Below are 144,179 nucleotides of genomic sequence, written 5' to 3'. Positions count from 1 at the left end.
CATCATAAATTAAGGATACAGAATTGACATGTATTAATCGAACCTTGAAGCAGAGATGGCAGGCAACATTCAATTGCAAACTGCATCATTTACAACACTAAGTCTTAATATACATTCACTGAGGCTCTCCTTTTGCCCTTTACGAGTATCGAAACGTGGAGGGATTATTAAGAATGAATTCATTATTCAGTTTGTGCTGATCATATCACTTGATATTTTATTTTCCTGCAATCACATTGTTGGCAAAGTAGCACCTTGGGATGTTGATGTTAATTACCTGATTTATTTATGTGCTTCTACTTTCCACGACATTCCTCAACACAATCAGTACATGGAGCTATGTAAGTCTAATCCAAGATGATGAAGAAAGTTTAAGGATTCTTTTTTTTATATTCTATTCATACACTCTGTGGTGATATTTAAATCAGCACACACTGGAAGCACCATTAACCGCTTATACACAGGGGATGCTGGCAAGTTGGAGAGACACTAGGTGATAGCTCAGACCCTGATTAAGTTTGGAATGAAATCCATGACTGAGAAACTCAAATTAAATTATTTGTGCTTAAATGGTGCAGCTCCAAGACTAATGTGATTAATAATCGGACCGCATGACACACAAGATTTCACATTTAATTGCATTTAGCCATTGACACCACAAGCACTAAACAACATCTTTAAGTCTGATACAAGAGTATGTGAATTATGCACAGCCTTGAGTAGATTTTACAATGTATTCCGGTCTTCACAGTAGATGGAACTACCTGAAATGACTCAGAAACCGACAAGGTAAGGCTTAAAGGTCATAGCTGAAATTGCTTGGGTGCCAGCACCACATAGTTACATTCAGAAAATATAGACACAAAAGAAAATGGGTTATTTATGACCCCTGCTCCCGAGACAATGAGCAGAGCACACACTGTTAGCCCATGAATATCTCAGGGCAGATAGACCGCAGCATTTCACGCATAACATAATCACGCTGTCCTTTTGATTAAATTAAGGACCTTAAGTCGTGTGTGAGAGTTGCGGCTGAAGGAGACTCTGAGTCACACAATCGATTCCCTTTGGCTTCTGAGGTCTAGAAAATGAAGCCATTTTTCCACCGTGTGGAGCATGGAGAGGTGGATATTGAGGGGGGCTTTGTAAAGGGATGTAAATAAACACTGAGACGGAGAGACAGAGGTAGACAACGAGAGGCAGAGGGAGAGAGACAGAGAAAGGGAGAGCATCTGAATGTTTCTCCAATGAGAAAGATAAGACAATAAGATAAGAGAAATTGAGTGTAGCCTGTGTTGTAAAACGAGTTAGACACAGTGTATCAAAGGCAAGTTGTACACTGCTGAGTTCACTGCTCTTCTAAATTGTTATTTATTATTGTAAATACAATGTATTTTGCACCTTTTTTTTTACATTCTACTTCTACATTACCAGCAGGGATGCCTTTTAAACTGCAGAATCAACCTTTACAATGTCATCTCCTAATATACATGTAGGCAATTACAGTAGTATATAACTATTTCAACAAATACTGCAACATTTTGGAAATACACTCATTCTCTTTCTTTCTGACAGCTAGATAAGAGGTTTGATACTGCTTTCATGAGGATTAGCCTAGCTAGCATAAAGGCTGGAAAGGGGTAACAGCTAGCCTGGCTAGTACGCCCACCAACACCTCTAAAGCTCACTTACTAACACAATGTATCATCTTATCCTGGTGGCAGTAAAGTAAAAACAACCATTTTAGTTGTTTTAGCTGAGCTGTTTCTTGGCGAACAGCCGGCCGTCTTGTCGTGACTGAACTGTTTTATTGGTAAAAACAGACTAATAAACGTCAAAGATGTCTTTTTTTTTGTTATTGCATCTCCAATATTATCATTCATTCAGTCGTAATCTAGTATGCTGATGGTTATTCCAAGTTGTTAATCATATTGGATGAAAGCTGCACAGCAACTAATTTAAAATTCAATTTTAACCAATAATAGAAGTGAAGTCTAAAGGGAGTTTATCACCTTCTGTTCAGTCCTCATTAATTCATTCTTGCTTTGACTGAAATCCCCTGCCATGGTCTCTGCTTTGTGTCTGGGGCGCAAGGAACACCTTCAACCGCCGCACTCTCCTGGTTGTATGAATATAGCTTTTCACACCGTCTTACTCAAAAACAAGCATTCACTTGAATTTCATCATTCGACTGTGAATGATAAGCTTCAAAATTCAGTAATTGCATTACAATTATCGTACCATTGCTTTGATGTTTGGGTGGTAGGCTTGTTTCCTGTCTGACTGGAAGTTGAATAGGGTGATATTGTTTTTGTCTCTTTGCGACTGGTGCTGGACTGGATATAGCTCAGGCTGCTAGCTGCTTGCTAGCCACTACAAAGCCAATACATTCAGGAATCACCTTGTTTTGGTCGGAGTCGGAGGGTGTGTGAAGCCAGCTGCCATTGGTCGGTAAATACTTTTCAAACTGTAGGCTGACTGTTGGTTAAACTACACTGTCTTGTTTGTTTTCTGTTTCTAAACTGGTGAAATACAGAAGATGTTTGACTTGTGAATGTGGAGGCATTGGACACCTTTGACACAGTCGGGCTGAGTAACAGAAAATAGTGCAATGAGTCATGTAATTAGTCTGCCATGGCGGACTTCTTTTTATCTATCTATAGGCTTTGTTCCTAGATCTGAGCTATTAACTTGGTGAGTGCAATGTTGTTATTATGAGTTATACTTAAATCTTACAGAAAAGACTTGTAAACAACCAGAGTGAACATCCATGGTGAGTGTAACCTGTGGAGGAAGGGAGGACTGCAGCACTATGTTATGCTTTTTTTAGATGCAGAGCACCTCGCTAGAGAGAAATCCCCTGAATATTTTCTTAATGAGAAGACTGGTCAGAAGACGGTAAGCTGAACTTTTAGACTATTCATCTTTTTAAAAAGGGTCTCCTGTATGAGGAAAGGGCTCAGTCTAATTTGAAGACCTTCTAAATCAGAAATGACATATACAGCACATGTGGTGTGAGTAGCCCTGCTGTATCCTGTCAGACGCTGACCCCTCGCTGGCTCTATCCACATGCTGCACCCAACCAGGGAATGTTTCAATGACTTCATTTGTTTTTTAATATACAGATGTACTCTGTTACTCTCGACCTGGCTGATTTACTTGCACTCGTGCTTTCTTACTGCCTTTCTGAGAACAGCTGGAGCTTGCTGCATGCAGCTGTGGGTTATGTGAGCTGGTGGCTTCGAGGGATTGTTCTTGTTATCTTTTTAGATATTTCCCACATTATTTTTTTTTTGTTAGAAATCACAACAAATTATGATTCCTGTTTGCCAATCACTCTCTTCTTTAAATGATTTTACATTTTACATAAAAAATAATTTGTCACCAACCATGAATGTAGCAGCATCCTCGTGTTACAAAGCCCTTTTAAAAAATATCTGCTTCACAATCTTTACAAATCCACCAAAGTTCACTGTAACTGTAAATGGATTAAGTTCTCTTCTATTTCCTGTGGCTTTTCCAGAGGCATGCTGGGAAAGAAGATTACCGGTTGAATTGAATTGGTCAGTTATTACCTCAGGCCCTGAACGTACATGCATGTTACAATTTAGGCTTTGAAAATTAAAATGTGTCTTTAAAGGGCTTTAAATGGTGAGTTTAGCCTTTGGGAACCATGTCTGGGTGGGTCAGTTTGGTGTAAATATTTTCATATGCATCTCTGTTTTGTTTCTAATTCACATTAAAAATGCTCTCTTTTTGGTCTCAGGCTTAATCAACAACAATAACCTAACCAGTTTCAGATCATGTTGACATTATCAGGAGTTGCAGCAGTCCAATACCTTCTGTATGCAGCAGGCGTTTTCTCCACAAACCAGGCTGTAAAAAATCAATTTGAAAAGAAAGAGCAAATTCAAACTCTAGATAAAAACCCAATCAAGATGAATTGTCAAAGGAAATTTAGTAGGTGGCCGGACTGGGTTGAAAATTCACACCATCCCTCAAATACCACAGTCTACATGCTGCGAGAATTCCTGTTTTGAATTATTGGACATACAGTATTGTTTGAAACAAGCTCAAGACAGATGAGACGGTCATCTGTTGTTTAGTGGACTGGAGACTGGAGTTCCAGTAGGTGAGAAAAATGAGGCCAAATAAGTGTCAAATTTCAGCTGGATCTGCAGGCGATGTCCTCTGCGCACGTCATCTATGATTCAAAATACATGACCACACACCAGATTAAAGCTGGTAATACATAATTGATATCAAAGATAATTTTAGAAATGTTTTGATTTATTTTAAAGTGATGATCGTCACATTAATTCATATCCCTCGAGCTAATTCTGGGATGAAAGATTTTTTGGGGGAATTCTTGATGAATTCCTTTAATGGCAAGCATGTCAGATGTACAGCATGGATTAGAGTGTCAAGCAAGATTGATCCCAGATGTTAACATCTAACATGCACAGTATGTCTGTAATACAGAAGATTTGCTTCGGTTTTTACTGAAAGAAAGGTGACATTCCAACATACAATATCAATAATTTTAATGTTTGGTAAATGCAAACCTGGAGAAACAGAGAAATATATGCACTGGCACATGGGTACATACAGAGATGTGTAAAGGTAATGTGAATCAGCACAGATGTGATCCCTCAGCATTCCTCTGGCAGGACAGATGAGGCCGGAGCAGTGTGCATACAGCGGACAATGCAGTGCATGCTGGGACCTGCTGCCTCCTGTCTGACTCAAAAAAGTCTAGATATGCCACTGGTCTCTGCATCAGCTCACTGTCTGGAAGAAGGGAGCTGTTGCCCAAGGTGGAGACTTTTTCTTTGCCTCAATCTGCTGGCAATCCCCCCTTGCTACTTTTCCGCACATGATCTCTGTAGTAAATCAATCCTTTAATAAAATATGGATTACATGGAAGCGGATTACATACAAATACACAAATCATGTGGAAATTGTGGAAACTCCACAACAGGATCATATCACAATAGCATAACCTGAAAACATCTGTATTATCCGTTGTATTATGTTTTTAAGCTTTTACTGTAAAGACTTCAATTAAATAAGCAGAGTAGAATATGTGAAAAACACTTGTAAACTGCACTGTATATATAGTGGGAGTTTATAGAGGGTCCATGTTACCATAAACTGGGCAAAATAAGTGCATCAGGGTGACGTTGGACAAGTCTGCCACACTAAAATGTCAGACATTCACGTACATTGACAAATACTGTACGTTAAAAACACTTAAAAACATCCTTTTATCTGCATACAATTCATTGTCGTGTATAAATCATTCAATCATGTTCAGTTTAATTTCCTACATTACAACCTTTTTAACATAGCCTACTAATCAGAAAAGTTAATCAGCGGTGTTGCTGAATGTGACCTTTCTTTAATTCTCTTCCATATTTCCACTGAAAACACATTGTTGTTGTGAGTTTACTGTGACCTTTTGGATTGCCACAGAAAAATGTTAACTAGTTTACAGCCAGACTCTGCAGGACCAGAACCACTGAATAATACAGACTATTGAGACTTTTCTCATTCACAGTGAAAATAATTGGAAAATATTGAATTTTCATTAATAATTAGAATAGAATTAACCGTATTTATACATTTATACACCAAGACAGGATGGACTGATATAAATAATGTTAAAAGGTGAATATTTTGGATTAGGTAAAAGAAAGTTTCCCTTACTTTAGAGATAACAGATAACACATTAAGGAACGCAAAATAGAGTGTTAAAGTGCCAGACCAAAAAACATTGTCAGGAAATTCATGAAAACTGATTTGAATAGTGACAAAGGAAGTGTCGGATGATACAGAACCAAAGCGCGAGCGGGTGCTGGATCACATTTTGGCAGGATGTGACAACCTGCTCATCTTTTGTGCTGCACATTATTCTAGTAGCTTTTTTTAAGGCATTCGTGGGCTGTGATTTTATTACTGCAGTCCAAGCTATCCGTCTTACATTTTTATGTTTGTTCTGTTTGCATTTTAACTGTGGATCTTGTTGTTGACCTTGTAATGTTACAGAATAATTCATATGTAAAACCTCTCATAAAAGATGCAGCTTCCACTGTGATTGCTTTCTCTAAAGGGTTTCCTGACCCTGTGCAATGCTGAAACTTTTGGATGAAGTAAATCTTCCTTTTGCTGAATTTATGCCATTGAATCACTCCAATGTGATTATATGTACCCTCTTTACACTAGAATCCCTGGTACCCAGCTACGTGGCAATGAACTCAAGTGTTAAATATCAGGCATTAGCCCATGTCATTTCTTCAGATGGAAGACAGATTGTGAAGATTTGTGAAGAAGCTTTTTCAAGTGTCTCTGTCCACTTCTAGAGAGAGATTTATTTTTCTTTCTCTACAGAGAACAGTGCCCTTTAATCTGAGTAAAACAGACTCTGGACTGGTCCTGCGGCTGACTCTTTGCTGTTTAACCTCTATGTATTAACTATCTATCTATATATTTATCTATATATCTAGCTGTTTAAGACTTAAGGATTAACTAAGCGAGTTGTCCACTAATCACAAGGTGGTCAGATCCCTGGCTTTTCCTGTGCACATTTTGAAGTGTCCTTGCTTTGTGAGGGTGTGTGTGAATGGGTGAATAGCAGGGAAATTGTAAAGCGCTATATGAAATGCAGCCAATAAATAGCTAAAGAAGTTTGCCAAAGCCTTTGTCCTCCTGGCTTAAGGTTCTTGACATGTGGCACCTATATTAACAAGCAATGAAGGTCCCTTTCTATCGTACATATTTATTGACTTAATGCCTTTCTATTGGTCACTACAGTCATGAGTGCTTGTCATGCACTCTGCCTATTGCTCAGCTCTCTCTTGGTGTGACCTTGGTTTTGTTTCCTCTCTTGATTGAATGCCGGCTTAAAAATAATGTATTATAATTATGATGGAGCTGCGGCCTCGGTCTTCTTTAACATGAGGTTATTTAATGTGACCTGCACATAAAATGAGGCATCTCATCACACCGCCTTCCTTGATGAATAATGACAGCATACTTACTTACATCTTACTACATTATGGTAGCACATAACCAGTGCTATGTCCGATAATTCTTTCATCTCTACTTTGTAAGAGAGGATGAGCATTTTCTGGTTGCACCCTATACTGTAGAAATGCCTGATGGCCAGCTGGGAGGAGGAGGAAGACTGCAGCTCATCTCTAAAACCCTCAATAAGCAGGAGGCAGCTGGGCAGGTGAGCTCTGCTGAACCTCCATCTCTGTCTTTCGGCCTTGCCTCTCATCGTCCATCTGTGGTGAAATCAAACAGAAGGAGAGAGAAAGAGGGCAAAGGAAGGACCAGACAGCAGAAGTCCAAATGTTAGATGTTGCAAAAAAACCCATCGAGTAAAAATTCACCAAATTATTCTTTTGTTTTGTGTATATGAGTGGGCCTATGTGTCTGAGTGCACTGTATTAAATTTTAAATGAAATGCATTTCTTACTTTACACCATGATGTTCTTGTCTGGAAAAATAAACCGTCATTTCTCAGAGCAGCAATGACAGTCAATGGGATTATGAGGTTGACAGAAACTTGACTTGACACATGGGTTTTATTAAAAGAGAATGACACTGAAGTTGGTGAGTGAGGAACAATACAGACTTCAACAATTTCTTATTGATGTTTTTCACTGTACAGCAACTGGAGGTTATCAACTATCTATACATTCATTGATTTTTAAGAGTCCAAAGAAGCAGTTTTTCACTGCAGTTTGTATCCTGGAGCTAGAACTGAGCCAGGTGTTAGAGAATGTACTAGCTAGTAGATATTGCTGCTGTTTTGATGAAAGCATGTAAATCTGGATAAAAACAGATAAGTGAGTCTTTCTAGCTGCTCGGTTCATCAGGTGGTGACTGGACTGCTGTGATCATGGTGTTATAATTAGGTAAATGGCATAAATAGCAACACAACAACAAAAAGTCAACCTCATGGTGGCACAAGTCACTATGGATCGTTGCCTGGGGAATGTCTGTACAAAATGCTGGGCCAATCCATGTAGTAGATGTTGAGATATCTCACAGGATAAATCTTTGACCTGCTTCTGGTGCTGAATGAAAAGTCAGGGTATCAAGTTCACGTCCAGCGTGGCTAGAAATTATAATACAACTACCTGTACAATCACCAGTAACATGGGGAATTCACTGTCCCTGTGGATGCCTCTGCTCAGCCCTTTTCAACATGTTATTTGGCTCATAGTTGCACAACAACCATCTGTTGTGCTTTAGATTATTGTTAATATTTACATGCCTGTATACATGATAAGCCAAGTGGCCAAGGGAGAGCCAAGAAAAAGAAGCATACGGTAAGTAACTGCAGAACAACCATGAAGTTTCATTGCAAAACTTTCTAAGCTTTTCTGCTTTTTCTTTCCTGTGTTTCCCTCACTCTGACTGTAGCCTGTAGGCAGGTAAATTAAATCAGAGAGAGGAGAAACAAAATCTCTCAAAGGTATTATACCACTAGGAAAGCTGAGTTTTAAATGTCTGGTGCTAAACGGTTTTAATATGGGAATTTCATATTAGCATAAACATGACGGATGTCTTTCAGGTCTCTGCACCACAAGAAAAGTGGTATTTTTGAAAGATGGATTTAGCAATTAAGTTTGAAGATTATCAATTCCTCAGTTAATGTGAGATGCTCCCTTTTAAATGCAAATGGAAAAAACAGCTGAAGACAATTGAAGGAATTCAAAGAGATTCACCTGAGGGCGAGGCAAACAGCGAGGCAGTGTGAAGATTCTGCAGAGAGAAAATTGTGTTTTTCCTGTCGGAGGCAAAGACTGAATTTGATTGGGTTATCTTCTTCCCACTGGGCATGACAACCTAGAAATCAATAGCAGCACATTGTAGACAAGTTATTGAGTGACAGAGGCCAACAGCCAACAGGTGGATGAGAATGAATCTTTTAATCAACGCTGGAGTTTTACATTACAGGATAATGTCTGTCCTTTATGCTGCTGCACTGAAAACATCTGCCACTAAGACGCCTCTGGCCCAAAAGAACACTATGAATATCATATGTCCATGAGGAGATAAACACAAAAAGTACATGACTGATGACAGCTTTAGTCGCTGAAGCTAGTATATTTAACCTTACAAAAGGGAGACCAAAGAAACACCTGGAGACAAACAATGAATACAAACTGCGCTCTTTCTCTTCCTCAACACTCACTGCATCGCTGCACCTGAGGCTAGAGGTATTGACTAGTGTCCAGTTTAATTTTGTGATTCTTGATATGGGCTGGTTGGTGCAAGGGGTAAATGTGTGCATCTAGTCCACAGGTATCCAGCATTGTTGCCTCAAACTCTTCTGGGCTCTGTATCTTGTTGCTGAATAGTCTGAGGGTCTAATCTGGACAGAGAGGGAGGGCTACAGGCGGAAGAACCCGGCATTCACTCAACATGTTTGAAGATACTAATGCCACATTCATGTCATATGGGACGGATGGTAGAGATGGGAAAGATTCCCCATGTTTACCCGTCCATGTTTGTTTACCATTTCAGGTACTTCTGTGCTGTTAAATGCCACGTCAGATATATGGAGCTCTCAGAAAATTCAGAGTTACCCAGGGATAATGACGACTTGGATGTTGATGTTACAATTCAAAAACTGGTAAGTGCAGTTTCAACACACTATGTGTGTGCAACATGACAATTGTATACTTTACTGTTCTAAACAAATCGATGGAAATGTTAAAGAGCTTAAAACATGAGGAGTTGTGGAGCATCTTTGTCAAATTATCCATTAACCACAAAATGGTGGATATTATTATTATACAATTTAGTGTTGCACAGGAAGTTGGGCAACTTGCGAGAGAAAGACCATACTGAAAAGCCTTTATGCAGCTTCCTCTGAATGTTCAACAAAAGCAAAAGCACATGTTCACCCAGGTCCTATAAATCCTAAGCCATTTAGCCCGAACACTAAAACAATCCATTATTCTCTGCCCTTTTACACCTTGTAGTCTTTTCACCAGCAGCTTCTATATGCTAGTGCATTTTATTTATCACTGTTGAGAATACGATGGAGCTCTGCATCATGTTTGCCAAATCAGGAAGGACAGCAACAGTGAAGCCTCGGGGAAGGAAAAATGAAACCAGTCAAGACCAGTAAGATACAGCTGCTCAAATTTGTATTCATACTGACATGTGTTTCACTTAACAAGAAATTTGTTAAAACAAATGTCAATCTCGTAGGTCTTTCAGTCATGGCATTTTTCCAGCAGGCAGGCTTGAGTTACAGTGACAGAAAATCCACTTTAAAACATATTATAGGTCATTTCTGTGATCTCAGACACACTCCTGAACATAAATAACTTTCTCAAGAAAGAAAGACCAGAGAGTGAGGAAAAGTTCCATAAAGGTTTAGTTAATAGCATGAAACATCAGAGTCCTGGGACTTTTGTTGCGACATGGCTGCTCCGTTACATAAATCTAAACTGAGCAGACCAGGGTCAAAGGAATAAATAACATAATGTATTCTATTGTTTCTACTCTGCTCTGTTTTATGGAAAACGTTTACTGCAAGCTCTGGCAGTGTAAAGAGCTGCCAACGCGTGAAGCACTCAGACATCCAGTAATGCCTTGAATTGTCTGTTATTATTGCCCTCGTCTTAATTATCTTTTATGTTAATCTTCCTGTGGCCATTTATAAGCCTTTTCCAATTATATTTGGGAAGAAATTGACCAATTAAGTCTTACATAAGTTAGCACAATTTAGCAAAATCATTTTTTTTTCAATCAGAGATATAACTAATCTGGTGAAGTAATGTGATGCAGTAATTCCAGTGATGATCCAGTAATGAAACAGACCATTTGTAGTGTCACAGAGTGCAGCTCAGCTCAAGAAACAATGTAACATAGCCATATCATTTGCACACGGGTTGTATTGTTTATCTTCTTATGACTGCTTTTAGGTCCGTAGTCCACATTACTATCACATTGTTTACCTCATGAGAGGGCCATGTTAATTTAATCTGCTTTTTTTAAACGTTGTTCTCTTTGGCACTTAAGACAAGCAGGTGCACATACAACACATACAGTAGGATCAATTCAATTGCTGTGACAACTCAATGCAATTCAATACAATTGTCACAGCTGACATTTTGACTTGTCAGGTGTTACTAACATTAACAGTGGCTCCATCCTATTCAAGTGTCCCAGTAAATTGCGACAGTGAGTCTGCGTGCACAATACCAGGGCCCTGAAACTGAAGCAGCTAAATGGAATTTAGCCATATTTAATTTCATATTTACACATATTTACTTTTTCCCTATTAAAATGTTTCTTCCATGGCTAAGGCACATGTCCTCCTACAAGGATGGTAGAGGGAGTAGCCGTTTGGCTGGCAGCACTAATCTGGCTTTGGCCAGCCCTCTCTTCTCTTGTAGACAGTTCAGGATTTATTTTACGGGTAAAAGGTGGATGGAAAAGTCCCAAAGTGCTACACAGTCCAAAACAACAAATCCAACAATTCACCCCTGCAGGGTCATCTCAGCGTGGCACAACACTGCACTTCCACCTCTCTGTGTCTGTCAGGTGTGTTGCATCAGTGGCGAGTCAGTCCCCCCATGTGTGACGTCAGTGCAAGCCCTAATTCACAGAAGACATCTCATCACAGTAGGAAAAGCACAGGTGTAAACAAAAGAATGAATGATGACTGAATTCCCTGTAGCTGCTTCAGTTACACTGAAACACGGTCATGGTTTACTGAGACACCTGACAAAGAACAGTGCTTTTCCCACTGATGATGAGTCAAAATGTCTGATATGGTAATATATGTACCTACAATGTATTTGTGTGTATTTATCCCAATAAATAATTCTGGACTATAATCACAAACACTTAAATACATGACACATAACTGACAGCACTGACATGAAATGAGAAACTTATTTCTGCCATATTGTTGCAAGTGAGATAAATACTGAGGAAATATTTTGCTTCCACCACTTTCTCCCTGACACCTCCCTGCTGGTTGGGTTAAACGTAATCGAGGCATCAGCAGTATGTCCATGTGCTACACCGTAGTGTTCCTGCTCTTCGGTCTGTGCTGCTCCTGCGTTTACTGTGACATCTCACACATTCCAACAATACAAAGCAAATGAGTAAGTAAACAACCAACTTCACCTTAAAAAAGATTTATCATGTAGTTCAGAGCGACCCGCAATTTCCTACGGAAATGACAATGAATTTTTAAACGCTGTGAAGGTTTTTTATTTCCACTCCTCCCTGCCGAGCTCCATCATATAGTAGTGAAGTTGTTGCTTTACAGTGGAGGCTGCAGCTGCCTGAAAGGTCTAAATGCTCCCTGACAGTTCTAGATAAATTATTCTTGTCTGCACCGGCTTTGGGATTCTGTTGGGGACACTGGGAACCTAAAAACTGCAACGAGGAAGTACAGCTTGTGATTCATCATAAGGCAAACTGCCTGGCCGAGCTATAGCATCGCACTCAATTTCAGGTTTTAGGCTTGTTATTCACAGCCTGCAGCACCAAAGAGAGTTAGGAGGAGGGAGGATGTTCAGCACGAGGCCTGGGGTGTTTCAGAGTGCAACTACTCGCCTGTCTTGAGTTGTTTAGTTCTTCAGATTGCCATACCTGTCAGCGTTGCTACTGGAACTGAGAGAACACTTCAGCCAGCAGAAAACAGAGGTGGATCAACAGTCACCCATTAGGAACTGCGTTTCTGTGGCAGATTCATCAGTGACCTGTGCGTGTACACTGAGCTGGTACCTGTAGAAACTACCTCCAGGACCCAATCACACATTCATTCAGGTTTTGGTGTGGTGCTGAATAACCCTAAGCTGCAGCAAATCCTCAGGAGTTTGGGTGAAGCCTTGGGCGATGCTGTTACAGTCCATTCGTCTGGTTACTAATTACATATTATCTATGCACTAATTATCAGAGAGGATCAGTGTTTTCCAGGGAGTGTAAGTGGAGTGGAACATGTTGTCAAGTAGAGCTGCCACTTTACTGATGACAAAAAATGCTTTTCACATGAACCAGGATTGTCTCGAACATTTTTTCCTAAAAACAATTGGTGTAGGTGTTAGTATCTCTACCTTCTGTCTGTCTATTCAGGGCCCAAACCTGTGACTCAGCACAGGTTTGATGACTCATCCACACGCTAGTTCAGCTGTGAAATACCATTAAATGGCCTTTCAAATTATGTTAATGTGAAAACCCACACACTGTTGCACAACACTGAGGTATCTCTCAGATTAGATAAGGATTTCCCCCTGTTTCCAGTCTTTGTGCTAAGCTAAGCTAACCGACTGCTGGCTCCAGCAACATATTGACAGACATTACAGTGTCATTCATCTTCTCATCCAACCCTCTGCAAGAAAGTGAATACGCTTATTTCCCAAAAAGTTGAACTATTCTTTTAATATAGAAATTATTACTTCAAATCACGTAGAGAAGAAAAGCCCAGCATATAACAATAATTACTTTTTCCAGTGTCTCAGCTTTACCTGCAGTGATGAGATTAAATAGCTGCTTGCAGACACACCAGTTGCGGCTCTGAACTCTGCAGTCTTGCTTATACAAAAGAACCAACGCAGTATATTTATCTTACAGTGACGCACAGAATATGTCTGGGAGCACAGAGAAGTCAGTGAAGCTCCTGTCAACACCTGCACTTCTCAAACGGTGCTGCAAATAATTGACTCGTGTTGCTGATGCTTCGTACATGAGAGAGTTTAAGTGCTGCTGTGACCCAAACATCACTCACCCGCCCACACGTGCATTACAAACAGACACCTGAAGATCCTGCAGTGCAAAAAAGAACACAATCCCCTGATCTACTGTACGCTCCTGGAGAATGATTGAATTACTGAATGATTCACTGCATGTACTGTAGCTTGTATAAGATACTGTGTGAGCGGCATCAAAACACTAAAAGGAAAACATCCTTTTTATTCTTATTTAGAAATTAAAGACTGACTAAAGGAATATAAAACTTAAAAATAATTGCACTGGTGTAACTTTTAGCTTTTTATGCCATGAACAAAATTTAAGGCTTTCGTAATATTTTGGCCTTGGAAGCATCTTCATTGCAGGATATTTACTGTTGCTTACAGTACTCTAGAGCAGCCCTCTTTAAGCTGAGTGCTCGTGGGTTGTGTTTGTGTTTTTTTATTGCTTGACTTACAAATGGATAAATGGACCAGGAACCACTGTTTACATTCAAAGTGTTCACCAGCCATTTAGCCCTATAATGCAGCTCATTTTAATTTGTTATTTATGATCAGAGACCTTGCAAGCTAAAGTAGAAGTTTTTTGAAAATGATGTACGCCATCGCTGTCACACACAGTTCAGTAAGCCGCCAGGCCCGAGCTGCAGACAGCAGACTCAGTGTCCTCCTCAGTCTGTGAGTCATGGATAACTTGAGTGCAGAGGTCACATCACAAATGCATGGAGAAACAATGATTCAAAGGGTGACAACATTTCATCAGAGGGCAATATTTTATATGGCCTCTGACGTTATATTTCACACAGCCTGTCAGCCGTTCCTGGGGAAGCTTCAAACCCAGAATAAGCCACGCTTGCCTTTGGAGTTATTGATGAAGAACAACTTTAGAGAGATGGATTATCATAAATCAAATGAAACTGTCGGCACCCCGAATGACCCTGATAGACACCACACTGACTGGTTATTTCTCAATTGCAGTGTTGGGTCAGAACATGTTAGAGCCCAGATTCAACACAGCTGTTTGATCTAATGATATACATCTATTTCCCATCAGCGCAAGACTGACTGTAGTTACTCTGCAATGACTGGATCTGTAATAGGCACTCATGTGTTTCTAAAGAGCATAAGAGAGACATTTCTGTGTATGAAGTCCAACTGGATGCCTGCTGCATTTTATTGATATCTTCGCTGCACAGTGTTTGGTGCTGCAGGATACATACAGTATAATCCCCCAACAAAGTCAAATCATCTGCTTCATAATGGAGCTGCCAGAACATGTCAACAGACAGTGGCCCAATTTTATCTCAGCATTGCCAGTGGATCATTAGCTTCTATCACTTTGCAGAAACTCTGCAGAAGTTGGAGTGCAGTTTAAATGGCTGAAGGAATACTGTTGCATTTTCAACTTTAACTGGCACTCCTCCTCACTCGAGACGTTTGTCAGATTGAAGGAAAAGATTTGGAAATGGCATTTCTTATTGAAACCAGGGGGCACAGCGAGGTGCAAACTCCACCGTATTTTTCCATATAATATATCAACTGGCTGGTGAAGAAAAATATATGCTGTTGCAGAAGTGCTAGAAGTAGCAGCCATCGCTCCTCAAAAAGCCATAATAAAAAATGTTGCTCTCTGTCTCCTTGTCCTCGTCCTTGTCCTCATTATCATCTTCTCATGAATACGCTGGCTTCCACTGCACAACAACTTATGAAGGAAACTGTAAACTCTGACGCCTCCATGTTCCGTACAACAGCGTGCTGCGTGTGACGTCTTTGTTATTGTTCCTTTGTGTATGTGACCCCAGTTCACACTGGAATCTGATGATGACAAAACACTCGGATCTGAGCAATAAATTCAAATTGATCACTAAAGCTTGCAGTGTGAACGCAGCCAGTGTTTCTTAGCTAATTAGCTTCACCGCTGACAGTTGCAGTTGGAGGTTTTCGTATATGAGTGTGTTTTCTTCAAAAGGGCACCCCAAACTAACACCTTCAGGCTGTCAGATAGCCTGGAGATACAAACTAATGCAGATGTCGTAAAGCTGTTGGGTTTAGTATCACATTTGCTGACAGCGTAAATGTGTTGTGATGTTACAAGACAAAAATCACAAACATCAGACAATAATCCTCCCATAAAGATCCACAAGTGGATGGAGACGGGGACAATATTTGCCTAATTGACACTTAAATATGCATTCATCTCATTAAAATGATGAAAGCAAATATTAGTGAGCCTGAGCATGTGCAGCTGTACCAACTGTGAAGTTTATCATTCTAGGTGAGATTGCCTTTTCTGTATTTAGAGCAAGAGGCCATTATGTAGTTTAGTATTTACTTCAAAGGAAATATGTCACTTAATAAGAAGCAACTGCAGCAACAAAAAGGTGTTTTCTCAGTCGTGCACTTTGTCAAGATACAGAAAATTAACAAGCCACTTCCTCACTGAAATGTATCATTGTTTTCCTGCAGAGCCAAAGCAGTCATTTAACATTGTTACACACCAACCTAATGCCGCCATTATTACAGAAATAACACTTTTGCCAAATGTGTAAGTGCTCCATTCAATATGGGAAAATACTTCAGTCATATGAAGTGGCTTTCTGTGAGGCAGTTTGAGGGAAGAGAAAAAGCTACAGCGCCTAATAAGGGTGCTTCAGCAGCTTTATGAAACAGCATCTCAAATGCACCAAGCTCACAGTATGTGACAGCCAGAGTGTGTATGGCAAGGAGCCACACATATAAATTGATACTTTAGGTCCCTTTTTTAAAGTGTTTTCAAGTATTACACTATGTGCTAACAAATGTTTATCATATTCATTGTTGTTTCACACTTATTTTTCACTTTATGTATAAAGATATTAATTCAGATGAATAGAAACACTACAGTATATGGACAGTGTGTTTAAAAACTGTTCATGTCACAAAAACTGGATCTTACCAGTTAATAATGAAATATGAATGTTTTATACTGATCAAATCTTTGGATGAGCTTGTTTAGTGATTGCCATTTACTTTGCATTATTTACTGGCCTCCTCGTTGTTATTATTCACATGCAGAACTTAAATTCTGCATACTTCGTACATTTTGCCTGGTTCATTTATTCTATTTTCCATTCATTTATTTATTCATTCATTTGGAAAATGTGGTCGTATGCAGCACTTTTCTCTGCACTTTTAATGCATCTGATGGTAGCTGTATTTTTCAGTAACATATAACAAACCACAAAGTGGTTGCTGCTCTAGCTATTTGCTGGGTTCATTTCAGTTTGCCAAAAAATGCTGCCAGAGGGGGTCCAATTTGGGATGGCTGGAGCTTCAAAATCAATATTCTGTATGACCTTAAAAGCCCCAATTTTGTTTTCTTTCTTGTCATTTTGGTTTAGAGGGACAAAAAAAACCAATCCTTTTATCATTTTAGTGATATTTAATGCAGCAGAAATGTTTTTGTCCAAAGGGGAAATTCAAACAATGCAGACAGAAAGGCTTTACAGCTGCTAAGTAGATTTAGAATACATGATTAGCTGTCACACGCAGTCAGTCGATGCATTAAAAGGTCTGTCAGTCAATTTGACAGTGAGAAATGCCTTCGTTTGTGTGACTGCTGTCTGTTGTAGGATATAATTGAGGGAGGAAACGTAAACAAACAAAAGCCTTGTGTGATTAACATGTTGTTAGATGCAACTTACGGGTCTTTCACCAGATGTAGACAAGTGTCACAACATCAACAAAGTCAGTCTGAGTTTAACAGGTTAGAAAGTGTTTCCCTTTGTGTCTGAAGTTCAGTTTTGTCTCCAACAAATTCAGTCTGATCTTGACCTTAACCAACAATCCATCTCTCTTGTCAAAGAATGATTTTGTCCTCACAGTATTTCAGAGTATTGTGTCCCGGGGTTGCATGCCCCAGAAGCCCTGCAGCATACAGGGTGAAATGTCTTTATTCAAATTTCTGTCCTTGCCCTTGAGGGAGTGTCACCGGCAGTAACGCTTTATATCTGGCGAGTCTGACAGCACAGCGAGGGGAGGGAGGAGGGAGGGAGCGGGCTGTTTTGAGAATTGCACAGCAACATTTGTTTGTAGAGGGGATGATTGGATAAGGCTGGGAATCCTCTAATGGTTTAAATGTCAACTAGTCAATAAAAGCCTGGCATCCTGTCACTTCTCATTTGTACTGAGACAGAGGATGCTATTAAAAATTGAAACTAAAATTACCAACCTGACATTTCCCCATTTACTCACTGTTGTTTCTCATGTCAATTCTCTGCTCTGTCCTCGAGTAACCGTGAATCAGCTCCGTTCAGATTCCTCAAAACTGTTTGCCTGCATTTCCACCAGGAGCACAGGATAGTGTTTATTTTGAATTAATACTACATGTCAGACTGCACGTGTCTTATATCCCTGTTGGTCATGTGGTTTGGTGGCTTAGAAAGTAAACAACAACATCATTTGGATTCATGGACTAATCCTTGCTTTCCCCTAATGACACAGTTCACCCAGCCTGTCTCAACACACCGAACATGACATTCTGGCGTGAATCCAAATCAGGTTAGTGCACACGTGTGTTACGTCTGAATAAAAGGCTGAAGGAAAAGCATGGGAACAAATAGACACCTGATCTGTAATGATGCAACTAAACAACGACTTTAACATGAGAGACAGCTGTTCGATTACCATTTCCAATCGACAGTCAACGTTCAAAGCATGTCCACTAACCTTAATGAAGTACTTAGTCGTTTTTAGTGCCTAAACCAGACCTTAACCATAGTGTTATGTCACATCATAAAACAGTTTTGGAGGGTACAGGCAAATGGTGTCATCAGATCAGAAAGAGCTTCTGTGTGTCGTTTTAGAGGGCATGGACAAACCACGTATTTTGTCGTTTAATTAGGAGGACTTGTTGTCAGAGTACAATGAAAGACTGATAGCGCTCTCATGTCTGTGCGCTAAATATGAAGCTGGAGCCAGGAGGAGATTAGCTTAGCTTGCGCACAACTTGTCGTATTTACTTATTAAATAAATAACTTAAGTTAATTAGCAAAGTTTTGAGGTGCTGGTAGCTGTATTTCTTTAAACTTTGGGCAGAGCCAGACTAGCTGTTTGCTCCTGCTGCCAGTCTTTACGCAAAGTAAACTAAGCTAATCACCTATTTGGTTAAGTTAGATAAGAAGACTGATAGCACTCTCATCTGTCTGTATGCTAAATATTAAGTTAGAGCAATTTGGTTATTAGCTTAGCTTAGCATGAAGACTTGAAGCTGAGGTTAAACAGCTAGTCTCTTTCTGTCTAAAGCTACAAAAATATGCCTACCAGCACCTCAAAATTGACCAATTAACTTACTAAGCTATACATTGTTTATTGAATTACAATGAAGCAAATGTGACAAGTTATGCTGAGATAGGCTCCTGCTGGCTCTAGCTTCATATTTAGATTTAGCGTAAAGGCACAGGAATGGTATCAATTTTCTCATCATACTCTTGGCATGAAAGTAAATATGTATTATTAACGTTTTCCTTTAAAGCAGTGCTCAGGCTGCTGTTGCCTGCAATAAAAGCTTTGGAGAACATAGAAATGTTTTTTTATTGCAGTTATATAGTTTTATTTATTTTTTTATTTCTTATCTGTAATAACAGCACTACCTGTGGGTATACTGTAAATAAATCGCTTCACAATTTTCAGGAAGAAGATGCTATTCTAAATGAGATGTGATAGCTCAGCATCCGGCCCTTCTCTTCAACGAGGAAGACATGTATGCAGAATTCATAAAAATCTTATGGGATTCCTTAATAGACACTGCCACACATACAAGATTAAAACTGCCATCCGTCTGTGAGTGAAGAGTCTTTCATTCCCAGTCTTCCCTCCAAGGAGTTTGGTTTTCTGTGCAGCGCTCAAAATGGTAACAATGAATGTGTTAGAGAGTTCAAATCAGGAAAATAATCCAGGCCATGAACATTCACGCAGGCTCTCTGCTATCTACTCTCAGGATTAAATCAATGAATACAAGTAAACAAACAAACACACACAAACCAGGGAGCCAAGATAAAGATTTCTGCTCAGCCAAAAAAAAAAAGAAGAAGCAGCTTGTGTCTTCTGTTAATGAGCCAACCCAAGACAGGCTGCAGATAAAACTGCTCTGCTGTCTGGTTACAGTCAACAGACCCAATTTCAGCCGTGAATCTAGAGACAATGGCTTTTTGTTCCAAAAAAAAAAAGACAGAATGAGTTTTACTGAAATCCACCAGCGACCTCACCAAGAACTTACCAATCCTTCCTGCTCCTACGCACACTTCTTTCACTGTTTGGCCCTCTTCTGATTTGGTTTTGTCATTCAGTGATTGAATTATATCTCCAGTGTTACCTCAACTGAAACTGCTGAAACTCCTACTAAACTCTCAGCTTCTTGGCAATAGATACTTGCTAAGTGTTATAAGTTATTGTTTCTATAGTTCTTGTCTGATGTGTTACATTTCTATGAGGCTGCACTTATTTCGAATCCCTTGGTCCTGCTCTTAAAAAATATGCTTTTTTTTAATCTGTTACCTCACTTCACGAATTCAGAAAGGATTAGATTATTAATTAAGTGGCAGAGGGCACTGATGATACTAATTGATCCTCTTCTCTGGTGAAGTAATTACATTGATCCATTAGTCTTAGTACGTCTAACTGACCTGTTGCCAATTCTCTCATATGTTGAGACTAATCTGAGTTGATGTCCCTTGAGTACTGATGAAACATCTGCTCCTCCACCTCACTAAACAGAGAAAGTCTGGTGCATTTCTGCCTGTAGGATTGGTGTTATTAGTTGGAACTGCAATAACATTAATGTTTTTCAGAGCGCACAAGCACAGCTGTACAGCATATCCATGAAATCTGGCAGCAAGAAAGCAAGGCGCGGTTCATTGCAGCTGTCATATTTATCTGTTTGGAAAATGTCTCCTTGCATATGCAATCTTTGCTTTGAGTAGCCTGAAAGCAAATGCACGAATGATCTCTTGTGGCTATACAAGTAAATCTGTGAAATGACTGGAATTTCTCATTTGCGTTTTTCAACATTGATGATCATGTTAAAATTCTGACCCCTCAGTTTCTAACCTTCCAAACTTCCCCGATTAATTATTAACAACTTGCCTGGTTGGTGTCATAGGATTTGCTTGTTTGGCCATGTGCGACCTGTCAAAACAAAATGTCTTGGGGTACATGGGGGCCCGCTGTTGGAGCTTAAACCACCACATTGCCCTGGTTAATGCTTTCCAGTCTGTCTCTCTCTCCTTCATTACCCTCTGAGAGGATAAGGATTAGCCTGTCTTCATGCGTATTTGGTATAAATAGAAAAATCATGTCAAATTTTAATCGGTGTGCACGGTCCTCATGTAGTTGTGTTTGAAGAGTAAAGACACATTCCCAGGTGTATTTGACATGTGGGGACTGTAGAGAGGATGTAGCCTTACAAGTACATTTGTCTAAATGATCAACATAGAACTAAATTAAGTCCTTCAAGCGAAAAAGTGATGGTGGTGCTGGAGACTGAATACATTTGCCCACTTGCCACTGCACCTTTCTCCTCCCGACTGTAATTCACTTAATTCATATTGTTCATATTGGGTCAGGTCACTGTTGCTGTTTTATCAAACTCTTGCAGTGCTGGAGTAGAATTTATTTCTCTGTAAAAGAAGAGGAGAGTGATAATAAGAATGATTCCCCCCTTCTGTGAAATCTGTTCACTTTTGTCAAAGATGGGTAAAAACAAGGCATGATCACAAAGTAATTTTTTAACTACTTTAAAATGTGCACGTCCTTTTATTATTGACTCCAGAAGCAAAGAGTATCTTATTGCAGAATCACATATTATAATGAATGGCCTGTCATATCAACATCTAACTGTGAAAAGGTGGTTTACGCACGCAGTCTCCCCTCCTGCCTTCATCATCAGCGTCGTAACTGAGGGAATGCAAAATGACAGCAAAAATTGCTGGCAATAATTCAATTGAGATGCAATCTCAATGTTCACTGCTTTGGCTTAATATGCCGGAGCAGTCATTGTTTGCTATTAAAATCCATAAAGCTGTCACTTCAGGCTCTGCCCTGCGGCAGACTTTTTCTTCAGAGAAGGCGAGTGTGTCTATCTAGAGGACCTTGACCCGAACAATAAGAGCAAAGCCAGACATGGCAAGTTGAATGGAGTAAAATCAGAAGACCTTCATTTGCAAATCAACAGTATTCACCGGCAGAGAACGAGTGAAGGAAGACATCACCTAAAAAGCTCAGAGAGAAAAGTCTTTGTGCTGTATGCTACAAGTATGTATACAGAGCGACACTTTTCTCACCTCGTAGCTGCCGGGGTGTCTGACCCCAGCAGGTGAAATGATGGCAGAAATATTTCATTGTGAGAAGCGCAAAGCAGTGGATGTTTAAAAAAACGAGTGCGCTTTAAAAGCTTCCACAGTGTCATCTTTTATATCTGGGCAGTAAAAGAGACATTTGATTTGCATTTGAGGGAAACAGCAAATTAAAGGTTCATGAATTCAATTTTTAATAGACGCTTTCTTTGCCACTGTTATGCATATCTTCTACGTTAGACTGGGAACAATTCAAAAACAAAAGCGCAGCACATTCCTAATAGGCAGAAAAAGACTGAGCCGTTTTCTGGGTTACGTTGTGCCCTCTGTGTTTTCAGCAAACTGAAACAGGGACTTCTGAACCTTGCATTGTGCTTTATTAACTGGAAATTGCTGCATTATGCCGTTTCATTAAAAACGTTGAGACCGAAGAATTGAGCGGAGGATCATTAAGATTCAAAAGGGTGCATGCACTTGTTGTTGCAGCAGAAGATTGCTGGAAAACTCATCAATGAGTTTGTAAAGTTCAAATCAAACGTACTGCTAAATTGAATTTAAATTAGAAGTGATAATTAATTGCTCACAGAGCATCATATAAAAGAACTTCTTCTACATCTATATGCACTCAGAGAGCACAATGCCTTATGTGTCTTCACACAGTGACTGCAGGGATGTTACACAACCCTCTTCCACAGTTTCATGAGTACCAGGGTGACTCACTCGGACCAATTCAAAGCAGAGATCAGGGTGCTTCATGGCACAGCATATGCCAGGAGATTAGTATACCTGCACTTTGTATTAGGAAGCTTATGGAGCAGCCTTTGTATTAATTCCCTGCTGCAATCACCATATTAGGTTCCATGTTAATCCCTGCAGGAAACGCTGAGCGGCACACAGAGGCCGTCCTCAGGGGGTGTCGAGAAAAAGGAGCGTGGACGACATGAGAAGTGTCTGAAGAGGGTTTGAGACATTCAGAGAGAGTGAAAGATCCGTTTTTCACGCGAGTCCCACTTGATTTCAACATGTGGGCTTTATTTCCCGAAGTTATTGTGTCGCATTTGTGGCTTCACTGTGCTGTGAAGTTGAGTCTGGGAAGCAAGTCTGATGTGCTTTCCGCTGACGAGATGGAAAGAGAGGTGCCCGCCTTAGGAGGATTCACTGCAATGCTGCTGAAATTAGCGTCGGTGTTAATTAATTTATGCGTAAACGACCAAAGAAACCTGATACACAGCCTTAAGAATAATCTTCCCGGGCACAAGAAAAGGGAAAAGGTGTGTGTGTGTGTGTGTGTGTGTGTGTGTGTGTTGGGGGGAGGGGGGAGGGGGCGTGTACCTCTCTTCATGAATAACACATCCTTTTCTGGGAAAGAAGAGGTTAAATCAAAGTTCAGTGAGTTCATTTATACAAGAGTTTTGGTCATAGTATTTTTCACACGTATATTTCCACAGAAGGAGAGGTAGAGCCGCAACATTGTGAGAAATATTCTCGTCTGAGAAGGAAAATATGTCATGTAATGGTTATATTCCTCCTTATGGAATGTGAAACTACTTGAAGTGAAAGCTGCATATTTATCTAAGTGCTGTTCTGTTGAGGTCTCAAACATTACAGAGGCTGTTATACTCTGAATATTGAAAGAGGGAACATTTGTATGAAACATGGCCTGCCTATCTTAAACGCTGCTGACAATGTAATAGGATGGATGGATGTGTCAAGGTAGTCCATGTCATCTGGTATAACACTAACACAGTTAAACTAAGAGCTCCTGTTCGCTTCCTCTGGCTGCAGCTAAAACGCCATAGGTGATTCCCGGCCGTTCTCCTGTGGTCAATTAGGAAAGCCATCAGGGTTTGTCTTCATCTCAGGTCGACTCAATAGTCCCTCTTACCTTGCAATTCCTGAGATGGGAATTTTATCATCTGGCTGTTCTGCATATTTATAGAGCTTCTCAAATACAGGTAGCATAAAATTAATAGAGAGCACAGGCTGGAAATATGCACTGTGCTGCAGAGGTGATGACTAGGACACCTCTCTCTCGGTCTCTTTCATCTAAATCCCTCTCTGCCTTTCTTTAACACATTCACACATAAACTCTCTCACAGTGTGTCCATTTTAAAGGAGCCCGCACAAACAAACCCCATGAAAATGTAACAAATGGAATCTGCATTGTAGACACACACAGCATGTCTCCAGAGACTCGCTCTGCTCTAAACAGCACAGCTCTGAAGTGTACGGATCCCCCAACAAAACCTGCAGCAGCTCCATTTCTGTTGGCAGCACTCCAGCCCGGGAAGGTAGGAGCTTCACACAGGATAATGATACAGCCTTGGTTGAGGGCTTATTGGAGGGAGTTACTCTTGGCAGCCAGGCTGGCCCTCACTATTAGTTAAAAGTTGGGCTCAAAAGACTGGGCCTTGTTAAATCTGATTTAGACTCCATCTAGAAAGAAAGAAGAGAGACAATCCTTCAGAGATTTTCTGTGTAGAAGTATGACCCGCTCGGCAAGAACAAAAAGATATTTTATGGTGCATTTGACTGGCAACAAATCTTTCACTGAGATCACAATAAGTCAGCCCGCAAGAAAAGCCTTCCGACTAGTCATTACAGCACGTTCACAACTCACAAAAATGGATTCTGCGTTGTGTCACTATTCTGTCTTCTGTGTAGAAAGACCTCCATTAGAACTGCAAATGATGCCCAAGGTGTCTGTAGAAAGTGCTTTGGCCAGTGCAGTTAGCAGTATAATGCTAGTTTTCCCTAGCTTCCCTGAACTATTTCTAGTCATGCTAGCAGGATGGCTCTAGGGATGGCAATGTTGGTTTGTTCTGTTTTAAACAGAGTGGTCGGAGCAAAGCGCTGCAGAAACGGAAATCAGAACCCCTCCCCTGTGTAGTCTTTTTGCTCAGGCTCACACTGGCATTGGGAACACCCATGGATGTATTAGGGGCACCAGCCCAGAGACTTTACATGCTCTGACAATCAGGCCACCAGAATGAAGCAAATAAAGTAAACACTACACTCTGGCTCAAATGGAGGCACAAGCTCAAGATTGTTGACATACATGACAAAATATGGACACCTTATGTAAACTTTACTGGCAACCTTTAAGTAAGAGTTGAGGAGGTCATCTGCCATTACTGAGGTTCTGTATACTGTGAATTCTTGGTGTTGCAACTTTATTGATACTCATTTACTTTTGCAATTTATTTTTTCTGTTTAAACTATTATATATTTTTAAAAAATGGGAAAAAAGAAAACAATGCAGAAGAGCTACGGCTACTTAGAACCAAGTTGTAAAAATGTTAAGTGTTTACTCAAATTGCTACCTTCACCATAGTATTACAGTTGGCAGCTCATTTTGTGTGAGAGGGCATTGCGTGTCTACACGAACGCGCAGACTGATTATAATACTTAAACAACATGTAAGAAAGCATGTCATGGACAATAAAATGTTTCAGAAAGCTGAACAATGCAACAGACGCCACTTTATCCCTGGTAATGATGATGATGATGATGATGATGATACTAAAGTCCAACCTCAGGCCGTTACCCAGTTTGTTCTTTATTATTATTTCAAACAGAGTGGCTGTAATATTTGATCAAAACTGGATAGAGCATTTTGTTATGTGTTCGATAAAATTTGACAGATGCAGATTTTACTTATTCTAATGTGCGCCACCTAGACCTAAAAAATGGTAAATCAGTCATGTTACAGGCTAGGTGGAGTTTCTTATACGTTGTTTAAAATGTAGCTTTGTTTGAAATGGTTTCATATACACTCAGCGGCCACTTTATTAAGTACACCTTTAAAATCTGGTGATTCAAAGATGATAATGTCGGAGAGGTATTACTTGAACTATATGTTTATTATTGAGGTTGTGGTTTGCAGTGGTGTTGAGCTGGACTGCATTATATTGAGGGTCCAGTACAACACCACCGCTAACTGTAGTAACTACCCATACGCAGAAATGATATATGAACATTTATGAAAGTGTCATATATATCATGTATGTACATATGATGTAATCACATATATGAAATATAAGTGTATATACCTGAATGCTGTACAATTTCATATATGGACACCATGATGATTCAAGAGTTCAATGGCCTAAAATACATTTTTATACTCGGCTGCAAACGAATGGAATAAACTTCCTGTATCTCTGAAACTCATTGAAGCAGACAGAAATTTTAAGCAGGCTATGGAGAACCGGAGCAAATAGTATCTCAGAATAGGGACTTTGCACAAATAAATTCAGAGTTTGGCTTTTATGATACTTCCTTTATGTTATTAAATGGGTATTGTATTTGCACCAGTCCGTCTTGCAAGAGTATCTCAATGGAAATAAGCCTGTGGGCTTTATTGTAATTTAATCCTTGACAGTTTGTGAGTGTATGTGTGTATGTGTATGGGATGACATGGACTCAGCCTTAATGATACTGTATGTGCTCTACCAGGTGAGCCACCAGGGTGCCCTATGATATCACATCACATTAAATTCACATAAACAACAACAGATTTAGTATTTGTTAGTGTAATTTGTTAAGACAAGCAGATGAATGAACATAGATAAAGTGGCTCCATATGTGATTTCTATTAACGCTACATATATTATTTGTACATAAATGTACTGTGTAATGTTCATGATATGTTCATGAAAACAGAGATAAAAAAAAGGCATTGTATAGTTTAGTAATATATGTAACATGTAGGTTTATCACCATTATGTGGACATATAGGGGAAGCATATATATAAACATATGTAAAATATTTATTATATGGCCCTTTCATTTATGTGCCATGTATGTATAGAACATATACTGTATGTGTAACATGTATCTGTAACACATATACCATCCTATACTTGTATGTGTCTACAGGAAATGTCCACATACATAGCATATATGTTTATATATGAATTTTTCCATATGGGTAATTTACTTCATTTGAATTGTCAGCTACAGCTACCACCATAACTTCCAGTACATATGCTGGTTACACTGCATGAAGAATAACTGCAAGGGAAATATAATTGCCTCTGGTTTTGGAGACTTTTAAGGGAAGCCGTGAAGCATTTATGAGATTGGTTTGAATAATAACACATTCATTTTCATTTTGCCTCTTCATGTTGGCTTGCGTGTTACCTTGACAAGTGTGTGTGTGTGTGTGTGTGCATGTGTGTTCCTCAAAATTCATCAGTATCTCAGTGTCATGTATGAATGTACAGCACAGCTTTGAAAATGAAGTCAACACCAAACATCTTTGTACCACTTGCTTAGTGATTCCTGTGATTTTGCAGCTGAAACCACACACTACTGTTGGAAGTGTCTCCCATTTTTTTGTTGCCATCAAGCGTGCAGCCCATCAAGAACGTCACTTTTGACCAGGCAGGCCTCTCTGAGCTACTCTTCAGGTTTGCAAACGATGACCCTGGTGGACACTCTTTATTTAGGCAGTAATAAAAGGCCGGCTGACCCCATCTGTGCTGAAGTGGTTTGTGTCCAGTTTCCTGCTGCATGTAACAGCCATTAAAAGGTAATGAAACAATCAGCACCTCAGCGTGTCATACTATATATTAATAGCTGATCATAATGAATATGGCACAGAGGCTGTGAAAACACGATGAGAATACAAATCAATGAAGAAGGAAAAAGAAGAATCACAGCTAAATACACACACTGTAATGCTACAAGACAGAATGGGTAAAGATTAAGAGACTGTTGTCATCATTTACACGGGAGTGTGGATGTGGAGTAGGTGGTTAAGTAAATAAATGACCTGCTGTGGGTGAGGCTGAGACAAGTCTGCGACCCAGACATCTGAACCCACAGTGGAGGAATACATCATCAGCGATCACTACCGCTGTGTCCTGCAGCAGACTCGGGGTACAGGAGGTCGATTCACGCATGGGAAATCTACAGTGAATCTTAAATAGTTATTGACATCCCTCCAGTTGGTAAACCTCCCTCGAAGGCCGGAATTGATTGTAGATCTTGCGCTGATGCAAATAGATGTGCAGCTATGAATGTTTGATAAATGTTGGGTCAGTGCTGAACGCAAGGTGAAGAGTTCAGAGGTTTAATTTGCAGCGAGACTCAAGCAATCTACGGGGTTCCTGTTGATACGGCAGCCGTGGCCAAAAGGTTCGTCTGTCTGCGCTCATTGATCGGCAACAACATACTAATGTGTTTATTGACGTGCCAAAGTAGGTATAAAGATTAGATATAACCAGATGATAAATAGCTGTCAGAGATAAATCCTCGCTTCCTTTTGATTACAAATAAAAAGGTGCCACTTCTTCTTCTCCTGCTTCTACAAACCCCCAAACGTGCTGTGACCACGTCACAAGCTTAGACATAACCATATCTTTATTTTTGTAATATGTCCATGCATTTCCCTCAACCTGATACATGATGCATATGACAATATCCATCCTGTGCCTCTGTATTGGCAAGGCTTCAAAGCCAAAGCTATTTGATCAAGGAGATAGCCTTTTTAATATTCAAAAAGAGCCTCTGGCACTATGATGGATTGAGAGTAGCCCTCCTAAATCCTTTGCTGTCCAGTCCACTACATGAAGATAAATGCTGTGTGCATGACACTGTTGAGAGTTAAAGAGGAAAAGACAACTCAGATCCACCCAAAGGTTTGGTTTTTAGTCCCCTGGGTGGAGAAAAGAGTTGGGTGGTTAAGTGGTCTGTCAAAAAAAGGGCTGAAAATGCTACACAGATTTATCCTGAGACTTTAATACAGGAAGCATCTTTGATATATATATATTTTTGAACCTGTCCTTAAACAAACTTTCTTGTTAATCAGTTATGACTGGCTTTATCTCATCTGTTATTGGTGAAGATGATAGCGGGATGATTTAGCTGCTAGGTGCAATCAGTCAGCCTCAGCGTGTTTTAAAACCTGAAGACATGCAAATTACAAGGTTATATTCTCTCTCATTATTCAGTTCGGTATCCATTGAAGCTCAATTTTCACACTCTTGTGCCAAAGCTGATGACACTTTATAAATGCTATCATTAATTAACATTTTTACTGACTTTTACTTTGTTAGTATGATTGATAAGATGTGAATGAGAATAGAGGACAACTTAAGTACAGTCCCTAATCATTGACCCTTTATTGGTGGGAACCTGTTAATGTGCAGCACTACCTCTTCTCTCGCAGCTCATCTGAGGATGCCATGGAAATCAATTAGAGACACATCAACGCTGTCTGAGCCACCGGAGGGAGCCAGTCGGAGCAAATTAGAAGGCTCTCCCTCGGTTGTGTTACACTTTCTGTCTCATGGTAAGAGGGGAAATTACAAGCCAATCTATCAACCGATCAATGGGTGAAATGTGCTGATTACACCAGGACTGACCATCATTATCTCTTCATCTACTTTGGGCAAATTCAGTGAAGTAAAAGTACCATATTAAAGCCAGAGAATGAGACATTGAGCCACACACTCCCGGTTACTCGTGCAGCTGTGGGCTACTCGAGTCAAAGTAACGTCTAGTGGTGCTAAGTAGGGAGTCGTGTTTGCTGTGGAGTGAAACCCCTGAGGAGGTTAGTTCCAGATGAGAAACTTTGAAAAGAGATGATTGATATGTGTGTCCCTGTGGTCACCTTCAGACTGCTGGTCTTCAATCTTCATGTTTTAAATTGAAACTCGAGGCGTTACCTGGAAGATTACCAGTATCATAAAAATAAGTTCAACATGTTGATGTTTTCCTTCTCCTTTAGTCTCAAGGTATTGAGTATTGAGCCCTGAAGAGGAATGTTCTTTGTTTGCATCCTCACCACATGGAGGTCACAGGCCAAGGTCACTTACACAACAGCATCCCTGTAGCTTGTAGAGATACAGTGTCTTGCTCAAGCTAACTTCAAATGGGCAAATCTGAGGAACTTAACCTCATATTATAAAGCAACCCTGTCTCTTAGAATTCATCTTTATATGCTCAAAGTTTATTTTGCCAAATTAGCTTTGAAGAAAACATAATTGCTGCCAGGCTTATGTTCAGAGCCAACATTTCTTTGGGGAAGAAAGTTCAACATTTACATACAAGGAAGGCGCTGTGGGGAGGTGGGGTGGATGGTGGGTGTACAAGTGGGCATATGCTTTAGTTAAACTGGTAAAGCGGACAATGTTGGAACACGATACGACGTGACAGTCTACAGCCTTGCTAGCAGCGATGGTGGACAGTGAACATTTTGCAACTTGGGGATTATGTTATTTAAACATGTTTTCTCATCATGTTGATAAGAAACATAATTGGAGCGGTCAATCTCTGTAAATAGCTTAGCTAAAAAGTAAGTGGACCTTGCATTTAGAATATTTACCACAGTGTCGCCAAGGTCAAGGATGAATCTCCGTCCTCCAGTCATCTAATAAATTTAGGCTGAAACAAAAAATGTGAATGAATGAGACTCCTGGAATTTTTCATTTGATGTTATGGGTAAAACAATGGTGTCTTGGGTTTTTAATTTAAATTCTTAATTCAATGTTTTCCATAACTTTGAAGACAGGGAAATGAAATGCCATTAGTGACGGACTTGATTAGTTACCAATCAGTGCTGTTCTTGACCAGTTTGAATGGGTCTTATTATTGCTCATATATTATGAGAGAAACAGTCCCAGCAATGACAGGAAAAGAAAGGTGAAAAACAAGCATATACAATGTGGCCGATGTATTGTGAATGAGTTTCCGAGCCTTTAAAGGATTGTGTGTGAGCATGCTGGTTGTTGTTTGAAAGGTCACTGATTCTAATGGCATTTCTGAGAGGTTTTGCAATGGGGCCAACCGATGCATGGCGAGCACTTCACCGCGCGCTACAAAAACACGGCGACACGCAGAGTGGAACATGTCTGCTAATTGATGCCCCCCCCCCCCTTTCCATCTGTACTGTATGTCTGTGTGTTTGTGTGTGTGTGTTTGGTCTGTACCTCTCTCACTTTGTTCTTGTCACACACCTCATTTCCCAAACATTTGATGCAGAATGTAAAAGAGACATTTATTGACACATCATCAGGTCTGAACAATGTGTTTCACTCCGGTTAATTACTGTTTCTGCTCTTCTCTGCCGGCCAGCCAAATTTGGTGAGATTGCAGTTGCAGCTTTAATTGCTTAATTGATTTAGTTTAGTGTCATGGACCCTCCGATTGTTTTCAATATAACACGATCATAGCGTGCTTTAATCCAGTGCTTCCACATTTGTCATGAGCATGGCTTTATTTGCACACATGCTGTTCACATAGTCACAACTCTTTCTGCCATAGACTTGACATGTAGTACTGTAGATAACAAGTCTGACTAAATACACCGAATTGTTTTAGTTAATTCAGGAAATTCATCATCATCTATCTAGAATAATATACTGTATTTATCCAGCCATATAATTCACACAAATATATAGAGAAATAAAATTCCTCTTGAAATGAAGTCTTGTTTATTTTAGTATAAAATATTATAAGGAGAACCATGAAGACCAAACACCCAATAGAACCATAATGGTCAAGTTGCCATCTTTTGTGTGGAGGAAAGTGATTTATGCCCCTGACGCTGCATGTTTTCACAATTACAAAATCATCCCTGTAAAATCAATACAGACATGAATAAAGATGACCCAACCCTGATGAGCCAGCAATGATCATTAAATGGCCATTCTCATCAAGAGAACCTCACATTACAGCCACAAACGGGAATCCCCCGGTGGTTTTCCAATAAATAACAATCCTTTATGACCCGTGGCATTCAATTTCATGACTAGACACTTAAAGAAAACTCTGGATGGACTTCTGACATGTCCGTGTTAGACCCGTGCTTGAGGACGCGGAGGCCGATTCACCCTGCGCATGAATGAACACATCATTATTATCCCATGAGTGGCTGAGCGATGCTCTCATTGTCACCTAACTGCTCTCTCACCTCGTTTGCATTCCAAGAGCAGGATTTTCCTATTAGGGGAAGTTAATAACTTGCTAATACTCTGAAATTTCAACCTCAGCAAAAGACCGCTCAGCACTTTAAACGCACCAACATGCCTTGAATGAAGCACTTACAGTGCACTCGTCCAATGTTTGACCCTTTCCATAATCTGAAAAGTTTGATTAACTGTAATTAATACTTGATTCTTGCTGCCAAGTGAAGGGGACAGAGTAATTTTATCAACTTTAGTACAAAGCAGGGATAAAGTGAACTCTGTATTTCCTTCCTCAATGGAGCCATTCCCTTTTTATAAGTCACTGTTGGCGGGGATATGTGAGGCGATTCAAAGTCCTTCCTCTCAGTGAGGTGGCCCATAAAGTTCTGTAACTGAACATCCAGAGCATTACACGCCTCCCCACGGGTTTTTATATATGTAAGCGGCCGCTGGTGTCTGTCCATGGTGACACTGGAGACATAAAAAGTGACCTTTCATATGGACAGACATGGTCAAACTGCGTCTGATCGATAGGAGAGGAAAAGACCCAGAGCAGCGAGGACTGCTGCACTTCTTGCTCCGGGGGAACACACATCCTTACCACCCACTAAAGCTGTCCGTCACAGCCTGCTCTCCTCCAGTAAAGGCACTGTGACTGAAAGGCCACACACTGCAGGAGAGCACAGCCCAGTTTAGATACAGTATGTGATGTCTGAATTAGGAGCCCATGTACAGTACAATGAGCTGCGTTCACAACATGTTGGGACGGTCGTGCCGGACATACTAATAATGATGCTGTTTTTGATGAAACATGGAAGCCTTGAGGAAGACATTTTATATTGGAGTTGTGTGATTGCATGAACATGTTCAAACTGAAATACTTCTAAGCACTTATTGATTTATTACTTCATTAACTAACACATATAATTAAGAAAATGGATCAATATTTCATTTATGCAGAAAAGATTTCAAATGTGTTCTTGCCTCTGGTGTTTATTGTTGAGAGAGAAACCCACAGAACTATTATTTCCCCTGTGAAGAATGACTAAAGAGGATATGAGAAGGAAATTATTCAAATGACGCCGTGCATTGTTATTAAACTCGTAAATTTCAATTTACACACTCATTTTGACTCCACAAAGGTTTTTTCATAGCAGTGAGCTGCTTTATTATTAGGGCAGGATTTATTAGGCAGAAAGAAAGAACGAAGGGGGAAAAGAGTTCCCGGTAGAGGTTTGAATGATTAAAACTCAAGCTGCTTCTCTGTTTCACTTTCACGACTATGGGAGGAAAGTAGTCCTGGTAGTATTGACAAATGTGTGTTGCATGATACACAACTGAAAACAAGATTTATAAATGTACATGAAGGATTTTTAATACAATTGTATTGTATTCAAGTAATAAAATGGCCTTTTATTGACTGCAAGTCATAGTATCCTGTTATATCTTTTATTTTGTTGTATAAAAAAATCATTATCACTGCAACAATACTATGTGTGACTTCACAGTAAGTACACTGCACATGCCTCAAAACATATATATATATATATATATATATATATATATATATATAAATAACATTCACACAAAGACAATGGAGGGTGCATGTCTTACTGTTGGGTGTATAAAATACAAAACTTAATGCAGAAAAAATTAAAAAGTTCAATTTCTCCACCACTGATGTGGGAACAATATTGCATTTTAATGTGTTCATCTCTCAGTCTGTCATGTCCACTGAACTTACCTCAGACTTTACAGTATTTTGATTCTCTACTGCATGTTTCGGATAAACTGCTTTCCCAAAATAAAAAAAAATCCATCCAACTGACTTGAGCGTCGGAGTCATCTACCTGCACATTAGCATTACATACATTTATGGACCAGATGTCATTAGAAGAATGTACACATAAATGCAACCAAATCCACTCATGTCAGGTGATTCAGGTATGCAGATTGACAACTAGATAAATGCAAAAATGTTCATTCACGTAGAATTTCTTTTTCATCACATTGAGAAATACTTTTTCTAATGTAATAAAATGGAAATTTTAAAGGGACTGTCTACAGTGTTGCGAGTCCTTGGGAGGCAGAAATCACAATTACACTTTTGGACTCAGCACCTGGTGCGTTTTGCGCACTGGTTGTTTAGTCTTCACATCATTTGTACAAGCCTTTGGACAAAAACTTCTGCCAAATCAACAAATGTAATGTAAATGTACCCAACGAAATATGGGTACGTTCAGATTCAGCAGTTTTGCTACTGGAATTGGCCTTTGTAGGTTTTGTGTAAATATAATGCACTTAACACACTATTACACCTTTTACAGCCACCAGGAGTCTGAACTTTGATGGCAGTGGAAGTGTGATTAATTGTCACATTGAAAGTTATTGTACCTATTCATCCTTTGCTACGCACATGTTTGCAGCAAAGGATGAAACACGAGTGTAACTGTGAGCTGAACACTCCCCTGTCCTGTGGGTGCCTCATTAGTGGTGTGAGTCATCGTCGGCACAGAAATCGAGTGAATGCAAATGAGATGTGATGGAAGGCATCTCCCTGGGTGGCACAGCCCGAGCACACCTCCAGTGACTACTGTACTATAAATCATCCTTGTGTCAATGCCTCAGCGTTCATCATCAGAAGTCCCATTAGACACCCGAACCTGTGCAGCCCGAGTCATAAACCACGGATTAGAGAAAGAAAACAGGCGAGTGTCATGTGGCAGCACTATGCACAGTGGCTCACAGAGAAGTCAGGAAGCGAGGGCAGTGGAAAGAAAATGTTATAGGCTCTGTTTTTCTGGCTCCGGCTCTATGAGTATGTTAAGGTACCCTTGAGGATCTCAGATCTATTCAATAAACTGGGCTTGCTGAGAGGACAAAGTGACTGCTTTAACGCTGAATAGGGTATATTCATTTCGAATCAACTGCTTTTCTGTCCAAAATCCAAAGAGATCATGTTTGATTAGTTGTGTGAAATCGTTATTGATTTTTGTTTGTTGGAGCACAAAGCCATTTTTTCTGTGTGTGTGTGAGTACTGTAAATGTGGCTGCGTGTGCTGTGGGAATGCACGATAAAATATGTGTACAGTAGCAAATCTATGTTCATTTTACTTTCTAATTACATCTTTATTTTCCACTTGGCAGTCAGCCCGAGCTACATTATCAGTCATTCTATTTTTTCCCACATAGCCTAGATTCTTGTACAGTTGCTCCAGCTGTACAGTCTGTAGGAGGAGGTGACCTGAGCACGTGACTGAGGTCCCTGCAGACCAGAGGTCACCAGGATCACAGTCAGCACATTAATCTGAGTGTAAAATGAATAGATTAATGAGCGGGTAGTGCCAAATTGTCACCCGGGCGGCACTGTCGGCAATTATCATCATTAGTGGGGGCTGGAATGAGCTAAATAGTGATCAGCTAAATGGATAGGTCTTGTCTCCTCTTGTCTTTAAAAACGGGCTCTACATGTAACGTGATTGAGTTACGGTATAAGATGGATGAAAGGTGCCAATAAACAGAAAGCAAGACAGGCTTCACAAATCAGAGGAAATGTCCCTGCATCAAGGATATTTTACTGTGAAAGAAACCTCTCAGCACTGTGCATTTTATTAAGATTGTTCCATATAATTCATACCAATTCCATGCTAATGAAAAGTCAAGGTATGACCTTGATTGTGCAAGAACAATCAGGGAAGTCATTTTCTCTTTTATTCTTGGTAGTCTGCCAGTTTCTGCATTGTATTATGTAGAATATATTCAGCTCACCCACATGCACATCTGTATTTACATTATTCAGTAGTAGTTTGTTTAATAAAAACATATCCTGTTTGGAACGCCACAAATCAAGCTGGTATATGGCAATATTATCCAGGTAGCTGAGGCTCAGTCTATTTACCATTACCTATAGTGGTCTGTGCACTGTACCGTTTCCATGGGAATATTCTTTGTGCTTGATCGCAGGAAGACTTGTGACTGCAACATAAAGATGAAGTACCTCATCAAGAATAAATCTTGTTGTACACTGATCTTTTTATCTGGAACACTTTTCACACATTTACAAGGGCACTTAGAGTCTCTCATCCACCTCCACCCAACATGCACTTTTCACACAAACAAAAAAACAAAGTTGAAATCCCTTAAAGATAAGAAATGAAGGCATGTAGTATTGGAGAGCTGTTTTACATGTTGCTCTGCTGTGCATATACAAAGGTTTTGATAACAAAAAAAATGAAAGAGTGTCATTGAGGTGTGCAGGGATGCTCTCTTGCTGTTATCTACCCCACGTCGTTCGTTTTATTTCTTCATCCTTCAAACAGCGTCTCAGATCACCCACACACTGACCCCCGCCGGGCTGAGTATACTTTCTGGAGCTGTGACACCACAAGAGTTTTGTCTTGTCCCCAGCGTTACCCAAAGTTTTCCTCATGGTTGGTTTGAAGTACCTCAGACGGAGAAGATCCCTCTGTAGTGGAAAGACGTCTGCTCCTGCTGTGTTAACTGTCATTCCACTTCATCCACAGTATGACATTATTCAGAAATATTAATATCTACACAACACGTATGTTAATCCCCAGAAAGTATCCAGTGGAGAATGTATTATTCAGAAATGCAACTGAAATCTTCTTTACTTGACTGAGACTCCAGCAACACTCAAAGATTCATCTGAATGTGCAGATCAAACGAGAGCCAAGAGAAAGAAGATTAAGAGGGATCTTTGGTAATGAGGGTTTGAACAATAACGCTTAAGAATTCCTTTTAAAATAAAAAGAATGGAGTGAAACATTTTGACTTGAATATCGTATTACGGTATGCATGAGCTGAGGCCGTGTGCCCTTTGAGTGAGTTGCATCGTCCGAATTATCAATGAGAGCTAAGCTAACCGAGCCTTGAAAGGGCCTGATGATTTGGGATGAATTTTAAAGAACCGTCCAATCACTCACCACCCCCACACGCACAAAAGTCACAGAAGAAGAAAAAAAAGGCAAAATAAGTTTACACTCCCGCCTGTCGAGCCAGATTAAGTCCAATAACAATGACTCCTAAAACGCCAAGCCTATGAAAAGAGACAACATTCATATGAAATGTTACAACATCGACTTACATACCGTGAAGAAATGTGACCCACTACGTCCCAAAATTGGCAAAACTGTAATGATAATAATTGTAATAATAATTAATAATAAGTCAGCTGGACATTAAAATCTAGCTAGCTAGCTGCAGCTGATCAAATCTGCTAACGACAGTCATCATTTCAACTGTCAAAAATGTACGCCTGCCTTCTAGAAATGAGGAGCCTTTCTCTGTCACCAAGGACCAATTGTTTCCGAATTAAACATACTGAGTGATAGATAAAATCATCCTTTATTAATCCCTCAGCGGGGAAATTTGCATTGTAACAGCAGCATACAGGATAGTGCAATTGCAGACACAAAAGTGTAAAATCTAGATATAATAAATAAAAACAATAAAGACCATTACAAAAAAGCTACTAAAACTATAATTTACAAATTTACAAATTTACAAATTCACAGAACGAAAAAAAAGAAAGGTAAAGGAATTATACTGTATTGCACATAGAGAGATGTAGATATTGCACCACTCGTTATACATTCAGAAATATGTGGATCGTCCATTCCAGTGTGCGTGCTCTACTGGGAGCAGTGCTGATAGTGGAGCCTGACAGCAGCCGGGAGGAAAGACCTGCGGTATCTCTCCTTCACACACCGCGGGTGAAGCAGCCTGTCACTGAGGGAGCTGCCCAGTGCTGCCAGAGTGTCCTGCATGGGGAGGGACATGTTCTCCCTCAGGGATGATAGCTTAGCCATCATTCGCCTTTCTCCCACCACTTCCACTGAGTCCAGGGGGCATCCCAGAACGGAGCTAGCCATCTTAATCAGTCTGTCCAGCAGCTGAGATGCAGACCACTCCATAAAAGATGGCTGATGCCACCACAAATCTGCCCCTGTTATTATTGTAAACTGCACATGTGCCACATGTGAGAACGTAGAGCTTGACAGACATGGAGCAACAGTGAGTGAGGGAAGAGGGGCTTAGCGAATGGTAAAGGGAACAAATTGGTAATTCCCTTGTTTTGTAAATTTACATGCACTTTAAAGTCAGCTGTTTATTTCCCCATTAAAAACTGGGTCATCAAATTGATTTACAAATTCCACCATTTAATTAGGTATTAATACTAATTTCCAATTTAGCTATGCATCAATTATTTTGTCATTTATAAATCCTTTTTATTTGATTCTATTGATTGATGAATTCTTAATAAGTCATAACTGCATCTCACTTAATGAAGCGCTTTCTAATCACTTTCAAGCCTCTCTGAGCCCACGATAACATGTTTATTTCTGATGGCCCCCGAGATTCTGCAGAAGTGGTGAGATAAACATGTTTATGATGCACTTCCCTGTATATGTTCAATATATGGGATGCACTTCTGGCTGTACACCCACATGCTGGTAATCTCCAGCAATCACTGCCATTTTCATCAATGACTTTAAATATCCACATTACTACAGGAACGACAGCAGCGCTTGAAAAATCAAACTGTATCTTACAGAGACCCACCTATGTGCTGCTGTGTATTGGAATTCTAGCACAGAGCATTGATTTTCTGAATGCTGGAGGTCGAGCATATGGAGGGTAAATACACAGTATATTGAGAGACTTTCTCTCCCTAAAACCAGTAGTATTGCTTCTGCAGAAAAAAACAACTTAGAGTGTAAACCCATGAAAATCTGTTTGGGATTGCTGTAAAGCACAATGCTACATCCAGGCACGTACTCTAAAGCCCCTAATGGAAATTCTTGTATGAAAAATGTTTTTTTTCAATACATAAGAATTTCCATCAATAATAGATAACATGTTTATCAAACCTTGCTACAATGGGATGCTTATGTCTCTTCTGCGGACAGGTGCTTTGCCTTAAGCAGCAAACTCCTCCCTTAGAGAGAACAGCAGAAAACAAATCAGACATTCATATGCAAGTAAGGTCCGCTGTTAGGCTGCCGTTTGCGTTCTTGTCCCTGGTTGGCTGGCCTTTCTCTCGTGAATATCAACAGGATGTGTTGACTCTGCATGACTGGGATCCAGTGTTGAATCAGAGCTGTGGTTTCAGGCATGGCAACAGGAGGAGCAGGAGGGGTCCTGAAGGAACAGGCTGCAGTCTATTTTGGGTCCTTTTGTTTAACCCAATTACAGTGTCAGTGTGTGCCGACTGAACCGACACCAGTCAGGTGATGTGCCTCCTTTGAAAAGTGGGACAATAACGTTATAGACATGGAAATGTGATGCAGCCAAAACAATGGCGGGCTGCTTTGTACGTTGAGACAGAGAGAAAATGAATTACACACTGAGCAGGATCTCCTCACGGAGCGGGGAGAATGAAAAGGCAGGTTCAGGTTAACATGCAATAACAGCTCGGGTCTCCCTCGCGACAGTGTGCGACACCTTTCCGTGACCTTGGCGGCTATCGTCTGTGTCACCGGCTCCTGTCTGCCAAACAATCCCACGAGCAAAACAGACAAATCACATTCGTAGCTGGATGGCTTTCCACATCATCTATTTCAAAATAAATGTATACCCCGAGATAAGCTTTCAATGGAGCCCTCCAGCCTGGTTGCAGTGACAATAAAAGCATAAAGCTGGTAAATAAACGAAGACACGGCAGCGCCACCTGAGGCCCTGTTGTGTGAAATCAGTGAGAGTTTCAATTTGGAGAGTTTTTCTTTTGCAAGTAAATGAGGTAATCATTTGTGAGAAGCCACCGGTGAGGCAGTATATGAAAACCTGGCTGCTTGTGGGAGGCATGGCTTTGAAAAGAATCTCATCCATGAGCTGCTCTGTTTAACTGCACTGATGCGCTTTTCCCTCAGCATCCGCCCTCCAGCCATCCACCTGAGAAAGCACTTTAGAAGCCACTGAAGTAGGGCAGATGACAGCTTTGCCTGTGTTTCTCTTTTGTCAGTGCTACTGTGTGGTATCATCTTCAGCCCCGATGCCGCTCTCAGATCCCAGATATGAATCATAGCATCATCCGAATGCATTTCATCATTCACTTCCACTGGCAGACTCCTACAGTACTTCAACACTCCTGTGAGGCACAGATTCTGTTAATTTAATCTCACATCCTCTTAATTTAATATCAGGGACACAGGAGGGCCGCCTGTATAATTAAGTGATACATTAACCCAAGTTATAGAGACAGATAAAGTGTGTGTGTGTGTGTGTGTGTGTTCCCACTCTTATACATCTCTATACATACATGTTTGTATCTTCCTTTGTTTGTAAGCCTGTGTTTCCTTCGCCTTAATATCTAGTACACCACTAATAATACTGTTTGTATTTGTATTGATTTCTAAGTGAAAAACAACAACACTTCAACACACAGCCCTGCCTGATCTAATTATAATCATGTAACCACGGCGACAGAAAAGTGCCCAACTCTCTTTGCTGTTGGGCTCTGTAATCTGTGGAGACATGGGAGTGTTCACTGTGTGTGTCGGTGAAGTGAAAAGGTGAATTCTTGCTGTCTCCTTGGTGTGGACAAACGCCCCGACGCCACGGACTTGGTGTCACCGCGCCGCAGGGAAATCATTATTGTTCCAGGTAACGCTGAGGGATGCAGAAAGACTGGAGCACAGCAGATGTGGGGACTTGTTAGGAACTTTATTTGCCATTGTACCCTTCAACAGACATCACTCTTAATTAGATCTCCGTGGATACGAATAGGCATCTGGACTGTTTGCTCATGAACGGACAGAATGATGTCCTTTTGAGCTCTCATCGCCGCACACACACACACACACACACACACACACATGCACACCCTCCTCCTCCACTTTATTTCAAGCTTCTTTAAGTAATACAACACTAATGGCATGCAGATATCTGTGTTACTGGGAGGCTGTTGGAGCTATCGCTCCATCTAGTGGTTGTTTTAACTTGACAACATGGGGGCTCTGCATTGCACACACTGCATCAGCAGCATAGCTGTAGTGCCCCCTGTGAGCGTTTTGTTCCACATTGATGTACATGGGCCGAGTGCTTCTCTGGAGCTACATCTCTGTGTCTAACCGCGGTGATCCATCAGTCACCTCAGTGTCCAGTCAATTCTTTGTCTAACTATTCATTTATTCATTCATTTACTCTGCACATCTTTCCAAAAGTGTAATTGGTTCCTCTGTATACAGTTTATGTGCTCTCATTGGAGTGACCAGCCACAATATGTAAAAATCAATGGAGCTCTAAAGATCTCAGTACACGTTGTGCTGGAGCTGTTTATCCGCCCGCAATCTGATCAGATACAGAGAAAGTGCACATAAAAAATACACAGCAGCACCCATTTGTTATAAATAACTGTTCCCACAAAAAGATGTATTTTAAAGCTGCACTAATCAATATTTTTATATTAACAATAGCTCAAGTTATCAAGTGTAATTTGAAAGATGTCTCCCATAGTGACAAACTTAAAGAGGATTAGATGAATGCTATTGTTGCTCTGTATCTGCCAGATATGTAAATAGGCAACTTGCTATTTGCCATAATAACCTCATAATACTATATGTTAGTGTTCACAACTATTTGCACGGTCCCCAAGTGGTCAAAAAAATCAGTGAATCCAGGTTTAAGATTAATTTTGGTAGAAAATGTAGCTTGGAACACCTCTCAAAATTGACCTCACTGCCTAATTTTCATTCAGGCAGATATACCTACCAGCTTGGCACTAACGGCATAAAAATCAGACGTTAGTTAGATGTGGTATTGATTGTGTTTAAAGGTATTAATGAGTCACTGCAAAAGTTTACTGTAAAGGTCAGATAGACACATTGAATACTGTCATTATTATATCAACAAGACCCAATACATTTTTCAATCATTTTATTTACATTTCAAACATTTGAAGCAAATTGCAGGAATAACAATGACATTGAACATTCAGACATGTGCAGTACCAGTACCATGAAAAAAAAATCACATTGAAGGAAAGCTAAACATTTTAAACACTATTAAGTGAGAGTAAGTATGTTCAAAATGAATATAATTAATCGAAGAAATTCAGACTTGGAATGTATTTAGATGTACCATTGAGGTAGGTGTTTAAGTAACAATCATCAATTTCACACTGACTGATGCTGTTTCCTTTATTCATAACAGCATGAAAGCATTAATGGCACACTGAGAAAAAAGAGACACTGAGAACAAATAAGGAATGGAAATATAATCTTTTAGCAAACTTAGCAAACTGTCTCAAAGTGTCTTCCCTACATGTTTTCAAGGCACCCAAAACCAAATGTTTACAAATGGCTCTTTGTTACAAGGAATGATTTATGTGTTAAAGCTCATCCAGGTAATATTCCTTTAAAATCAGCCTTCTCATATATAAAGTTCTTGTGGCAATGACATTGATAAAGTGCTCAATAGTAAACTGTGGTCACTCAGTATTAGAAGAAAAATATACCTCCATTTCCGTGTGTAAGTGTTATTGGACACAATTTTTACAAAGTACCTTTTTCATAAAATATAAGACTTCAGCAAAACATAAAACACAGTTGACAGCAGTGTTGAGAAATGAAGACGAAGCTGCAGTCTTGAAGAAGAGCGCACAGTCTACTTTAGATTCTTGTCTACATTCAGGAATTAGTCAATTGGGGTAACAGAGTCTTAGCAAAGATGTCCTTGAAATGTCTTTGCTCACATTCTTCTTTGAATCCAGTGGAGGAAGATTGCCCTGACAATATGTCATACGAGTGGTAGTACAGTAAGTCACAGACTTATTTCAGTACAGGTTTTCTTCAGTAAGTCCATCTGAAAGGAGACAGAACATAATATTAGTGAAATGCAACTTCTATATCTGTAATCTACAGTAAGTATATCAAAGGAAAATCATTAGATCAGTGGCTGCATTGTTTGGTAAAGTGTACCTTGCTGAAGGTTTCTCTGCATGTAGTGGTTGAGTTGATGCAACCCAGTGTTTCGGTCATGGCGTCCCAACTGCAAACTGAAGGTATCCATGGCAGTGAACTGCTCTGCAGGCAGCGGGTCCTCTGGGATGGTCGGGGAGAGACCGAGGGGCTCCTGCTCCAACTGATGGCACCCACTCCTGCTGTGCAAAAAGCCCTGCTGGTAGCTGTATGACACAACACCGGGGCCGGACGCGCTGCTTTTCCGTGCCACCATGTCCAGGTCTTTCAGGATGCTGTCGAACACACCGTCATCGAGGACCAGCTCACGCTTAGGAGGAAAGACTGAGGGGGGAGGAGGGTGATGGGGCCAGTCACAGGCAGAGGGCAGGGCGTTAGTGGTTTGAGGTTGGGCCACATTTTGAAGAGGCTTCAGGGTGTGATACATGGCGAAGCTACTAGCCAGGGAGGAGATCTGCTGAGCCAGAATACTGATCTCTGCCTGTTCCCTCTCATTGTAATGGTTGGACTCTGTGGATGTGGGAGATTGGTTGGGGGTAAGAAGACTGGAATGCATGGGCAACACATGGTGGGGAACATGATGCATTTGGACAAGGCTGCCCCCTTGTGGCTGCTCGGAAAGGCTGAAGTCATCTTGATGCAGAACACAGTCCACTGGGCTCTCACACATGTCGGACACAGACAGGCAGTCTGGAACTAATTGAACATCGGATGTACACGCTTGGAAATCATAGGTCGGAGATGAGGAAGAGAGTGGAGAGCGAGCGCTGAGCGCGCTGAAGGCTGCCTGGTCAAAGGTTTGTTCGGCGGCTGCAGGGAGGGAGCCGGAGGGTGATGGGTGACAGGTGAGCCCTGCCTCTGGGTAGGAGTAATAGGAGGGAGAACCCTCGGGGGAGGACAGCAGCTGATCTGTGTATCCATGCACATCCATCAGGAGGTCATGGCTGAGCTCCTCCTGCTGCAGAGGAGAGCTGGAGGAGGCCGGGCTGTAGGGAGGGGTGAAGAGAGAGGGGCTGTCACCCAAGGGTACAGGTGAGCTATGGCCTTGGGAGGAGGCGCACGCCACATAGTACATGTCTTGCTCGGACTCCCTCCTCGCTTTGGCATCCGGCTCCTCGCTTTGGCTGTCAGACGTCCTCTGCCTTTTAAAGCTTTTACTGCCGTTGTAGCTCTGAGTGTGGGCCGCCTGTTGAGCTACAAAATGGCAGGAATTTGCCAGAGATGACGGTTTGAAGGCATCACTGCTGATTTTCTTCTGCAGAAATCTGGCCTCCGTTTCACTACAAGAGCAAAACAAAGTAGTAAGTCAGGGCTTGTAACTTGAAAAACACTGAAACATCAGCTCAGGTCTGCTGGGAAAGTGAAGTTCGTCATACCTGATGATGAAGTTTGTGCAGCTCATGCCCTGACGCTCCTTGCTAGCTTGAATGTAGCCCCAGCTCCATGACAGATCCTTGCACTGGAGTCTGAGCACCATCTCGACCTGGAAGCCCTCATCTGCCTGCACTGGAGGGGACATTGAAGAAACATTCATGGTTATTATTGTGTTCCATCCCTGAACGGTTCACTGTAAGCCTGCAAAATCTGCACAAAAGAGTTCAAGTCAATGGATGGATTGTACACTTACTTAAACTTCTATGAGAATCTGCACTCAAAGAAAGATCCTCAGGGTGGACGAGACTGTACCACGATCGACCAGCCATTTCTTCAGCTGAATACCCCAAACAATATAAAACGCTGAAAAACAAAGAAATGTCTGTCAGTAACCGGTAAAAGAACGTTTTGATTCTATCTGCTTCAAGGGGGGGGGGTCTATGAATTTACCTGTCTGACAGCCGAGTAAAGGTCATATCGAGTCCGTGGACGCTGTTGAAGCTGTGACAGGAGAGGGAGTGGGAGCTCGGCAGGCGGTTGACTGTGGGGGTACAGAGGGCCACGAACAGAGGCTGGCTGGTGGGACAGGCTGAAGAGGGGGACGGACAAGGCTGAGGGAAAGACCGGAAGCTCCCTCTGACCATCATGGAGCAGCAGCTGCCGTGCTGCAGCTTGAAGGCCTTGGAGGTTTGCATACAACATATAAAGCTCCTCTCTGGAGAAAGATAAATCAGTTTAGTCTTTCAGTCATAAGAACAGGAGAAACTTTACTATGATTTGAAAGGACTTTGTGTAGCATTTTTAGACTGCATTGTACCATTTGAATTTTTAAACAAAAGTACTACTTCCTGCAAACATTTTCTACAAAGATTGGCAACCTCTTCAGCTTCTTTATTACATACACAAGGAGCCAAGTGTTTGGGGGAAATGTGGCCTTCATTTTGGGAAGCATAGCACTAAGAATACCAGCAACATGAGGTTACCAATCTCCATGGTTGTATTTAATTATACGTAATTATGCATAGTTGAAAATGCTACACATAGCCATTTAAAAGTGATATCAAAGTCTTTAAAGTAACCTGATGATGTTGTTGAGTTGTTTTCAATGTCCAGGTTTGATTTAACAACATCAATGTCAGAACGTTCCACCATGTCATAGAAAGAGTCTCCCTGAAGCACATCTACCTGGAAAAGTTATAGATTTACAATTAGATACAACAGATTAAAGCCCCCGATGTGCAGTAAACTAAACAGTAAAGCACCACAAGATGTCCAAATGACAGACTCACCATGGAAAGCCCGAGATATTCAGCTACATTTTCGGACACATAGACCAGCCTCCCCTGGGCGGTGGTGACCAGGATGAAGCCGTGCAGGGCTTGAAGGAAGGCCTCGTATGGCAGAGAGCAGTGTGATCTCTCCCCAGCCGGGAATCCTTAGAGAGGAAAGAGTGAGTTCAGCCTTGGTTACACTGTGCGCATCTCAGCAGGTTGTCACAGCTTCTATCTCTGATATAGTCCCTGAGGTACTGCAGACTTAGTCCCATTTAGTTTGACAATGGCGCAGGCTGAATATAGATTATGCGCTCAGAGATATTAAAAAGAAAAGGTGCCGGTAACTGAAGTGTGAGGACTTACCCTGGAGGAGGACAGACTTCCTGATGTAGGTGCAGATAGCGGCCATGGAGTGCAGGTAGGAGAGACGCTCCTGGTCCTCCTGGGTAATGGGCAACAGAGCGCGCATATTCCTGATCTCGTGATTGATGTGGTCCCGCCGGGCTTTGGATGCTCCTTTTGTGGATCTGTGAGAGACCATGTTCACTGAGGTCAGAGGCTGGACAAAAACTAAGCAAAGTAAAGCTGGAGAGCCAAACTTTTGTCTACTGCCACACTTCAAAAAACCTGTCTGAAGTCATCCTCTTCCAAGTGGCAAGAGTGGAAAAAAAAAAGAAATCAAATAAAGACAAACACAGTAATTGGCCTGAGCTGATCTAGCCTCTTTTTCACCATTCAGCCTGGACTCTCTCTCCCCAAGAGCTGAAGCGGACTTTGAATATCAAGGGTTCCTATGGAAACTGCTGATATGAGAGGCTGTCGTGTCTGCAGCAGAAATGAGGGCTCTCAATAGACTTTGTCTGTGTGATCAGTATTTGTCTGGGCCCATCCACTGAGAGCCTGGGGTTTTTATAGCTGCCAGGGCTTCAGCGTGGGCGTCACACTCAGAGGGGAGGGCTGGGCTTCTGTTGCTCCCTTCATTGCCTTATAAAGTGGGTGCCCTGAGAGGGGGGCGCCCCACGTCACACGGACAAAGAAAAGTGCCACAAAAGGAGAATTATATCAGTTTGTATCCCAGCATTTGAACAATAAAGATCCATTCAAATTCTATAATTGATAGTCTATGTTTGGGATGTGTTTTAGGATACAAATAGACTAAGATCTTTAAGTCTGTGGATACAACATAAATGCTATACCACAATTATAACACTTTAAATTCCCAGCAGCACCGTTGTGGCGTGTATTAGTATGTATCACATACAGCACCAGGCTGCAGACAGGAGTGCTCCCTGTGGTGCGTTCACTGCAGGCAGCACATTTCCTAAACAGCCATGTGTTGATTCAACCACTAGAGGACGTGGAGCAGAGAGGAAGAAGAGTGCCACTGACCTGAACCTTCTGCAGAAGGAGCTGTGGTGATCCTCAGGCAGACGATGATGAGGGGTGCACGGGGCACTTACGAGGCATTTGCAGGAGTTGCACCAAATAGTCATTTTGACGCGGATGTGGCCACCTGAGGTAAAACATACACTGGTTTATTGTAGGAGACGTGACTACAGTGACTCAGAGTCAATCAAATGTTTACTTTTCCTTTCAAACAAACACTCTTTGAGTTCCCCGAAGTAGTTCTTCATCTCCTACCTTTGCAGGCTCCGATGATGAGTGTCAAGCCCCTGAGTGCCCGTCCCTCCTTTTATAGCCTAAAACCCGACACCTCTCATCCAGCTCAGCCGGTGGGGAAGAAAAAAAAAAAAACCCAAAATGGGATAATGTTACTTGTTGTGACGCGATGACAATGATCGAGGCGGGTTATATTTAGTGAAGTGAGTCCTAAAAATAACCCGTTAGAGTGGACGCAGGATCCGATTGGGCGATTTAAAGCGGCACAGATGAGAGATGTCATCAGCGCAGAGGAAGAGCGAATCATTACAACTGTTTGCAGGTGTACAAATGTTGCGTTAGCTAAAGAAGATGAAAATAGCGACTTTGTGGCCAATCGACAGCAGCACGGATGATCACATCAGAGCTGCTGTTCATTGAGGAGCCATCATCATGTTGGCGACATGTGGACTTTAAGTTCTGCTCATTCTCGCTGCAGCAGCAGCAGCAGAGAGCTGAGAGAAATTCATAATAAATGACATTATTAACACTGACGCATCAGTGTGTGAGCAGCAGAGGTGGAGCTAGTTTTATCTACTTTATATACAGGTGGGTAGTTTACTTCACTGGTTCCCAACACAGGGGTCGGGCCCCTCCAAAGGGTCGCAAGATAAATCCGAGGGGTCATGAGATGATTAATGGGAGAGGAAAGAAGAAAAAAACAAAGCTCTGATGCACAAGTCTGTCTTCATGTTTTGGACTTTTCTCTAATCTTTCATTTTTTTGTGAAATACTGGATAATTTGAAATGAAATGAAATCATGTGAGAAGTTTAGAGGGGGAGTCTGTCTTTGGTGTAACTGCTAAAAACTCATCTGTAACATGACGTAGTTTACAAGGCCCTACACACCCAATGTTAGTTATCTTTAACTAATATTGCTAATAAATACACTGTATTTTATGAACTCATCCTATGTAAAATCTTCATCTAAAAAGTAACTAGTAACTAAAGCTGTAAAGTAAATGTAGTAAAGTATCTGGTAGCATAAAATTGAGATACCCAAGTAAAGTGCAGGTATACTAAAATTGTACTTAAGAACTTGAGCAAACTTACGTTCCACCACTTCTGCGTTTGTGTAAAAATTATACTAACAAGTGCAAAATCAACCAATTTCCCTTCAAATATTTGTTTTCTTTTCTTCTGACCTCATGAAAACCAAATGCAGAAAAGTGTTAACCTTTAACTTTGCCACAGACTGAGCTTGCACATTTGGTGAACATGGTTTGTTTGGGTTTGAGCTAGCCCTCTTCTCTTTTCAACTGAAAGGAGTATATATATATATATATATAACCTCTCACTTCCTCACAAGAGGCAACACATTAAATAAAGTCATGGCCTGCTGTCTCCCCTACACACACATATAATAGTTAAGCCAGTAAGAACAACACGACACAACACTGACATGCAAGGTGAAACTTTGCAAGAACAGAGGCATATCACAAGAATATAACAGCTGAGTTACTTTTAACGTAGCCTGAGCACAGCTTCAGAGTCTGAACTGTGACGTCATTATCATTCAGGTCTCAGCAGAAAACCAGCTCGATGCATCATTGTTTAATTTCTGAACAGACTTCGGAGGCAGTCAGCTATGGCAGTTTATCTTCAAAGGGCTTTAACTGCGTGTGTATTAGTCACTCAATTAAACCCCAGTTGGAAGGGAATTAAGCTACAGGTCTGCAAACATGACGCACTGAGGCTGAGAGGCTCGGCCACACACACGGAATTGCTTCCTTCAGCAGATGAGTAGATTATGGGCATTACAAAACATGACCATGGCGCACTAGAAAGCTTGCATTTTTACAAAAGGCTGCCACTCATCCTAGAGGAGCTACTTTTGTGAGCCAAACGAATGTTTCCCTGTTTCTCCACGTTCTGAAATGGAGACTTGTTGCTTTCTTTTCCATCATCTTTGTGTGAGTTTACGTTACGCAGCTGCGGCTTCTATCCTCTAAGGGCTCTTTTAATGCCTCTTTCCTCAAATCCCCAATTTTAGTGGCCTCAACAACGCTGGGAGCAGAGAACTAGAACTTGAGTGAGGGAATTGCACAGGGATAGGGGGGGACAAGACAAAACAAATCACTCCGAACAAATCCTCTGTCTGATTCTCAAGGGCCAGTGGGATCGTCTGAGTCCTGGAGGGAAATTAAGAGAGTCATTTGGCTGAGTGTCTCCTTGCATTAGCGCCTGCGTTGCTGGCCGAGGCAGGCTCCGGGGCCAGACAGAGGGACCCAGCGCAGCCCTGCTTCCTGTGTGCGGCGGGGCCAGGCGGGACAGGGTGTCTCTGCTGCCTCACTTTAAGCTGACCCTTCGTCTGTGGCCTGCACTTAACACTGCAGATAACGCTGGCTTTATAGCACGGGGCTGGTGACAGACAGCAACAAACTGCCAGGCCGCTACTGGCAGCAGAGGCAAAGATTTGGAGCTGGGGTTCAGGGTGAGACACTTTCTAATGATGGGACCCCCCCAAAGCAGTCGCACGTGTCCCATTAGGTAGTCTGACGGCCAGTGGTGGTGGGGGGGGTGGTCGTGTGGCACCAAGGCTTCAGAGTACCCACTGAAGTAGACGATGAGGGCTATCAGACAGGCCGGCTGGGGTAGATTCAGCTCTCTGGATTTCAGCAGGAAGCAGAAACTGGGTTACTGCAGGGTTCAAAGACCTGCAAACTATTAGGTGCCACATACAGTAGCTCCAGGAGGAGACCACACTCCATAGATCAAGAGGTGGAAATAGGAAGGCATCTGGTTGTCCAACTGTGTGAGTTTAGTTCATTTACTCGAAGGCTTGTTATTATTTCTTATCTGCATGGTGTAGAGCAGAGCTATCAAACTGAAACTGTGTTTTGTTTTGCCCACAGCCTATTTCAACTTCATTCACTCCGAAGCTGAGCAAGTCATCTTTCGATCTCCTCGCCAACCTTTCACATTTTTCCTAACCCTAACAGCAACTTTCTCCTTGCAGATGAGACAGGAGAAATTCATTATTATTAAACTACATTAAACTAAACAAAATGAAATTCAACTACACAAAATATAAGCGACTGTACACGTCTCCTGAAAGTCAACCTTTCTTTTACGTTTGCAAAGAGACATTTGTGTGTCAGTTGTGCAGCTTGCAAAATGTAAATTAAAGACTGGTCAAAAATAGGAAAACAAAATAATTTGCAGGCCTGATTTAACAACAAATTCTACATGTGGCAAAATATGTATATTTTTGCCTTTCCAACCTTGACTGTGATGCATCAGAGTGCAAATTACAGCCACACTGACTGACGCAGTCAGGTCAGTCTTGATCAACAGCTTTAGAAATCATCCGTAAGCTCAACAAGCTCTGAAAAGTGTGTAAAGAAGCTCAACGGATAACACATTTAAAATGGATACGAATGTCAAACAACTCAAGATTTATTATTGATACAGTCATAAAGCATATTGCACAGGAAGTCCTGACCAACCATGATGGATACAGAGTCCACTCTGAAAAACGTGTAAAATATAAAATTAAATAAAAAGAGTAAGCATCGGGAGCCTGCACAGTTGTAAAATTATTCCAAATACACTCCATACTTTGATCTGTTCATTCTTTGTTGTTTATGAATTATTCAGCCATCTGTACTGTAAGCCCTAAAGACAGAAGAGACTTCTTGGTATGAAATCAGTCCGGTCACATATTTCTGCTTGGCAAATAATTACTGCTCACTCTGAACAACGTTATCATGAGTGTGCACTACAATTTAATGATGCACTTGAGTTTTTTTTTTTTCTGGGTTGGCAAATTCTGTTTGATCAACTACTTGCGAAAGCCTCCTCACAAGTCACATGAGAAATATTATAGGAGCCTCACAAACTGCTTCAAAATGTAATGCCAATATATTTAGACAAACTCTTGTCATTAGCATTGCCTTAGTGGAGGTGAGTGAGTGACCATCACTGAAGAATTTTGTTGTGCAGGTATTTTATTTTTGACCATAGTGTCTACATTGTCATTTCCTTAATATTTACTTCAATTTCCTGAAGAGTCCTTGACTGAAAACCCCATCACCCATAATCTTCAAATAAAAATGACTTCCACACCACACATTAGAAAAAAAAGAGAAATAAACAAATTCATCAGTTTTGCCGACGGCCATTTGGTGTCACATAAACAGTTTGATTTGTTCACCAGTGTTTGTTTTTTTTTTTTTTTTTTTGTGAACACACAATTAGCTTCCCTGTGGTTCCACTGCATTAGCTGTTGTATAGTCCAAGTATCTGGGCTACTGAGGAATATCAAGTGTGTCCTATGTCCATGAGCATGTGCAGTGTAGAGGGCATAAGACTGCGTCACATTGGCACCGCCGGTCTGTAAAGAAAACTCACACTTGGTTTGGGCAGGCGAACGTCTCAAACTCTGGAACTCTCCTCAGGCAAAGAGCAGCATCAACATGTCTGCTCTCTGTAAGGCCCGGCACGCCGCGATTGGCTTTAGTGCAGTAATCTGGTGACTTCAACCTGCATTTAAGATTGTTTTACACTGCTTTACATGAAATACACAGATTTGTAAACATTTACGATGTAGGTCAGTGTTGTCCAATCCTGATGTTCGGGACCCAGAGCCCTGCAGGGTTTCATTCTAACCAGCTAATCCGGGACTGACTGATCGGGTCCCAAAGACCAGGACTGAAAAGCATTGATGCAGCCCACAAGTGTGTGGTAACACAGTTCCTATTCACATCTAAATAAATAGGCAGAATAAATAAAACTCTTTTGCCTGTATATTCATCCTCACCAAGTCATTCATTTCAATGTCATGCTGCATTACTTATTATTATTCATAAGATTCAAAGGATAAGTCTGGGGATATTCTGTATTTTTCTTGTTGTTAACAAATCCCATAAAAAGACCAAAACCAACAATGAATTGATCCAACAAGTATTGTCTGTGTATCCTGTAGCCTGATGTGTGCTGTATGTACTCCTGTTAGAGTAACAATGCCCAGCTGTTTTAGGAAATGAATGAACCGGATGTCGGTACTGTCCAGTAGGAACAAATGGGCTTTGGAACTGAGAGCCACAGACAGGATGGGGAAGAGTTGAAAGACGGACTAACACATGCTAAGTTTTGGTCTTTATGAGATTTGTAGACAAGTCAAAAACACAGAATATCATTAGTCTTAACTTTTAACTAAAGATGGAGATAAAAGGTTAAAAAAGACCACCATCACTCGTGTTTTCAAAGTTTTGTTCTAAAATTTGTAGTTAGTATTAATAAAATAAAAACACACAACCTGAATAAACGTCCCCAATTTGAGCTATTCCAAGTCATTTTGCTGCGCGGCGAGTGTGTCATCTAATAACAGCCCTTATGCATTTATAACATCTGCTCAGGTGTAGCTTTTCTCATAGTTGCACAAAAACACACGTCCACACCTCCCTGGGTTTTCACCGCGCTGTGAATAAGCAGGTCATGAGGAGAGTCTCTGAATGCTGTAGGATTGTCTATAAGAGGAACAACTACATTATGCATATTAGTGATGATCTCCCCCACAACAACAGGCCAACTGAAGCAGGTGGGCTTGGATTATGTGTCGATGGGACCACGTGCTTACACACATACACAGTATATATTTGCATCATGATTCCCTTCTACATTTGGCACTGAAAAACAAACTACAGGGTAAAGGTGGGGAGGGGTGGCAGGTGAGTCGCGCTCTTCCAGTGACACAGCGACATTTCTTGGAAGAATACAACACAAGCAGAAATACAAACTTCCCTGTGAAAAGGCTTTTTTTGTGGGGGGGAAGCAGATGTCAAATGAATGGGAAGTAAGACTCAATGATACATGCTATTGAGGGAGGTAGATGGACTTGATTATTTTACAAGGCGGACAGATGGCTTGCTTCAGTCGCCTTGCAAATCATCTTTGAGACACTTAAAGAGCAGTGAGGGTGCTAGCCAGATTGTGATGAAGTAGGGAAAAGGGGTAAGCATTGAAAGCCAGTCAAACAGAACCTTTCACAAGCACAACACCCCTAAAAATGCTGTACCCAATACTCTGTCCCCTTGCATTTAACACCAAAGTAATAAGTTCATGTCCACTCCATATACTGTGTACATAACTTAATTTGCTGCAGATGGACGTGGTAGTTTTACATGGTTTTATGATCAAATTAGAGCTGCAAGATATACAAACTCACGACCATCTCAGTCTCTTTATATCAAGAACAGAAGGTTCACATTTGTCTCTTAGGGGAGATCTGTTGAGTGTGACATCAGGATGACATCCTCAACAAAGAGGTTAGCTCTCAAGACCTTTGGCTCAAGTTCTTGTCTCTTCCTGTGCTTAAGATTAGAAGTCTATGATTATCATAGGCTGATTGGATTTCTAGAGAGGCTAGAAAGAAGAGGAAAAAGGTGAATGGGTGTCAACAATTTCTGTTTCACAGGACCAGTGTTCTCAAGGGTTAAAATATCCTTCGAGGTGCAAAAGCTCATGGTGTCCAAGGACGTCGTACGCAGGATGTTTTGGTCAGTAATGAGTTCTCACTTGAAGAATGTGGAAAATAAATCCGATACAGATCCAAACTCTCCAAACAAAAAAAAAAACAGTCCGTCAGAGCCCAGTTGATTAGAAAGATAAAAGCCTAGTGTCCTGAAGCAGAGCAAGGAGTTCTGGTTCTGCTTCACATTCAGCTGCATCAGCCATGGGAGGAGAAGATGGGCCTGCTGATGTTGCTGTTGGTGGTCATGGCTGCCAGTTCCCACCTGGAGTGGACAACAGGAAGAATCATTATTATTATTATTATTATTATTATTATTTAGTCCACACCTGGACCTTGTATTGTAAAAATAGTGAGTGACAGGCCAAAAAGCAGGCATTTTGTACCCTAACATTACAAGAGGGTAGTTACTGTTTGTTCTATTTTTCATCGTTTCACTCACTTTCATTTTACTCACTTTACTGGGGCACTGCTAAAATAGATGGGAGGAGACAAACACATCACGCCTCTGGTTTAAGTCCTTTTTTGCTTTCTGATGGATCAGGGGAAATTCTTGCACTCATGTGCTAACGTGCATATGAATAACCATGGTTACCAAACACCCTTAATCTTCAGGAAGACTAAAGGATTCAGTTAACTCCAAAATAAAAAAAAACATTTCATTGTGATCACAAATGGTGTGAAATTGCTGTTGAGTATGGTACAGTGAGCACATGTGCCAGTTTTGATCTTGTTTGGCAAAACTGCTGGCCTTAAGACTTTAGGCATAGCTGATGTCTTAACCTAAACTTTTTATGATTAAGAATACAAAACAGACTTTTATAGTTTTAAATCCAAGATGCTAAAAATCTACTGCAATGACATTTAATCAAGCAATTGTGTGATTGTTGCTCTCACCCTCTGCCCCCCCTGTCCGAGTGAAGGGCTACGATGTGGACAAGGATGAGGGAAGGCCCCGCTGTAACACGAGAACCAGGAGCAGGGGCTGACAACAGGGTCTAGTGCTGACCTGCTGACAGGTCAGAGGTTGAGCTCCAGATTGTTATCAATGGCTCTGGTTTCACACTCACTCCCTCTCAATTGCTTTGTTCGTTTTTTTGTCGTGCACGTGTGTGTTTAAGAGGAGAGATTGGCATTGGAGCTGGAGATGCCAGTGAGGGGCAAAGGGAGTTAACCAGAGTCTTGTGACCCCACCGAAAACCCTCTGAGGGTTAGAAACACAACTGCAAATGCTGAAGTGGGGAGCGTGTAAGGTGGCAGTGACAGTGTGAGAGAAATGAGAGGCTGAGAGGAGTAATTAGTATCAAGTTCCCCCCCAAAAAAACACACTTTAGTGCAACCCCCTTTTCAGATGCACTTGTCTAATGAGCTACATCAGCTTGGCAAAGTCTATTCGTTAAGGATATTTCAGAAATGCTTACATGCTTCTTGAAATTGGATTGTTTGAATATTACTCCATATGAAGCAAATTACTCTGTTCTATATTACAAGGACAAATACATAGATTTCAATGTGAACCTGAATTAAAAGGTGGCAAGACTTTATTTGTATGTGTGGCTGTAAAGCAGGTCTATTGTTTTTATAGTTTTGGGAGGATTTTCTTCTTTCTTTGAAGACTATGACTTCCTCGGTACCATCTTGCTGTAAAACATTTGGACTGTCTCCATATGTGTTCCCCTATAACACTTCCATTCTACACAGAAGTAGAAAGAGAAAGTCTTCCTATTTTGGTCTTTATTCTTCAGCATCTCAGTGCAGCTTTTCTGATAATTGTACATGAGTACACCGACAATGAACAGACTAAAAGCATCACATGGACTATACAACTTTGATCATCAAGATTGTCTGATTTTTCTTTACACAGACATTCATGCTATTAGTTGTAGGATGATATAATTATATACACATTTTAAAGTAAAGTCAGACAAAGGCCTGAGTAAAACTAGTTAAATGAAGGATAACGAGTCATAATTTGCCTCTTTGAAAAACAGCCTCATTATTGAGAGAGACAGAGTGGTGGCAACAATAAGCATAATGCAAACAGCATGAACAACAATATGTCAATTCTATGACCAAATAGCATTAATGTTTGAGAAGAGGATTCTTGTCTGACCTGATATCATGTGGGAGTCCTGACTGCTCCAGACTGTACTGAATAACAGCTATTTTGCATAACGTCTTCAAATTAGGGCCTGAAAAGAAGAGAAAGTGAGTCATAGACTGATCATAGACACTAATCATACTAGGCTAAGAATATCCATTTAAGCTGTGGGAATTCAAAATGGAGACAGGCAGGTCAGATCCAGGAATCTGTAGATGAAAGGGGTAAAAATCACCATGTTCTGTTTCTATCATACCCCAGAAAAACAGCTGAAAGAAACAACAGTGTTCATGGATGAGGATGTGCACCTCATTACGGTGCTAGTATTAAATCATCTTCCTTTCTAATACTAATTACAAACTTCCTCTCAATTACTATCACCGTCATGGCTGTTCCACCATATGCTCAGTGATAAACAAGGTGAAGGCACACGCGACTGGCACATGGAGGCGAATGCCACAGGGGATGTCACTGGGTACTGCCAGTCCCATACGGTCCCTGTGTCCTTGTGTAAGCCCACCTACACAAAGCCTAACTGTGACCTGACAGCATTACAGGCTACCCCGGCGCAGGCAGGAAATGGCTATATTTGGTAGTCTATGAGACGGAAGTACACCATGTGGTAACACAAAGCAGGGCCAAGGCCAGGCGTACCAGGCAAAGTGAGAAATGAAGCAGTGGTGTAAAGAGGGTATTGGTTCTATAACTTTTACTGCGGAGACCACCGGATATCTTATTTAACCAGGCAAGATGGCTCAAAATATTTTATTTACATTGGCACCTTGGCGTGGTATATAGGGATTTATGCATCTGATTGAATATCAGCGTCTGCAAGATTAGACACCTTAAGTTAACAAAAAAGACATGGACAATGACAAGGATACTTACTGAAGTCTAAGATATACAGGTCTGAATGATCCATGAGATTAAATTCATCACCCATTCCTTGCTCTGGACAGGGGCTGTGAAGAGAACAAAAACAGTTTTATAGGATTAGAGCTGCCAACAAAAATATATTGAAATTGACGACAAAGTTGTCAAAGCTTCAAAGCTATCCAGGAGGACAACTGTCATTCCCTAAACGTCCTGTCTGTTTTCATGAGCATGAGCCACACAACTTGCCATGTTTGTATTTGCTACTCAACTGTTTAATGGGGCAACTTTATTGTTTTATTCCTTCATATAATTCCTAGAATTCACAACAATTAGATACCAAAAGGCTCCCAATGATTTACCTTGTCATCCACCCTCTTACCATCCTTCTTTAATCAGGTTCATAATCAGGGAGCCACAGATTATCCTCAAAAAGAGCGGTGCTGTTAACACAGTGCTCTGCTCTCCTTATCATGAGCTGGCATGATTTAAGTCCACAGGAAGTACAGCATTGCAGTGAGACGGCAGGCTGGCCCAGGCTGATAGTCTCCCAGACCTGTGCAGCCGTTGATATCACCACACATCTGTTTCCTGCCACAGCTAAACACACACACACCTGTGACACACCTGGTGCACCAAAGCTTAGATAGCCTAGTCGTATCATAACTCTCTTCAAGTCACCATCTTTGTGACATGGCTACTGTATAAAAATACAGTATCCTGAAAGTAATAGTTCAACTCCCAGAGGATGTAGCCTAACGTTTTAAGGAAGATTTATTCCCACAAAGCAGCAAGTATATTCCTGTAAATGTACTTGATGCACATCATCATCATCAAACAGTGCACCAAGAGACTTGTCCAGATTAGTGGATAAAAATGCACTTTACAGTTTTACACTACCCAGAGGACAGTTTCAGCCGAACTGGTCCATTTACCAAGCAGTTTAGTGTCTATAAATATCTATCATGGAGAATAACCGAGGGACTTGGTAGCCAGGTCCTTCAGAATAGCTTCACAAGATGCTTTCTGCTACGCATGGACTGGCCAGCGACTGGCATGTGTCAAAGAATCGGACACAACTACAGTACCACTGAAGCAATCCAGCAGAAACCACTTGTTTTGAACTGCTTGAAATTACTTTGACTATATTTTGCTGTTCCTTCAATCTCTTTCCAGTTTTCATTCTTGCTCCTTCGCCATCCTCAAATATGCGCTCTCTACCCATCAATCTCTATTCCTCTTTCTCGCTGTCCTCTCCATCGCGTCTCTCTTTGCTGCGTGTTCAGGATGTTGTAAGGGTTTTACGTTGCTAATCTTCCCTAAACAAACATGGTAGTGGCTTAAAGCAGCCAGGAGAGGTGCAGAGCACGAGCGCAGTCGTCCCAGGGGGGCCAGCTGGGGAAGTCATTACGGCCCCTGCCCCCCCAGGAGGTGATCCACTCGGGCTTATAACATGGGCCTTTATCAGAACACCCTCAACCACCCCCCCACAGTCATCATTAGACTGTCTACTCCTGGACCTGCAGTTCATTGCTGGTTGTAACATTACTGTGGTGATTAAAAAGGTAGTTTTCAATTCTGGCTCATTTCAAAATCGAGAGAATGAACACACTAAAAGGGACTTTATAGTATACATTAAAAAAAGATGCAGCTATAAAACTACTGCAGAAATTGATTGCTACAAATGCCACTTGTGTGAAAATTTAATTCCAGTAACCAAATTTAATTATTAAAACAATCACAAAAACATCTTATATAAGACTTTCATGGTGGCATTGAACCTTACGGTACATTTGTCGAGAGGATATTTATAAGAACGTCCGTCTGAAATGTCCTGACACACTAAACACAAACTGTCTGTTGGATGCCATAGGCCCATCATTAAGCATCTGTGGCCAACAATTGCCTGTAGCTTTTGTGATGTGCGCCTGTAGTTTGTCCTTCAATCAATTGCTGGTCACAAATTCAGCTTGTTGAATGGTAGGACCTTTAATATCTATGCATTCTGACTATTTACTACCTATGCCCATTGTGCAAAAACTGCTATGTCACATTATGAAAAGGAAAATTTTAAATGGTTTATTGGTTGCACTAGATACTGTATGTGCGGAAATGACACTAACATCAGCAGTCAGTCTCCATTACAGAAGTAACGAAAAGTAGCATCTCTATCTAAGGAGCACGCTGCAGTAGCTGTCAACTACTGTGCGAGCTCACATGGAGTGAGGGTACAGGCCTTGGATGCTGACGCGTGAAGGGGTGCAGATAAGAGGATGCTTTAACAGGAGCAACAAGAGAGATGATGATTGCATCCCCTGGGATAAGGCTTTCTCGCATGCTCATGGATAATATCAACCTGGGTGTGAAATCCAGCAGAACATTAGGGAATTGTAATGCTTTATTGGTCGCCGCAAAAAGGAAGAGGCTGAAGGGGATCATAGAGTCAGGGGAAGGGAAAAAGGGGTGTCTGATAGACTGGCAGTTGGAAGCGGGAAAGTCACAGTGTGCGACTTTATGTGGCATCCTGGTGTTTGATGGGTCACTTTGTTACTCGATCAGCAAAGTATCACTATGTGTGAAAGTGCTCCTCCCCCTTCAGCAGCAGTGGTTCCCAGTCTGAATGAGGCCTCAGTGATGCTGCTCCCCCACTAAAAAAAACACTGGTTGCTATTTCAAACAACACTCAATGAGGGTGTCTAATCACCCAATCGCCAGTCCTTTCTTAGCAATGCACTGCCTGCTCCACCTCATTATCTTTCAAGCCTAGGCCTCAAAACGGTTGAAGAAAGAGCTGGACTACAGTCCCGAAACTAATGAGGGAAGAACACAGAGCCTGGGAACACCCCAAAGTGTCCCGAAATTTAATTGCCCACAAATTGACTGCAAATGACTTTCAGGAACAGCAACGATGCAAATGAAGTGACACGAAAAAAGATTGCGTGGAGCAAACTCCATCCGTAACACTTCTGCTTTCTAAACACAAACACTTGTGTTAATAATATAGCTGGAACACATCCTGTCATAGCCATGTTTTCAGTGGCTTCATTGGCCATATCCTCATTCTTGGAGTGATATCATCTGCATCCTTTTCCTTTCCCCACTTCCTATTGAACTTTGGTCCTTCAGAACCATCTAGCTCGCAGGAACTCATCGCGCACTACAACTTCCTGCAGAGCACTTTATCAGGATGGCCAGACGTGCATCAATTTATTTCAGTAGCACTTCGGTATTGAGTGAAAACATGCCAATGCTGGGAACAGGTAGTGATAGTACAAAACAGACTTTTTGTAATTTGTAAATAACATCTACATTAAAAGGCAACACATCAAGCACTGCATGTTGGATGGACACAAGCATATCAGACACAGAAAGTCACCTTATTTTAAAAGTAACAAATGAACGAATATAAGATTGCAGTTGGACTGAAAAAAGACTAGTGGTCTTGACCATGGTAGGTGGAAACATTTCTCATTTTAAAAAGGATTACAGCATTAATTTTCCTTCTCAGAGTTTTAGCTGTAAGCATGACGATACGAAGCCAAGCACAGCAAAAATAACAACATGGTAACAACATGAATTCAATTTCCCTATATTTTTAACTGTCACTTTAAAGCAAAACATTTTCATTAAATAATAAAGCCTATTGAGAGGATCTGATACAAAGGGGGTTTTGGAGCTAAACTTTCTTAAGACTTGGTTATCACAGATCCATAGATTCCCGTCCATTTCTTTTGCCTTAATCTCGACTGTCTCACCTCGTCTTACCGAGCTATCTGTGCCCCCTCCTGGGCAGTGGCTGGACAGTGGATTAAGACCTGTAGTTGCCCAGACCTAAGCTCCATACAGAGGGTGAGACACAAACTACAGCTGGCTCCCAGAGAGAGACGCCTGGCTTCAGATTAGACAGAGGAGATGCCAGCCACTTGGGAGACATGCATCTCAAATTGCAACCCCAGTGGACAACATGTAGTTGGCCTTGGTGGTGGTACTGGAGAGAAAAACAAATGAGCCCTTCATTCTCAAGTAAATACAAATGTAGTCCCTTTTATCATGACAGGCTGTTATCAACCTTGCTGCCTATAAAAATGAGGAAGAGGACATTAAATAGTGTTTCAGGACCTTGAACACAGCTGGTTAATATACAGGGGAAAGTCATAAGGGCTTGTCAAACACTCCTCTAAAGCTGGCGGATTCATTGCGGAAAAATAAGTTACTTCCTCTATAGCCCCAATCTTCATCTGCTGCTGAAGACTAGCATCAAGGTCAGCACTCACAATAGAAAATACTGATGGCTTCAGACCATAGTTTTAGTACATGTGTGGTTATGGTTCATGCCTTCTTTCACAATAGCTCATTAGTATAATAGCTACATTTGCAGGCCAAGTGGTTATCTCTTCATATCCTGCTCTTTCTATTGCTACAAGTGTTTCCTCTCATGTTAGTTGGATCACTCTCTTTCACTAACAAAAATTGTGTAGCATTTCAGAAAAGTCTACTTCATTGCCAAGCAGGGTTGTTTCAACACGACTGATGCTGACTGTGGATGAACAGCCTCATACTCTGTTAAATCAGTAGGCTGGTGTGCTTTGCTTGTCTTTCTTTTACTTTGTCTACATAGTATGGCATTGTTCCACAGAAGGAACCTAAAACCACCAAGAGGTGTTTTGGTTGTGATGACAGTAGTAAATCACTAAACTACTACTATTTAGACATGTGAATTTATGTGGACAACGGCATCACAAAGTGTCACCTATGCAGGCTGTTTATTTGAGCTGCCGTGTAACACTCAACCCTATGACACCTTCATGTATACAGACTGTTAGTGGGTTAAAGAGGGTTAAGATGCAGATGAAATACTATCATGAGCTTGTCTTTGAAGAGTAAATCACAGTGTTGCTGTGCTGCCCCAGGGTCCTGTCCCGCCACGTGCGGGATGCCCTGTATCCTGTTGGGGTCACCTCCACTGTTTGACAGGTTTTATCTTGGCCATACTAAACGCACACACACAAGCACGCAGACAATTAATAAAGGAAACTTCTGCAGCCTACCCTTTGACACTGAAGGCCAAACGACAACATGTGTGTGGCATCAAAATCTATGGTGTGTTGATAGGTGTGTTTCCATGGAGCCAAGGTCCACTGATCTTCAGACATTATAGGTTGCAGGAAGTGCAGCCATGATGATATTTAGATTCAAGAACTAATGAAAAATAAGACAGAAAGCAGGGGGTTTCGTGTAATACCCGGCAAGAAAATAAAGTATTTTCAGAATTGGTTCTGCCTCAGTCCCATGTTGTGTTTAGTCTAACATTTGAACTGTCAGGTTCAACAGTGATAACAAGCCACAGCCTTTAACCAGCTGGACTATCATAACAGCAGCCCTTTCAGCCATTGATAAGGTGCAAAATGGCCTTGTAGGTGATATCGAGGCACCAGGCTTTTGACCTTCCTGACCAACTAAGCAAAATCACTGGACTCTGCAGAAGCTCTCTGGCTCAACAACTTGCTGTTTTGAAATGACCAGTTAAATTCCACGCGGATGGTGACATTCTGGTGGATTAAACAGGAGGTTTTGGGCTGGGGTGTTTTGGCTACCAGTGAGATTACCTGCTATGTAGTCTCCCCCTCTTGTTCAGTGTATATAGCAGCCACACACTCTCCCTACCTGAAAACTCAATGGTTGCATGACAACTGACAAATAAAATCTGTTTGAATTTTACACTGAAATAGATTGAAACTTATAAACAAACTACACACACACGTTCCATCTATTCTTAACACGGGGTAATGAGTCAGCAACAGGCAGAAATGTTAAAAAATATGGGAAATAATTGCAGCATAAATGTTTCTGCATCTAATCTTAGGAATGGCGTCAGCATGCTTTCCATGTAAATGTACCAAGCAACTGTGCATATTGCCAAATGGAACACACATGCGTTAAGGCTGGCAGAGCAAAGCAAGCATGTGCACCACTCTGACGTCAGCTCAACTAGAGGAGCTGTGAGTCATTAAGTCATGAGAATACATCCAGACACATGCAAACACACACAAATGGCACACTACACCGGAAACGAGAGAATGATGGTATGGGACTACTGGCCCGAGCAGAAGCCAGTAGGAAATCTCAGCAGTGACCTAAAGTGGCTGCTTCAGTATGACTGAAATTCTGAACCAGGGGAAGTGAATCATGGGCATTGTGATATTTTAAGGCTCTAAAAATCCTAACATAGTTTCTCCTTTTGAAAAGATGCCAAAAACACAATGCACTGGGAAACACATTAGGGAGAGCAGTTATTTTTGATGTTGGCTGCAGCTGCGACTGAACTGAAAAGAAACTGGACATAAGGTGGCACTGGTGAGATGCGCTTGAAACCAGTCAACACCACCCGACTGTGGAGCCACAGTGCCAGCAATTTCAAAACTGGGTGTGCAAGCACATGGTTTTCCTGCATTATAGATGTTAAGAAAGGTTATTCAATGATAATAAAATCAGGATAAAGTAATAGCGCCACAAGCTCCATTGCTTTTCTCTTTGAGCATTAAATATCCACTGCACGTTAGTGTGACACAATATGATCCGTTTTTATTAATCATTTTACTTTAGCTAACATGTGGTACAATAAGAAAACACTCAGCAGGTGGCACAAATGTTAAAATTGCAGCAGCAATTACTTTCTTTGCCTGTAGGGGGCACATGTCAGCATGTTTCAAGCTGGGCTAACCGAACAAGCTTCCCCTATGGATAATCTGCAACCTTTCATGTTATACTTGTACTACTACTAAACTCATCCTCCTGTTTCTGGGCTTGTATGAATGTAGATGATAGCTTTGTTTCTTACGTCATTGGACTGTGTGAGGGTCACAGACCTTACCTGGGCCTGGCTGAGCCCAGTGACGACATCAAAGCGACGCATTCATTGCTTAATGCCACTTTGGCATTGTTAGACCTCAACAGACAGGCGCTGGTCCCTGCTTCTCACAGTGAAAGGCAATTAAAACCCCTTTGAAGAACAGTCATTCTCAGCAGTCCACGTAAAAGGTGCTGAAGGGCTAAAAAGGCACAAAATCTAAATTCTACAGACGACTGGGATGTTCTTTTAACATTTACCAAATTACCAAACGACAAAAAAGTGAATCTTCAGTCACAGACCAGCAATTGAACACAAAGAGATGATCTGAATCAGTCATCATTACGGTTGTCAGGGAGGCATGAATACCTGCCATGTTAAAAATATATTCCCTAAATACAATAATGGAATGAATACACAGTGCCATGTCCAACTAGCTCAAGGGCCAGTGCTAGATTCCCCTTCGCAGATTCCAAGCTGTCTGCTCCCAGCATGCCAATCTGTCATGTCCTTGTTCACATCCTGCCCCTCATAGGATGCCCTGTTCCCGAAGCTTAAAATGCTTCCCGATTTAGCCCAACCTGGGCTTGTCGTAAGCAATTATACACACAGTGCAATGAATGCCAACAATGACAACATAACCTCAGCAGGAGATTCATAATCTACGTGGCACTGTCTTCATGTGCTCAATTCCTCAGAAGGTGAGGAAAAAGTTACAAACGTACAGGGCTTAGCAAAGTGTGCTACTCGCTGCTTGTGTGCGTAGGTGAAGGTCAGTGCAGGTGGAGTCAGTCATGCACGGGTCGTCCTTCGTGGGGCAGTGAGCAGGTCTCAGTAAATGAGTGTAGCAGAGGCGCTGAGGGTATATCAAATTGCACTCCGTGAGAAAGAATGCTCCCTAAGGTCATAAATCAGAGATGGGGCAGAATTTCGCGCCTTTCTGCAGCTCAGCAGGCCTGTTTACACTGACGTAAGTGGCACTCAATAGACTGCCACTAATGCCCAGCCTGTCATTCACACACACGCACACTCTGCTCATTTACCCTAAAAGAAGTGCAAGGGTGTACCTAAAAATATACTCATGAAACAAAAGATATCATGCACTAAATTCCATGTAAATATCAAGGCTCATTCAATCTAAATCCAAATATGAGTTGCACTCATAATCTCAGGTTTAGCCTACACCAGTCTCTTTTTATTCATTAAAAAGATGCACTGTTGATGTTTGTTTTACAATTGTGTTTAGTGTTAACACACCTCAGTGTTATGTCCAGTCCAAAGTGTAACCCCTTTGAAAGCAGAGGGCTCTTGGACTTAATAGTTTTATGGTCCTTCACTAAAGTAATAAATTATTCCTGAACAAATTCCTGCAGGTAAAATAAATATCATAAACTGTGAAAAAACGCATCAACAGAAGGGTTCTGTTTTGGATCAATATGAAAGGACAACAAACCCAGGAAAACAAGATGTGGACCATAAATTTGAACACAATTTCCTCGGCAGACCTACCAAAATGAGGAGCCCCACAAAAAACACAAGCAAGGTGTCCAGCAAATAATTCATGACGGCCGGTGCAAGCATTCATCAATTGCATTGAGACAGACACCAATAACTTAGCTCTGTTAACTGCCCTCATGTTGTTAGGTCATGCAAAAATAAACACAGGAGAATCAGCAATGGCTGGTTTTAAACGTAATGTTCCCACTAAATTAGAGGTGCATAATGAACAAACACTTGCTCTGTCTAATCTTAATCTGTGCAAATCATGACAGAAATTAAAACACCAAGTGAACCGTAATTGGAAAACTGTCTAAGTAAAGAAAGAAAACAAATGAGCGTGATAAGAAGCTGCTTGGAGTCTGTTTGTGTGTCTTAGTATGTGTGTGCACGTGCTTACGGGAGTTCCTGTGTGTAAGAGGCTTAGGTGTGCTCATGTAAACAACAAACGTGCAATGCTGGTCAAGAGAACCTGTGTGGCCAACTTGTTTAGAGTCTGCAAGGATCATGCTCTAATTTGTACAGTAACAGGAAACAACATCATGCCAGACTTAGAACAACTGAGTACCCGCTGAACTACAAAATCCTCCACTTTACAAATAACACAAACAAACCAAAGTGCTCCCCTTATAAAGATACTTGCTGTGCATTAATGAATATACTGTATGTTAGAAGCTTAAGGCAGAAAAGTTAAATTTGCCACAGTTTCCTAAAAAAAATACACTGAACCGTTTAAACAGGATGTTGGAGATATTTTGTGGTGTTTGATTTCTTCCTCTGTTCAGCCAGCACCCTCCATCATTCCAGTGGCCCCAGTGACACTCCCTTTCCAACCCCAGCCCTATCTGCTCACAACAGGAAATCATGACTCCTTAAAACCCATCCTGGACTAATCCCGGCGAGAAACCAAACAATGCATAACCATCTTCAAAAATAAGCATCTTCTTAAGCTCTGTATCTCTTATAAACAATTTTTTTTCTTCCTCAGTTACATATCAGTAAGTGGCTTTATCAACTTTTTACTGCTACTGTTTACAAGCAGCAGATTGTGTTTCCTTGAATTGTAATTACTCATTTGATTACGAAAAGTAGCCAACTACATGTTGCACTTAAGGATATCCCTAAAAATGTTTTGTTACATTATATTTTTGCCTAATTATCATTATATATATGCTAACAGTTGACTATAATGCTGCTGCATAATGGATGAATTGAGATTACACTTGTGTATTAGGGTGCGTTGCTCGCTGTGATGTGGTGGCCACTGGAGCAGTAGAAAACAAATCCAGCAGCAGCCAGAGGCCTTTAGGACTGAGGACCTGTAGACGTAGTGGGGCTGAGAGGACTCTTATCCACAGCCTCCCGATCCTCACTATCAGGTTATCCCAGGGGGGTTTGCCTGATAACACAGCCTTGCTGATAACAGCCCAGCCCAGGTCCCGGACTACTCTGGACCATGCTAATACCGTTAGCTACCTCATTACTCCACTGGCTACTGGCCTATCACAAGCCCGTCACCAGCCCAGTGGCCCCTTCCCAGCTACAAACCCCCGGCAATCACTACTGTCTTACGGCCAACAAGGGAATCATCACAGACTGCCGTCTACAGGACCCAGATCCTCCATTTAGCATATTGAAAAGACAGGACAGTTTTTCTCCACAAACTGTTCAAAAACACAAAATGCTGTTTGTCTTGAGAGCCTGTGCTTCATAAAGATTACGATGACAAACATTGGAAAGAGTCAAGAGTATAAATTGTAAGGTGTTTGTAAAAATACAGGAGTCGGTAACATTTCCCATCATCAAGCTTCATGTTTTTGGTGTCTGGGGCAAATGACAAGTACATTCTGAAGTCTAAAAACTTAAAGCATGTTTTACATAACAAACACCATGGCTCAAGTCAAAGTGCATCCAAACTTTTTACTTTAAGACTTGCACAACTAAGAAGCTGAAACACATAATTTATAAGAAAACAATGGCTCAGCTGGCAGGTAAGTAAGTGCATGCATGTCTGCGGGTATATATCTGTAGACACTGAGATGTCTTTATTTTCCTCTTTTGCCTGTTGGGTAGGGGGATAATTAGGGTAAAGATGAGAGTAGGGGAATGAGTACTCAAACACAGTGCACATCAAATGAACTGTTTCAAAGCTACATGTAAATATATGAATACTCTTTAGTTGGAAAAATATAATATAGTATAATTATTACAAATATAATAATATATCCCAAAGAACTACTTAATTAATCATAGGGAAAAATACTTACTGAAAATTAGAAAGAACTAATTAATAAAGAATTAAAGAGCTAATCTAAAAAGAAGAATTTTACCACTAATATAATCAAAGGGGATTTACAGTGTACATATTAACCCATTAGATACAAAAATATGTCAGGCTAACAATGTAGAGTAAAATGACAGCTCAAGTAGTAATATTTTGTGCCTCACCTGGTTCCTCCAAAGAGGATGATTCGATCTCCAACCATACAACAGCACTGCCGTCTCCGCGGACATGGGCCTTTCCCCTTCGGTTCTACCTTATCCCAGGCAAAGGCTTCTGCAGCGTGTACACAAGGACAAGAATAACATTGCGATAACAATATTTAGACATAATGATGGAAAAAGAAGAAAAAATAGACATACACACACGGCTGACTTCTTTTGAGATGAAGTAAAACTTCAGATTACATCCTTGCTTTAAATAGCTCAACAGAGGGATCTTTAGTACAACACTTTTTGATCTATCTGTGTGGGCTACATAATAGCAGCTATACAAATTCTTAGCCACTTAAAGTTACATAAACCTAACCTACTAGTGCTTCCTATTGTGCCTGCAGTTCATTCAACTTCCTGCTATATTTAACCACAAACAGACGGCCCAGGGATAAGGGAATGAAAAGAAGCGATGAAAGCAAGAAAACAAAACCTAACCTTCATTTGAACACGAAACATTACGTTTCAGAAATAGAAACAAATGCACTCTTCTACTCTGCTGAAGTGCAATATGAGTGACGACGTTGAAGCTCTGTCAGCTGTTCCATATAAGGATGAACTGTGTAGTCTCACACTCTCAGAGTCAACAGCATCATTGCATCTCTATAGCAACAGTCCATTCAGACTTTGTGGATAATTAGGACCGTAATTGAGCTGCTGCCATCTAGTGGATTGTAAAGCACAGGCGTAAAACAGCAGATCTCAGGTTCACCCAGCAACATGTTTCTCTAGCAATGACACTGGACACAATAAAACAGGCAGGAGCTGGGAGAAAATAGGCCACAGTCCCAAGTTTATTTCAAATAAGCAATGCATTGGACTAGTGACAGACATTCAAACCTTTAATTTCTTCCATAATATGAAGGCAATCAAAATACAAAGGTAATCTATGTACAGTGCTATCTTAACACCATATAAGTGTTAGACGGAATTATTGTCAGTTTTTCATCTGTGTGTTTCTGGCAAAAAGACAGGGCACCTGCGTTTCACATTCAGCATAGTGAACAGGGAGCAGCCAGCCACTATCACAAGGCTGACAATGATGCAATAAGGGAGGAGAGGATTGTCTACATGGAGGAAAGTGGGTCAACATGAGCTTGCACTGTCAGTGCTGCATTTCATCAATGCAGGTAGATCAAAAACAAAATTACTAAGCAAAGACACCCCATCAGGAATGACACAGTAAGCAGCAGTGCTTTACAGCAACATAACACTTCTTCCCAATCTGACATAAATAAATAGTGAATCACCTGGATTGAATTTCCAGAGGTCATTGAAGTGCCGGTCCAGACGGGCATTGTATCCTCCAAATATATACAGCTCTCCATTGTAGGAAACTAAACACAGAGAGGAAAACAAAAGATTAACCAATTTTTATGCATTATCATGCATATAAATGACATTTGCAGCACAGTTAATGGAACCATGTGAACTAGTTTAATGAGCTGGATTTGTTTAATTATACAATGTGGGCAAAAATGCTATCTTAAATTCAAAATGAATAACACTGTTTAAACTCCCACTGCACAAACAATACAAAAAAAACATGCTTGAGAATGAAACGGGGAAAGGTCACATATGAATTGCTCTTTAAATCCTTATCTTATTTAAGAATACTTCAGAATAAAAGGTATGGATATTATATGTGTGTGTGTTTGTGTCTTACAGGCTGAGTGACTCCTGCGTCCCTCTGGCAACGGCTGTGTTGAAGGGGTGCTCAGCCAGCAGTTGGTCTCTGTGTCGAACACTTTGATCTTGTTGCAGTAGATCTCGTTGTTGGAGTGGAAGGGACCAAAGCGGTCCGCTCGTCCTCCAAACACAAACATCTTTGTCCCGATGATGGTGGCTGAGTGGAAGTCCCTCCAGCGTGCCGGAGTGCCCTGTGAAGAACAGACCAGCAGATGATGCTGTGACTGTTATGCTTTTCCACTCCATAAAGTTTCAGTGGAGAGGTGGAACATAAAGAGATCTACTCAGAACAGATAGCACAGCCGCTGGATGTAACCTTCATACTTATAGCATTCTGCATTACCTGAATTACACCTCATGAACTAGTTTCAGTCCAAAACCCTCTGATGTATGCAAATTTTCTGTGCTCATCATAACCCTGGGTTCATCTTCACACTGGCAAAGATGAGGCTTCTTACCAGCAATTTCAGGTAAACGGTGCCATCTAGTGGACCAAGTTACTAACTACAAAGGCACACTAAATCACCAAACCACTTTTAGGCACCACCAGCCTTTCAAAAATAATGAATAGTAATAGGGATATTGTATAACATTTAGTGGGACCCAATGCCAAAATAAGAATGCAGCTGATACCATCTGTGGCTACTAGAGAACCATGAATAAAAAACAAATATATAATAGTGAAATGTGATCTGTTTCCACTGAAAGAAACCGTGTCTAACAAAGGCAAGCCTCTACTCCCTTTGCCTTTAGCTGGCCTATAGACATGGTAAAGCCATTCACGTGCCTTCCTTTCCAGAATGTGCTGCCATTGTTTTCCACAAATCTTGTGCAGGCAAGCAGGCTCTTTAACTTGTATTATAAATCAAGCAGTGGGAGAAAACAGATAGGCTGTATAAATTATACAAATAATGTTCAAATTAAAAATCACCAGCTTAATGAAAACAATAACAACCCTGTGCTGGATATAGGAAAAACAAGACTCGAGAGAATACCAGACTGAATGAAAAAAGAAAACTTATTTGTTTTCCCAAAAGGAATGCAAGTCTGAGAACATGCAGAAAAAAATATTATTCAGTCACATGCACAACTAAATCTGTAAGCACCACACTGTAATCGCCTTAATGACGAATGTTATCAGTTAGGAACTAAAACTAGTTCACCCTTGGTGTCTATGTCTAAAATATACTTTACAAGAGTTTATCACATGAGCGTGCTGACCGCATAGAAACACAAATGGCATTTCCCAAAAGGGGAGCGTATATAATCCTCTGTGAAGCTTTTGGTACTTGGCCACCGACCAGGGAGCTGCATTACATTGCAGTGCCTTTGTATCCAGCCAATCTGACCACTGAGCACCTGTGTAGCAGCACTGCCAAACCCAGTAATAACCACTTGTTTGTTGATTTCCAACAGTGCTTTGAATGTAACCGAGCATGTTGCCAATTCATTCTATTTTTGTGTTTTTTGTCCATTTTAATTTGGACTTTAATACCAGACATTCTCTGTATAGTAAGAACGAAAAAAAAAACATTTTCATTTTTGAAGAACTGGTGGTTTTAACTCACTCTGGCATTAATTAATGACCAAACCATGGTGGTGGTGTCCAGCTTGTGGATGTCATTAGAGAAGCAGTCAGCCTAAAAAACAGCAGAGACAATTAATTAAATCATGTTTTAATGTTCAGAGTGCAAGTCCCACATGGAAGAGTGATGAGGACTCACCAGCTGCTCATATCCTCCAAATATATACATTGCTTTCCTCAGGACGCAGGCCGAGTGGCCATCCCTTGCCCCTGGAACAGTCCCCGAAATCTTGGGTGTGAACCATCTGTGGGTGTCTATGAAGCAGGAACAGTTTATATTAATTCTAAGTACTCTTGCAAGGGACCTAACCTCATAATTTTACAGTACTGACATAACACCCGGGTCATCTGCAATGGAAAACCATCACATATAGAGTGCTGCAGGAACGAGTCCTAAAAGCCGGAAATTAGTTTGCATTTTTACACTTCCTGTTCCCTGTTCTCGAAGTCAATGGGTTTTTTGAATGGGTTTTTGATTAGATGCCTGAAATAAGGTCTGTGGTTAGCACAAGTTTAAGAGATTTTCACGTTTCGTCAGTAAATACCCCACTCGTGAATTTTAAAGCTTTTAAAATTCCTGAGTGGGGTATTTACGTTTATAGCCTAACATTAGCCTTTTACTTCTGGTGATTCTATTTACACTTAAAAATCATAAAAGTGTGTTCAATTGTGACGATTATCTTGCTGAACAAAACGTTTAAGTATCATAAACTTTTGTTTGCCACAGAGTTTATTTTCTGCAATAATCCAAAAGGAACCAGGGCGACGCTAACTCCTGGGTTTGCCTACAAAAATACGATATCCCTGCAGCACTCTATATAAGCGGGTGTTATAGCTCGGTCATAAAAACAGTTCTTTCTCCCTTTTGCTATCATGACCTTAACATTAGTTTAGTTAAGAGTTAGATGCAGGTCTACTTACTAATATCAAAGGCATAAAGCACATTGCAGGCCCCCTCTGTGTCGTTACGTCCACCCCAGAGGTAGATAATATCATCCAGCAGCACAGCTGTGTGGCCATAACGCATATATGGCACTTCACGGGCACGTTCATGTCCTCCAGTCCTCACTGGGGGCAACTTCATCCAGCGCAAAGACACTAAAGTACAAAACAGTCAAGATGTATATTCATTCAATACATCGTTGTAACTTTTTGCTTTAGGTTTGTGCATGTTTTATAAATTAGAAAGGCAGGTACATTTTGTCAGAAGAAACTATAAGAAAAGATACTGACAATACGTACTTGAGAAAAGCCTCAATGCCAAAGTAAATATAAATAAAATAACATACTGCAGTGCAAGAGTTCAAGATATGTTTTTAGAATATTAAAAGCAGCAATAACAATCTGTGAAACAATTGCAGGATACATATGCAAGAGATAAATTTGAAACTCAAGTCAGCAGCTACATTTCACCAAGCTGTTGCAGCTGTCTGACATACCTATGTTTCTTTTAACCTACTGTATAGTAGATGTAACGTAGTGTGAAACATCTGGATGAAACAAAAACTGCTTATTTAAAAGACAACAGACTCTGCTGTTAAACAGACATCAAAGAGAAGGAGCACAATACAAGTGACAAGATAAAATACTGAAACAATAGCTAAGGTCGTCCCGTTTCCATTTCAATCGGCTAAAGGCATCTTTATCAAGGTTTGGTTCCACAGATCTTTTCATGGTACAGCAACAGCAGGTAGGCTCAAGCTACTTTAAGAAGTTGTAAAACCCTAAAGCAGGTGGCTGACCACACAGAGGAAGAAACATATATAAAATGGGTTAGAGCAGAACATTTAAAGAAAACACCTGTTTGTGAGATGGCAACGGAAAAAACAACTAGCAGAAAATTTCACACCGCAATGGAAAGCTTGGGTTTTAATTGCCAGCTGTAATGAGTTACCGTTAAAGTGGTGAAGGTTCAACAAACTCTGAAACACTCACTTGGCCTTACTCCACAATTTGAAAAAACAAATATTTTCCTGCTTCATTACAGAGAGAACATAGGGCATAAAAGGAAAATGCATTTTCACAGACAACTACAGTAAATAAGCATGAATTTAAGCCAGATTTACACAAATACAGTATATAAACTGGGTTCCAGTGTGCTAAAATGGAAAAATTCCACTTTTCATTGACTACTCAGAGAGCTCTTGAGAGCTGAAAATTGTACTCTTTTTTTGTTTTGCTGATGTTGTTTTTCAGGCCATAAAACTGCAAACAGATGAACAACCGAGTTCCCACAACAGCTACACTCACTGTCAAGGTGTTCCACAAAATCCACAACCAATGGGATCCCTCAACATATATATGTATGTATATTTACCACGCACCTGTGTTGAAGACATGCACATCAATCTGACGGAGTGTCTCGTAGTCCTCCCCAGAGCAGTAGCCTCCAAAGGAGTAGACCTTGTGTCCCACCGCCACAGCAGCATGGTTGACTCTCCGCGGCCCTCCTTCTAGGTGCACCGACCAGCGCAACATTCCACGCGCAAGCACCTCCGTGACTGCGAGTCCTTAGACCATCACTTTCTCGCCTGCTTGGATCCCATCAAGCCAACACCACTGAAACCTGTGATCACAACAATGAGAGGAGTGGCACTCTGCTTAGGAGAGCTGTGGGGCAAACTAGGAGGGCCAATCGAGGAGAACACAAAGGGAAACTGTTTGTTCTCATGCGCTGAGAGTTGCTCAGCTTTGCTGTTGTTGACAGGCTCACAAGCCCCCGTATTATCTAAGCTGCAAGAGTATTTTAAGAAGTGATTAGACCTATACCTACCACTCCTCTTTCTTTCTGTTCACTCTCACTGCACTACAAAAGTTTCAAATATAGAATCATGTAAACAAATATGAACCCCTTTTGGGCATTACCATAACATTATCATTAGACACAAACTGTGGCAGTAAACTTTTAACAATAGTGAATTCCTATTAGGTTGCTGAAGTGTTATGAAGTGAGTGTATTTCTTATCTGTTGAAAAGAGGGCAATGAAACTGTCATTTGGCTGTCTTGGCAGTTGGGTTAGCATGGTTATGGACAGTCATGGAAATGTATGATGAAAACAAAGCCCACCAAAGGAAAGCATCTGTAAAAAGATCTGCAGCTCTTGATTTAATGGCATCTTGCAATCCAACGACACGTCCAGCAGCAGTTTCCAACTCTAAATAACAAAACTCGTTAACAGAAGATAAAGTCAAAATGAGCAGGTTAATATTCACTCACTACCCGTATGTCTTGCAGGAAAAGCCTGCAACTCCTGAAAAACAAGTGAAGCTGCCTCTTGCTAAACCTTATGTGCCCCCTGCTTATTCTGTCTCAATGACTCACTTTCTCACTGACCTCCAACCTTTGTTTGCTCTTAAAAATAAACCCCCAGAAGACCATTTAACATAGACCTTTCTATTTCAAGCCCTCACATCTCTGAGGAGCAACACAGGCCAGATCTAGGCAACATAGTCTTAACTTTAAGCATTGTGTTGGGGCATACTGTAAAAGCTGCCATGTAAACTCAAGACCCTACCTGAGGTAATGTGACTCCTCAACATGCAATTACAGTTACAACGTAACTACTAACTACTGCCTTATTTTTGCTGCAGTAAACCGGTTTACAATAGGTCTCCCTGCATAAATTGAACTTCAATTTTCACAAATCTCATCCCGAGTCTTTCTCATGTAGATTTTGAGAACAGGGACATCTTTGTGAGAGCTGAAAAGCAGTTTCTACGCCCTCCTGAACCACTGAACAGGATATTGTTATCAGATGACCAGCCATGGCACTGACAACTTAAAAAGCCCACAGTGGCTTTGCAGACAATAGGGTGTATACGTTATTGCATAGGTCTCGGTTGGCCATGCTTATTGAGGACGCACAGATCGTTGAAAGAAAAAGCTAATCTAGACCCGGTGACATTGAACTGCAACACCGTTACTACAGCCCAGTCAACGCCTCATATACACTAGCTAGCCGACGTTAGCTATCAGACAGGAATAACACACGCCTGTGAGGGTGAGCGACTAACCGCCAGGGTGGCTCGTGTCACAACATCAACTTTTACAACCGTGTAACGACGATAGCGCTCCGGTATCCAGCTGTTTGATAACCAACTGTCCAGGAGGAGAAGCTGTTGCTAGCTAGGCTAAAGCTAGTCTGTAGCAGCTAGTTACCTGTTTTAGCTGTTAGCTAGCTAACGTGAACTGAATAAAAACGACCGGAAGGACTTAGCACAGCGGTGTTTATTTCCAACATTGGCAAAGCCATTAACTGGTTAACTAACAGACAATAATATGAACAGAATAAAATGTAGCTACCTCCAGGTCGAGTCGGTTGTGGTTAACTGGTGTTTAGACAGGCAGGCTGCTGGCTGGGAGCCCCAAGCGACTCCCTCGTGACGTGTTGGGAGGAGAAGCGTCCGCGAGCACCCCCTGTCGGCTGTTCCTGGAGAAAACCCTTATTCACTTTCACACTGACAGAAACCTGCGTGAGAACTTCTGATTTACTCCCAGATGACATTGTTTACTCCCAGCAGCGTTTGCTGTAATACAAGTATTCATGTTTAATCGTTTTTCATCTATTAATTCTTCACATAGGGGTCCCCGTAAAAATCAAAAACGTTTTAGTTGGCCATTGATCCTCACCTCCCACCCTCTTTGTATTGTATATGTAGGCATCCCTGTTTACTCCAAGTTTTCATCAAGTAGAGTGCAAAAACAGCAGCTTCATTATGAGCCCAGAAATTCAGACACCAGCCTATGATGAAATAGCACTTACTGGCCCCAAGTTTGCCATGTGTGAGTTAGTTTGTGCCACTGAAATATGCTCCACATGATCACAGTATAAGCTCAAATAATTACCAAACCACTTGGTGCAAAGTGAACCTGGGACTTTTGGGGTGTACTCACTTCTCAGTAAAATATAAATATGGATTTTAACACAGTGGTTCCCAATCTGGGGGTCAGGGCCTAATATGATATGTAATATAATATCCAAATATAAATCTGAGGTGTCAAAGATGATTAAAGGGAAAAAAAGGAATAAATATATTTCAGTTACACGAAATTATGCTAATTTTTCCATGACTTGTCTCTATTTCGTTTTCATGTGAAATACTCAATACTTTCACCTCCCCAGGCCTCTAAAAAATCCTTTTTTGTTAAACTGCCCATGACTCACATCCACATTAAGGCCCTAATCTGTGATGAGGAGTCAGGAGTAGATATTTCTCCATTTCAAAGGGGTCACAAGTCAAAAAGGTTGGGAACCACTGTTTTAACAGACTGAGTTAGTGAAGGAAGATAATGGAGCAAGCTGAGGAAACATCCATCCCCATTGTTTACGGCTGTAGAAAGCCATGTGACTTTTTTCTGTCACACACACAATAACATAATCGCAGCAGTAGATGGCGCTGTCACACACATTTTGAATTGCTCATGAGGTCGGCAGGCTATCACAGACCTAAACACAAAGCCCAAAAAGGTTTTAAGAATATGATCCCTACCCTGGAATTATTGGTCAGATAATGTGACCAGATAATCCAGTTTGGTCTAGTTGAGGTGCACTTGGGTGATGCGTTTAATAATCTTATACTCTGTGTTGGTTGCCTGCATGATGACTTTCAGAGCATGGTCAGTTACCAAGCAGCATCCCTGGAGATCTCAGTGTTTTAGTAACAAGTTGTTTAAAAACACAGCATGGTAGAAGCACACTCACACAGACTGGAACCCAGTCAAGGCCAGTGTGTTTAACCACAAAATATGCCTAACAACCTCGTTTTATTCCAGTGTAAGATTGTAGTCAAATTGGGAAGTTCTTAGGTATGAATTTGTGTTTGATATAAAGAGAAGTCCTTCATCTTGCACGCACTGCTTCTAGCTCAATGCTGTCAATAAATAAGAATGTGCTCTTGGGCAGCTTGCCTGGCTTGGCGAACAAAATAGCCTTCATCTGAGGTTCATATGAGCATGACTGACCTAATCCTACTGTAACTGACGTCCAGGTGACGAGGCCAAGGATAAATGTGAACAACTCTGGTGGAACTTGCTATTCTGTAATACGTGAAGCCTGTCCCATATAGTGCATTTTACTGGAACCCCTTAAACAGCCTCCTTCACACGTCTAGACTGTAAATTTGACACATCATGCAACTCGATTTTGCTACCTAACTTTTAAAGCATTGAATTACAAAGTGTGGGGGAGGGGGGGTTGTGTGATCAACTTGGTCAGGCTGAAGCGAAAGAGAGCCTTGTAAAAGGATTATGGCACTGAGGAGCCATGTTACAGCTGCCATGGATCTGCCCGTATCACTGCCCAGGTCTGGTCCACTTAGGAGGGGCTTTGATTGATTCATCGTGTGTAGGCATTCCAACACCATGCCAGCTGCACGTCATGCACAATGGTGAGATTGTGCCTGGGGCTGCCCGAACGACAGCTGCCCATGGCTGCCCCTTGGAGCTCTGGTGGGTGATTACAGACCACAGACGGACACGCACTGAAAAATTGGTTACAGCACATTGTAGATGCAGTAGATTCTAAAATTGTTATCACTCCAAGATAGAAATCATCTAGAGCATTGTAGTTTGCTGCTTTTGTAGAATCATGTTGTCAGTTCAATAAAAATCCAGTTTTCAGAAGTCTTGTGTTCTTGATCTTGACCTGTTAGATGCAGATGTAAAAGCTTAAATGAATTCTGACGGACTGAAGTGCAGATCCCAAAAGCTGTCCACTCAGCGGTCCTTTCTCGTACACTATTACACAATTGCATGATGTTATTGTCTGGAAGTGGACCCAGGAATTTCTGGAAATGGCTGGGATAATGATCACAAGTCTGGGACACAGGATGTTGTTTGGGATTTTGTTATTGAGCTAGTACATGCAAACCTCATGTTGCATAATAATATGGGATATAATACACCAATATTACACTGAGGCACGCATACACCTTCCTTTATTACGTTTTGTGCCTGGCCTCAGTCTGTAATAATATTGGAAATATTCTGCCTATTCACCAAAAAGAGAAAAGGAGTAGAGCTGGCGTGTTTATTCCCAGAAATGACACTTACAACTGCCATGATTTAGTTATTCCAGTAGTTGATAACTTCATAAACATTTAGAGATTTTTCTCTTACCTCACTTCTCTTCACAGAGGTGATCTGTGTAAGTAGTAGTTGCAAAAAAGTGAGTTTCTCATCACACAGGAACAGAGTCCAGCCCAGCCCAGTGAAAGTCTCTGTAATCTCCTGCAGTTCCGCCCAGTCTGCCATCCCACCTGTCAGCATTTGCGCAGATTGCGTCACCCATCTGACCCTGCTGAGCCACTCTTTGACACATTTGCTTAGTGGTGTGTTTTACAAACTTTATAGCCAACACATGCGGTGTCTGTCTGTTGTTATGCCTTGACACAGAGAACAGGAGTTGACCAACTGCAGCATAGCTCTGCGAGTCAACAACAACTGCTGCAACCAACTGTTGCCTGGTATTCTCGGGCAGGCCCAATGATGGAAGAGCTTCGCAATGCTTTGTGGCAGAGAAAAACACAGCCTCTACTTAGAAATGGCTCATTTGGTTAACCTTTTTCTTTACCATGGCTCATAAAAATCCTAAGTGTGCTGTTATTATGAACAGTAAAACCGACTCCGTGCAAAATAAACCAGTACATGAAAGGAAAGGGAAAGGAATATTTGTTGACGGGAAAAACAACCACAGTACCAGTTTAGTATTATTTTTGCAAATTTCTTTCCACCTGCCTCCACATTATCTTCAGTTACTATATAATTTTTTACTCTATAATGGACACACTCCTGAGATCCTTCCATAGTTTCCACCAAGTATTTGAATTTCACAGGCCCAAAGTAAGGAATTGTAATATTCTGCATCTTAAGTCTTTACTGTCATAATATCAAATACTACGACAAGCTAAGCTCAGTGTATTACTACATCATGCAGAGGTATTCCCCGGATGTTTAACGTACTGATTTGACTTCCGCTATAGCTGGATTAGGTCAACAGCATTAAGTAGTCCAGAATGATGTCATAGAGCATGATCTAACTCTGTGGCCAGATGATTGAATCATACATTTTCCTTTAATTTGGGGGTTATTAAATGAACAGAGCTCCTCTCTGTGAGTTTTAAAGAAGACGATTGGTATTCGCCTGAGGTCATTTTCTCGCTTATGGTTAATTTGAATTGCTCTGAGTTAGGAGTAAAATTAGTACTTTGTAGCAGCTTTTTATTGGTTGGGCTATGTTTCTAATTATCAATTAACCAACAAGCCATACTTTTTAAGCAAAGTCATGTGGCAGAGCAGGGAGGCCGGTTATTAGATAAAGCTTAAAATCCTGAACAGACAGTGATTTAATAGAGTATTATCATTTCCACTCTGCTCATAAAAACATGCAAAAAAATGCTTGGGCAGCAGTAAGGGTTGGTGAGAGTAGGTTCAAACCCTTCTGACAGTTCTCTAGTTCACCTCTGACCTGCTTGTTCAGCGGAGACAACATAATACAGAATTCTGTTTGGGAATCAATAAAGAATTATATTGCCTTTGTAATCTGATTGTCTGTCAGCGATTGGCTATGCCTGCAATGTGGTAATGATCTTCTGAGAATCATGGCGAGTTCAGTTTGGTGAAGTAACTTTAACACGAAGTTGAGTGTTTGCTAAGCGTCATTAAAACTGCAGTTCTGCGGCTTGTTCTTCTCTTTGGAAGCTGCTGAGAGTGCTCCCATTAGACAGCAGTTTGTTTTTTTTAGTGATTGTGGTGATTTAGTTTGTTTGTTTGTGGCTCTCTCACCTCCACAAATATAACCTAATTAAGGGTAGGAAATGCTCCTGGGGTTCAGTGCAACTGCACAAAATAGGGCAGGTGTTAAAGTGCACTTAAGCCTCTGTAATCTCACTTTGAGGTGAAAAACCATTCCACAGGGTCTTTCAGATGGACTGCAACAGCAGACACAACCGGCAGCAAGAAGGATTTTCATCTGAACCACTTTAATTATGTGGCTCACTTGCTATTTTTGCCCCAAGAGAGCCCCGCCTCACCCCTCCTCCCCAAACACAGTTGGGACAGTTGTTTAGTAGTTTGCGCAGCACCTGTTTTAAACTCAATTGTTATCCCACGCCCTATCTGAAGACGCTTGCACCTGCTCCTATCATCCCCGTGTGACGCTTGAGTAAAGTTTGATGCTCTGTGTTCTTTCTTGTCATGAATATATCTGGAATGTGCAAAGCATTGTTCCGTCACGTGCTGTCTCTTTAAACCAACCTTTGCCCAAAAATGCACGCGCTTTTCACAATCCAGACATGTGTGCAGCAATCTATGCCAAAAGAGACAGCAGTCTGGGTTATTCTACTAGTGAATGGGACTTTGTGAGCACCCATACGCCGCAATGGGAACAATTCCTGCTTTGTCACTGGTAGCTCTGCAGTGAAGCAAAGGTTATTTGAAAGTAAAATGTCCACAAGTATTTTATGAAACCACAAAGTGAACCCTCTATGTTTTGTCTTTTGATGGCACCACAGATGTTCACGCTCACAAATAGAGACTTTCCAAAATGATATAATGCCTGTTTAACGTTTCATTTTCCTTTTTATGTGTTGCAAATTGTCATTCTACTCTGGAGACAAATAATGTTTCACTCAGCTCTATTTGTAAAAGTATACCACTGGTGTTAGGGTGTCTGTTATAGTGTCAGCTGAATTTTAGCATCAACACGTCATGCATAGCTCAGACTGGTGTCAGCAATGAGCTCATCCATTCCACTAACAGGAGGTGACATGAGTGAGGCAAACAATAACTCAGAACTTTCAGGTAGGTCCAGTTTGTTATGTAAAGCCCGCGAGGCCACCTTGTATGTCAAAGCAGAAACAAAAAAAAATCACATTCGCCTGTCCTGTATTGAATCCAGACTCTTTGAGGTGAAGTGTAATGATGTCTTCATGGTGAGATAAAATGAGTGCTGACCCCACTGCGTTTCAAAAAGAACATCTGTGAAGGTTTTTCCAAGTTGTCTGTGTACTTATTGGTATTTTCATATTTACCTCCAATTAGAAAAATGACAGAGAAGAAATACCTCAACCAAAACATTAAACTAATCTGTAACGCAATAGTGGTGCTCAAAAATGACTCAAGATGTACTTTGGCTTGCCTATATTTTTCCATTTGCCTGAAGCACTCACATGAAACCGTTTTCTTTTTCTTCTGCTGCTTCTCTTGTGAAGTCTTACAGTACATCATGATTACAGAGCAGATCCATCAAAAGTCTGGACATGTAAATGTTTAAACGTAAATGTGTAGGTTCACCTCTTTCTATGATTTTGTGTTTCTGCATTCAAAGTGTTTAACAAGCCTCGCCGACTTGGCAACACTTGGTGATTCGGATGTCAAGCACACAGGCAAGCAATATACTCCAGGCAGGCTGCATCACATGATTAAAGTTCCTGTATGTGATTAATAAATCACACCAGCAGGTCAACAGAGCTTCCAAATAAAGGCTTCAAGGCACCCAACCTGCCGCTGGAATGACATCAGAGGTCAAATGTTAAGCCTCCCTCTCACAGTGATTGATACGTTGGAAGAGGGCAAAAATAAGGTACAGCTTTTTTCTGTTATTCAACCTTTGATATGGGAAAATTGCTTCCTGCTGCCGGAGCACGTTGCCATGTGAACCTATGATGTCACATGATGGAGTGACCTCATCCCGACATTCAGCCTGACGGCCACCTGAGGGTGGCTTCAAATTGCACTCAGTAAAGTAAAAGTACAATAAAGGCCTGTGTGACACAGTGTGTGACTCCTTGCTGCAGCAGGGAGAAGGTGAACTGCTTTCTATACAGCTTTGTTTTATTCAACTCCATTTTAATTATACATTTAAATAACTTTGAGCTTTTGGCTAAATGTTAATGTCAGCATGCTAACATGCTTACAATGACAACATGCTGATGTTTAGCAGGTATAATGTTCATACCATGTTTACCATCTTAGTTTAGCGTGTAACTATGCTAATATTTGCTAATTATACTAAACACAATGTACAGAATCAGAATCAGAATCAGAATCAGAAATACTTTATTGATCCCCGAGGGGAAATTGTACAGCTGAGGCTGATGGGAAAGTCATTCGTTTTGCAGATATTTGGTCATTTTTGACCTGATGATTGTGCAGGATGAAGTTACTACAATTTATCCTCAGACATGACATGACATGAATTATTTCACCAAAGTTCATGGAATTCTGTCCAATAGTTGTCATTTCTCAACATATCAAAAATGTCTACCTCATCGAAAAGTTAGGGGATCACCAAATCAATAGGATTCATCCAGTGGGTACTTTGAATTTCTGCCCCAAATTTCATGACAATCTATCCAATAGTTATTGAGATATTTCAGTCTGGACCAAAGTGGTCTGTCTGACTGACATTGCCGTCCATTGAGGCATGCCGCTAGCGTGGCCAACAACTAAATGTATTCTTTCAATTCCAAAACTTTTCTAGTTCAGCCAAGAAAAATCTAGTCATTCCCAGTGACCTGTATACTTGTTGAGAACAAATGATCCCATGGATGCCAATCTGTCATCAACAGGCCTCCAGTCCAGAAGCAGAAACACAAACTAACTGTGAAGTGGATACATTTGATCATCTACAAATTGCCGACTTGCTGACCTGTTCACTGACGTGCTTAACAAGCCCGAATGTTGACTTTGAATTATCAGCTTTTTTAAGAGCCAGTGAAAGCCTCTTTTGATCTTTAACATTCATAACTTCTCCAAAATCATGGTTTCCCAACTGCGCTGCCTGATATATTTTTCTAATGTCATGGCCAATTGTTATGGTAGGACAAGAAACCCATTTAGGAGGTCCGAGTTGAAACAAAGGCCCTCTTGTCTTAAAGCCAGGTCTGACTCCTGCCTTTATATTTTAACATACTGATTGACACTGTTTGTACTCATGATCCCACCCTGCTGCCAAAGTTGGAGGCTGAATAGAATGAATATAACAGGTTGCATGTTTGCATGGAGGAATGCTGCAGGTGGAGGCAGGTCATGTTCTTGATGTCAGTGCAACAATTACCTTTAAACAAGCCACTCCGCATGACAACCACCTATAAATGTGACTTATAACATTCCACTTTATTCAAGACAGGGGACTATATTTAACATAGGGGCATTGTTTTTTTTTTTTGGAACAATGTCTCTACAGTTAAATAGATTTAAAAAAAATACATGCGTCATGGCAGACGGTTGAGTTTCATTGTCTCTGCTTGCCTGTTTCTGCTGTGTGACAAACCTGGCACTCCGTCTCTCTAAACAATGAGTACTGACTGACTAACATGGCAGGTTATTGCACATGATGTCATCCAACGCTCAAGCTTGCCTGGCCTCTTTATGGTTGTGATAAGAGTGGACATGTTCAGAAGAAACGTGTGAAACAGGACTCCAAGGATGAAGTACCACAGGTGTGTGTGTGTGTGTGTGTGTGTGTGAACGTCAGCCGTTAAGCATGCAGTCTCATTAGGTCAAAGATAGCCTCAGGTGAGCATCAAAATTAGGCGTCACAATTAGCTCAGCTTTAAATCAGTGATTAAAGGGTTTGGTGCTTTAGTTGACAAGTTTCGAGGCTGCAGCTTTTGGTTTTAAAGAGGATTTGATTGAAGTTATGCCACAAGCTATGTTGCAACCCGTCCTATACTGTGGCTGAGTAGATTTGGGGTGGGTAAAACTTCACGAGACCCATGTGGACATCATGTAGTAAATGCTGAAAATGTGGCTTTCGTAATGTGTTTATATTTCCCTTAGTCCATAAACTGCAGCTGTCATGTCGCTCCATCCGAGCACAAATCATTTCATTGTTAATGCCGTGTATTAGCGTCAGTGGCTGAAGTACAAAAGCCCACGGGCGACCCATCTGAGAGAGGCTAGGTCATTGTCAAGATGTGGGCTCAGACTTGTGAGCTAAGAACAGAGGAATTTAAAGCTGTTTAGATCAACAGATAAGCATTAATACAAATGTATGACTTCACAATTTCACTCGCACTATGCCCCCACTGCCTTGTGTGTTTCATTGTAATTCACAACTTGAACTTTCTCTTTAGTCTATGGTTGTTTCTATTTAAACAAAGTAAAGTTGTTGAACTGGTATATAAATATGCTCATGTTGCCTTAAAACTTTGCCAAAGACCAGGTTTTGAGATCTGTCTGTTTATGCACCATCTGTCCTTCTTGTTAAAACTTAAAAATAGGGCTTTGGACCACGATAGGACAAATGAGTACATTTTGGTGGTGATCCTGGCCTAGCATCAAACATTAAACAATACGGTTTTAGCCATAACTATAAAGCTAATAAGACTTGTTTCTAATGACTTAAGAGGTAAGTTTTAGTTAAAATTCAGTTGATGGAGAAAGTGTCCAGTGTTGAGTCTAGATCTCTCGGGAGGCTGCCCAGTTACTAAAAAGCTCAGGCCAAGCATGCGTGACATAACACATGTGAAGTCAGTATTTTCATTTTTTTATTCCTTTGATATCAACCATATTTAAAACTTCAAATCTTTTCTTTTTTGATCACAATCCAGAGCGAAAAAACTCAAATCTTATCTGTACTGAAACTTGACCAGCAGGCCGATCATGCCTTTGTGATGACACACACCAAGTGGAAAAGTACAGACCCCCTCTAGCTCCCATGCATATTCTCTCCTCCACCACAGCTATCACTCTCCTTTCATGCGGGCAGCCTCGGTGACATCACCCCCTTGAACAAGTCTTCCAAGTCGCATTTACTGACTCTAATAAAATGGAAGATATCTAACAAGGGTGATCACCAACCGGGGCCTGTGGTGAGAGAGCATCAGGATTTTATTATCAGCTTGGGAGGCAATGATATCAGCCATCGGGCCAGAACCAGCTTGTCTTTAACAGCCATCCTCAAAGATGCACATAAAGGAAGATGGCAAAAATAAAGAGCTTTCAGATCAAGGCTGAGGTTTAAATTATTTGTAAGGGATGTGGGCAGCAGAGTTAAACGTTACGAACAAGATGTGAATGAGCGCTGTGAGGAGGGAGGGAGGACTTCCAGGGTAAACAACATAAGGAAGGTGTTACAGTAGCCTAATCTGACTTGGTTGGTAGAGGTGGGACACCTGGTTCAAATCTAACCTGACAGTGACTCTGTGAGCAAACAACTTTCCATCCTTTATAAATGTTTACAGGGTAAGTGTAAAATGGGGTGGTTTACACACAAAGCTTTCAGATCAGCTAAAATTCTAGCACTTAGACTTTTATTTAGGAGATTAAGATATTGTTCTGGTCAACTTTTAGGCAATCTTACATGACTCTATGCAACATGTCTTGTTCACAGTGTTTGTAGAAACTTGAGAGCACCCTTTCATTGTCTTTTTTAAAGAAAAGATTTGGCATTTTAGGAATTATGTTATGGGTTAAATGAGAAGATCGATACCACTCTTATGTCTGAGTTGGGCATAAAGACTCTCCAAATTAAGCAAATAAGCCAGCCAGCACCTGCAAAGCTCATACAACAAGTTAATTAGAGAGTCAGGCTGGCTGTGTCCTGCCTCCACTCTTCATGCTATGCTGGGCTAATCGCCTCCTGGCTCCTGCTGAGCACTTTCTCCAATAACTGAATATTTCAACATGTCAAAGTACTCCTTTAACAACGCTGGTCATACCTGATTGGTTAGTAGCTTGTTGGGTCATGTTTGTGTTACAATTTGTCTCAAAGACTGCTAAATGTCAGTTTGTCTCAGTGGAGATTGAATTTTAAGCTTGGTGTAGCTAAAATTAATGATTGCTAACTCGAGTGTGATTTTTCTCATTTGAAAATATGAAAGCATTCCCCAACATAAGATGCTTCATGTATATACCCTCTCTGTTCATGGTTGCAAACAGTGCAGACCAATAGCCTAATCCATTTTATGTTTTTGCAAGCTCTGTACACCTTAATGTTTAGTGTAAATGTTAAACAGTCAGGGTTAGAAAACAGCTCTCAGTGGGCTGGTTTACCGTCACACAGCATGACTTGCAAAAAGTCACATGTGTGCATTTCTTTCCCGACAAATTATGATCCTAAATTAAAAATAACCCACATTTCAAAATGTTCCAAATTCAACACAACCAACATTTCGGCATGCGGTGGTGTCATAGTCACGCAGTGTGCCCACTGCGCACATAAATCGCACACTTTTAGAGCCAGCAATATGAGGAAATGGCATTTTTAAAGTAAGCCAAACCCCTTGAACTCCACCCATCCAGCCTTCCGTGAGCACCACCCAGCCTGTGCCGAATTTATCTCTGATTTCAAGCTGCAACACATTAAATCTCTTCCTTAGATGACTTCATCATGAAACCAGAGCTCTTTTAAAAGCATCATTAACCATGTCGACTCCGGGTCTACCTCTGTCATATGGGGCCCTGCTGAGTGACTGTTGTCCCGCTGCTGGCTGTTTGTGCAGTTACACTGGAGACATTAGGCCACAACACATGTCTTTAATGTTTCTATTTCTAAATGTAAACACAAATTCCAAAACCACTGTCCTAATCTCAGTTTCATTATGTTGACTGGGTTTTGTTGTAAGTGGCTGAACTGCCTCAGAGCCATTGCACCAGGTGCCGGGGTCAAGTCAGAGGGCAGCAGAGTGAAGAGTGAGAGTTCCTTTTTTGGGAAAAGCTTTCACCGGTGGAAGCAGATTCTCCCCTCTGCTCCCTGCAAATATTTTCTCTGCTGTCTGCTCTCCTCAGTAATGCCTGCTCCCCTGACACACGCACGCCACCCCTGCCATTCCAATCAGTCTGCCCAACATGTGCTCCGTTGAACCCTAGCCACCATCAAGGAGTGGTAGGGGGTCATCATCTGCTTGACTGTTATTTGCCCCTCCCCACCCCCTCCACACACTTGTCATGCCAGCAGCTCTGAGGTTTAAGGGGCATAGCGACAGGGCTGCTCTGTTCCATTCAGCTGAAACCTGCGTGACAACTGCTCCTTGCTGATGGGGGAAAGAGGAGGCTCGCAGCTAAGGAAAGCACTCTCACTCCGGGACAGACAGCGCTCACACGAGCCTCCGAAGCCTCTTCTCTCCTCAGATTTTACCCTGGATTTTTAATATATTATTTTTAAAACCAGCTGCCTGTGAAAGACTTTTTTTTGGAACACTGCAGAACACCTCAGGGCTGAATCCGTTGCTCTGCACTACAAGGTGGAGGTAAGGTGGAGGCAGTGTGGGTGTGTGTGTGTGTGTGTGAGTTTGTTTTAGCTGAGGATATTACCTCATAGAGGATAAGCTGTGGTTGAAGAGGTCTGACAGAGGTCTCTCCCTCTGACTCCATTACTCCTCGCCTCTTATCTGGGCAGATTTTCTGTTCGGGTTCAGAGGGGAAGTTTTGACAGCCAGGCTTTACAGCCCCCCCCCCCCCTCCGCTCTGTCGCTCTGACAGAGAGAGAGAAAGAGCGAGTGGAGAGGTGGTGACTTCATCCCCTCTCTTAACCAACCCTCCTCTTTCCCCCTCCTTTTTCAGTTTTTTTTTCTTTTTTTGCGCAGCACACTCAGGCAGCATGCCAGCAGTTTTCATCTTGCTGCGGTCCCTGGTTATCAGGCTCCTCAGTAGCAGACTGGCAGGCTCAGTGGCACAGTTCCTGAGAAGAAGCCTCTCTACAGGCGCTGCCCACCTTGGCACGGCGCTGCGCCACGTCTGGGACCGCGTTCGATCCCAGGAGTCCAAGGAAGCCGTCCTGGGCTGTGTGCTGTGCATTCTCAACATGCACAAGAAGGTGGAGAACTGAGCTCTCCCTCCACTTTCTGTTCAACCCTCCACTTGCCTGCTGAACAGAGACTGGACACGCAGAACTGGTGAGTGAGGAGAGCGTACAAAGGAATGTGACAGACTTTTTTTCAATTCCCATTTGGACTTCAGCATATTTTGTTTTCTTAACTGGACACCAGCAATGTCTGAAAGCATTGTGAGGAAGGTCCAGCCCTTCACTATAGGGACGAGGCTGTCAGTCCCTGCTGTGCCAAAATGCCAGGAGTTCACACAGAGTTATCTGCAGAGCCAGAGTCTGGACAACTGCACTCTACAGCACAACCTGAACTCGCTCTACCTCAGTCGATCCCAGGTCTGTGCACATGGCCCCTGTCTCGTCTCATCCATCGCCAAGCAGGTAGCCCCCGTCAAACACAAGCAGGAGGACATGGCAGCTGAGGACCACCTGAACCAGAACGTTGCCTCTCCGTCTGCTGTCTCCAGATCCATCAAGAAGATCACAATCTCTGGGAGTAAAGACAGATCAGAGAACAAGGCATCAGTGGGGCCAGCGCTGCTTTCAATCGCAGGGTCCACATCTGAAAACAACAATAACAACAACAACATCACCACCAGCACATCAGATCCACATCTGCCGAGGATTGTGGGCGTGAGCTGTGAGAATAAGCCCAGTTCTCACTTCAAGGTACAGGATACACTTTACTAATGTAAATATGCAAATCTAATAACCAAGGAAATAATAAATACCACACAGAGGTGTGATTCCTTTTAATGTTGCAGTATAATTAAAAGTATTAAAAATGTTTTCGAAGATATATGTAAAATGTTGTAGTTACCTAAAGTTCATGTGATAAATCCTTTAGTTTAAACAGTTTTAAACAAGGGCTTTTGTTTTTCTTCAAGCAACAAAATGAACCTCAAACTCAGCATGGAAAGTAGACATTTGTATCATTATTCCATGCAATATTTAGCAGTGTAGGCTTCATACCTGTATGTTTTTCACTTACTGAATTATTTGGTATTTTTGCGGTGTTAGTTCTAAAAGAATATCTTTATGACATATTGTTTGACAAACGTATCCTAACAGAATGTAAAATCTTGTAAATGTTATTGTAAATTAATCCACAGTTTTTTTAGACAAAATGTCCCGTTTTTTTTTTTTTTACCTGCCACAATTTTCCTCATCCTATCCAGCTTGTTGTAGTTACTCGTTTACGGCTCATTTTCAGCACCACCGCTTATTTTATCTGAACTATTTTAGGTTTTACTCAGACAAGACAGCAGTGATGAACTAGAGCCCACGCAGGGACAAACCAGGGGGAAACTGAACAGAGAGAAGTCCGTCCAGCAGGTAAGATGCTACCTGACTGCTGAATTAAAATTGACAAACAGCTAGCTTTAGAATAAAATGGCTTTGTTTTTACTTCAGTAAATGGAAGTTTAATTTAATGAGTAACATATTCAGCTTAAAGTATTTTTTTGTTGTTGTTGATGATGATGCGATTTTTCCCAGCTTTCAGACTGTAGGAAAACAGTTGTTTGGTTGTGACGCAGTGGGGTCTTTACAGCCGGCTGTGGAGTTGATGAATCTCTTGGAGTTTAGGAAGTGAAGTCATGTGCTGTGTTCGCCAAACTTAAAGAGTTTATTATATTATACATTTGGAGCAGACTTACACAGAGGTGGAAAACCAGTTATGGGAGCGACGTGTCTTTGAACGGCATACAAATAGCCTGTTGTGTCCTCTTGTTTGGCTGTAATGTATTAAAGATACAGTCCACAGAAGAAAAACAGTATAAGTATGTTGGTTAGGATATTGTTTAAAGTCAATGGGCTGTTGGATTTGGCCTGTTTCTTGTTGAAGTCATCAGTGTGCGTTGTGGATGAAGTGCTCTGTTACAGCAGACCCTGCAGAGGCAGGGCTCACTGGAAAACATGAGGTCAGGGAAGATGTTAACAAAAGAAAAGGCTCGCTGAAGTCCTCATGGAGGCTGCTTATAATAACACACTGACACAGCAATGGCCTCATTTCCCCTTTTAGGACTCAAAACTACATTACAGATCTACATCACCTCTTATTCTGTAACCACAACAATACTTTGCTTCTTCTCCTCTCATACATTATTCATGCAAAACGGCCAAAAATGGTTGTAATTACATGTGAGAAGGTGGTGGTGCCTTTACCTGTCCAGGTATGAAAGAGTGAACATGATCTACCAAAGTCCTTTAAAGGTGATGTGTTTACATGTGAGGCTGACAGTGAAAAACGTCAGACATCCACGGATCTGCCCGTTCCTGCTTCCTTCATGTGCCCAGATGTTTCCTGACTGGAGAGCAGCAGGAATGCTCGTCCATTAGTGAAGTCAGTGCCAGTCGTGTTCATTTCATTGTGCACGTAGTGTTGACAGTAGGTTTTTGTTATGAGGGACCTTGGGGCCAGTCTGACACAAGTTTGTAATGTCTCTGGATGGTGTTATTAACATGAATGGACACTGAAACATCCCCTCACTGTGAGGTGATTAAAGCTGGAGAGCTGTACCTCTTTGTTATAGGTTTTATCAGAGGCAAGCATCATGGTGTTCAGGTTTTATGTAATTAAAAATGTTAATGTTGCAATCAAATTTGCAGTCATGTTTTCAACACTTTCGTGCCTGTGTTATGTGCAGATTTCAATGCCTGAATCGCAGAGGAAAGAGCCTCAGAGGAAAGAAAGTCATCTACACACACAGGAAGAAGCATCGGCAGCTGCTACGTCCCAGAGTGACTGCTTCACTCATCGCAACTCGCTCTTCAGCAAGGAAGTACTGCAGGTAAAATGTGGCATGCATACACAATATCAACAGTCAGTTTTTTAAAGCTGCTGCTCATGAAAAGCTGCACTCTCCTCCTACTTCTCTGTGTCCCCTCATATAATTGGAAACTAATAAACTGTACGAGGAGGGTGTGCTTTTTCCACTCCACTCTTCCAGAATATGCAGATAGAGATGTTTTAAATCATTTTACAATTAAACCACCGTAAGTAACAAATCAGAATCTCTCATCTCCTCTCATGTAAAAATGCCAAATGAAAGAAGCTGGAGTGGGTTTATGTGAAAAGCAATGAGTTGTGCTTGTTGAGGTGGAATCAGACTGCAAGCTGTCTGTCCCGTGACCCTCTGAGGAGAACGGAATACGCACTGGTTCTTATTTTGTCCCGAGAACTGTGTGAGCTGTGTTCGACTGAGGGAAGAGAGGGAGGGGAAACCGCCACAAGTGAAGCAATTATTTAGGGATGAGATCATTGTTTGGCTCCATCTCTTCACGCCTATGGCCCAGAGAGGCTCAGCCAAGCAGCACAACTGGCTGTGTTATCTCATCGCCGCGTCCACCCCGTTGTACGAGGACATTTTTTTTCAGAGTTCGGCTGGGGGACATTTTGTCCAGCAGTTGGCTTTGTCATCAGACCTCTGTTGAGCAAGCATCCAAAGTGATAGGCTGTTTACTTCCAGTAATAAGAAATTCATTTTGCATGTGTCAGCTGAAGGAAACATTTGATGTATGTATGTGTTGAAAACAGCCCTGTAGCACGTCGTTAATGTTAACAAGCTTAACAGCCCCTTCGCTCTTAAGTCGAGCTTGCGTATCTGTTGCTTTTGGAGGAAACAGACGTTTGTATTTTAACTTTATTTGAGAATGTTCTTTAAATAGCCCAAGGTTTTGGTACCCGGGGACCTGCTTGTTTTACAGGGATTTGGTTGACTGCAATCGCTGATGAAAATGTGTTATTACAGTATTACAGCGCTGTGGAAGTGGAAGTGAGCTTTCCAGGGAGAGACTTTAAAGGCCCCTGATGTTTCAGGCTCGGAGAGCAAAGCGGGTCGCCACATGGAGAAGCTCGGCTTCACTGAGGGCCATCTGTCTCTGAGGCTGCTCTGCAAAACATCTCGCCTTTCAAACGTCCACTCCCACAGCCTTTTCAGGGCCAAGTTGCATTACTAGAGACACTAAAAATGTGACTTGTTGGTAAACATTTGTAAAGTGTAAAGATGTGTCCTTGTTTTTCAGCTGAAATGCTAAAATTGGGTTCCTTTGAAACTTGAAGAAATGAAAAGCAGCCTGGAAAAAAAGTGGTTTCTGTGCACAGATAATAATCACCAAACATGGAGGTTGTTTTAAAATGTCCTCTGTGTTGACTGCAGCGCTGTTTTCCTGCGTGGCCGCAGATATTTCACAAAGAATCAGAAGCAGTGATACAATCTGAGCTGCATGCATTAGTTGCCTATTCTTCAGGGCTACACTGAGGCCTTACTGTACATTTTGATAAACAGACAATTGTTGTGGAGAGCAGACAGGAAGAAACAAGGGAATCATAGACTTCCTGTATGAGGTCATTATAATGCCATGGGAGCCAGTGTGAGGAGATAGGGGCAGGCCTGTTTGGTCAAGCTCTTTTCCTTCTGTTCAACCCAGAAATACCTCTGCTGCTCTGGGGGCCTTGTAAAGCGAAGGACCTGCCTCTCTCAGGAGAAGTGACACATTTTAATCTCCAACAAAGAGTTGTTTAGAGGCCATGTCATGTGCAGTCTTGATGTTTCATTGATTCAAAAGTGGGGTTACTGTAGAGTCTATTATTCATTGTCAGTCACAATACATTCCTTGGGAAATAATGCTTTGATGTAATGTTATAAGGACTTATTTGTGTGCTTAGCTGTTTAACATTTTGCAGATAACTGAACAAAAGAAACTGAAAAATAAAGTCCTGCTATTTATCAATTGTATGACTCATTTAGGATCAGAACCTGAGTTGATTTATTAATCCATTCGATTATTCTGACTTGGGTGGGTCACTGACTTCCACACCGGGTTCTTTGCAGAAAACAAACATGTACTTTACAACACTTTCTGACTTTTGGCCACCTGGTTCGCAGTTCTCACTCCATACAAATGTTGCCAGAAAAGGCAGCTCCGCAAGACAAAGCCTTATGCAGGAGTCCAGGCACTTGCCAAGAGAAACTTCTGCTCTGCATAACATGACATTGGAGAACAAAGGGCTGCTCGGAGGCTCCATATTACTCTAAGTCAGGGAAGAAAATGTGGCCTGTTTGCTCTCCTGATCAGCAGAAATAAGACTGTTGAGTGCACTGTCACAAAGCAGATGTTTAACAACCAATAGACTGTAGATGAGTGTCGGGTGTGAGAGCTCTAGATATACATTTAATAGAAAAAAAGCAAAAAAAAGAATGTGATAGACATTTTATCACGTTTCCATGTGCAATATTGATCCATACAAATATATCTATCTCTTCACATTGTTTTCACATCATATATAGCATCATTTGACTTTTCAGCACGGACTAAAATGTATAAAATTACTTCTCATGAATGCACTTTGTATTGCTGTACAGTCAAATAACACTGTGGATATGACATTTATGCATTTAATGCCTTGTCATGTTATATTACATCAGGTCTCTAAAGCTGATACGTTTTCAGATGTAGAATAAAAGAAGAATATCGTCAAACAGACGTGGTTGATAAGTGGTTGACTATGATGTGCAGAGTGTAAAGCATATCTTTAACATTTTTTTGTCAATGTGTGTTTTTGTAGGCGGAGGCGTGGATCAAAGGCAAGCTGCAGGACCTGAAGGACGGATGTAATATTCAGCGCTGCCCCCTGCAGGACTGGGAGGAAGCCTCGCAGACGCTTCAGAGAGACCTCAAAGACTTTGAGAACACCCTAATTCAACTCAACCAGGTAACAAAATGATTCAACATGAGGCTGGGCTCTTCACTGAAATATTACCAAGCACACCACAGCAACCCACATCCAAAGTGAAATGTTTATTTTAGCTTTTTAACAGGTAATGGAGATCTGAATGTAACCATTAATCACTGTCTTTGGTGCTGAAAGAGTCTGTCAGATCACATAACACATAGCATAATGGTCTCGTAGGCGTTTCCAGTCGACCAGAGAGAAAAGCAAAACCTCAGTGTTCCAGACGGCTCTGTCAAGCCAGTTTATACTTTCTCCCTCAGGAGAAAATGTTTGGAAATGGTACGCTGCTGATAATTAACCTCCCCTGACACTCAGACGGCCCAGGAAGGGCAGAAGCAGAACCAGGAGATTTTTCAACAAATGAATGGCAGTTTTCCAACATTTGTGAAGCCGGCTGGCACATGACTCTGACAAACCTGAGGTGTCAAATGTGTTCAGCCACTGCTTTGTGTCAGTCTGGCTGCTCCATCTGAACAATGACTTTAATGTTTCTTTCTGTTTCATAAGACGGGCGAGCAGCTGATCTGCAAGCTGAACCCCTCCTCTGATCTCGCGAAGAAGCAGCTCAGCCAGCTCAGGGACCAGTGGCAGACCCTGAAACAGACGGCTGCGAATCAGACAAGGGCCCTGGGTGGAGCCAAGGTCCTGCAGGAGTTCAACAAAAAAGTGGACAAGCTGGAGGCATGGATTAAAGAGAAGGTGGAAAAAAACATTCCTCTCTTTGTCTGTTGTTATGCTACATGCTACCTTTGCATTTTTTTATAATATTGGTTGTTCTTCAGCAATTTGTTCATTCGGGGTTTTCTTTTATTGCTGACTGCATGATGCTAGCACTTTCTACTGGTTCATCCATGTTCTCGTTTTCTAATTTAACTCGGAATGAGTGCTTTAATTACTTAACGAGAACATGGATATTATCGTTTTAGTGCACCTCATGCTCCTGAGCCTTTTTTGCATATCTCTGAGTTCAGTTTCTTTCAAATATGAGTGGACAGGCAGCTCTAATCAACAGTTGTCAAGATAACTGGCACAAAAAGCAACACTTGCTAATACAGGAAATTAGCTCAGTATCCTGAAGACACATTTTGTTTGTGTATATTCACCGGTGTAAAACATCTGCCTGTCATTATCAAAAAGCAATCTAGTGCGTTTTAAGGCATGTGTTTATCTCACTGCTCATGTCCATGTCTGGCACCAGGAACTCATGATTGATAATGGACTTGTGGGAATGTAATGGAGGATGTTGCTTATGAAGTCTATAAAGCATCCCTAGAGGAGACAGTATTCTCCATTTAGTTCCACTCGTCCTTTCCTCTGCGCATTAGTATCAAGTTCAAAGTTTCCTTCATAACCCTGAGGGCTATTTCTGCTCTGCGTCTACCTTGGTAGCGGGGCTAACATGGTTTAATCCTGGTGCCTCTGAAAAGAAATAATGGTTGGGTTCCTAGCAAATGGGGGCTATAAACACTGACTTTTATGTGTGCCAGCAGGAAGAGGAGCAGTCTCTGGTGAACGTCCTTGGGGAAAATGTTGACAAAATGCAGCTGACCCGGAGAATTTTGGATCTGAAACAGGTGAGCATTGTAAAGGAACGAGCAGAAAAAACTATAAATAATTAACAGAATGTTGATAAAAAACATTATACATGATAAACAACGTTCAAAAAAAATACACACATTCCCATATGTTAATGGTTTCTATTAGACTTTTGCAGAGGTTTCACAGTCGTTTATCTATGGCTGACTGTAATTTGTCTCCCAGGGTGTATGTTAAAGACAGATGAGGTCATAGTTGGATTGTGTTCCCCCATTTCACTGCAGGATGAGCAGCTATACAGAAACCTCCACGAGGAGATCAACCACTTGGCCTTGAAACTGGAGAAACAAGGGAAGACAGATGGCAAAAACATCTCCAGCAGGAGGAAACACATCAATAAAATGTACACTTTGCCCCTTTAAGTTTGAGCTGGTATGCTGCATGAAACATGTGCAAAGTAAAGACAAACTGAAGACTGAACTCATTCGTACTGTCGTCTGCTGTGTGTAGGTGGCTGAAGGTCCAGTCTCATCTGAAAAACTACCATGAAAACCTTCAGCTGGCTCTGGAGGTGTCCTCGTTCTACCAACAGGCTGATAACACGTTGTTTGCTATTAATAACATGGTACAGTTCCCTTGTGGCTTAATTGTTTCTTTTTCTACTTAGATTTTCATTTTGCTCACATTTACTGATTCATATCTTCTCTTTCAGAGGAAAAGCATATCTGCATCCAAAGAGCTGGACAGCTTCGGAGACAGAGAAATACGTGACATTGCCAGTCAAATCATGGTAGGCAACGTCTTTTCACTTGAAGCAGCGCTGCTTGATCAGATGGTGCGAGTGTGTTGCAGAAGCCTTCTCTACCTAACCTGCAGGCCTGTGTGTGGTAGATGCTAGATGTGAGCGTGTCCCAGCTGTCTAATCTCCGTCCCGCCCTGGCTGCCGGCGTCACACAGAAGCAGAGTGAGGTGAAGGACTGCTGGGCGCTCCTTCAGAAGGCTTTCAGGTGAGACGGCAGGCCAAGGATACCACTGACAACTTTGGTGGCCCTGTGAATACATGCGCCATTTCACCCAGTAATTGGTCCTCCACAGTTTCCACTGAGCTGGAACTGTATTTTTCTGTTATTACTCTGCTGGTATCCTACATTAAAAGTCTGCTCTGGCGAAACCTAGAAGACGTTTCCAACTGAAAATGAGCTTTGTATAAAGATTTTTCTCTCTCTCTTGATTAGCCTTGTTTCATTTGGGTTTGAATCAGTGAAAAATTATAAGCAAAGCGAAGGACCGGCCTGTCTGGATGTCTGGAGACCAACCACCACACAGAGCATCACTCGCCACCCACTGTTTGGTTTATAATATTCAGTTTTCTGCGCTGCTTTGGAATTTGACCATGTGTTTGATTTCTGTACTAGGTGAATAATGTCTTGGCTTACGGAGTCAAGTTGGCAACACGGCTTGTTCTTTTCTCTCTCCTGCCGTCGCCTAAGATAGAACACGTTTACAAGAATATTTTGTAATTTTTATGGCATTTGTAAAACAAATTTATTGTTACTTTAATAGCGTACAGTAAGACTCCAGACTTTTACATCATTAGACTTATTTAGACTGTCAGAAACAATATCTACTTAATGAGTACAGACACAATGTTAAATGCTAAATGTTAAATGGTCTGTGGTCCATACTGAATTATTGACATTGCTTACAGCCCTGCATAGTGAGACATGTCAAGGGTCATCTTCTGGGAAGTAAACAGTTCATTTCAAGGAAATCTTGGAGGTGATTGTGGTGTTAGAGAAAACATCGGGGAGTCATAAAACTTTGTAACATTGTTTTGAACAGTGCTGTATAAGTAGAGTTAGTTTTATTATTAAAGTCACTGGGATCCATCCTCTGGGGATCATGAACATTCATGCCAAATTTAATTTCAGTCTGGCCAGTAGTTTTCAGTTCTGACATTCATCTCCAACATCTCCTGCTTTCCAGATACTTCTCAGGCTGAGAGCCCCTCATGTCAGCGGACTATATTTAGATCCAAATATTATATAATCTTGTCTGTCTTATCAGCTGCGTTTCATAGTTATTTAAACCAAATAACTCAAACACTGGTAGAAAAGCTCAGAACCATAATTGGAGTTCTGTCAGCACGACAGTAACCTCCAGTAACCTCCGCTCGCCCTGCAGGAGTGACAGGACCCCGCTCCCTCCCACTGGCTCCACTTTCACCAGGGAAGACGCTGACCCCCTGACACCGACCCGGGAACCCCAGTGCAACGTGGGAACGGAGACCCAAAGGATCATGGGAAAGGAGGTGAAGGAGGAGCAGAATCGTCTGAAAGGCTGCGTGGTAAGTAGCTCCGGCATTCATTCATTCTATTACTGGAGAAACCACACTGTGGCTCTCGGCCGGGAGAGAACAACGCCGTCAGTGCTGGCAAAAGATGAGCTCAGCCTCTTCCAGTCCTGCGACTTCTGCGGCGGCAGAAAGTGACGCACTTTGTCCTTTGGTTTGGAAAATGCCCGGTTTACAATTTAAGCAGGTTTTTCCTAAATAACAGCACTTTTGGAGTCTGTCACATGTGCTGTAGAGCAGTGGCTTCTAGTCTTGGCAACCCCACACACTGCAGGTTTTCCATCCTAGCAGCTAGTTAGTTGCACTTAATAACATCATCTGCTGTCTCAGTTGTGAGGAAGCCCTTGATAAGATGGTCAGGGCGAATGCCAGCTTGGCTCTAAAACTCAAAGAGCAAGGCTATAGGGAATAGAGCAATATTTGCCCTCTGTTTTCCTGCCAGTCGTCTCTATCTCCCGACAACAACCTTGGTCTGCAAATGTTGTAAATATTGCCCTGTAGGAGTCACAGGAAGAGCTTTTAGAGGTGTTATTTAACCTGGCACAAGAGTTCCATAAGTTTCCATGAAAAATGTCAAGCCGTGACTGTACAACATGGTTGAATGCTGGGCCAGAGCAAATAAGCCTTTCCCTCCAACCCAAAATTTCACTTTATGGTAGAATAATATCTTGGCTTTCAACCGCTCTATCAAAAGTATAGTCATTGGATTAATACTAGATTACTAAATGGCCTATGGGTCAGTACAGGGTGAGTGGATAATCTGCAGAGCATGTGGATTCCTCAGACACGACATTCCTCATCTTGGAGGCCGACCGGCACTTTATTGAACACGTGGGTGCTCCTATAGTGACCCCCCTGCCCATAAACCTACAAGGAAATACTGTTAGCGTCTCTTGGAAGAGGAGGTATCCAGAAACTTAAGTGTGTGGTATGTTAAAAGCCAGTAATTATGTGTATATTTAGTCTTTTAAGTTAGCACATTAAATGTCTTTACAATCCATAAGTGAATGCACAGTAGCTATTTGTGTTCAGCCCAGAGGTATCCCATAATGCAATGCTCCTCTCCTGTTGTTGACCCCGAGCTCTTGAAGTCCCCACTGAGCCTCTGGCCTCGTTTTGCCCGGTGAGAAAGTGCCCAGATGCTCAAGGAGAGAAAACTTCACTCTTTCCATTCTACCCGTGTTTCTGGTTCCGTTTATTTCCCTGCTCGTGTTTTCAGGCTCTTACCGGCCCTGTGGCCTCACCACCTGTGACGGGAGCCCATCAGGCCAGCAAGCCAGGCTCAGTAGTTTCTCTCAACAGGCGCTGGGCCTGTTGGCATGGCCGTCCCTTTCACTGCAGCTAGTTGCCTTTATTGCTCTGGGAGCTGGGAGTTACCTGGGTGCACTGTCTGTGGGAGCCCCACTCGTTACTCTTTATGGAAGGATTAATAAGACACTCCAAACAAAACCCTGGAGCCCAAAGGCCAGACTCAGCGCCAGCCACAACCACCAGTTGAACAGTAAAAGTAATTTGTCACATACTTTCGCAGTGCTTTGACTCCAGCTCCCGGGTGTGCTGAATTGATTACAGTATTTTTAAGGGTACGAGATGCAGCTGCACAGGTCCGTGGGCTGATAGTGAGGCATTTGCATATGTGCTGGTAGGCAGCACTTTCAGAGTATCTGCAGACACGTGCATGCTAACGTACACACATTCTTTCTCGTAGTCTCTCCCTCTCTGGTGTGATTTTACTCAGTTGATTAAAGGTAACTGTTAAGGTTTTAGTGTCACTATGTGTACTGCTACATGCATTATAATCTATATGTCCATGTCTGTGTTAGCAGTAGTGCGGCCTCTTGTTGCTGGAGGTAAACATGGCTATCGTCTGTTTCTCTGGCCAATTGTAGCCAGATGCTGGGGCTGCACACCAGATGGGCTTGGTGCTAAGTGATAGTTCTTGGCTGACATCACTTCATAGCACATTGCAGAAAGACGCACAGGGGAAGAGGAGATCAGTAGAAAAGAGACAAGAATCAACAGAACCCAGATAGGGAGGAGTATGCTGAAATAGGAGATGATTGGATGAAGCTTAAAAACACAGAATACCATTGAATATGACATAATAAATCATTAAACAGCTATTTTTTGCTGCGGCTGACATCATTTTTGTTCATATGGCAGAGTGGGCTGTTGAGTGCACCACAGGAGTTGTTTACGGTGGAAGGATGAAGGACAGAAGCAAATATCTGGGGAGGAGACGTCAGCGATGGTTATCAACCCTGTCAAAATGAATCACAGTAGTTTGTTAGTTCTGCAGCACATAAAAGGGCCGATAATGTGCCTCCGTGAAACTCAGACTGGCCTATAAATTGACTGGCATGTTTGTAAATGATGTTAGACCCCCTTCAATTTACTGCATCTCGCGCGCAATTTTGGAGGCGACACTTTTCTCCCGCTCTCTGACTCACTTCTTCTATAAGCCCAGTCAGAAAATAACATGGTGAAATTAAAGCTACTCCATAAAAGACTATTATTAATGGCTGTTTTGTGCTTTTTGGCTGCCGGCTAAATTCAGCATTTCTGATTTTTTTTTTTTTTTTTTAAGCGAAAGCATTGACAGATGCATATTTGCCTTGCTGATTGTTGCAGAGCCCTTACTCGTGTCAGCACTGTTTTTACTGGCATATGCAAAAGACATTATGTTATATAGAACAATTAACACAGCACGGCCTGCATTATTCACACATTTAGGCAGATATGTCAGCATGAGAGAACGTCTTACTAAATTCAGAGTTAATTTACTTATTTCATATTTATGGCAACCACTTTTGGTAAGCAAAGCAAGTCAAACTTTATTTATATAGCAGCTTTTTAAAACCTCAGTTGGTGCCTTACAGTCTTAAATTATACACAATTAGAGACAACATAAGTACATACTGAAAAAGAAATAAAAATAAACTTTTGAATAACAACATTTGAATAAATAACGTCTGTAAGTATTGTACATGCAGTTGGATCCTGTTGCAGTAGAATTTTTGAGACAGCCTTTTGCACCAGACTCGTTGGTAAAAAGACCAACTATCAGGATATCCCACTGTGTCCTCTGTAATGGTCCAGATACACGAAGCTCTCACTGGAAGCCCTGCTGCAGAGTCCTTTGGCCAACCTTTAAAGTACTCAGATGGTTGTAAAAGAGGCTTAGTGGCTGTTGACGTCTTTAATATATTTCTGCACATAGACAAGGTCTACAGCTCTGGCATTGACCTCGCTGAAAAACTCCGCTGCATAGTTCTAAGCAGAGTCGGAGTGGGCCATGGAAATCAGTATCTAAGGCCGAAACAACACTGCTATTTAATGAAAGCTGGGCATGGGGGATTTAAAAAAAGGGTCATATATCCATCTGCAATGGCTCTTTTTAGTCATCAGAGTGGTATAGCACATGTTGGCAACCCTGTTATACTTAATGTGTTCATTCATAAAGCAATTCTGATTTTTTCAACGTCGGCTGCCATCTTTAGTATTCTTTATGACAAACTTTGATGCTGTCAAACAGAAATAGCTTGTATCTTTAGTCTGCTCTGGGTTGTTTCACTGAGAATAGGCAACCTTTGTAAGAAAGTATGCTTTGTGTCATTTACAGGAGAGACTTTACTCTACGCTGGGCAGCTGGCCCACGTTGTCCAGCGTCCAGCCACATTGTAACATTCACATAAGCAGCGAGCCACAGCAACGCCTCATTGTCTAGTGACTGCTCAGTGCATAAAATCCTCCATTTGAGATGTTTATGCATCCAGTCAACATTTGTCCGGCGGACGGCTGACAGGAAAAGCAAAACATTACTCACACGTCTTGTTGCTGATCTTTTTGGATTTTCCTACAGAGACTTTTACTCTTTTGTCCACAGAGCACTGTTGAATGTGGGATTGGTAGGAGAGCGCCGGGCAACCAAAGCCAGGAGCAGCAATCAGCACACCACACCTCTTCACCCATGGGAGACGGCCCTGCCTGTGCAAATGATGTCATCGTCGGACATCAATTGAAGGGCGAAAGGTGACATTTCAGCCTGGCTTCCCCCCTCTCTCTCTTTGTGACTTACATAATGAGAGGTCTTTATGTAAGTCATAATTGGAGTCACATGTCTGTGTTTGCTTTGCAGCAGGAAGCCCAGAGCAGAGCCCAAGCTTGCCACCGCCCCGCGAGGCCACCCACAGCTTCACATGCAGCTCCAGAAGTTCACCGTGTCTGCTGACAAGGTGACTTGACCCCTGCCAGGCACACCTGCCTTTCCCTTTACACCAGATACCACCTTTCAAAACTGTCTGCCTACTCTACTGAACTCTAGACAAAACACAAAAATTGTTCATCTTGAGTAAAATCCTGCGACCTCAACCTCAGAATTCATTGCTATGAATTGTCAAGTCAGCAGTGCAGTTGTACTCATCAACCATTACACCCTTTTCTTGTAACCAGCCACAGACGTTATGTCACATTTTTAAATGAGACAAACTTGTCATGAATTCAAGTGTGACTGCGTACTGACTGGTGTGACTGTTTTCTCATTTCCAGTAATTGTTTTTTTTTGTTTTTTTTTTACAAATGTTGGGTGGGTTTAAAGGTCAGGATGAGAAACATCACCTGCATCCTGCTCACTGTGCTTCTTCACATCATCTCTCTTGTTCTGCGTTCAGATATTCCTCTTTTAAACTGTTTAACCCTTTCCCTGTTTGCTCTCCTCTCCATCTCAGACTTTGTCCTGGCTGAAGGACAATGTGTCCATGGCCACACAGGTGTGTTCAATAGCTAACTTTGAGGGGCCGGAGGCAGCCAGGAGGTGTCAACACGCCCTGGAACAAGAAATCCTCGCCAACAGGGCCAGGATAGAGGTGGTCAAAAGGGTAAGCCAAGGCACACTGTCATATTCACAGTTTCTCTTAAAACATAAGCTCTGGATGAACGCCTTGAATGAAAATATCCCCCACATTTTTCAAACCTGGCACCTTGACAGGCCTGGTTTGTGTATTAATCAAATAACGAGCTGACATTTCATCCGAGACAGCTTTAGTTGCCCAAAGCTTCAGATTAGGTCTCCATTTCGCAACATAAATCCCAGTCCACAGTCATCACATGCCCTCATCATCAGTTTAACGCTCCTTCCTCAGGAGGGCCGCGGGCTGGTCCGTGCACAGCACCCAGGCAGCGCCAAGATCAAGGAGTTCCTCGGCCAGCTGGAAGTCCTGTGGGAAGAGCTGCGGAGGAGGCACCAGAGGAACGCCGTGTTTCTGCAGGCCTCAGAGGAGCTGGGGTTTAGGGTAAGAATCATAAAATATCTCACAACAGGCTCGTCTCTTCAGTTACTTACCTCTGAAGTTATAAGGGGGAATTTATGGTTATGACGGATAATTCTGGCTCAGTTCTCCCATTGTGAGAAGCTTTGTACTGGCCAAGAGGCCTCATGGGTAGAAGCTCGTTTACTGTCATTTTTACCACATTAATTGGCAGAGTCTGCAAGGTATATCCCCAAAAACCTATGAAGGCTAATCCAAGGGAAATAAATTGCACTACCATATAATTCGATTATGGGATGGAAAGAGGCTGCAAATCCACCCAGATTGATGACTTAGTTGGAAAGCGTGAGTCTTTTATTACAAAAAATGTAGGTCAGAGCATGGTCTACTTCCATTAGGTAAACCTATTATTGTCTTCTTTGTACAGTACATCACCTCTGGTTGTTTTCATTGTGCACTAAATCACTTGCAAATCACAGCAGCAAAACCTCTACATCATTAGCCTCTCTGCTTCGCCTCTGTGTAGGTTGTAAAAGTGCTCCAGTCCCTGGGCAGCTTGGAGGCCTGGCTGGAGTCCGTGGAGCTTTCCATGAAGGAATCTGCTCTAGCCGGTGACCCTGAAACAATGAGCATGGCTGAGAGGGAGAGCTGTCTGCTGGAGAAAGAGGTGGCAGCACGCAGCCCGGAGCTCAGTGCTCTGCGGCAGGAGGTGGACCGCCTCCTCGGCCACAGCCCCCCCCACACACGAGGCCTGCCAGCACGCATGGAGGAGGTGGAAAGAAAGTGAGTTTTTCAGGGGAGGAGAGGGAGAGGGAGAGGTCAGGGGTATCCCCCTGATGTCTATCATCATGGAAGACTCGTGCTGTGGATGTGAACAATCAGGCTCTGGTGGTTTCGCTCGTCATTGTGGTCAGGAAATAAAGTAAGAATTTTGTCAGTGTTTCCAGGAGGTCACAGGTTTGGGTTTGCCTTGTCTGCAATCCAACATGGAAGAGTTTATTCATAAAATCCCCAGTTCTTATTTAAGACAAACAATTTTACCCCATAAACCACAAAAAAAATATATCCATAGATCTCATAAGGTGTCTTTTTTCTCCAAGTTGGCAAAGAATACTCTCCATGTGCTCACTCATCGCAAGGCTCGAGTTTATTCATTTGTGATTCATGCAGCACTTAGCGAGGTCTACCCCACAGTCCGGACTTGCACCTCACCCACAGCTTGTCAGTGTGTGTCACAGTCACCCAGTCCATGTTTGCAAGACGACGCCCCTCTCTTTGGTTGGCCCTCGAAAGACAGGTTGTTGCCATGGACTCTCAGTGAAACCTTATGGTGTTGGCTGGTTCACTGGACGTACCTTTGTCTATAAACACAAGTTCAGACTCTGTAAAGAACACAGAGTTGACCAAAGAAAATAAAGAAATGGAAAGGGCCCAGTTTAAGTGTTTCCAGGGTGGGGGTGTTAGACGGGGCAGGGATGGACACTTCTGAGGGACCATTGATGCAGGTAGAGGCTCAATCACTAAGCAGCTGTAAGACAGTTGGGATGATGTCATTTTTCATGCTGCATACAAGTAACGTAAGGCTCATTTATTCTGGAAAAAATACCCTTTGAAATCGCTCCCTTCAAATATAAACTCTGCGCAGACAGGGTACCTTCATGCCCTGAAGTACAGGATGTGTTTATGTGACACATGATATATGATTACGTAAACAGCGCTCAGTGTGCTGCTTGCGGTCTCTGTAATGTGGTTCTGCTGGAGGATGCAGGCTTGTATATGCTGATGTTGATTACAGTTAAGGTGTAGCTGGTCATTAAAACATTCCTCCTGGTGGTGTGTATATGTGTGTGTTTCCCAGGTACCATCGTGTCCAAAGTGCCCTGACCCAGCAGAACTCAGAGCTGCAGGACACACGAATGCTGACTGAGTTCCTGGAGCGCGTGGAGCTGGAGGAGAGCCAGGAGCTCAGCGGCAGTCAGTACAGCCTGGGCCAGGTGAGACACTGCAAAAGTGGCATTTAAAGGGTAATTTCGCACAAATTAAAAAATATATATATTTTCTCAAAACATAAAAACCCCAACTCTCTGCCTGGCTAGATACCACCAGGGCTAAGTGAGAAAATGTGAACAGATCCTCTTCAATGAACCCGTTTGATAACAACTCCATCTCTCTCTCTCTCTCTCTCTGTAACTAACAGCCTCTTCACAGTGAGATTTCCTCCGCTCCTACATTGCTGGGACTCCGAAGCAGTGGCGGTGGTGAGCCTCTGATAGAAAGCATGGGGGACCCTGTGGAGGAACTACGCGAGGCTGTGGAGATGCTGAATGACACTGTTCGGGAAAGAGGCCGATCGCAGAGCCACGACCAGGCCATCCAGGAGCTGCTCAGCAAGGTAAGCAGAAGGGAGTCAGTTTATATTGAACTCTCGACAGAGGGTGTGCATGGGAGCTCTAGTTGTAGTTCATTAGATGGTTGCCGCAATGTTTGTTAAGTTATAATGATCTAAAATGATGCCGAATGTTTCCCTGCACTTTTGTCACAAACAGCTGCACAAACCAATAGAGCCACATCTGGTTTCCTTTTGTCTGTGGCTATGTACTTTAATAGGCCCCAAACGAGCCACCACTCCGCCTCGCATGAGTGTTTTTGCGTTAATTCAATTCATTCTTGGTGAAAAAGCAGTACACATGTCAAAATAGCACGCACACACACACCCGGAGGGGACTCCATGACACCATTTTAAACACTAATTTGCAATGTGGCTCTCATTGGAAAACAAATAATACACAGTGAAGTATAATGACTTAATGACATCCTACGAGCACTCATGATGACTCTGTGCCTCGCCAGCATGCCAGCCTGGTGGTGCGCATGGAGGAGTGCTTGTGCTGCAGCAAGGAGCTGAGCCTGGACATCCTGGAGAAGGAGACAGACATGGCCGTCCAGTGTGAGCCAGACCGCTGCGGCCTAGAGGCTCTGCAGGAGCAGCAGGACCACCTGGAGGTGAGAGGAATATCCCAGCACATGTTGTGATTATGGTGTAAACATTTTAAATGGTTCGCTGGTGCCAGTACGATCCAGTATTCCATCCCACTGACTTTTGATTATGGACCTTTGCTTGGTGTAATGAAAAAGGGGAAGCCCCCCTCTCTTTCCCGCACTTGCCTCCAACACATTGTTCCACAGTCTGTTTCCTGTTGTGCCCGATTTTCTCACATCTAAAAAAGGGGGCCAGCCCACCCCGCTTTGTGCTGCGTTTAATTTATTATATAAACTGAACCGTGCAATCACACACATACACACATAGAGCGTGCAAAAGTTTATTATTCACACAGGATATTTATTTATGCCTGTGTGAGTCATTGTTCTGTTAGCTCTCAAAGTGTGTGTGTGTGTGTGTGTGTGTGTGTGTGTGTGTGTGTGTGTGTGTGTGTGTGTTTGTGTGTGTGTTTGTGAGTAAATCTGGTGTGTGTGTGGGTCCGGGGGTCACTGGTTTGGAGATGTGAGGTTGGGGATGGTAAAGTTATGTGTGAGTCATTTTTGGGCAGTGTTGTGTTTATCACACGCACACACAGCTGTCTGGACTTGATACCATTGAAGAGCAGAAATGACCTAATCTCACAAACTGAAATAACTGTGCCGTCAGCACACAGGCATCCGCAACCCAGTGTTCTTGAGGCTTACTGTAGCTGAGAAACGTTGTGAACTATTTCTCCCAGAGAACCCTCAACACTATTAATTACTGCCTCGTCAAAAGCAGAAAAAAAGATTGCTAGCTTGCTATAGCGTGGCAGCCCATATGTAGACCATATGGGTCTCTAGCTGAATAATATGCATAAATCTATGGGGATGAGGTCATTCAGAGATACAATTGGTACAGGCTGTCTGAGTGATACCGAGGATGATGGGAGATGATAGATTTTTATTGTGATTCTCCACAGATTGACTATGAAGTCATCAGGGAGGAGGTAAAGGAGATGGAGAGCCAGGCTTCTCGGCTGGAGGAGCTGTGCCCAGAGAGAGTGCGCGCACTCGGGGCAAAGATACAGACTATGCTGCAGGGCTGGACGGAGGTGGGGAGGAGTGTGACGGAGAACAAATCACGTCTGCAAGAGTTTGTGCAGCTCCAGGACTTCTTCAGGAGCTACCTCGCCATGATGTAAGCAGGGCGTGGGGACGTCGTGACCCCTTCCTGGGCTAAGGCGTTTTTTCATAATCCTCTTTGTGAGAACATCTGCCCATTACAATATCTTTTCAAGGCAAGAACAGGATGTTCTCGTTGTTGAGCACAGGTCCCTGGTGAAATGTATAATTTAAGATGTGCTGAGGGGGTCAGCGCAAGTTTCCTGGGTGTGACAAGGCGATGAATGTCTGTCCTATTAGGGGGAGTCTGGTCATTCTCATGTTTTTTCGACTGTATGGCTTTTCTCACAGCCCCGTTTCTTGTCTCCTCCACCACCTCCTACCCCACCCCCGCTCCTCTGAATAGCTCGTGGACAGAAGACACCAGGTCGTGCATTTTCTCAGATACCGCCTTGCATCTTGGGAAAGATGGCCAGAAACCACTCGCTGCAGAGTTGGACATGCAGATTGAGCAAAAGTTTGAGGAGTTTGATGAGCTGGTGGCCACGGGGACGAACCTTCTAGACAAAGAACACCACCTCACGCAGATGGTGAGCTGGGTCACTCACTGCCATCCTTGAATATATTGTCAATTTTATTCTTTTTACAAATCCTGAGTAATGTCTTGCAGGTAAGAGAGCGCATGGAGGAACTGCGGAGTATGCTTGGGTGGATCTTGGTGCACTGGAGAGCTCAGAAACAACAGTGGCTTCACAAGAAGAGCAGACAGGAGCCTTCACAAGATAACATTTATTCTGAGGCCACAATGTGCTCTCCATTAACAGAGGTAAATGAGCAGACTTGGACAGACTTGGGAAAAACAGGAATGCCCTTGAAAATCGTGAAATGTACTTTTTTTGGTACAGTGTCATATTTGACACATAAATATGACATTTCTTTGATTTAAAAAAAGAAAAAGAATCCAAACCAACCTATAATATAGCCTGAAGTACAGTGCAGCCAGTTGCAGAGACGCCCATACAAATCAGGACATCCACAAAAAAGTAAAACAAAAAATAAACAATGAAACAAATCATAAAAAAGTGAGGTAATATTAATAATACAAATGGGGAAAACAAAGACAGTATCATGCCTAACACATGTTTCCTGCTATAGGAAATCCGTTTAAAACCAACAGATCAGTGGTGCATATTGAGTACTTACCAATTTACCAATGTGAATATTTGTTCATGTTTCTTTCCATGGCTTCCTACATAGAGTTCAGCTCCTGAGCTAGAGGCCTACCAGTCCCACCAGTCCACCCCCCCAGACACATTAAAGGCAGCGGGAGACAGCCAGCCCTCATGCCTGCCACCCAGACAAGCTGAGCCGCAGGAGGAAGAGCAGCTAGAGGATGGGTATGAGGTCATGAACAGCATCGGACCACGAGACAGCGAGGCCACCTCCTCTGAGTCTCCCAAACCCTCTATTGTGGTCCTCAAAGAGCCCAGCAGCCCTGCTTTAGGGGGCACGGTCAACCTCATCCTTAGCTTTGGTAACGCAGGTGACAGCCAGGTTCAGGTGCTCGACCCGCCTGCTAGGACGGATGAGGTAGTGGAGGAGACGTCTGAGCCTGTCCACAGGGTGAGAAACATCCCTCATCACTTCGCACTACAAGTCACCAAACACCATTCTAGGATGCCACTATTATTGGCTACATACATTTCACCCTCAAAAGCACTGACAGAAATGATCTCTGTTGCTGCTCCTGAAGGTCAATGCAGTAACATTCGTTCTCTGTAATGACACTGCATGGGATCTCCCTCCTTGACTATCTGCTGCTCATTCCTCCCTCTCCTTTGGCCTTCATGTCTTCCTTTTTCCCCATTTTCTCCCTCAGCCCACTGAGCCTCAATCTTCTGCCTGTAAAAACTTTTGGAGGCGCTGCCAGGGGCTTTTGGAAAATACTTTGGGTAGTTTAAAGCGAAAGAGAAAGATTTATCGGCAGAGTGCAAACGAGGTAAATTGCGCAGTGTGAATTGGCATTGCATGCTGCGTCTCAAAGTGTGTCGGGGCTGCATGCGGTGTTTGTTTTCTGGGGGTTAGCATGCTCTACTAACCCGTTATAAGGTACAGCTCGTCAGCAGCTTCCCCCATGCTGTTGCCATGTCTTAAGAGTGAAAGGAAACAAGTCGTGGCAAAGTGCTATCATATTTGCACTCACCCCATCTCCACAGTCACCGCGTCTGGAAGATTTACAATTAATGTCAGAAAAGTGAGAAAAGACAGCAAACCATTTCACTGTCAAAACTCACAATTCCCCACTTAAACTGCAGCCATACATGCAAATCTAAAACCAAATGAAATAAATGTAATGAAGTACATTCTGACATGATATTCAATGGGGTGGGAAAAGAGAGAATCCATTTGTAAAAATATAAACATAATGAATGAAATGCAGTGATACATCTGTTTCTAAATTAGTGAACAAAAATCTGTTCTGTTTCAGAAAGAAATATATTGTCTTCATGTGACCGTAATGTATACAATGAATTATGCCAACCCAAAAAGTTCTAGTAAAATTGTAAGTAAAATGCTTTTCCATTGACTCATTTTCTGCAAATGACAGTTAAATTGTATTCTAGGGCATTTTATTTGACGGTGTATTAGAAAAAAACTGTGTACTATCTTTGCAGTATTTATATTTGAAGGAGTCATGTAACCCGTCAGCCTGAAAAACAAGAGGAATTATCGAAGTACACTTGAGGCAACACATGTGTATATGTTGGATTTACTAGAGTGAATGTGGATCCAGTTTTTTTCAATCATCTGTCAGTAGCCCTTTCAGCTCCTCTTGTGTAAGCTCAGATAAATGGTTAAATTCCCAAAAGAAAATCAGACAATGAATCACAATCCACTGTTTACAATCCAACTTTCCTCCGACGTTAAAACTTTTCTTTGGACCTCAACTTGTTCAATGAGCCAGGATTTAAAGCTGGAAAGCACTGATGACAGAGACAGAATGGGGGTGATGAGTAAGAAAAGCACATACAGTCTCCTCCCGGCTATGAATGTTGACAGAAGCGCTCTCTTCACCTTCTGTCATTTCACCACAAGCCTGATGCAAACCTGGTCTTGCTTGGCTCTCCACGGCTGTGCCACAATTGTGAAAAATTAGTGATCTCACCCTCACTTCCTATGAAACTTGCACTCCAAAATGGCTCCCCGCAGGAGTGCGTCCCAAACGCCAACACAGACGCAGTCATTAGACAGAGGGCTGGTGCTGAACTCTCAAGAAAGGCCCCCAGACTGCACACCATGATTTATAGTCTGGGGCTTCCACAGAAACAAGAGATTAGTCACAGAGTTGAAAGGTCAAGCCATTACAGCTGCATATGACGGCATGTGCAGCCACATATGATTTTGATTAAGTCCCGCAAGTGTGCAATTGCAATCGTGTCCATGTTCTTTTGTCCTTTCATCTAATGTCTTTCCTGATTTTTTTTTATACATTTGCATTGCTGTGTGAGGCTTGTACACTCCTAAATCACCATTGTTTTCTTGGATGTGTGGGATGTAGAGGAAAAGAGGCTGATGTTTGTCTCTGAAAAGTAGCTGATTGTCTTTGCTCTCATGTCATCATTCATCCGTAACACATGAAACAGCTCTTGTTCTCACACAGGAGAGCTGCAGGGCTCCAGCCTGCAGTAACGCATGAGTCTTTCTGGGGTTTAACCATTTGCGACAAAGCATTTACAGCCTCAATGATACGAGAGCTTAAACACACGCCTAATATCCTTTTCTTTTTACAGGTAAGTACCTACTTGCATGTCAAGGATAACAGCTTGGCCGTGGCCCCTGTGTATGAGAGTATCACCCTGCCCCGCCAAAAGAGCCGCTCTGCAGTCTCAGCCTCCCCTACGTTCTTGCCAGCCTCCCCCTCCTCCTCCTCCTCGCTGTCTTCCTCAGCGCTTGCGCCTCAGATGGCTAATGTGACCTTCCACCCTATGACGGGCAGCGGCAGCAGCTCCATCTTCAGCAGCCTTAAGAGAATGGGCAAGAAGAGAAAGAGGAAGAGAGACACCCGTCGACACACTATCCAGAAAATCATGGGAGTGGAAGAGCAAGCAGAAGGGATGCCTCACTATGCCTGTGAGACAATGACTTATGACACTCATACATGGCCGCTGAAGGAAGGCAGAAGGAAGAAGAGTTCACCAAAGAGTGGGGATGGAGTAGAAGCTATGGCCTATATGAAGAATCCCCTGCTGAAGGACATTGATACAGAATGTTCAGGGGAATACAGCATTATCCCATACGCTGTATCAGAGGGGCCAACCACAAATCATGTGAGGAGCCACTGCAGATTCCTCTCGTTGGGCTCTGTGCTGAGCTTCGACCTACCTAAGGACATGACCCTCATCCCCAGCATTCAGGACATCATTACCATTGCCCCTCCGGAGTCCAAAAAAGGAGCAGGGTCTGATCCGGACCCACTCTCCCAGAGACACACAGCCCTGAGCTCTTTCAAACAGACTCGATCCACTCCTGTCGTCACACACAGTTCGGCAGACATCAGCTTTTCTGAACCACAGACTTCAACGGTTGTAGTGAAAGATCTGCCAGATGTGGACAAGGGTTTCCAAGCACCACGTCCTCTTTCCCTGGGAGAGGATGAGGACCAGACTGTACCATGTAACGACCTGTCTACAACCCATTTCAATCTGCACGATGATGCAGAGCAGGAGTGGGACAAAATGTCATCAGAGGTTAAAACCAGTACAGCTGAAAGGGATGGGACCAGCCAGTCTTCTCAGCTCCCTATTTATGTGAACCAAGCCCAAAATATAGCTGAACATAAACATGGGTGCCCCAGTGTCCACACACTCATTCGAGACCTAAATGGACACCAGTACCATAAAAGTACAAAACCCCAGAGTGTACGTAAAGAGAGTCCTGGACTTCAGTGTCTGAGCCAAGCTTCTCATATGGTAGTGAATCTGAAGTCAACGGTGAGTGTGAGTGTCCGTCAGGACTCAGTAGACTCTGGAATCTCCACCTCCAGCAGTATCAAGCTTTGCACTGATGCTCTATGTCCAGATAACCCGCAGCCCAAGGGGGTGGTGGGGAAACTGGTGTCCCTGGAGGTGGGAGGTCTAGACTGCACTAAAACCAGGGAGAACACTGTAACAGCAACAGGTCCATCAACAGACTCAGCAGATCTAGAAACAGAGCCTGTCCACCTCGACCACCAGCAGTTTCAGGAGGAAGAAGAGGAACTGGAGGACATCTGGAACCAGACTACCAACTACAGACAGAGCATCTGCTCAGACATCATGTACCAGCCCAACCAGGAAGAGTCTGAACAACCCAGAGAGCCCCTTTCCCGCTCCCCTTCACCTAAGACCCCGGCTGTGCTCTACAGGAACCTGGCCACAGCCTCAGCCCCCAACCTCCTTGTGGCTGAGTTTAAACTGCCCCCCCACATTCAGAGCTTGCTGGGTTACGACAAGGAGCCGAGTCCCAAAGGTCACCTCCCTCCACTGGCCATAGGAGACAGGAGGTCCTGGGCGGCCTTTCCTAACAGGGAACCAGCCAACAAGACCTCAGTGACAGTGAACGAGACTGCGTCCGATCCAGTGAAGCTGCCAGATGTAGGGGACAACCAGAGATATATCTATCAATACAGAGAGGATGAGGAGGAGGAAGAGGAGGCAAAGGTGGGGGAGGAGGTGGACGTGCACACAGATTGTTCAAAGGTGAGGTCAGCGTTTGATATACTGTGATGTGAAAATCTCTATCAGTTCACCCAAATTACCAAAAATAAATAAATAAATTTCACTTTTTCCTACTGGTACGTAGGCGTGGGGATAGTTTGGGTTGTATTTGCCCTGGTTTTGACTTCTTCTTCTTCTTCTACCCCAGTACAATGGGATTGATTGAAAAATTACAATAACAAAAAGACAGTTCCTATAAAAGTGTTGACCCAGAGTAACTGAGACACTGTCTCTTGAATTTTTAAATAAATAATGTAAGCTATTCTCATCTATCATCTATCTACTCATCATTGTAGTGGGGCTAGCTAAAACCTGGGCAAATAAAACCAAAGCTATCAGCATGTCGAGACAGCACCAGAGGTAAGCGAGAAAAAGTTAATGACAATGTATTTTTATGTAATTTGGGTGATCCGAAACGTTACATTTATTAGAGTCCTAATTAATGCAGTAGTAATACATTTAAATGTTTCTACAATATCAACAAGTTTGTCAATGATCGTGTATATAGTGAATACAAATGACCCATTTTCAGTAGCTTTTATCATTGTTGCGGCAGGAAGGCAACAACTGCATGAGCAGCTAATATTTTGTCATCAGTGATGACTGTGAAATCTTCTCTTTCTCAACAGGACCAGTCAATGAGTCTACTGTCAATTCATATGGGTTTGGATGGCGTCTGTCAGCAAAGAAAAGCCTCTCAAAGCCTGGACAACATGGAGAAGCAGGAAGAATCAATGGCCACAGGAGGGCGCTGTAGCACCCTGGTAAGAGTGACTGCAAAGTGTTTCGCTCTTTGCCTATTGGAAACATGGCTCTTATGATTAAGCACAGAGAGGATTTTTTTCTGTTTGTCTAAATGTTGGTGTTAATTTAAACCCTCTCAGAGTGGAAAGTCTGAGCTGCAGTCTATGGAGGGAACGCTTGAGAGGAAGCACAAGCTGCAGCTGGGAGGAAAGAAAGTAAGAAAAGCTCCATTCAACGTTTAAGCCAGCACGGTCAGCAAATGTAAAGCCCACAGTCAGCAGCGCACACTCTTATCTTATTTTCACAGGCGGCCTCCAGAGGCTGGAACTCTTACCATGCTGTCCTATATAGACACACCTTGTGCTTCTACCAGGATAGAAAGGAGACACTGAGGGTAAGCAGAAAACTAGGGAGGACAGAAGTGATAAATAATTGAATTGGATAGTTTGAAGTCAGTGATGATCAATGTGTGCTGTGCTGCAGAGCTCTGCATGTGGCCTGCCGCTGAACCTCATGGGAGCTGAGTGTTCACCTGCACCAGAGTACACCAAAAAACCCAACTGCTTTCGACTGCGGTAAGACTTTAATGACCACTCAATCACACTGATGGTATTTTATAGATTATACAGATGTGTGTTTGACCATTCTGGCATCTGGAGGTTGTAATAATTGTCTTTTCTGACCCTCAGACTGCGTGATGGGTCTGAATATCTGTTCAATGCCTCCTCACGCTTTATGATGAAGAAATGGATGATGAAAATACAAGCAAACACAGGTAGACATTTTCATTTCCAAGCTAATGTATGCTAATTCTGAACTGATGTGGAAAATTATGTGATTCATTTATGTTTTTTCTTCTTATAGGTCAGAGTGAGTCTGTATCTTCGTTATCAAGTGTCCCCGTTGATCAAGACCGCCCCATTTCCTTGTAAGATATGATGGTTGAACAACCTCCAACTCTTGATTTCCAAAGTCAAAATGCTTCTGATCCTTACAATAAATGTTTTGTAATAAAAAAAATAAATGTTTCCCTCCCACCCTCCAGAGAGCCCCCCCTCTGCTCCAGTTGTCATGGTCTTGTGAAATGCCACTGCTCCTCCCGACATGGTGTCACCTCCACCTTCCCCAGGCACAAATCACCGGGTGCCGCCCAAACCAAAGAGATTGTTGTGCTCACCAGAGAGTTCAGTCACATGCCACAGAGTCAATTAAGGAGTGTGGACGAGCGGTCGACCATCTCATCCTCAGACGGAGGCTGCTGTGGTAAGGCCTTCTGCTCCACATTCACACTTAGCGGATGCAATACAAGCCCCGCCCTCCATTGTTGGCTACTGAATGTCTACTGAGTCACTGGTGGTTAGAAGATGCACTCCTCTATAGTTAAAGATTGAACAGGACTCCCAACATATGATTATATCACCTAAGCTGGTTTTGGTTGCTTCTTTAACCTTGAGGCTACTGTTGAGTTCAAAAAGGAATTCAAGATTTCATGCAGCTTTGTAGTGTTTCAGACTGCTAAGATAAGTGCTCCAACCATAGAGGAAAAATGAAAGGATGTTGCAGGTGTACAATGTACCACTAGGGGGAGCTAAGGTATTGTCTTACTACATATTAAACAACTGGAGTATCACAGGACTGCACAGAGTCAGCTCACAAATGTAATTGTTGTAAATGTTGGCCAGCTTTTAAAATATATTTTTTGTCCCCTCTCTAGATGATGATGAAGGCAGTTTTAAGCAGGCAATGACTCACAGACTGTCTGGAGCATCCAGAGACAACCCCTCCTCCCCCCCTCACTCCCCTGTATCCAGCAGTCAGGACTGGCTCAGCATCAAGCGTCGCTCCCACTCCTTCACATCAGGTTACTGTGCAGTTATTAACCTAAATGATCTATAACGAGTCTGTGGATCACAAACGGCTGTGTTTATGGCTCCTAATGTTCTCTCGACTGTTTTCTCTCAGCAACCTTTCAGAAGATCAAACCAATGGTGCACACTGCTGGAGGCAGAGGGCTGGAAGGAGGCTCCAACTACTGTGTGACTCTTGTAGTTGGAGACAAGTCGTCAGACAGTCCATCCGTGAGCAGGAGCTCTGAGCCCCCGCTGCTGGCCTTAGCTGGATGGCAGCAGGACCCCTATCAGGACTCTGCTCTGAGGAGCTACGCCAGCCTGCCACGGCCACGTAACAAGTCCGTCTTCAAAAAGTTCTTTGGAAAAAGAGACCTCTGAGTATTTCAAATGATGAGTCTACCAATAAAGGATTTTACAAATGGTTTCTAATGTGCAGTGCACATATGTGTTGAAAAGCAAAAACAAAACGCTACTACTGACTATATTTATGATCGGAAGAGCTACCACGGTTTTATTTTTGATGTGTTTGTAAATCACTTCATAGGCTGAAAAGTCCTTATAATAAGTCATTTTTATGAGTGTTTATATTGTTGAGTGTATATTCTTCTTTCTCTTGTCAAGTGAAAGGAGCAATACTGTGTGAGTGTGCGCTGTGTAGTTCATATTTCCTTTTGTATTGTTTTTGGGATTGTTGTGTTATTGGGTTAACAGTCTCTGTATAAAGTAAACCTAACAGCTCAGTGGAGAATCCGTTTACAAACCAAATTTAGAGAATAATCCCATTTATATCATCTTTATTCAGTTATGACCAAGTATTAGCAATATCCTGAACTCTGCACCAGATCATTACAGCTCCCCTTCTTCACATGTACAGTGTGTGGTGCACCAAAGCATTTTCTTCCTTACACTAAAGTCAGCAGTTTGATACTGCTTGAGCTTGTTTGGTATTAACACTTTTTAAATACTAGCAAAGACTATTCTTAATAAAACATTTTAAAAAAACAATGATTTGCTTCGGCTGTGATTAATGGATGAAGATATTTATTTTTAATACAGTTGTGTTGAAAATATCTCTTATTCAGGCTTTGTTGTCATCGCTGGAGGCTTTGAAGAGAAAAGGGATTAGATGAATAGAGAGAGATTAAAGGCCAGGCCAGGAACATCTTCACATCATTAGCCTTAGTTTTGCATATTAAAAACCTGCCACCATTCAAAGACATGATTCAACCAAATCCATAATCAACATTGCATTTTCTGCAGACATTATAGCTGCATAATGAGTCATATGCATAAAGAGTTTGCAAAATGCTACTGTTTAGCATTACAAAATATGCAGCGATTCCCAACCAGATCTCTGAGGGACAGATTAGTTACAGCAGATTTAGAAAACATGAACAACTAGAAAAGGCAAAATTATCTAAAGAAAATGTAAAATTGCAGGTGCAAACCCTAAACAGGTTGAAAGGTCAGTTAGTTGTTTACATGAGCGATGTTGTATTTGAGTTGCGGCTGACGTTTAAGCACTTAAAGTCGTTGAAGTGTCGGTTGAAGTGAAAGCATTGTCAGGGTTTGAAATGTCTTTTGAAGCGTAAGAGCCAAAAGCATCTGAAATCAAGTTTAAGTCCTGTAGGCAGTTGCAGGCAAGCACTGAAAGTAGTTGAACTGTCTGTTGACGTGAAAGATAAAAGCAGCTGAACTGTCATTTAAAGAGTAATGAAAGCTGTTAGTTGAACTGTAAAAAGTGAAAGCAATTGAAATTTCAGTTGAAGCGCCAGAGATAGTTGAGCCATGTGCACTGTTAATAGTTGAAGCGTCAGTTGGTGTGTTAGCAATGACAGCAGTTAAAATGTCAGTTGAAATAATGGCTTAAATAATATGTACCATGCAAACACATCTTCACATAATGAAAAAAACTTTAACCACCAGCCCACCACCACAATTGTCAGAGCAATTCACACATTATAAACACACTTTTGTAGAGTAGCACTATCACAAATGTAAAAAAAAAAAGAGCTTTGGCAAAACCACTGCACCACCTTCCAGATCATATAGCACTGCCAAAAGTCACAGTGTGGTCTTGGCATGTATATACGCATACACACATGCATAGAGCAGCTACAGTAGTGTATGGAATGGAAAAGGCTCGAAAAGCTCTGCGTTTGTAGTGCAAATTTGTCAAAAGCAGAGGCATTAATCATGGCAGGTCAGCAATCTGTGAATCATTATCGAGTCTCTGTACAGACGAATGCTGTATGACTCAAACTCTCAAAGTACTGTAAAATATTCCCTATATTTGTTCCGTTTATACACAAAATCCCCACATAAGTCGTGTCCATGTGCCACTGCAATGATCTGATGATACGTTATTGGTGTACTCTGCGCAAGACAGGTTAATAATCCACGATGACATCCAGAATAAGATTGGTAAATTCACGTAGTTGCTGCATGCACATATGGCACCCATTTTCTTGATATGCATAGACTACAAACATTTAGGTTTTTCCCTCCACAATAAAGACAGTTTTTGTGTGTTTTTCCTCTCTGTCAAGTTTGGAATGACAGCCACATCCTTTACGGCCCTGAGGGACGCAGCAACAGCCAATCGATTGATCACCATGCCCCCGATCTTTGTGTCCTCTCTGTGCCCTCTGACCTCCATCTCATCAGTTGGCAGCTCCTACTGCTTCCTTCACAGCTCGGGAGGTTTCAACCCCCCCTGCAGAGATAGTGATGCACTCACTCTGCTTGTGTGTCACCACATTCTGGAGGCTTCCTCTCGGAGTGTGGGATTATATGGTGTGGCAATGGAGACGTGCACCACAAAACACAACGCCCGCGCACTTCTCCACACTTGGGTTGTTGCATTTCCCCTGTCTAACCACTAATAACAGCCCCACATGACATATCCTCCCCAAAGGTGAGGTAAAGTCCAGGTTTTGTCACGTAGCCGAGTAAAAAGAGACTCACAGGGGTTACCACAGTCATTCAAAGAGATCCGGAGATCACAAGGAATCATCAAGGTAGTGTAACAGGAGAGGGATGTCCTCAGGCCTCGACCCCTCCCCTGCTGTTGACGGAAGATGGTCTTTGTGCCTCTGGAAGTACGCGTGACTCTTCAGACATCACTGATTTCTACAGGGAATACCTTAGTGGCTGCTGTTGAGCCATTACATCAAAATAAGTATAGACGTGTCAGTATTTTTGGTAAATAATAAATGCCACTCAACATATTTGTTAAGATCATGCAAAGATTTTCCATTTATTTCCACTCTCGTGCTTCTTTGAGCTTTCATCCCAGGCTCAAAAGGTAGGCTTGCAGAGGGGTGTGCTAGTGGCCCGGACACAGGCTTTGAAACCCAACACTGTCTGCCTCCAGCAGCCCCGGGGAGCCCATGAAAGTGATGTAATGGGAAGAGTGGTTGAGGAATCATTGGTGGTGGGCAGCAAGGTGGAATAGCGGTTAGGAACCCAGATCAAATGGCTTAATTTCCACAGCCTTCGGATCCCATTTGACATTAACTGCCCGCCTGTCAAGACCAGCGGACCTTAGTTATGCCCATTAGCACAATGAGGTGAATTAAAGCTCAATTATAGCTTTCTGAAATCCCAATGCTTGTGGGCCATGCAAAGCCTTGTGGCAGAAACTGTGAGAACTCACACACCCAGCACATGCTGAGAAATGACCTTGATTTAGGGGAGTATTGCTTTTACCATGTGCAGTCTTTGGCACTGAGAAAACTGACATCACAGATGCTAAGAAGCTTTAGCTCCACATCTTTCAATAAATCATACGATCATCTTGGGAAATAAACAGTGAATTTGAAGTCTGGCTTGGGGAAAGCTGGAGCAGGCTTTTGTGTATCTCCCACATGGTCTTTGAACAATATGTCAGATTTTCATCAGCTGTGTTCGGCATTTTGGTCAAGGGCTTCTCGGACAATATATCATAATATGTCCCCCCTCTACAGCCGTCGTTGTGCCTCCTGGGCTGGTACCACAAAGTGCAATAACTGGAGAGAAATTTCCTCATCTAAGCCAGCTCCCCACCATCCACCCACTACCCCTCCCTCCTACCAGCAAGCTCCCTTTTGTCCTGGATTGTTGGTAAGCTCCTTGCATTTCTGTGTCCTCCATGTATGGAGGGATAAAGGGTACAGGGTGCCACATAGACATCTGTCCCCCCCGCAGATATGGTGCGAATGCATCTCTGCGATATGGATATTAATTCACTTCACATTCATTCAAGCTATTCTATATGGCTTTTCACGCAACACTCCTCCTGCTTAGGACACATCAATACATTCAAGTCCCCTGACAGTGTATCCAATTGTTACAGCTGCACAATGGTTATGTATGAACAAACCCATGGTGTTTACAATGTAAAATAGCAAGCATGATGACCACGTCTGGATAATGTTACCATAAAATATAGTAATGAGATATAGAGGGTTTGTTGAGTATGAAAGGGGTTTCTGTTCTATACAAAAAGAAATACATAATCCTCCTCTTCTACTACTACTACTACTACTTCAATTTATCATTACTTTTAAATATCTATTTCAACTGTTTATCCATTGCCTTTAGCTATTTCTCTAGCCCTGTAACGCCAAGTGTATCATATTTGATACATGAGTTTTTGAGACCTCTACATCATCAGTGTTTTTTCCTGAAAAACCTGATGTATACAATCAGACACATGCAGTGCACCAGAAGAAATTGAAGCCCAGGCAGAAACCCATTCCCCTGCGAAGGTTTCAAGCTGCTGTTGGCATCTCTCTCACAAGTGCAGGAAAGGGCAAAATCAAGTGTGGCAGACCACTATCCTGTCCAGAAGCAGAAGGAACCCCCCCCTCCGGCAAAAGGCCAACCTCTAGTGTGCCCCCTGATGTGAGAAAGGATGGCATTGAAACTCAAAGTTTAATGGGTTAAAAATGTTGTGTTTTGTGTTTTTGTACAAAAATGATACAAATTAAAACTCATATATGCAAATTGATATTTAATTTCTTTTTTTTTTATTTGTCAGAAGGTTCAATAAACACTCCAGTTTCAAAAAAATTGAATTGAACTATTTCATGGTTCAGGCTTTGCAGGGTTAAGTATACTTTTAGCTATCTTTTTTAACTATTGATCTATCACTTGAAGCTAACTGTTCTCCGCTTCCTTGCTAGTTTTCACACACTCAACACGTGGTGTTCAGATGTTACAGCTGACTCAATATGAGGATATTTATTCAAATATTCAGATAAAAGTAACCAAAGGTTTGATTTCTATTTTTCAAAATTCATCGAGCGACTCCATAATCTTCCCCTGGGCCCCCTGGCAACTGCAAAGTACCCCTGGCTGGGAATCACTGCTGTAAATGATATGCCCATAATATGACAATATGGTTGCTAATTGCATCATAACACATCAAATACATCCACACACACACACTTGGTAAAACTGGCAAGCTCTTTGTCACTGTTACATAACCCATCTGCTACCCTGCTGCAGGGTGCTGAGGATCACCTTCCAATCAGGAGAGCCAGTCCCCTCAGCAGCACTGCTTGGCTTGCACTACCATGGACCATACCATCAACTCTAATCACCCATTAAGTCTGCGCTTACAATAACAATGCAGCGTCATATTTCCTTGTTAGTTAAAAAATACGACTATTGCAATGTTGACTTTGAAGCCAATTCAGCGACTGCTAGTGCCAGTTGATCCAGAGGTACGTCAGCGGTGGCCACAGAACAGATGCTGGCGCAGCAGCATGTCTGACGCAGATCACAGCTGGCAGCTCTCTCTGCAGCCAACCTGACAGGTTACATCAGTTATACAAGCAGTGTTAAATAACAAGCCAAAAAAGCCTTCCATGAATTTTCTCTTTGAAATGACCTGAAGATGCTTTGGTGTTGAAACAAATACATTTGCCAGAGGGTTTCTATTAAAAACCTTGCTACAACTGCCAGACTTTGGAGCTCACACAGAGTCAGTGGAAATCCACTTGCAGCAAGTCTGTGTATGAAGTGAACTACTGACAAACTCTTGAACCTTGAAAGTTCTTGAGCTACTTTAGTCTCTAAAAATCGACCTTTTCCTAATAAGCCTACATTCATTAAGAATATAGCCACTTTGTCTAAAACAAAGTATTAATGTGGCAGATTTCATTTGCAGCTGATTGTTGACAGTCACAGAGAGCTTCACTTTTGAACTATATCATTGGAATAAATCCTTCATAAATGCACTCGGACATCTCAAACATTCCATATCACGCTATTTATCCTTTAATGTAATCTGACTGCACACTGACAGAAATTCCCTCTCCCAGAATGAAGCATAAAATCCCAGAAACCAAAGTGAAGCATATTTGTGCTGCTGAATATGAATAAAAAGGCTTATCATCAGTATGAACACATCTGAAATTGCTAAACAAATGAAGAGTTTCCATCTTTAAATATAAGAAATGAATACCAGAGAAAAACAATCTTGTTGTTGAAAGACAATAACTGTTTATTTTTCAATCTTTTTTGTTTATGCTAGTGGATGAATAAACCATGAAAGAATTGAACATAGTTGCACCGTTAAATATTGATTGATTTTCAATGAGCACATCCTCAGGTTGACAAGACAAACAAGAGAGGCTCATGTAGCAAAGAGCTAAATGAATAAACAGGCACTGCGTTGTTTGCTCCTTTATAAAACAAATGGCACCACTTGTCCTTATATCATACACTAATAAATGAGAAATGCCTGCTGGAGTTTCTATGAGACCCACAGTGAAATAAAAAATAAAACAGAGCTGCTTTGAGGACTAGCAGTGTTTGACTCTGAGAGCACGGGATATGTACACACTAACTGAACAATTCCCCTGCTGTGTTCCCTCTCACAATCAATTATTCAGCGTGCAATCCATTTTGAGGCTGTATGTGAAGGGAAAAAATGAATTGTGTACATAAATACATGCATGTGACACACTAACTCTTCCAGCGGCTATGTATGCCCTTCAGGTTAGGTCACAACCCTGTTATGAAGCGTGAATAGTCTGGATGTGTGTACTGTATATGCACTGACACAAATAAAACTTGCTGTCAGCACAAAACCACACACGAACTGCAGGGTTTTTCCCTTTTAGTGGCTCTGAATCTCCATATTAGGTTGTGGGTTTTAGACAATTTTGTAGAGTTTCTACAATGTCTTGTAGAATAGCATTTCTGTTTTCCTTAGACACCTAAATGAGGAAAAGAAATAAGCAAAAATCATTAAAGATGGCACATAGGTAGTCTGCAGATAATGTAAAATTACATAGCGTGCTGCCAAAGATAAATAACATGAGAAGTGTGACAAATGTCTTGTCCTGTAGGATGTAAGCCTCAGAGGAGACAGTGTCCACTTTGAGATTATCCAACCACATGTTGTAAAGACCTAATCTCTGACCTACTGTCTCATACGTGAAATCAGAAAATCATGTGTTTGCCAAAAATGTTTATACTGCCTCATAACCTTGTTTGATAAAATAACTACCCCAGCATAGTGAGTATTTTGCATGACAATGTCCATAACTGAGTCTTCCGTGATAAATTATTTTGACATTTGAGACCACCCTTTGTTGTTGAATCAGTCACGCATGATTTAGAGTTAATCCTGCTATAGGAGAGGGATAATGGAGGGCATGCCCCTTCTGCGTTAGTGAGCAGGCTGATTGCCCTCCTAAGACCAAGTGGATACAGTATAAACACTGTCCTATGGCTATTGTGGGACTTAAAAGCTCCTAAACTGACCTAAATATCTCTTTCTGTCCCAGAGAGAGTGCAAGAATTTGCACTCACTGTGAAGACCTTGACATCCCTCCTGCTCCGCACCTCTTCCACGAGACCCAGTGGTTTACCCTTGGGGATGGGGATGGTGCCCAGGACGGTGCAGGAAGAGCTATCTAAAGTCTGTCTCACCGACCTGATGAACGACTGGCTGAAGAGCTCCATTTTGCCGATCTCGTCAATGACAAACACCCTCCTGCTGCCTCCGTCTGCTGACCCCACCTGGAGACGAGAGATGTTAGCATTAAGCACAGTCAATGCATGCGTAAATCTACTCTTGATGTTAGTCACACAAGTGGCCATGTGGCTAATCTAACATGTGGGGAAAGCTCATCACGTTAATGTCCCATGTGTGTGAATCTCACTGACAGTATGCCTGGGACAGTGTTTGTATGTTACACGTGACAGGTGATCTGCAGTGATTACAGAGACGCTGCAAGTGAGATGAAAGTGGAATATGTGACGCCAAGGCATAGACACCTTCCTTTACCGTGCATGTGCAGGCGTCACTCCGGGCTCACTTTACATGCCGGATTAATCACGGTCAGTGACAGCCAGACGGCACCACGAACACTAAAAATGTCACTCTGGAATTTATGTGTTTGCAAGCCTCCAATTATTCCATCAATTCTGGGAAAATCAAAGGTTTGATGATTTCTGAAGTGGGAAATAAAGGGGGGGGTTTCGCTTGCTTGTCTATTGATGAGGGTGAGTTTCAAAGGCATGTGCTGTCTTACGTTTCTGAAGAGGGGGAGAGCCAGGTTTTCAAATGAAGGCAAGTCAACCACATACTGCCCAACTGTGTATTCCCGTCTGCCATGAGATGAACCGGGAGGGTCTCTGTAAGTTAAAATAAGGTGAAGGAAACTAAGAACAGCATGATGAAAGAGAGCAGGTAGTTTGTTTTGAATAGGATGACAAGCCCACTACCTGATTCTGGACAGGTGGCCCCTCTCTCCTGTCACTGTGACTACATCAAAGCCGACTCTCCGGCCTCCCTCCCTGACCTCCTCTGTGAAAAACCCTTCAACTCCCACTCCGGACGACACTAAAGCTTCACAGGCTTTCTGGACCAGGGTGGTCTTCCCCACACCTGTAAGCAAAACAAGGGACATTTCCATTTCCACCACTGCCAATTAGTAAGGTTCAGTTGTCCCACTAAAACCCAAAAACAAATAACAATATCACACTCACAACTGTGTCATGCAAAACACAGCACACCGGTTTGAACATGAACGACATAGCTGGCTCTGTTTCGCTTATCAAATAATATCAAGGCACAAATGCAAAGTAGCAGGTGGTATTTAAAGGAAATACCCTGAAATCAGGAGCTGACCTAGGAGGTCTCGGAGAGAAACAAGACTCAAATATCTGCAATATCACAATTCAAAACTGGGGTACAGTGCCTTACTGTTAATCCATGCATTGCTGATGTTGGCATCTCAGTCTACTAAATGTATATAACGTTGAACCAATATATCTTTGAATAGAAGTTACTGAGTCATATCATATCGACTAAAAACGTTTAAAAAAAACGTCTCTTTAATCTTTGTAAGGAGTTAGCTAAAGGAATAGCATAAATACCTAGTTACCATAGAAGGTTACCAATAAAACTCGATATTAACCGGATAAAAAGAGCGAAAACAAGCTAACTTTCATCACACCAACGTTAACGTTTACTGACTGGTACTCCGGGTTAACATAGCTGACTGACTGGTCTGGATTTAAAGCGACTTTAACTTCAACAGCACCCAACACACGGGATGTCAAATGTTACCTGGAGGTCCTGTCAGAAAGACGTGTTTAAACATTTCACTTCACACCATTCAACATGCTGCTACGGCTCTTCCGTACACATCGAGTTGACGCATGCGCGTTAGGCACTAGACTGCTGAACTTTATTTTGTAAAAGACAGCACATCAAAGCTAATTTCCCTATTTATTTGCTTTACTTAAGTAAAACGAGCAACACCACAAGTCCTGCATTTAAAAATATATCAAGAGTAATAGTACCATCCCTGTCAGTGCTTTACATTATTTTATTGGACTAATATTACTAATGCACAGTGCATAATGTAAGCAGGAGGAAGTCATAGTCATATTTTATCTGTTATGTATTTTTGTGTACATACCGGCACTGTTATTGTGCAACATATATAATGCGGTTCAATGCTTAATATAGGTTTTAAAATATTAATCTGAAAAGTATTAGAGCTGTCAAATAAATGTAATGCAGTAAAAAACACAGTAGCGCCTTCTGAAATGTAGTGGAGTATAGTTATAGTAAGTAGCATAAAAATGAAATACTCAAAGTACAAGTACTTTAGAATTCTACTTGATTACAGTACTTCCATTTCCACCACTGCCAGTTGGTAAGGTTCAGTTGTCCCACTGAAACCCAAAAACTGCTAAACAAATCACTCTCACAACTGTGACATGCAAAACACAGCACACCGGTTTGAACATGAATGACATAGCTGTCTCTGTTTTGCTTATCAAATAATATCAAGGCACAAATGCAAAGTAGCAGGTGGTATTTAAAGGAAATACCCTGAAATCAGGAGCTGACCTAGGAGCTCGGGGAGATTTTCAGCTTGTGTCAACTCTACTGGAAATGAGAGCTTATAAATGAAATGATTTGCATAAACGGCACGCATATAGAGATTTTCCATCTTCTTATATGTTACTAAAAGACTCCACACTTTATGCAAATGTCCAGTGGCCTAGTATTAACTGAGTGATTAAGACGTGAAATGATCACATTATTTCTACAAAAAGCTTGTCTTTATTCAAAAAGGTTGTCAGACATCATAACTGAAATTACACAATACACGTTTACAAATTTACATATTTTGTGTCCAGAACAATACTACTACTCAACTGTTTCACGTGGTTAAAGGACATAGTGTAGCGTTTACGTGTGGAATTCTATATTTTTTCTTTACATAGTGTAACCAGGCAGTTTGTCGGCCACTAGCTTAGAGATATGCTGATACTCCTTTCTGAAATCCAGAGAGCCAAGCTCATCCTCCAGTTCCTCTGCCTCCTGTGGTTCAAAGGAGGATATCGATTCTGCAGAAAATCCTGGGCCGCTGTTCTTGGTTGACTCGCTCCTTTGGCCTCTTGATGACATGAAACTCTCAGCTACAGAGCTCCTTTCCACTCTGCTACTCTCTGTCATGTGTTTTCTGGAGCATACGGTTCGTAAGGAAGCAGACCCGTCTCTGTCGGCGTCATCAGAGGAAAAGCTGAGGGCCGAGGCGTGGGTTCGAGGTCGGATGATGTGTGTACCCCTCAGGGCACGCTGTGGGGAGCTGGGGGCTTTGACGGGCACTGGGAGGACTGTCCTCTTCTGGAAACCTTCAGAGTCAGAGCTGCAGAAGTCGGGGCGGACAGGAGACTTGGGAGTCTTGGCTCTGGAGGGCTCTGGGCTACTCGCAGGGTCAGGAGAGTAGGCATCGCTGGGCTCAAGACTGTTAAAGTCATCAGCGTAGTCTGCTTCCTCGTTTCCTTCCCCGCTGGAGTCTGAAAATGAAGATTTTGGGCTGCTGCGTCTACTGCTTCCTGGAGATTCAATTTTCTCTCCGTCAGATTCAGACTGTGATCGATTTGAGTCACTGTGATGCTTCATCTTGTCTTTGTTTTGAGCAACATTGTCACTATCCACACTGGGGATGTGAATACATTTCAAGTCTCTCTCAGAAAGGGATGGTTCTGTTCTGCGGGAGTCTCTGTCTTGTTTACCTTGATCCTTCGCTTGCAAGTTTTTGTGTTTTAGTGCGATTGTGTTTTGTAGTGCAGACTCCGATGTGATGCCTTGTATCATTGTCTCAAAATGTTCATTGAGACTGCAGCTCTGATTTAATACTGATTTCCTTTTGCTGGACTTTGTGATCTTATTACTTGACTTCGTCTTTCCTTTACTTGACTGTGTTTCATTCTGTATTAAGTCCATGCATTCACGACGTTTTACTTTAAGAGGAGAAACTTGCTTCAGCCTTAGATTAAATGTTTTAGTTGTACCATATACAAGCTTCGTCCTAGGAGATGTACTGGAGCTTTTTCTCTCAATCAAAGCTTCTTCTTGTTTGTTTCTCAGTTTTACAGATGCAGGCCTAACTACTGGTGTAGAACAGTTTCTGGGGGAGTGTAAGTGTTTTAAGTGGGGACTCTGCAATGATTTGGTATGCGCCTTTTGTGCTGTGTTTCCTTGACCAGCTGAAGGCTCTGTGGAGGCAGGCCTGTAGATCCAAGCTAGACTGGGGTGAATGGACAGGGGCTGGTGTGGGTTCTGGCCATTCAACTGTGACAGCTCAACAAGAAGAGCATTTAGTAGAGGCAACTGTCGCAAGGCTTCCCCGAGGACATTTGGAGTCACCCCACTCGTTTCTTGGTTTCTTGACATTTTTACATCATGTCTTACTCTCTGGTCCATCACTGGAGAACTTACACCTTCAATTGTATTTTCAGCCGTGTCTTCCTCTGAGCACGTGTCGTCAAATGTAAAAGCCTCTGAGTCTAGATTCAGTAATTTGCAATCCCCCCCTTCATTCCTGCTTCTCTCCTCAGAATTACTGTAGAAGAGATGTGGTGGACAAAATAAAGTTAAATCTTCTTCAAAACTGTTTCCAGTTTCTTTGACTGTCTGTGGCATTTGGCTTCTTGTCTGCATGGCAACACAAACACCACTGTCCTGTTTCTCCTCAGTAATCGAGGCATTCCCAGTTGATGGTTTGCTGTTTTGGATGTTTCTGCTAACATCAGACTTGCCCAGTGTGGGTGAACAGACATTCCCACGGTCAAGAGGCAATAATTCTGTAGATATGCTTTTCTCCATGATGCTTTCTTGTACATGTTGTCCTCCATGTGCACTGGTGCTTTCAGGACCCCTCCTTTCTGTGATATGTGGCAGTAAACTAGCTCCCAGACTTAGCAGTTTATAAGTTAGGGAAATTGATCCCATTTTCTCTCCCGTGAGGTTGCACACACCAACAAGGCCCCTTTCACCATGACAGGAGGGAGTAGAAACACCATGTTCAGTCGCATCCTGCCTGATATTGTCCATCACTTTTGCCAGTGAGATAAGTGAGGTCCCGACTAACTTGGGGATCTCCTCTTTCACATCCAGCACCATAGCATAGAGGGGGGTGTTAGATAGATGGGTATGCAGCGAGTTCAGGTTCATTTTGAAGAGACAGGACTTGCCTCTATTGAAGGCGTGTTGTCCTTGTTGGTTAATGCCACCACTGCTCTGCTGAGGCTGATAAATGAGCAGCGTTGGGAAATCCAACAGTCGTACTCCGAGAGCCAGCTCGTCAGAAACTTTGCTTTCTTTCTCGATTCGGATATATTCCACCAAAAGCTCGAATGAAAACAGAGTCTCCAGAGTATCATTATTTTGTCGTGCTGACATCCTGAAAGCTGCGTGATCACAAAAAAACCCAACCAGCCAACTCAGTAGCTGTTAGCTAATCCGCAAACTCAAGCTTTTAGCTTCTGTCGCCTCCATGGAAACAAACTGTCGCGAGAATTTAGCGTCATACAATGCCCCGGGATACCTGGGAAATGTAGTTTCACTAGTAGTAGTATACTGTAGTATTGTTCGTGTTTGTAAATACAAGAAATTATGGACGTATGTTCCGAATTTAATCAAAGGAAAATAGAAAAAGAAAACTAAAAACGGCATAATAACAAATAACCGGTAACAACAGGAAAACACGACACATTACAAGCACAGGTCGCAGGGATATGAAGATGATCATTTATTCAGGTTCAGTTTGGGAGAGCAACTTTTCTGCAGTTCACCAGATGGTGCCACTGTGGGCTTATTGGACTCTTAGACTAAAATAGTCTGCGTTGAATGCCAACAAGGTCACCGGACTAAGTTTACATAGCAGGCTCATTACTCACCTACAGCCTGTAGTGGACATTAGTCTGTTAGTCTCCCTTCGACATCAACCAACGAGCCTGTGATGGTAACGTGTCATCATGTGGGCAGGAGTGAACGGCACAGAGTTTCTACAGGCGTCGGGTGGGCGGAGTCTCCTTCCCTGCGTGTTGTCATCACGGAGATAGGTGCTGGATGGATATCGCTATGGTCTGCTGCTTCAGTCTGGAGGCTGAGACTGACAGAGAGGGAGATGTGAGACCGACCACCACGGCTCCAACTGGTTTACCCCGTTTAAGGATAATCGACAACGTTAACAGTCCCGCAACCCCGACAGGACACCGCTCACATTTAAAGGTAAGAGCCGAAATGTGTTTTTCTTCCCTCGAAACCGAGCAACAAAGTGAAAAGTAGGGCTGCAGCTGAAAGTGAGGAGCGCTACACTCAGCGAGAGTGGCGACAGACGGAGAAACTCACTGGCGTGTCGATGGTGATAGTGAACACAAAGGATAAAGTTACTCTCGGGCACCGGAGCAGATGTTATTTGAGCGACAAACTTAAAAGAACAGGAGGATATGGTGTTTCAGGAGTAGCCTATCCATAGCCCATATTTCTGTCTATTCATTGCGTGTATGGTTTGAGCTGTGGTGCTGTTGACTTATATGTTTGTTAATTTACTGCCTCACATACAGACCTAACTCTATGCAAAACACTGCCATTTTCCCGAAGGCAGGCTGTATGATATTTCACTCCGTTTTTTAAATATATTTTTTTACTGTTAATGATATTCCACATTGACGTCATATTTTTGGTGATGTGGTGGCGGTGTGCGTGCGCGCGTGCTGGTTGTGGGAAATTGGACTGGATTTGCACAGAAATATTTTTGAATGGATTTGTTTAGTGGAGTGCTTCCATGAAAACGGTGGGGGGCGATAAAGGCATCATTGTCCAACTGGTCATGGGTAATAAAGCCTTCTCATGGCCGCTGTAGGTGAAGCCCACAGAGTGGAGTCATTTTTATTTATGCAAGTAATAATCAAAGAAAATCACACTCCCTGCTGTGCTTTACTGTTTTATTGTGTGCTTATCATTACTCTTCGCAGCAGTGGGAGCTTGTCAGTCTGTCCAGACAAAGAACGATTTCCTTTAACATCAGACTTGTTTGTATTCTCCATAAATAATATCTGGCAGTCTCCTTGTACACAGCATGTGCAATCTTGGTTTATTGCTGGCTGCTCCTGTGCCCCATTCAACATACAGTGTTCTGTATACTCCACTGGGAGAATAAACAAGTGAAATGTTGTTTGTGTCCCAGCACCATATCCTTTGCTGTCTTCCTGCAGGAAGTTTAGGCTCCTAGCTTCCCAATAAGGGGAAATAAATAGGCCCCATTCCTCTGCTGATGGCTAGCTGCAGACACAACAACCAGGTGCTCTTGAGTGTACATGTAAGTTTCCATTGTTTCATTTTTAGTGCTCTGGATTTATGTCCTCTGGCTTCACAGCTCCCATCTGAACAGATCAGGCATAAAGACTTGTCTGGTCCTGGAGCGTTAAAATCAATAAGACACCATTATTTTTCATAGGGTTTTATGTCTGGGAAAGATTATTTTTCCATGGGGCTGTGCTGAACTAAGTAGGCATAGGAGTGTTTTAAGATGGCTCCAGTATGTTCATAGCCTGGTATAACATTTAACATATTTTCCTTTAACGCCAAATATATCCAACTAAACTCCAGCTGTCCAAAGTATGCACACCAGGGAGGCAATTTTTCAACTGACCATTCTCCTCAATGCGCATAAAGACATCTGTAGTGATGTGTGAATAATTTGCTATTATTGTGCACGAAAGCGAAAAAACAACCCCATTAATCTGTTCATTCTACATGTAATGATGCAAATATTTCTGTAAATTAACCCGTTTTCCTATAGAGTTTGGATTCATGCCTTTCATCATTATGTAGTTGCACCCAATACTTAACTTGTATTTGTAGTGTTTCATTTGATTCATACCTTGTTGAATTTTCTGTTGGAAAACTTACATTACAGAGGGGAAGGCAGGCTTTTTTCCAGATAGATGAAAGATAGAGTCAAGACAAGATCTTCCCTAATGTAGATGAAAATGAGGCTGCCTAGGTACCCCATCTCACCCACTGCCAGCAGCGCACTCGAACTAGAGACCTATTCAGCAGCCATGATAATGACAGTGCCAGGGAAAGTCTTTCAATCTTAGCTTGAATAGAGATCTGTTGCATTCTGCCATCAATAGGATGCAGGGAGGGCCCTGCAGAAGAAACATGTTCTCATCTATTTCTAACAGCGTCTTATGCATGGCTAACCAGACAATGGGTAATTGAGGTCTTTCAAAATAAAGTTATGTGCACAATGTGTGCTCAGCTGAACAATAAGGCACCTGTCATGATTGGCAGAGGAACAGCTTCCTGTGACATGCCCACAGGCCATATCCATTTGTTATCATTGCAGAGCTGGTTAGGATGTCTTGTGGCCTACTTGGCTTGGAGACGCCCCACTAGAGTTACAGCTGTTATGTTGTGTTTGTGAAACAGAACTTGCCTGTGAACATATTACCGTAACACAGAACTGTTTGGAGGCTTTCTTTAGGTTTGGGGAAATTTCTTAACAGTGGTGGCTGATTCCAGTCTTCTTGTTACACCACTCCCCCAGTGTGGCAGACACTGTCTCCTGGTCTTTCCCCTCGTTTGTCTCTGTTCCCACGGTGCTTTGCTACCGGTGTGCTGACTAGTCACGATTTGGAGAACAGTAGAAGGGGGAAAAAAAACTGCTGAAGGACTTAGGTTCAGACCACATTTGTGAGGGGTGATACATTTCTCCTTATTGTACCATAGAAGCATGCCAAACCATGTGGCACCCCCCCCCCCCCCCCCCCTTTCCAGCAGAACCCACACCCCATGCATGTGACAGGGATCAGGAAACCTGGTCTGGTCTGTGCCGGCTGACTGGCTGGCTGGCCAGCCAGGAGTCACAATGGGCCTCCCAACCAAATCCTGTTGCTTCAAAACCAACCAACCAGCAGACAGGGGATCACATGCTGCCTGCTCCTGTTGTGAGAGCCAGACTTTCTCTCTGTCTTTTTGTCAGCCTTTGTTTTGATTGCAGTCTGGATTTATGGAAGGATTTAAGCCCACTCATCACTGTCAGGGAAAGCACAGATGCCGTCATTAGGTTGATGTTTTTTATGAATCGATCCCGTGTACCACTTGGTCTGTTTGTGATGGATGTGGGTGGTTTACTGAGCAATGTTCACAGTGTGTACAGTACAAAGTCGGGAAATAAGTCTCTCTTTTGATTTGGGATAAATCAGTTAGATTTGTGACTTTGATGATCATTTAAAAGCTCCAGAACTATCTGCCTCATCAGTGACCAGCAACGCTTCCCGTTAGTTTGGGATCAAAAGTCCCAAGAAACCTTCCACTCGATTCTCTGAAGAAGGTTGAAACATGCTTACCAAAGGATCTTGTGACTTTAACAGCTAGGGTCATTCATCACTTTGGTCCGCATCGCACATTATACGACTTCTCAATCAGTGTAATATCATTAAGGCGGCATGTTTAACAGCTTGCCCAGGCGCTGGCGTATGTCAGCATGCATTCCAGGGAAACGCAGGAAGACGCAAACAGCCCTTCACTACAATATTTCCACTCTTTATGTGATATGCACAAATGAGATGTTATGGCCTGTGGCATGTTTCCTGAGGGATATATGTGGATTGGTGTCCTCATGCGCCGCTTCTGTTTGTTTATTTGTTTGTGTCTGGTAGATGTATGTTAATCTGACCATACTGATGTGGTTAAGCCTCATAGTAGATACAATAGATTAGATGCAGATGGATGCTGCATATGGTCAGATGTAATGCCTGCCATTTAAATGCATTTTACTAAGGGATTTGTGCATTGTACATTACATGGTTCTAAAGGAGAAATGGATGCGTTGAACATTTTCATGGTTATCTGGTTCAGAAGTAGATGGAATTAGTAAATGCTAATATTCATATGTTAAATTTGCTAAAATGGCTACCCCCACCCATCCCTTGAGTCTTTATTTTCCCACCCTCTTGCCACTCATCCAGCGGCTTGCTGTCGTGCCAGGCACTTTTGAGTGAAAAAGCAGTGACATGGCTGGAGGGGAAGCTGCTGGATGGAGCAGATGGTATAGTGACAGAAGTCAAATGCAGATCGCGCCATTGCTGGTGAGGACCCTGTCAACCTCTGGTGACTCACAGCCGAGCTGCTGAAGGGCTGAGGAGAAGGTGGGACGTGGGGGCAGAGGGGAGAATGAACGTTTGAGCCCTTCGATGGCCGACTCTGCCATCACTGCTGGCTCATGCGTAGCTAGACCAATTATGGAAAAGATTAGGCATCTGATAACGTCAGCCGGAGCAGTGCCTGATATACAGAGCACTTCTGTATGTCCTTATTACAGCTGTTTTCATATGACATGTCATATGAGCAGCTTAGACCAGCTTGGACCTTACTTTTTAATGATGACCCTTTGAAACCCCACATGACTTTCTGGACTAAGCTACATCCTACACACAGGACTGACAGACGGAGCCACATATCATCTTAGCTGAATGGCGGCGGCTTACAGATGTAGCCCTGACAGTGAACACAGCTGAAACTGTAAGATATTTTTCCATCTGACAGAAAATCATTAATCCTCATGAGATAATCTCTATGATCTATAGACACAATTGTGAAATGTGGGTCATCTCACTTTATAAAGGAGGACCATCATTGTCACAATTACCAAAGATTTTACATCTTCTGCCATTTACTCACCTCAGCCCAATGGTAATCCATACTGGGTTAAAATAATGGTGCATTTATACCTGCAGCTTGATCATTAAGTTAAATAGCAAAGTGGAGTCAAACCACAGCCGTCCAGCTTTACACTAAATCCATTAGTCTTGTTCCTGGTGTGAATGCACAATACTTGTATTGAGCCGTTTCTTATCCTTTTAAAGACAAAGTCTACCCAGTGGCCAGCAGTGCAAATACCACTTGTCAGAGGGGAGGATCACTCTTTGTTTCACCAAGCCAATAATTTAACTCCAAAAAACATCATGTTCATGCATTATGGATTTGCAATAGTCAAGCATATAGGAAAATGTGTCTTGCCAAGATGAATTATGTCTGCACCTCCTGTTCCCTTAGGGACTCATTAGTGTCCATATCAGGAATGTTGGGGAAAAGGCCACTGAAAGTTGCTGACCCTCCTTACATGTTTTGTCTACGTGTCTGTCACTGGACCACAATGGAGAGAATGAGTGCTGGCCAGTCATTAACCCAATTGCCACTGAGTCCAAGGACCAGTTGTGACCCATGGGGTTAACTCAGTCTGTGTTCCCCTCAGCGGGCCCAGACAATCGGGACAGCTGACCTCTGTGGTCACGGCCAGCCTCCAATGGGAGATAAGAAGGGATTTGGTTTAGTGCCGATGTGCATACCTCCTTCCTACTGTAGCGAAAAAGAAAGGGCCTGTCTGAATAGGCAGACATGACTGGGTGTGGGTGAATCCAGACTGCATACTATTATGGCCTCTGTAGACTTTCTCTCTCTGTCTATTCATTCATTGAATACCACCTTGGTAAAGGTGTCAGGTATGGAACTTCAAAATGACCAATATTAGATACAAACAGAGTTGTAAAATAAATAAACATATTATAAATACAAGATAATATGTAAATGAACCAATACATCCCCACCCTGCCCCCCTTCAACCAATCACCTTCTAATAAGAATGATAAAATAAGCAATAAATAAACCACATTATTTGTTTATTTCAGGTTTTTCCTGTATTATTCATTGGATTTTGTATTTCATAATATTCATTTATGTAATATTAGCCATGTTGGAGTCCTAAAGGTTCAGTAAACTGGACCTGTAGTCATAAAATGTAGGCCAATAGTGCACGAAGCCCCCCGTGCAAACATCTGCGCCCTTGACTGTCAAATCGACCCTGGGTAAGGCAAGGAGCAAACAGCCATCGGATGAGTTGTTATGGAGCGTAAACGTACGCTGACTTGTTTCTGATGGAGGTTGATTGTAATTAACAAGTCAAATGGAGCAGAGCCGTGACAGATGTGCCATAAAGTGCTCAGCTTTAGTGTGTTTGCGTGCATGTCTGTGAGCCGTTGAGGCATTGCTACTGGAGCCAGTATCCTTCACTTAACCTCACCAGAGCACTGCAGTGCTTCCACACTGCTGTTGAGCATGAGGTTATGTTGAAATTAAATTTAGCATTCTTCTCCTTAAGGTATAAAGAATATAAGGACCTAAGAATAAAAGAGACAAGTGTGGTTGAGTTATACCGCTGCATGCTGTTTGACAGAGGCCTATTCTGCTGTGTTTACAGTACTGACAGGAATGTACAAGTTTTCTGAGCATCAGCCTTTTTACAGGAAGGAACCTTCTCCTAAACATCCCTTTATCAATTGTGAGAAAGTGTTTTTTTTGTTGTTGGTTCCTTTCATGTTGCCAGCTCACTGACATGAGACAAATTACAAAGGCTATTCAAGGTCTGTAGTCTGTCATTGTGCTTTGTGCACTGACGAAACATATTGGGAGGAAGATGTTATTCTTGTTTGTGTTTCCTCTGATCCATAAATCAGATGATAGTGAGTTTAGTTTACTGACTATATGTGGTTTACACTGGGAATCCCAGAACTATAACTTAACTTTGGCCATTTGCACTTTTATTTTCCATGTGTATTTCAAAGTGGTATGATGCAATGTATTATTCGGATTGTGTTGTTCTTGCATTAGACAGCAGCAGCAAGCCGTCAAAATCTTTAAGTGTTGGCGAGAAGAAATCAGAGGCATTATAGCAATCTTCCAAGAAGCTTTTTTTTAAATTTTCTAGAGATTAATTCGCTTGACATAAACATTATACTTCCTTTCAATATCCTTGAAATCTACATATTTTGTGTCTTGAAGTTCACTTCAGATTGTACTCGTGAATTATGCACACCATTAAACTAGGACATTACTATGTAGCCTTTGTATCCACTTACTGAGGCACAAAAATGCCTGTACATGATGTTGCCTTGGGCCTATTCTTGTAACTTGCTGTTAGCAAAGACATAGTAGCCTTTGACTATTCTAGACAAGCCTGGGATACTGGAGTTACTGGTGTGTATGGGAAATCCTTTTACACAAAGTGGAAGGGAAGGCTAAAGCAGAGAGGAGCTGAACTGTGCAGGGCTGGCAGTCGGCCTGGCCTTTCCTTGTACTCTGGGCTGCTGCAGCAGCGGCATGATGTGTTTAAGGAGCACCGGCCCACTCAAGCAGAGCTAATTTGAAGCTAGAGTAGTATATTACATCTCACTTTTTTTTCCTCTTTCTTTGCGACATCATTTTGACTAGCCTTCCTTTTATGCAATTTGTAAAGGCTGTTGACAGAGGATAATGATCTGGAGTGACAGTGGCCTGATTCTTTTTCTTTTCTCTTGCTTCTGTAATCGCACTGTCTGTCAATGTGGAGGAGATCAACTGCTCCCCTCCTCCCCTCCGCCGAAGTGTATTGAAAGCTTCTGGAGGTTAGCCACAGGGGGTTGGACGCTGTGGGATCCAGAGCTAGAGATGCCGCACTGAATTGACACTGAATGCTAGCCTTTATATGGGTTTACTGCCTTAAAAAGAAGAAGGAGCAAAGGAGATTACATAACACAGCCAGGCAAACAGTGTCCCAGACACTATGTTAGGATCCCAACAAGAGGTCTCTGTACAAGTCATTCTTACAATGCCTAGCAGCTCCACTGTGTGTTCAGTCCGTGCTTACCTTCCCCGGGCTATGTTTACTGGAAGCCTGTGGAACCTCTCTAAAATGTAAACAGGACTGTAGGGCCACATACAGTTCATCACTGAGCTGTGTGGGCTTGGGCCAAAACACAATGAACACACAACTGCTGGATACACAGCCAGGTGCTGTATATCTGACCACAGGAGCAGCTGTGTAATTACACTGTTCTCATCTGTCTCAAGATAATCTAAGTCTAGGTGGAGCACACAAACACCAAAGGTCAGAGGTCAAAGTAAGCCTCCAACTTGTTGATGGATTTACTTTGGGATATATTTACATTAATATACTTAGTGAAAATTAGTTCTTTTCTCCCAATCTCCTACCCTATTAAGGAAACCGTTTCTCATTTCCATGGCTGTAAACAAATCAGGTTAAAGCAGAAAGCCAACAATAATCAGGTTAGTTAAGTGCATGTAAACACACAGATTCTCATCAGGTCACACACGAAGATCCATTCTCTCAGGTGGTGACATTTGACTTTTCTGGGGGAGTGAAAAGAGAGAAATGAGTGTAGGTTAATTGTTTCCTGTCATTTTGTTTAATTTTCACTGAAAGGCAGTCTTGAGTCTGGGGTCCCTGAGGAGACTTTCCCCAGACTCTGCTCAAACAAAGCCAATTCCCCAGTTAGTCCGAGCTGCTCTGTTTGTTGACTTCATGGATTGCTGCTGCACCATTGCTTTGTTACCTCAGTGTTGTTGTTGTTGCACTGCAGAATCAACAACATGCCCGTGGCTAGGTTTACAATGTAGAATATGATGGGATTGCAAACATTTTCTTGTCATGGATGCTGACAAAAACACAAACTGAGCCATGAGCCTCTGCTTGATAGGATTTTGCCCCAGGGAGTCCCATACAGGAAGACTGCGGTTTCTATTGATTTAATATTGGATAGCTTTACTGTCTGGGCTTACTCAGGGACGGTAGGAATGGTGAGAATTCAAATATTTCATATTCTTGAAGTGGTATTTCAAGGTCAGATGCAAAAATTACCCAGCAGACTCCAACAAAGTACTAAAGGACTCTTTGACTCTCTTACTAACTAGGCAGATTGACTAAGATTTTATTCAGAGCGATGGCCTGTGGGAGCCGTCCATTTTACCAAACCCTGCTGATAAAACACTGCGTTTGCAATCTATCTAAATGAAAGCAAGACTTTCCTCTCGATTCCTCCGGGCTGGTGACCCTTAGTGCATGTTGTACAGCTGCCAGTGCCGGGTGCTTTCTCCAAATGCTGCCATCTTGGTGACATTCCTCAGAGCCTGCTGCAGTTTAGAGATAAGGAAGTGAGGAATAAGAAAATCTGTGCTTATTTGGGATTCTGTTGTAAAGTCTGGCCAGCTCTGTGATTAAGGACAGGCACCTTCCTGCGCACATTTCTCATCTTGTGCCTGATCTCTGCTTGAGCGAGGGGGAAGTACATGTAAAGATCCAACTCTTTCGGCTCTTTCTATGCCATTCTGAGTTGCATAAATATTAATGCCAATGGACTTCCATGTTCATTCACCAGGGAGGTCTCTGAGGAAATGCTACACTATGCAATGCAACCATACTCCTTATGACCGTTGGGACGTTTGTTTTTCATCCTCCCCCCGTTCTTTGTACGCTCCCTTCCCCCCTTCATAAGAGCATCTCATCAGATCGTTGGCCTCGATCAGTTCTGAAGGTCAAAGGTCACTTGATCACTGGGGGCCCCCCATGCCAGGTCAGATCAGTGCACTTGGCTCCTGGTGGAAGGAATGAATTCATCCGCACTCATCTCCCTGGACACTTTTTCCCCATTTAGCATGCAGGAAGGGGGGGATGGTGAGATGCTGGTGTAAAGAGGTAGGGACAAGAATAGAGAGAAGATGTGGATGAAAGAAAGAGCATTTATATCCCTTCCTCCTCTCAACACACTTTTAATGGTTCATGTACAGTGTGTGTCTGTGTGTGTGCTCTGATATTTAGCAGGAGATGTTGACGACCAGACGACTGGAGGAATGGGATATGTACTGTATGTGCTGGTGATTGTTTTGTTTATGGCAGCTGACTCCTCTCTAAATCAGTGAGATCAAGGATGTGGTGATGAGTGGCGATGGAGAGGGAAGCAAATTTTAGAGTGCAGAATTTCCCTGATGCTTTCGTATGTCATTGATGTTATTAATCTGTACATAGAGACAAAAGCGTACTGCGCGATTGTGGACATGTGCGTGTCTGTGCACGAAACGCCGTGTCCATTTGTGTGTGTTGATTCGTAGGTGCGCGTGCGTGGGTGGCTCTCGGTGGGAGGTTAGTCTTTGACACCCTTTTAGCTGCCACACCTCCCTTAAACACACCCACTGCATGCCATGCCAGCTGCAGCTGTTGTGCCTCAATGCTAGAGATGTAGAAAATTCCTCTCACTCTGCAATTAGAGCTGCAGATTGCTGAATAGCGCACATTGCGATGTCCTAAAATTGCACTTGGTCCCCTTTCTACTCCCAAGAACACTGAGTAAATAGAAACTGATGAGAGGGAATCATGAATAAACTGGCCCCGTCTGCCTCCAAGTTGACAGATTGTGTTTTGTGCAAGCTGCTCCTTGTGATGTGCTGTTACCCCGGCTAAAGAAACCAAAGGGTGGAAAAAGGCCTCATTGATGGGGTGGGTTTCTCACGCCTGACTGAGAATGTTCGCTTTCCATCGAGTCAAGTGGTGCATTGTGATTCAACCAAAGAAATGCAAATATATAGAACAGATGTACTATTTCTTTTTTCCCCGTTTGTCGGCAGGAGTAATCCCTCACTCCGGTGGAGATTGTGTTGGGTGCACTCTGGGTGCAAGACCCAAGTGTTAACAAGGGAAAAGCCATGTCACCCTGGCACATGTGATGGCTGCCCGCCTTTCAGGGCCTTTTCTCAATAAGGCTAGATGCTCAGGATAGATAAATGGAGGCTTTTGTGGCCTTTGCCAGAGGGAGAACCACACAATGAAGGACACACACAGAGCAAGGTCTTTTCCAGAGAAAACAGCTAAAAGCAGCATTTCTACATTCCCTTTCCCTTTCCCTCTTTTACTCCCTCCTCCACTTTATCCTGTTTCTCACTCTTACTCACTTCCCAAATCTTTTCCTCCTCCGTGAGAACTAAACCTTACTCCCATAATGTTTCCATAAACGGGTTGAGGGAATGGAAATAACTCGGACCATTTCCCATTGCTTCGCTCTATCCACTATCCCCCCACTAGCAGTCTCTTTACAGGGCCGTGGACAGTACTTAAGCACACTACCCTTAATGATGCACAGTGTTTTACACTGCTCTGAGCACTAGCAGAGTGCACATTTAAGGCATCCCATGCACCCTGGACACAGCAGCCTTAGTATAGATGTGCTACTGCTACTTCAGGCATCATCAGGCCCCTCCACAAACAGGACTGCTTTGAACAGAATGGAGGTCAAATTGGCCTTCTGCCTGGGATTGAAAGTACCACTGCACATCCTTCAATATGGCCAGGAGACACTGGCTCATAATTACTGGTTATTGTGCTCCTCTTCCTCCACAATAACCTCTAATCTCTTGTTATTCAGGTTTTCTCCCTATATTCATTCTTCTTTTGAGTCATTTTTACCTGTCAGTATAGCCATTATTTCTCAGTCCCCGTCTTTCCCCTCTCTATTTGTCTTTTCTCCTTTCCACTCCTTCCCCCCTTTGTGACTTATGGCAAGTTGTTGTCTTAACTGTCACAATGTGGCTGTCTGGGGTTTTACATGTACATTTGCATGTCGGTGGTTGCCTACATCTGCAGGCCATTCTGCCAGGACTTGGCAATCTCTCATGTGGGTGGCTGCCCTGGGAACAGATGTTTTTGATGCCACTTGTAGGGGAAAAGCTTTGAAAGTGACTCCATAAAAGAGATGCCAGCTGCATGACAAACCAGGGCCGCCTAGTTCTCAGGAATTCTGTCGCAGCCATTTCTCTCTGAGCTCTGGAAACATGGCCTGTGGAGAATAAGAAGAGTTTTCACTTAATCAGACTGTTCCCTTTGGAGAACTTCATTAATTACAGGAGGAAGTTGCTGCAATGGAACATGTGCTCCAGATGGCCACGGACTTCACTTAGAAAAAATAGCTTTATTAATTTGGTATCTAGATCCTGTATAATGTTCTGAATACACTCTTTCTTTTCCCCTTCTTTGTTGTGTATCAGACACTCACTAGCCACACCTACAGTATATCAACAGGTTGAAACATTTATGAATGTAACCGATGTTAGACTGCTTGTTTGTTTGCAGTGTTGCTTTCCACTTCTCGAGCCAGCCATGGTGCAGGCACCTGGCATCCTACATGGCCATCTAAAAGCACTGGCAACTTTGCCCATGCTGCTGTTAACAATATGGTTTCCAGTGTCAACTTTCCTTTGCTTCCTGACTGCCTGCTCCTTCTGCACACATCCGTAGAGCAGCACCCCTGATTTGGCATCCAGCACACTCTGCCCTGCCAAACTTCCAATGAAAAGCAGCTCTCTGGCCAGTGATTATTATTCACGTGCTAATTTTAGCCCCTGCAATCGTCAGAAACCCTTATTATGTGCCCTATGGATGAAGCACGTCATCTGTGCGGCACACAAAATGTGCTGAGCCGGAACTATTGGTGTCTGCCAACTTTTGCCAAAGTATAGTTTGTAGGTTGTGGTGGTGATGCTGGTGCTCTGCCCCAAGGGTTTCTTACAGATCCTAATCATATGTTCATAGGTAATGAAAGAGCATGTGCAAAACTGCAAAATATAAACTTATAAGCACCTACAAGTTATAAAGGCTTGGAGAAGCACTTGATTACTGAAGACATCCTCAATGTGCCAGTGGCAATGTTGTAGTGTTAAAAAATGAATCCATTAGTTTGCTCTGCAGCGTGATTACAGCAACAGAAATCAAGTTTACTTTATTGGGTATGAACAGAGATAAAGTTGTTTGCTCTGATGACGTAATGTTTTCAAAGGAACTGTGTTTTGAAACTCTGGTTCCCAGCCTTTTAGACTTGCTATCCCTTGAAATTATGCAATATCCACTGTCACCAGTTGCATCTGGCTATGGGTAGTGACCAGAGAGTAGTTTCCTTGTTTTATTTGAATATAAGAAAACGGCAACAGTAAGAAGCACACTTGTTTTTCTGCTTTCTTATTCTGTTAGTTATCTCGTTACCCCTTGGGGGACCATGACCCCAAGATTGGGAACTGAGATCATCTTGGTTCACCTTTGTATAGACTACAGATTTTGTCCAGTTTCTATTATGTTGCTCTGTATTGCTTGAAACTCAGCAACAATGTGTCCCTGAATTCACCAGATCACATCATCTCTGTGCTGCTCTCTGCTCCACTCCTTTCCCTCCCTCAACTTTCTGCCTTTGTTCTGAAGGGAGGTCTGCTGTCACTCAAGGCTGTCATATGCAGAAAAAGTTGCCTAGCAACACCATAGAGGGATGCGAGGCCACTGTTTACTCTCCACCCCCTCACCTCATGTGCCCACTACCCCCTTCTCTTTGTTTCTTCCTCGGTCGTAGAGATGGAGTGGCATGGGAGGAACAGGGGAGGCGGCACAGCCTCCCTCCTGTTCTCTGCTGAATTCAGACAACAGATACAGAACAAACTGAGAGAGAGAGAGAGAGAGAGAGAGTGAGAGAGAGAGAGAGAGTGAGAGTGGAGGGGGGCAGATAGGGGAGAAGTGACATTCGGAGATGCTCTGTCTGCCTGTTGCCTGCCAGCTGATATTCCTCCCTTCCTCCCTGCAGGAGGAATAGGCCATTTCCCCAAACAGCCCCACTCCCACTCTGCATAACTAAGGAGAAATTTCTTGCCACAGCATGCCGTTATCAGCAGGACTAAAAATACTGGACAGCAAATGTATCACATGCCTGGCTATCGTCACACCCTCATGAAAGAGAGCTCAATCTAAGCGGATACAGGTGCCTTTCATTCTTGGTGGATTATTAAATGTCCCCTGGTGGAAGCAATCAGGCAAAGGCCCTTGTTCCTTTCCATATTATGTTTGAACTTGTTTAGTACTGTAATTATGAAGCAAGCCTCAATGGCTTCCACCCTACCATGCTGTGTTTGGTTGCCTTTCCGGTTGACCGTAGAATTTCAAGAGTCACCCTCAAGGTTGTTTTTCAGAACGAATAGGCTCCACTACAGAGATAAAATGTGTGATTCAACACCAGGCTAGAATCTCCTAGACATGTTGAGTATACATGTATCAGACACCAAAGCCATCTCTCATCTTCAGTAGAAAGTTCTGCCCAATGCTCAAAGGAATAGTTGAAACATTTGGGAAATACACCTACTTGCTTTCTTGCAGAGAATTGAATGAAAAGATTGATACCTTTCTCGTGTCCGCACAATAAATATGAAGCTACAGCCAGTATGCGGATAGTTTAGCTTAACATAAAAACACATAGCCTGACACTGTCCAACGGTATCATTGTCATCAGTCTTCATGTCTAACTCGGCAAGAAAGCAAATAAGTGTATTTCCTGCCTACTTTCATGTCCTACTATTCCTTTAAGCATGCAGTATGTTAAGTACACAGCTGGTGTACACTATCCAACTCAAGTATAAACCTTTCTCTAATCCAAAGTAGACATTTTTCAAAATTCCTGAAAATAATTTAAGTCTTGTTATGACAGGAAAATCAACTGAAACCTTGACACTACGAATCAACAGAAACTTTGTGTTTGGCTAAATATTCCCATTTTCTATGTGAATGAAACAAATCACATTTTAAGTGTCACAATAAAAAAAAACAACCACATTCTTGTATTTTAGCCTGTTTTGTCATATTGAGTTAGATGACGACTGGCCCAAGTGCCCAAATTCACTATATTTCTTTAAATCAATCATAACTCTGCACAGCATTTGAAAGACGAGCTGTGAAAGATGTTTTTTAAGTGTTTGTGAATGTAGGTCGTTCTGCATGTGTATCTGTTTGTGTAATGACTACCCTCGGTATGTAAATTACCCATCAGACCCAGTCGTCCATGTGCAAACGAGCAGTGTTTGTGGGATTGTGTGTTTCTCCGCAGGCCCCTGCTGCACATGTGTGTAGGCCGATGAATAGTTTGTCTGTTTGCTGGGATGCAGTGACAAGAACTCTTAAGTGTTACCTCCTGGGGCTTCCCACTCTTCAAATAAAAGTCTTTCCTTCCCCTCAACTCAAATCAAAGCTGAGAACCTGCCTGCAGAGGCTAGATCAAAGCAGAATGTGGCACAAAGACCTGTACTTGCTGCCATTCATTCAGCTTGATTAAAGTCTGTCATTTCCTGCTATTAACATGTTCCTACCTCCAACCAGTAACAGACAGAGCAAAGCAGTCCTCAAGGACTGGTTAGAATGACACTGTGTTAGTGTTTTTCCAATTAAGCTCCCTGAAACTCAATTATGTTCCACTATACAAGAGGAGAATATATCATCAAAACTCAATTACCTTTATTTAGCCTTTATGTGCCCAAGAAATAACTGGCTTCACATAAACATGCTCGCACACATTCATACCTAGTTATTGCAAAGCGCAAGTGCAGTTTTTGGCCGTCGAGCAGCTCCTCTGCAGTAGTTAAAAGTGCCTTGCTCAGAGGTGCCTCAGTGGTTGTTAAGACGGGTTTTATTGGTCTCCACACCCACATTTCACCTACTGGTTCACAGAGTTCAACCATGAACGCTCAGTCTCAAGTCTGCTTCACTAACTCCACCGTAGGGCAATGACACACACCAGGCTGACCTCAAACAAGTAGCGTCAACGAACAACAACTGATCAAACACTTAATGACAGCT

The 144,179-nt window shown here is 42.2% G+C and overlaps 6 protein-coding genes across 6 annotated transcripts; 2 read left to right on the top strand and 4 right to left on the bottom strand.

The window, feature by feature from the left end:
- Positions 1–42,775: 42,775 nt before the first annotated feature.
- npas4l (neuronal PAS domain protein 4 like) lies at positions 42,776–47,061 on the bottom strand. The gene is made up of 9 exons (XM_070916611.1): positions 46,958–47,061; positions 45,932–46,095; positions 45,584–45,729; positions 45,374–45,479; positions 44,745–45,009; positions 44,548–44,657; positions 44,297–44,426; positions 42,921–44,200; positions 42,776–42,804 (listed from the first exon to the last, which is right to left on the bottom strand). The coding sequence occupies exons 1-9, from the start codon at positions 47,059–47,061 to the stop codon at positions 42,776–42,778; spliced, it is 2,334 nt and encodes a 777-aa protein (XP_070772712.1).
- Positions 47,062–53,644: 6,583 nt separating this feature from the next.
- Positions 53,645–75,147, bottom strand: klhdc3 (kelch domain containing 3). Its single transcript, XM_070916210.1, has 11 exons — positions 75,088–75,147; positions 73,109–73,350; positions 71,706–71,882; positions 70,924–71,039; positions 70,768–70,839; positions 69,177–69,390; positions 68,761–68,847; positions 67,466–67,574; positions 56,689–56,762; positions 55,813–55,891; positions 53,645–53,964 (listed from the first exon to the last, which is right to left on the bottom strand). Exons 2-11 carry the CDS (start codon positions 73,260–73,262, stop codon positions 53,898–53,900), a joined length of 1,149 nt encoding a protein of 382 aa, XP_070772311.1. The 5' UTR covers positions 73,263–73,350; positions 75,088–75,147; the 3' UTR covers positions 53,645–53,897.
- Positions 75,148–87,718: 12,571 nt separating this feature from the next.
- Positions 87,719–106,609, top strand: LOC139294613 (spectrin beta chain, non-erythrocytic 5-like). The gene is made up of 20 exons (XM_070916535.1): positions 87,719–88,222; positions 88,799–88,888; positions 90,202–90,345; positions 93,123–93,269; positions 93,798–93,989; positions 94,781–94,864; positions 95,111–95,229; positions 95,337–95,451; positions 95,539–95,616; positions 95,718–95,833; positions 97,011–97,173; positions 101,066–101,211; positions 101,318–101,414; positions 101,907–102,056; positions 102,321–102,470; positions 102,973–103,229; positions 104,305–104,440; positions 104,644–104,838; positions 105,297–105,449; positions 106,388–106,609. Exons 1-20 carry the CDS (start codon positions 87,719–87,721, stop codon positions 106,607–106,609), a joined length of 3,258 nt encoding a protein of 1,085 aa, XP_070772636.1.
- Positions 106,610–112,927: 6,318 nt separating this feature from the next.
- Positions 112,928–115,864, top strand: LOC139294527 (uncharacterized). The gene is made up of 9 exons (XM_070916440.1): positions 112,928–113,049; positions 113,170–113,244; positions 113,337–113,423; positions 113,513–113,604; positions 113,719–113,804; positions 113,894–113,957; positions 114,075–114,292; positions 114,744–114,890; positions 114,992–115,864. The coding sequence occupies exons 1-9, from the start codon at positions 112,945–112,947 to the stop codon at positions 115,255–115,257; spliced, it is 1,140 nt and encodes a 379-aa protein (XP_070772541.1). The 5' UTR covers positions 112,928–112,944; the 3' UTR covers positions 115,258–115,864.
- Positions 115,865–121,376: 5,512 nt separating this feature from the next.
- Positions 121,377–124,524, bottom strand: ntpcr (nucleoside-triphosphatase, cancer-related). Its single transcript, XM_070916248.1, has 5 exons — positions 124,454–124,524; positions 123,607–123,769; positions 123,414–123,516; positions 122,689–122,898; positions 121,377–122,090 (listed from the first exon to the last, which is right to left on the bottom strand). The coding sequence occupies exons 1-5, from the start codon at positions 124,485–124,487 to the stop codon at positions 122,013–122,015; spliced, it is 588 nt and encodes a 195-aa protein (XP_070772349.1). The 5' UTR covers positions 124,488–124,524; the 3' UTR covers positions 121,377–122,012.
- Positions 124,525–125,540: 1,016 nt separating this feature from the next.
- On the bottom strand, positions 125,541–128,089 carry map10 (microtubule associated protein 10). The gene has a single exon (XM_070916636.1). It carries the CDS (start codon positions 128,087–128,089, stop codon positions 125,618–125,620), a length of 2,472 nt encoding a protein of 823 aa, XP_070772737.1. The 3' UTR covers positions 125,541–125,617.
- Between the last annotated feature and the right edge of the window lie 16,090 nt (positions 128,090–144,179).

The sequence above is a fragment of the Enoplosus armatus genome, chromosome 12, assembly GCF_043641665.1.
Source record: "Enoplosus armatus isolate fEnoArm2 chromosome 12, fEnoArm2.hap1, whole genome shotgun sequence".
In the NCBI taxonomy this organism is placed as follows: Eukaryota; Metazoa; Chordata; class Actinopteri; order Centrarchiformes; family Enoplosidae; genus Enoplosus; species Enoplosus armatus.
This window is presented reverse-complemented; position numbering and strand designations above follow the sequence as displayed.

What these genes read in the sequence shown, in the direction of transcription:
- map10 (XM_070916636.1), bottom strand. Translation starts at nt 128,089, where the DNA reads ATGTCAGCACGACAAAATAATGATACTCTGGAGACTCTGTTTTCATTC.
- LOC139294527 (XM_070916440.1), top strand. Translation starts at nt 112,945, where the DNA reads ATGGGTTTGGATGGCGTCTGTCAGCAAAGAAAAGCCTCTCAAAGCCTG. An exon ending in CTCAGACGGAGGCTGCTGTG is followed by an intron (nt 114,293 to 114,743) that starts GTAAGGCCTTCT and finishes TCCCCTCTCTAG; the next exon opens with ATGATGATGAAGGCAGTTTT. An exon ending in CTCCCACTCCTTCACATCAG is followed by an intron (nt 114,891 to 114,991) that starts GTTACTGTGCAG and finishes GTTTTCTCTCAG; the next exon opens with CAACCTTTCAGAAGATCAAA.
- npas4l (XM_070916611.1), bottom strand. Translation starts at nt 47,061, where the DNA reads ATGACTATTTGGTGCAACTCCTGCAAATGCCTCGTAAGTGCCCCGTGC. An exon ending in CAACTCAACAACATCATCAG is followed by an intron (nt 45,010 to 45,373) that starts GTTACTTTAAAG and finishes ATCTTTCTCCAG; the next exon opens with AGAGGAGCTTTATATGTTGT. An exon ending in AGATTCTCATAGAAGTTTAA is followed by an intron (nt 44,427 to 44,547) that starts GTAAGTGTACAA and finishes TGTCCCCTCCAG; the next exon opens with TGCAGGCAGATGAGGGCTTC.
- ntpcr (XM_070916248.1), bottom strand. Translation starts at nt 124,487, where the DNA reads ATGTTTAAACACGTCTTTCTGACAGGACCTCCAG. An exon ending in CTTTCTGACAGGACCTCCAG is followed by an intron (nt 123,770 to 124,453) that starts GTAACATTTGAC and finishes TTTTGCTTACAG; the next exon opens with GTGTGGGGAAGACCACCCTG. An exon ending in GGGATGTCAAGGTCTTCACA is followed by an intron (nt 122,091 to 122,688) that starts GTGAGTGCAAAT and finishes TTCCTCATTTAG; the next exon opens with GTGTCTAAGGAAAACAGAAA.
- LOC139294613 (XM_070916535.1), top strand. Translation starts at nt 87,719, where the DNA reads ATGTCTGAAAGCATTGTGAGGAAGGTCCAGCCCTTCACTATAGGGACG. An exon ending in AGGCATGGATTAAAGAGAAG is followed by an intron (nt 93,990 to 94,780) that starts GTGGAAAAAAAC and finishes GTGTGCCAGCAG; the next exon opens with GAAGAGGAGCAGTCTCTGGT. An exon ending in TGTTTGCTATTAATAACATG is followed by an intron (nt 95,452 to 95,538) that starts GTACAGTTCCCT and finishes CTTCTCTTTCAG; the next exon opens with AGGAAAAGCATATCTGCATC.
- klhdc3 (XM_070916210.1), bottom strand. Translation starts at nt 73,262, where the DNA reads ATGTTGCGCTGGTCGGTGCACCTAGAAGGAGGGCCGCGGAGAGTCAAC. An exon ending in GCTTTATGCCTTTGATATTA is followed by an intron (nt 71,040 to 71,705) that starts GTAAGTAGACCT and finishes CCTGCTTCATAG; the next exon opens with ACACCCACAGATGGTTCACA. An exon ending in CCTCTGGAAATTCAATCCAG is followed by an intron (nt 67,575 to 68,760) that starts GTGATTCACTAT and finishes TACACGCTGCAG; the next exon opens with AAGCCTTTGCCTGGGATAAG.